At 36.5% G+C, this 120,023-nt stretch overlaps 2 protein-coding genes and 1 long non-coding RNA gene across 15 annotated transcripts; 1 reads left to right on the top strand and 2 right to left on the bottom strand.

Moving 5' to 3' along the window:
- Positions 1-1,716: 1,716 nt before the first annotated feature.
- Positions 1,717-6,044, top strand: LOC132126529 (uncharacterized). Of its 2 annotated transcripts, none has more exons than XR_009427413.1 (4): positions 1,717-1,940; positions 2,310-2,370; positions 2,953-3,027; positions 3,866-6,044. It is a non-coding gene; the product is annotated as an uncharacterized LOC132126529 (long non-coding RNA). The 2 variants fall into 2 exon arrangements; XR_009427412.1 differs by having other exon boundaries at positions 1,717-1,976.
- A 3,748-nt stretch (positions 6,045-9,792) lies between these two features.
- Positions 9,793-12,525, bottom strand: fezf2 (FEZ family zinc finger 2). Of its 2 annotated transcripts, none has more exons than XM_059537410.1 (5): positions 12,314-12,525; positions 11,223-12,060; positions 10,971-11,105; positions 10,742-10,874; positions 9,793-10,378 (listed from the first exon to the last, which is right to left on the bottom strand). In XM_059537410.1, exons 1-5 carry the CDS (start codon positions 12,316-12,318, stop codon positions 10,122-10,124), a joined length of 1,368 nt encoding a protein of 455 aa, XP_059393393.1. In that variant the 5' UTR covers positions 12,319-12,525; the 3' UTR covers positions 9,793-10,121. The 2 variants fall into 2 exon arrangements, with proteins under 2 accessions (XP_059393393.1, XP_059393394.1); XM_059537411.1 differs by having other exon boundaries at positions 12,340-12,525.
- Positions 12,526-21,387: 8,862 nt separating this feature from the next.
- Positions 21,388-118,215, bottom strand: LOC132126823 (calcium-dependent secretion activator 1). Of its 11 annotated transcripts, XM_059538353.1 has the most exons (32): positions 117,907-118,215; positions 117,407-117,764; positions 103,404-103,517; positions 100,917-101,249; positions 88,508-88,588; positions 88,137-88,370; positions 85,635-85,756; positions 77,149-77,260; positions 76,294-76,430; positions 74,279-74,345; positions 71,027-71,135; positions 69,510-69,722; positions 63,358-63,494; positions 63,054-63,241; positions 59,013-59,114; positions 56,938-57,001; positions 56,374-56,497; positions 54,054-54,122; positions 53,039-53,071; positions 50,545-50,651; positions 50,235-50,264; positions 47,751-47,907; positions 43,959-44,100; positions 43,136-43,288; positions 39,522-39,677; positions 38,162-38,309; positions 37,240-37,314; positions 36,909-36,992; positions 36,675-36,707; positions 34,314-34,421; positions 23,532-23,636; positions 21,388-22,612 (listed from the first exon to the last, which is right to left on the bottom strand). In XM_059538353.1, exons 2-32 carry the CDS (start codon positions 117,740-117,742, stop codon positions 22,445-22,447), a joined length of 4,041 nt encoding a protein of 1,346 aa, XP_059394336.1. In that variant the 5' UTR covers positions 117,743-117,764; positions 117,907-118,215; the 3' UTR covers positions 21,388-22,444. The 11 variants fall into 11 exon arrangements, with proteins under 11 accessions (XP_059394336.1, XP_059394326.1, XP_059394328.1 ...); XM_059538343.1 differs by lacking the exon at positions 53,039-53,071 and having other exon boundaries at positions 117,907-118,214; XM_059538345.1 differs by lacking the exon at positions 54,054-54,122 and having other exon boundaries at positions 117,907-118,214.
- Positions 118,216-120,023: the final 1,808 nt, after the last annotated feature.

Raw genomic sequence — 120,023 nt, 5'->3', positions numbered from 1 at the left:
AACAATGATTTAATTGTCCTGTAGCAGCAGCTATTACATGACCTTTGGCTCCATTTGTAGGCATTTGTAATAACATGTAATGTACATCAATTGTTTATTTTGTACTATTTTAACAGTGTTATTCGATGAAACCATATAATTATGAACTAACTTATCATTATTGCCTCATTGTTTTTATATAATGCATTTTAAGTCATTTTAAAGTCTATTGTTGACTTAGGTCTGTTTTTATAACCACACACACACAAACAAATTTATTATAATAACATCATCCTAATACTTCTTTGTAAATTATTATTTGAAGTTACAAAACCATGGTTAATTTGCAGTTACCATGGCTATAAGAGCAATGATTTTTGGTTTTATTTAGGGAGCGGCAGTAATCAGCAAGAACCGCCCTAACCAGGTAACTGCCATTCTGTTCTTGAGGGAAAATAAGCTCGAAGTTCTTAGGAAATACTTCAGAACTTTCTTGAGAATTGCACTTAGGAAAATTCTGACTCCATGTTAAGTATATTGGGTAGGCTATGTTGTAGGGGTCTGATTAACGAAAATCTTCATAAAAGACATTTCTTTAAAAAAAATCTTCACCTTGATGGAATGGCATTGTGTTTATTCCGTAGTTAAATCTTACGCTACTCTTAAGCATGCTCTTAAACACATTAACTTTCTTTGTGCAGTGAAGTGACTGGGGACTCTAGGATTGAAGCACTACCAGGCACTGCTTAAGTTTTTCCTTCATGAAATTCTTGTGGTCGGACACCTTCAAAGTCTAATACAAAGTGTACTAGATTACTTTATGTTTGCTGTTTTGGAAAAATCAGAGAGATGTTATCTGGCTCGGCTCGGTGTCCATCTTCAGTTCTCTCTTCACAGCAGTTCAGTCAGTGTAGTGTTTGAGTAAATGATTTACTCCGGGATATTGGTTTGCTTGAACTTAGAGGGAGTGTCAGCCACATTAAAAAAGTTAACAACTTAAGTCATTTGTGGATTAATGCTTATTGGAGACACAAACCGTTTCAAACGATTCAGTTTGATTTGGTGAACTGGTTCGAGAAGATCCGGTTACATCAAGTGATTCGTTCGCGAACCGGATATCACTAAACTGCTTTGTTTTGAACTCTCTCACAACAGACACGGAGGAGAAGACAATGCTGAATAAAGTCATAGTTTTTGCTATTTTTGGACCAAAATGTATTTTTGATGCTTTAAAAAAATTCTAACTGACCCTATGATGTCACATGGACTACTTTTCTTACCTTTCTGGACATGGACAGTACACCATTCACACAGTTTCAATGGAGGGACTGAGAGCTCTCGGACTAAATCTAAAATATCTTAAACTGTGTTCTGAAGATGAACGGAGGTCTTACGGATTTGGAACAACATGAGGGTGAGTCATTAATGACATAATTTTCATTTTTCGGTGAACTAAGCCTTTAAGCACTTCAAGCCGAATGAATAGTTTGTCTGGGGCCCCAAGAAGATTCTGTCAGGTGAGGAAATTCAGTCAGTCAAATTCAGGCTTCAGTTTGGAGCTTTGCTTCCGGTTGTTGTAACAGCATGAATGTATAAACTAGCGAGCTTTTGATACATTTTACAGAGTTACAGAGTTTGAATTTCCTTTCAATGTCTTTGAAACTACATTAAATGGCCTCATACACACGAAGAGTTTGAATTCATACCAGAAATATGAAGATATGTGAGTCTTTCAGTTGTACTCATCGGTTAAAAAGCTTCTCTTAGTCCTATTTTAATGATTCATTCCTTGTTATGAATCTAAACGGCTTAATGAATGTAATTTTTCTCATGTAGACTCGGGGAAAGAGCATTACTGCTGCAGCAGATGGAAGCGCATTATGAACAGCAGAAGGCCAAGAAAAAAACAGCAGTGTCTGATGTCTCATGCAGCGAAGGAGAAGAATGCTCAGATACTTGAAGTTTCTCTAATGTGTGCTCTGTGTTGTACATACACTGTGCGTGCTATATTTATATGATACAATTATGTATTCCAAACTAGGTGCTTCACAGACCATTAAAAAGGTTTTTGCTTTATTTATTATAGTCAAATGAACATAGAATATTTTTAATGCATACAGATCAGTCTTTAAGATGTTTTTGTTTTTTATTGTGTGTATTACTTTGACTAATTTCAGTATTCTATCTATCTATCTATCTATCTATCTATCTATCTATCTATCTATCTATCTATCTATCTATCTATCTATCTATCTATCTATCTATCTTTCTAGATATAAAACATTGTATTATAATATAATTGTTTGTATTTATGTGTATTTCTGTTGTAGGATTTACAGAATGCTGAAAAAATCTAGACAGCTGCTTCACCCAGATATTATTAACCTTGAGGTATTAGTTACATCTCATGAAATAAAACTTGCACAGTGTTTCATTTTTGAACACATGCAATAGTAAATGTTGCATTTGAAGTATTTTTTGCATGTGTATATGATGTCAATGGCTTCTTTTCCCAAGAAACTGTGTGCCCACCATGGCCATCATAATAAATTGAAAAGGTACAGTTATAAAGTGAATGAAATGACATGTGTTTTTAAAATACAATAGGACAGCTGCTGTAGTTTAAATGCAGATACCAGCATGAAATGTTTTTCCTGCTTAATATTTAAAGGGTTCATCGGATGCAAAATTCACTTTGTTGTTTGAACATAAATATGTTTTAGAAGTGTGTGTACACATCCACACTATAATGATCAACCCATGATTGTGACAGGGTAAAAAGGGTGGGGTTTTTTTACACTACCATTGAGAAATTTAAAGTATAGACTTTTCATTAAGACACTAAAGAATAATTTCAACTTGTGGAAAATGGGCATCCGATGATCTATTTAAAATATGATACAGAAGTAAATATTTATGAGTTATTTTCTCCTTTAACAAGTTTTTTTAACATCTTTTGTTGCCCTGTCATAGACTCATTATTGGGCTTCAGTTGAACGGAAACTACCAGAATGGGAGCAGTATTTGCTTGGTAAAGGGCAACCGCCGGTGAGTGAGACTGGGAGATTTTTATTTTTATTTTTATTTTTTTACAACAGAGCTTTTTCTTCTGTGTATTGAAAAATAAATGATATATATTTGAAATATATTTGATTATATATGCAAATACAGAATGAATGTGTTCATTCAATATTGCATTAACATTCGCATAGACAAATGCATCCACATGGGGGCAATATTGACTACATTTTCTGTAACTACACAACTGATTATTCTTCTGTGTATCGAAAAATAAATGAATGAATCACTTGTTAAAATCAGCTGTGATTTACAATGAATTAATGAAACTAATTTTTGCAGTTAGATAATCAAATGAAATGGTAATATTGAAGTTACTTTAAAAATTTGTTCAGATTAGTTGTTTTCTTTTACAAGTAAACAAAAAAAAGGATTATCGATTTTCAAGAAAAATGAGTTTGTCATTCTGTTTCCTAACCCACTATTTACCTCCAAATTTACGTAACAGAAGCTGTATCTAAGTTGCATTATGCACTGCTAAGCATTACAAGTATTGTCAAGAACATTTTCTGATGTCCCGCTTAAATCAAAAATCCAGTCTCAAGATGCACAAATGCAAATTTGTGTTGGATAACTAAACCTCATTGCCTCCTACCTGAACCCTCAACAACAATCAGGTCATGACTGCCATCACACAAAGGCTCTCAGAGCACTTGGACTGTCCATGTGATAATTGCTCTTGTGTTGTCTCTGTTGGTCAGCCACTTTGGGAGTGTTGAGAGTTAAGTTGTCTGTAACTCTGAAAATGACGCATTTGATTTGTTCTTTGATTAGGTTTGTTGTTTAACTAGTGTTTTCTCATATTTAGACTGGTGGTTTTGGAATCCAGGCATGAAAGAAGCTCTAAAGTATCTTGTATCTAACTGGGTATATATAACAAACATATAAATACATTTTTTTTTTTTTTTACACTTTTGAGTAAATATACTGTTTAATCCTGATATTTTTTTTTCGTACTCGTTCTCTGTCTTGTCTATCGTCCCTCCATGGACGGAGAGATTGCAGACCGTGACCTAGCCTAATTGGATGATCAAACCAGTTCAGGGTGACACGGAGTGGCGGCTTGACAAACGCGATCATCTGGATGGTCATGGTTGAAGTGGTGGTGGTTGGCAGCTGCCCTTCCTCCTCAGCTGTGACTCCTGCCCCTGAGGTCAGGGCACCAGTCGAGGCTTCCAAATTGGCAGGGGGGTAGGTTGGCTGTGGAGGGGTGGAGAATTCTGGGTGTGGGTGGAGGGCATGACAGCAAATTATCTAAAAGGCTTTTGAAGAGCACGATCTGGAGCCCTTCCAAATGACTAGATCTGCATTATGTATTCTAATAGGGAAAGCCCTGAGGTGGTTTGGCTACGGATACCACTGCCAACTGAGGCTGTCAGAGCACAGGCCAAGGCCAAATGTTGTAGATCAGCTCTGGGCTTCAGACACCTGGCCATCAGCCAGACCTTCAGAACACTATCGTAAGATTATAGAACAAAGTTGTTTGTAACTGAATAACTTGTGTCTGTAAAAATGGCATAGTTGCTGTTACAAGAAAGCCTGATTATGTTGAGGATTATGGCACTTTGATTGATTAATAGTAAAATTACTAAATAAAGATAATGACATTTTTGAGTATTTTCATTAATGTTTGATCATCAGACCTCAGGAACGGTACCAATATAAAAAATTTCCCTTAGTGAAACAAGCTTGTCTTCCATCAGAAACATACCACCCATTGCTCTCAAAGGAGCTTTTCACAACTAAAGATCTTTGTAAATGTAGTGCACTTAAACACAAATAGCTTTTGCTTGGGAGCCTGTTGGGGAATTCTCTCCATTCTTGAAACTATTATTCCAGCAGTAGTGCTGGTCATTAGGGGACTCCTGTTGTGTTTTTGTTCTGGATAACTTATATGTCATTCTGTTTTTTATTGATTTTGGGTTTCAATATTGTTATTTTCCCCATTTATTTAATTGGAACCCATTAATCCAAGTAGTCAAAACATCCACTCCATCCCAACATTTGTGGCAGTAGTTTGAGTGTGCAATACTTGTTTGTGTAAATGTTTGTGTGTAGTCATGTATTTATATGTTTTACACTATTAAAAAAAAGGTTCTAAAGATTTTCTCATCAATGGGGGTTTCTTAGTGTGAAGAACTTTTGGAATCTTTTTCCACTAAAAAGAACAATGCAAAGTTTCCATGGATGTTCAAGCTTCTTGGTGGAACCATAGATTGGACTATATTTTGTTCAGAAACCCACCACAGACTGGGCATAAAATCACAGCCTAAGGGATCACTGAGTGACACATCGCTTTATATCAAATCCCTTGCTTTCAAACTTGGTTTATTGAAGAGAGTACCAGCTTAACAAGCAGGGTTTTTGGTCTGAGTTAATTAAGACCCATCCATTGGGAAACGGAGTGGAGATTGTCCTGAAAGGGCATCCTGGGTCAAAAGATTAGCACCGGACATCCCAGATTTACTGATCCTGACAAACAATGAGACTGATTACAGGTCACTCCTCAATAGAAGCAATACAGCAATTTAAACAGATAACTATTGCAGATCTACTGATATGCCTTAGATTTCATTTAGCAGTTTTCTTTGGCAAATATCCCTTATTTCCCAACACAATGCGTCACTTGCATTCATATTTATATAATGGGGCGCTGAGATTGTTGAATGTGGAACAGATTGTTTTGAGGTCAGACCTTCGTCTCTTTTAAGACATTGTGGGTAAAGAGTTGGACGAGAGGACAGAAGGTCCCCTTCAGCTGCATGGCCTGAAGCCCTCAAGACTGCTTCTGAATGGAGGTCATACCCGAGACTGACATTGATGTAATTCCGGCGAGGCAGAGTCCCTGCACTCCACTACCATGCGGCTGCCTCAACACCTTAGAGCAATAAAGCTCCTTCTCTGAGCGTGCCCTTGACGTGCAGACCGAACGCAGCGAAAGGGGCACCGCTGCCTGCCACTCAAGGCCCAGCATGGGTAATGCCTGATCCCACTCATTTAGGAATGTGAATGTGAATGTGAATTAATGTGTGAATGTGAATGTTTCATTTATCTTTTTGAATGTGAAACGATTTCAAAAATCCACATGTAAACGAGGATGTCTGAAATCATTAAAACGTGTGTATGTATTCCAAGGTCTTTGTTTTTAAGACAAGTGACAAGAATTGAAAAAAAGTTTTTTTTTGTAGGCCTATATATATATATACATATATACATATATATATATATATATATATATACATATATATATATATATATATATATATACATATATATATATATATATATATATATATATATACATATATATATATATATATATATACATATATATATATATATACATATATATATATATATATATATATACATATATATATATATATATATATATATATATATATATATACATTCATTCTAATGGCTTTCTTGTCACCAAAAGAGCTTTCTTCATGTTGGTTACACCATTTTAATTTAGCGGACAAATAATTTTCAAATATTTTAGAAGAAAATGCTGCATACTACTACTTAAAACCTGTTAACTGTCACCCGGCCCCTTGGTGGGCCCCTACATTTACTTCCCTTTATTACAATTAAATCCTAATCTAATCATGACAAACTATATATTGTTGGAAAGGTCTAAGACTCCTAAATAGATCAACCTGTCCTCCAACCAATACGCTCGTATAGGTCGTTTGTCCAAATCCCTTGCGTTTTGATTGGTAATGACGTGATACGTCATTTCATGACGACAGACGCAACGCGATACTAGAGATATTTAGTAAGCGGATACTAGAAGCGCTAGAGGGCGCTTAACTTTAAAACGTAAATATAGGTCGTAATAAGGTGCTTGCACAAACGACCTATATGGTCGTTTTTTGTTGGAGGACAGGCTCAAATAGATATTATACCAATCTTTTTTGTTAAAAAATTATGTAGAAAAAGTAACAGATTAATTTATGGCAAGAGTGCACCTCAAAAACCTACACCATAACAGGAGCTCTGACCTTTGTCAAAAAGTCTTCTTTGTTGCCTTTTTCTCTATCAAGTTTTAGTTTTAGACTTTTTACATTTTTATTTATTATTTTCCCCCTGCCATGAAAGTTAAACCATAAAGTTTGATTTTAAGCCAAATCACATATTCCTTCCCCAGAAACAGACATTTTTCATCACAGTAGATGTGTATTCGTCATTTTTGTATAAATTGTATTTTTTTACGTATTTTTATTTGTGAATGTCTAACTCTTTTTTTTTATTTGTGAATAGCCTCTGCTGTCTCGGTTATTCGTTGAATGAATGTTCACAGCCTGTGAAACTGGATTAAACAACATATTGTCAGGTTGACCTTCTTTATCGTCGTCTTTTTGGAAATAAATACATGTGCAGAACACCATGCGGTCGCTTGGCTGAGTCCATCTTTTCAACGCCGATCTGTAGGAACAGATCCAAAGAGCGCGCGCCTGACGCTCATTAACTTTCCCCTTGGCGCGCTACAATGCTTTTCGCGAGCGCTTTGTGCCAAGAAGCAACGCTTCTCCTAACAAGTACTACAACTAGCCCGCTCTTCTCCAACTGGGGGAGAAATTGCTTTCCAAAAGGATGGAAGGAGGACGGTTTAATTAGAATTTCATTTGGGTTAAACTGAGAGAAACGATGTAGTTAACATTTGGTGGATTTAATTGGGGCCTTTTCTTCCGCGCCCCCTTAAAAATGCTGACGCTACCCCCGTTAATCTTCCATTTACAATCAATTGAGTTGACCAAACAAAAGTCTCGGGCTTTTTTCTTCCTGTCTCAGCCGGGCTTTTGTCGCTTGTAAATGCCTCAATTTCGGCTGATCTCTGTCGTGTTCATGCTCTCCGCTGTTGACAGTTAATTAATGCGCTCTTGTCCCTATAATCCCTCTCGCCGCGTTACATGTGCATGCAGTAATGAGCTCCGTTGTCAATTAACATGTTTCTAGAAGCAAAGCTGGTTGCTCAGATGTTTGAGAGGTAAGTGCAGAAAAAGGCCAACGAGACTGCCTTTAGGTTGTTTTTTCTTCTCTGCAATCTTTTTTAGGCACTATAGGCAAGATAGGCAGCTTTGCACAAAAGGGATTTTTTTATACCCCACACAAACATGTCTTTTAGTGAGATCCGCCCCCACTGGTATTTTCCCAGACCTCTTCATCACCAGGAATTCTCAGATCTTTTAGTTCACCTTTTTAATTTTTTTGCCAATGTTATATTGTTTTTAACCGATCCACATTTATACAAATCTTCAACGCATAAAATTTAAATAAATGAAAAGTTACAAACTGTAGTGATCATCGCACATTTAGACCAGCATGAATGTCAATAATGGTCATTAAAATCGAACTGAAACCGAAAGTTTTAAATGATGCATTTTGATTCAGAACAAAATAGCTCTTATACCTTTTTTTCGAGTGCAAATGCATTATTGGTATATTAAATCATACTTCCAGTTCATAATAGAACACGGTGCAATAAAGTGTCACTGCACAAATAATATGGTTTATCTTTAGTCTTCTAAATTTAATTTTACTAGTTTTATAGTCTTTTTTTTCTATTTGGCTTGCCCAAGAAAAAATACATTATCAGTAAATACGCATTATAAAGTCTGTAGACTATATATAGCCTATGCAATGTAGTTCTCGAGACCCTGAAAATCTTCATGAAATCATGTCTTGATTTATGTTTAATTTTTTTTTTTTTTTTTTTATCACGTCTATATTCCACACGGGACGACATTCGAATGCAGTTGAAAGAAATAAAGACACTTCTGTTCAAACACATTTTAGAACCTCTGCCTCTGAGGAGGTGGGTAGGCCATTCAACTAGTAATATTAGTCTTCTTCGTGGTCCCAAGACGTGGGCATAATTGCTAATTGGGCTGTAATTGGGAGAGCGAGATTTGAGATCACGCGCTTGTCTCTCCTCAGTATTTCTGTTAGCGTGTAAGGATAATATTGTTCCAGGATCCGTGCGCCGAATACATTATTGTTTATTAAAGCTGTGGTGATGAGGAGAAGTGGTATAAGTGCAGTCCATTTCCACCTTCTGATGAACACGACTTGATGCGCTGAAGCTTCCCCCGAGGCTCTTTAGTTGATTAACGTAATAGGCTTTCAAGAGTCTATGTTTTATCTGATAATTTGAGCCATTAAACGGAAGTCAAGAGCACGGTCACAGAGGCAGAATCGTGTATCAAATGTCTGAGTGAAACCACAGGATTGGAACACCACCAGACATGTCATTTTGAGCTTTAAATTTAACTGTGCACTGTATGGCTGCAAGGCAATAGATCGATAGTTATTATATTTGATAGATTAACGAGTCTTGTCTGTCCCCTTTTTTTAAATGTAAAATCTCTAGTTTATGAGGTTTATAATTTACTCGAATGTGGCTAATTATAGGCCTAGTTTATTTATTTACAAAAGTCGTAGTTAACTTCTTTCCAATTGTTTGCAATTAGTCTATATAGATATAGTGCCTTTTTCTGTTTGTTTGTTTATTTTTACAATGGCAAATAATCACGTTTCTAATAATTTACAACTGACCTTAAATTCTGTGCACGGTTCCTAAATCATGCAAATACAAATTAATAAATAATAATAATAATAACAATTACTCATGTGAAACAGACAAACACATTTTAAATAGTGACCTCGGGTATTTTTTTGTACAAATGCAAAATGTATATATAAATAAATCTGACATTATTGTTTTCATGTTTTTTTTTTATTTAAGCATATTCGCTTTACTGTGTCAACAAGTGTCAACAAATTTACAAATTTATCAAACATTTATTTTACACATAAGTTGCATTTATTTATAAAACGCTTTTCCTTCATCTAGCCTACAAATAATTGCTTGGGAGCCCCGTATGGCAGTGGTTTCATTAAATAATATTTTATTCTGTTTTATATACAATCCCTCGATGATGTGATTATTGTCTCCCGTCCCGTCCATCTTCGTTCATGTCGGTGGAAGATGTTAAAGCACCACAAAAAAATCGTGCGGTTCATCAGTTGTCCAAGTTCAGTCAAAATCTAGTCGCGTCTCAGTTTTGGTGTCCTCTGGAAGAATCGTTTCCGCCTTTTAAACAACTGACGTTATCGTGCAGTTTCCGTATGTGCTTTTTCAAGTCAAAGTTCCTACAGAAGCCTTTCCCGCAGGTACCACAGATGAAGGGCTTCTTGTCGTTGTGCGTGTGCATGTGAAACGTGAGGTTATAGATCTGATGGAAGGCTTTGCTACAGATTGAACACTTGTACTGTTTCTCGCCACTGTGGGTCAGTTTGTGATTCTTGTAATTCCCTGGAAAAAAAACGAATTATGTCATTTTTTTCCAGCAGGTCAACAGTTCACAATTAAGTTACATTTAACAGAAGAGTTTCATTTTCAAGCCTTCCCTAATCAGCACTTTGCATGCTGAAGTCAAGAAGTTGTCAAACTTAGTTAATATCACGTCGAGAACTGTCGACGTACAAAGGAATTAAAGGTCTGTGTTTTGACCCATATGAAATGTAAAAATCTTGTAATGGTAAGTTGTTAGCTGAGTCTTGATCTCATTTGAAATTGATAAAGGCCTCATTTCAACAACTTAAAAAAAAAACAATCGAATGAATTATGTCCGGTTTTATTTTATGCGAAAAAAATATTCAAAAGTTAGCTACTTACCTTTTTGATGAAAGCCCTTTCCACAAAATTCGCAGACGAATGGTTTGTAGCCCGCGTGAATTCGGATATGTGTATTTAAAGTCGAGCTTCTGTTGAATGCTTTTCCACACTGGTTACATTTATGAGGTTTCTCCTGTGCATGAATTCACAACATTTGGGTAAGTAAATCTTGAGCGTGCATTTTATTCAAAATATATTCAATTATTACTTATTGTTTTTTTTAACTCACCTGTGTGTGAATAATTTTATGTCTACATAATGTGCTGGCCTGTCGGAAACCTTTCCCGCATACTTTACACACGAACGGCCTCGCGCCTGTGTGCACCGGCATGTGACGAGTCAGGTTATAGTGCGCGTTGAAGACCTATGAGGGAAAAGCGAAAGAGCTTGATAAATCATCAGCAATTTATTATGCGTTAGCATTATTTTACTTTCATACATCTCGTCAAAACAACTTGACAAAATCCGTCATTTAACCTACCTTTCCACAAACTTCACACGTGAAGTTCTTGGGTTTCCCATCAGCGGAGCAGTTATTCGTTTTGCTGTGCGCTTTCACTCCGTTCTTCTCAGCCAGACTGTGGTTCTCCCGCACTATCTGGTCCAGTTGCCCAGGGAGATGCTCTTTATGTGGGTACTGAGGTGTGGGGAATTTATCGGGTGAAACGCACGCAAGTTTGGCGTTCTCCAACAAGAGAAGCTTCTGATGCGCGCTTATGGCTTGTGCTTGAGAGTTCGCGATTGCTGAGGAAAATAAATGTCCGCTCAGCAGCTCGGACTGATGATAAGCCGAGTCCAAGTAATTGAAATAACACAACGATCCGTTAGTGGGCATGGCCAGCGCTTGGTGTATCACCTGCGGCTTGATGACCCTGCTTCCCGGCAACACAGAGTGCTTGACTCCCGCGTCCGCTTTACCGCAGACGCCGCAGTTGGATTGACACATGGCCGCTGAAGTGCATAATGCTCCCCTGAAATTAACTTTCCAAAACTCGGAATAGTTCATTAAAGCCTTGGCATGCAGGTCGTAGCTGAACGGTTGGATGGGGATCATGCAGGGAATTGGGGTACACAAGCCGAGCGTCCTCTTCCCCTCGGATCCCTCAAGTCCTCCGCGGCGCTCCTCCTCCGCGGCGGAGGCTTTCGGTTCCGACGTCTTTGACATGATTCTGTCTATGGAAAAGGCCAGAGACTTGGGTGCCGCCGTGGCCCCGCTCCTGTCGTCTAGTCTCGGGCAGGACATCACTGTTTCCAGAGGGAGAGAGCTCGTCATTTCTAACCAACTTGGTGTGAGCATCGACCAGCCGCCCCGTCCTCTCCTGTTGAATTCCAGAGAAGCCAGGACACGCAACAGTTTAATAAGCACCTTGCTTTTACACTGTCATCCATTTGCATTCAAATGGCCATCCCCAGAACAATAGCGTCCAGGGGTACCCGACTAATGCTCATTAACTAGTACACACAAAATTAACAGGACATAACAGAGCTCGTTAAGCAGAGAATAAGACAAAACCCCTCCCATAGTCGATTCCTATTCAGTAGCTACTTGCGAAAATCTTACTGCAAACTTACGCCATAGAGTCGATGTTGTAGTTTACCTTTTTCCTCCAAAGCGCACAGCAGATGTAGCCTGTTCAACGATAACGGCGTGACTGCACTGTCACATTTTACTCGCAGACGTCCTCATCAGCGCGAGATCACTGTCTGGAGCACTTAGCTGACATCACTTGCTCTTGCTCTTATCATGGTGACAAGGAAACGCCATCACCAGAACTGTCCCCTCTCCTACCGCTCATTTATACACGGCCACGGGGGTGGTATGCATGACAGATACTACAGATTATTATTTAAGTTTTTTGCCTCAAATGGTCTGTCGCGCATCCACGCACAGTTCATATGATCCGCGAGGTGCAGAACAGTTGGCTAATACATAAAAAATAATGTCTGTAAATGACATTATTGTAATGGCTTTTCTTCGACTTCGTTATTATGAAAAATTATGTTTTTAAGCAGAGTATATTTGTATTTAAATAGTTGTTATTCGTGATTTTTTATGATACACTTTTGTACTTCACTATTGGTTTTCGTGTTATTGATTTATTTGGTTTTATTTAATTATTTATTCAAACAAGCGCTCAGTTTCACATGAAATGTGCAACTCAGGTCGGTTTAAAAAGAAGGATTTGGGCACCGTCCGACCAGTTTCAATTTTCATTGCAAGTTGCTAATCCTTGTCGCTGAAAATTGCTTTTCCATGCTGGTTTATACTTACTATTTGTACAATTGATAAGGTCCCATTTCCACCTGTTTAGAGAGCAGATTGCGAGAGCAGAACCTCCCTCGGATCCTATTAAACGTTTTTCCTCCTCCACCTATTCAGAGGAACCAATTTTCCAGCGCGATTCAGAGTTCAGCCTCCAAAGAAGCAGCTCTTTCACTTTTAGCCACTAAAGCACTGCGTGGAACCTGGTTTTGTGTTTTTCTGAAATAAAGGGAAGGATTAAAGCAGGGAAGAAAAGACTTAGCCTGGCCAGAGGTATAGCAAGAAATGGAAAAAAGAGAGACCCTTTTAAAGCTGTATAAAAAGTTTGCTGGAATCCAGAGTTTTGTGTTCTTGCTACAATGACCAGTCGCCCTCTCGTCTTTTTAAGAGGGCCAGCTTGAATTCATTTGTTTGCAGACGATTTCACCTGAGACTCACAACAAATTATTGCAGAAAGGCCGACACGGAGCTTTTCAAGTTCAAACACAGTGATAATCTTTATTGTGAGAAGAATATAGTTGAAGCTGCTCACATAGTGTCGCCTTAAAGATGATGACTTAACATAATGATTGAAGCGTGATTACGCCTTCAAGCACGACTGCATAGGACACTGATTCGTTTGTTAGGTTTTTACCGGAATATCATTTGTTAGTGAATCATTTGAATCTAGTTTATATAGTATCCTACACATTTCTGTAGTTAACTTAATTGCACTTAGGCTATTATTTATACCTTAGTAGCCTACTAGTGCTTTTCAGTTAGGCTATATTTCAACGAAATAAAATAAGCAAAAGAATCCCATTTCCCACACCTGCAGCCGCAATTGAGTGGACTTTAAACAGGTTCCACTAATTCTACTCATATGTAAATGATCGAATTCTAATTTGAGTTTATTCAGGCACAATTAGCGGCTTGTCCACACAATAAACATTGATCCTATTGCTGGAGCTTCACTCTCAGCCCACGGACACGTTGTGAAATGAGCTCAAATTCCCATTCAACGGACGCGCTCCTTTTCAGAAAGCGGGAGGCAAAAGACGAAGCAAGATTCACAAGACAAATTGCTTGTGTATAAAGGCGGCTTTAACTGTCGTAGAAAATACAGAACTTCAAATACTTTTTGAGATTAAATGGCAATACAAACAACTATTAATTCGCAACCTATATTAAGAACTGGGCGTTTTGGCACTGTAGGGAACAAAATAAAATGATGTGTTACTATATTACATATTATATAATTGTTTTGGAAATTAATCGAAATAATTAGCACATTTTTATTAATATTAGTCGAATTACCAATCTTCCAAGATTGAGTTGTGTATTTATTTCGGGAGTTTGCATAATATTTAAATTTGGGTATATGTTGGTATATAATATGGGTATGTGTTATTTATATAATTTTAACCTACATTGCATTACTTGCATTGCGTTACTCTGATTACGTATTACTTTTAATGTAAAAAGACCCAAAACAAAAGTTTTAAACTCGTCCAGCCTCCCAGAGTTTATTTCTTAAAAGTGATCACAGTGAGTTTTGTCCTTGGTTATAGGTCACTGCAGAATGAAAAGTGAAGAAGCTTAAAGGCATCAGTTTTCAAAAGTGGTCAATCAACATATTCATTATATGGACTGTTCATTTTCAGCAGGGCTACTTTTTCTTTGTCCACTGTTTAATTATACCAAGTTTGGTTCTTTAAAAAAATAATTTCTCTTTTCAGCAGCAATGACATCTTGTGAATGGTAACAGGTTACATTAAAAGAAGAAGTGAAAAGCATGTGCCCAACACCAATGAGTGGTACTTACTGATAATGATGACACCTGTAAATTTACCAGCTTTTAATTCCAGGTGCACTAAGGAAAGTGTGTAACAGATTATGGCAGGGATCCCACCCTTAGGTGCATGTAGAGACCAGCACTTCCATTCCATCTGTTCTCAGATCAGTCAAAGTCTTGATAAAAAGTATGGATTTAAATTTAAATCTGATCTGAGATTTGAGGATACAGCTCTAGGAGAAGACCAATGTTGATTAGTTAACTTTTTGTCTATGATTTGTGTGAAGATTTCAATATGTACACAGTCAATGTATACAAGGTAAGATGTTTGTGTGCAAATAAACAATGTGTTTTCTTGAAAAGGATCCTCATATTTAATGTTGGATTACATAATTTATGTTTAATATAAACAGTTCAAATGGCAGGGATTAAACATATCATCATTACCATTCTGAAGGAGATGTTTTGTTAGAGAGGAGGGAGTCTGTGTGTGGATGTGTCTAGATGCCAGAATTGATTAAATATGCCAGGTTTTGGGATGGTACTGCACACACAAAACCTACATATAACCAAACACAGATATAAACTTGAATTATTTACTTTTCTGTACCCAAAAAAAAAAAAAAGTTTACCCAAAAATAAAAATTCTGTCATTATTTACTGAGCCTCAACTTGTTCCAATCCTGCATTTCTTTGTTTTGTTGAGCACAAAACAAGATATTTTGAAGAATGTTGGTAACCTTACAGTTGATGGTAGCCATTAATCCTTTTTCCATACTTTAGAAGTCAATGGCTACTGTCAATTGTTTCATTAATGGTGTATTGTTATTTTTTCCTTGATTTTCATATCCATGTATTCATTTATTAATGGTTATTTATCGATTTATGCATCTTATATAAATCCTCATCATATATTCATATTCAGGTATTTACTCATTAATGTGACTCATTTATATGTCTTTATTTAGTTTTATTTATGTTTATATATGTAATATTTTGTAGTATTCTTCAAAAATATATATGCTATGCACATTTCATATGTTTAAAAGATGGGTTTTGTTAGATATTGGACATCTTTCAACTGCCTGATTAATAATGTTTCTTAGTCATTAACGGATGGTCTTTTTCAAAAACTGTGTTTTGGTAATATGTAAAATATTTGAAAGTATTTCTTCTAAAATTCTGAAAGCCATTATAGCCACACATCTATTTTATTTATTTTTTTTTCTCCACAACATCTGACTGATCACGATGACCTAATCTGAGCTGACCCACAGTCATTATAACAGTATGGATTCATCTATTTGACCTTTCCTTATAGGACATAAACACCAGTTTGGGAGCATGTAAGTAACATATATATTCCTTTTGCCTACTCCGATTACTTACCTAACTCTACTTTTTACTCTTTCTTCTCCTTCTTCATTTGCTTTCCCCTGCTCCTAATATCTTACTTCTTTTGGGTTTTTCTTCTGATATTCACTACTACATCCCTTAGACATAATAATACTCTGCACTTTAGTTATTGAATTAGATAGGTCCTAATTTTGTTTAAACTTGTTTCCATTTATAATTTTCATATTTACTTTATTCTTTCATTGTATTCATAATTTTTATTTAATAGATTTGTTATTCCCTATTCTAAAATGGATCTCTGACATAGTCATTACTAATCTGTCTGGATCTCACTGCATCAGTTACAAACATTCTTCAAAATATCTGAAAGAAACAGTTTGGAACAACTTGAGACTGAGTAGATGATGACAGAATTGTCTTTTTTGATTGAACTTTAAGATTTCTACTAAATCGCTTACCTCTAGCAAACATACAGACTAAACAAAAACAAAAAAACTCATATAGCAACAGTAAGAGAAATACAAAGTAGCTGTCGAAGTTGCAAAGAAAACGGTGACCAAGGAGAAAAGCTGTGTTGTCAGGCAATTGCTGTGGACTGCAAAAAAATGGCTGTTTTAACACAGACTTGAGTGAGTCCTTTTGTCAGCCAGGACATTCCAGCAGCCCAACAGAGATTCTCACTGCCTGTCTGTTCAGCTCTCTTCAGCATCCCAGAATCACTCAGATGTGCACATATGGCAAACATTTGCATGGTCACAGCTTCCAGCAGCTTTTTTTGATTGTGTGGTCTTGCCATAGCCATACGCAGCTCCCTATCCAGTGCATGCTCTCTTAGCCAGCTCTTTTCTGTTTAAAATTGTCTTTCAGTGTACCTTTCTTCTTTATTTTCCTTTTCAAGTCCTAACGTTCTTTCAAGTGCTGAGTGAACCACTTTTGCTCCTGCCTCTATTTTTCTGACCCTTGTCCATGTGCAGTATGTTCTCCATAATGTCAGCTCTGAATGGTGCAGTGGTCTCCAAAACATGGGGGGGGGGGGGGGACTCGACCGCACCTTTGATGCTCCGAGCAAAAGGTTTGAATGCTTTTTCCAGAACAATGGTGTGGAAGCCTGACAAAGCCGTGGGTTCAGGGCAACCTGAGTAACCCTACTTCACCTTCCTATTCACCATTCATGTCCCTCATCTGTCCACCAAATTAAATATGGTCCGCAAAATGGACAAGGGAATGTCCCCTCAGGTGTTATGGGGACGGATGAGACTGCGGGATGCAGACGATGTGTCTTGTCAGTAAGGCCGGGCATTAACATATTCACTTTAGGCTGCAGAACAGATGAATGATGGAAGAATGGGAATGAGAATGAGTGAGGGATGGCATTCGAGCCATTTGATTGGCTGTGGAGGATGTGAGCTCATTGCTCTCATTGATTGCTCTCATGGCCTGATTATCCACTTTAAACTTATTTCAAGCATATTTGTGTTTCTTTGAGGAGATGTCTCAAGTTATCAGACTCTTACATGACATCATCGTTGAGAGGACATGCTGCATAGCACAACACTGTGCACTTGTAATTCTTTAGAAATTATGTTTTATTAGATTTTTTTTTTATGATTACAAGTACTTTATATAATGAATTTACATGTTGCATTTATACTATATTTATACTACATAAAGTAAGTATTCACACATATTTGTGACGCTGTAACACAAAACCAGTCTTAAGTAGCAAGTATATATTTGTAGCAATAGCCAACAATACATTGTATGGGTCAAAATTACAGATTTTTCTTTTATGCGAAAAATCTTTAGGATAGTAAGTAAATGTCATGTTCCATAAAGATATTTTGCAAATGTCCTACCGTAAATAAATCAAAATTATTTTATTTTTTATTTTAAAATATCAAAGCTATATATTCTCGATTAGTAATATGAATTGCTAAGCTAAGAACTTCATTTGGACAACTTTAAAGGCGATTTTCTCAATATTTAGATTTTTTGCACCCTCAGATTCCAGATTTTCAGATAGTTGTATCTCAAACCATACATCAATGGAAAGCTTATTTATAATTCACCCTTGTGAATGGTTTTGTGGTCCAGGGTCACATTTAATTTGCGGCATTAAATAAATGTATTATTTAAAAAAAAGATGTATATTTCAAATAAATACTATTATTTGTTCATTAAAGAATCTTAAAAATGCATCTGACATAGTATTATAAATCAAAATATTAGAACTGTTTCTGAAAGATTTTATTTTTTATAATAAAATCATAATATTTGACTATATGTTTTTGTAATCAAAAAGCCAAAATTGGGCTTAAGATATGTATACATTTTGAATGAAATTCCCGTAATATTTATATTATACTGAATAGATTTTTCTGTAAAGGTTGTGCTATATGTTGAATATTGTCACTTTTCTGTGGGTTATATTAACTTGTCAGCCATGCCTGAGTTAATAATATAGCGCAGCCTCTCCTATAAATGTTTAATTATGACGACTTGAAATACTTATTGAAAAGCACATCTGCATCTTTATTGTAATTGTAAAATTAATCAGCTAATTAGCTGATTGCGACATGTTATAGAGTCTTGGTTTATCGTATAGCTCGCTTGAAGGGCGATCGTGTAGTAGAGAAAGGCACAGTGAGCTCTCAGCATAAGCCCATTCACAGGGCCAGATATGCCACACTTTATCCTCTGAGCCATTTCTGATTAAAGCAAGATGATGATCGTCATCTTCATCTCTCTTTGTCTCTCATTGACTCTCACTCTGACGGCGCTCCCATGAGCTGAACATAATGTGCGATTACTTCAAACATTAAGCTATTCATTTCACGGAAAAGATAAAAAATATATAATAATAATCAGGCCCGTTGTACCCCCGTCCTAATGCGGAGATAAGATGGTTGCAGCTTGGCTTTAAAAAAAATACATAAGAGGCTTTGAATTGTCCTTGTTGAAGGGATCTGACATCTACCTGTTTACTTAGAGGGTTTACTTAGAGACGCAAGCTGGCATCCAATCGCCCCACACGCTCCTGAGAACAGTGTGCTCGTCATCGCACAATGACATCTGCTCGAGCAGGCAGGGTGAAATACGCACGCTGTGGGCCTCGAATCGAAACGTTTAAGTCTAACCAAACGTTGGCACACAAATGTAATCGTGTGCTACTTTGCGTCTGCGGTTTCTGTTTTTCATTTGTTCCGGGGGTCACACGCTGCGCTCGGAGCCGGGCCTCGCCTCGCATCCGCGTCTCAGACACCCTCTCCCGCGCAGATGCGAGTGTGAACCTGGGGCCAGTTCTTGTTGCGCCGGTCAATTGGAGAATGTTTTATTTGGATACACTTATCGTTCCTATTTCCTAACCTGATTGAGGCTTAAAAGCCAAAGCAGCTCAGATCGTGCCAGAATAAATCTCCTTGCCCATTAATCTGTCGCAGGGTCCTCTCCATCTCAAATTTGTTGCATTGCGGCAGGATTTATGAGGAAATTAAATGTATGATATCCGAGCCTCCTTTCACGGCGCTCTGCGCTCGGCGACAGAGCATTTCTGTCCTCCTCTGTTGATTACAGTGAAATCAGCGCGAGAGTGGCGCCTCGGAGGAAGCTACATTCCCACAATTAGGTCACAGCGGCGGGCCACGGGAACATATTCTAGCGCTGGGCCTCTCTCATTTGTCTTTCCCTGCCCTGTGCCCCCGCGCCGAGCAACACACCAAATTGTATCCGTGGGTTCGGATCGGAAAGAGTAAGAAGATGAAAAGGCAATTTCCATCTGCTAGTTAAAGCTCCTCCGTTCCTTTCTCTGGGTCTGAGTGCTGCATTATTTGCCCATATCTGTGCTCCAGGGGGTTAAATGAAACACTTCACCTCAGTTATACATAACAATTATGTGCCAGTGGACACTACCCGGTGTTATTCAACAAGATGACGTGTAAATTCTGAATGATGCATTATAGCTACTGTACGATCATCACTGGACCCTTAGACTATAGATCATAAAGAAGAGCAAAATATAATTTTCCAGCACGCCAAAACACATCTGTTCTTAAATTCAGATCGTTGTACATGCCCGGCTCCAGAATCAAATCACTGAGAGTGCTTCTTAAATTAGTGAGGGTGCTGTAACAGTTGGCTCTAACCTTATAGACGTCTGTTGCTATGGCGCAAAGAGCGCTCATAATCTCTATAAACTGTCACTCATTTATAGTTTGGATAGTTTGCCAAATATTCAATAAAATGCTAGCGAGGGTGCTTTTGATTTCTTTGCCCCCGTAGAACAGGGCCTGGTTGGAAAAATATAAAAGCATTTTCAAACTCATATTTTTTTTTTCCCACAGAAATATTAAGCAATGCAACTGTTTGTAATCTTAAGAAATGTGTTTTGAGCAACAAACCTGTATTAAAATTATTCTGGAATATATTCTGCAGTAATGGCTGCTCTTTCCATCAAAGGAATAAATTACATTTTAAAATATATTATAATAGAAACCAGTTATTTCAATTGTAAGAGAATTTCAAAATATTACTGTATTTAATTGTATCAAATAAATGCAGCCTCTGTGAGCATAAGAGACTTCTTTCAGATCATAATACAATTCAAGTTGTCATCTTCCTTGGGAATCTTAATTTAAACATGAATGTATAGAATGTTAGAATTTGTTAGAGATATTAATGATTTTAGTGATACTAATTTACAGTTTTCACTTTGTGTTGTAATTCTTGTGTGGCATCAAAATGCATTTTTCTCCTAAACAGGGATCATTGTTTTTCATCATCTTTGAGTCTATCTTTTCATCATCTATGTTCTAATTAAGATATCCCATCTTCATTTAATATGCCACGGTAATAATATCTAATCCCTTGAATTTATACTTACTGTCTTGAAGACCAGACTGATTTGTTTTGAAAATCTTACATGAAAAATGTTAATCTGGTTGAGAAGATCTGCCTTGGGACTGGTCTGTGTCATCTTTGGTCAGTCAATCTCCTTCTGTCCTGCAATATACTGTAGACACTGAAGATGAACTATGACTTAATCCCAAAATGATAATCTCAGATTTTATTTTTTTTTGGTGGAAGTGGGTGGGTTTGGGGAGAGGTTAAGTCATGGTTGAAATATTGTGTACTTTACTGCAAGTACCGAATAAAGTCTGTGCTGTATTCAGGTTTTGCTTTTTTAGTGGGTGTAACTTTATTTATAACCAATAAAACATTGTGACCTTTACTGTTACTCATTTAAGAGCAAAAAAGTTTTGAGTTTGAATTGTTTTATTTTCCAGATTAGATTCTTGTATTCCAACTGTGGGTGTACATAAGGCAGACGCAAGATGAATCCACCGGTTACTTTCCACAAATTCAAAAGCTTTCGGATAAGATTTCTAACAATTGGGACATGCAGCTACTGCACAGAGGGGAATATAAAGCACTATATACACAAAACAACAGTGGCAATGATAAAAACCTGCAAGCGTTTAGAGGCTAGCCGAACAGAAGGATCAGAAATGCTTTGTTGCAAAGAAACAAAAAGGATACAAACAATAGTCCTTGTGATCCCACTCCCAAAATACAGAATAAATATATTTTAGAATTTTTTTTTTAATTATGCATGGCTTAAAAACATAAAAAAGTATTGACGTCAGTTCAAGTATATCACAAATAAGCAATGGGATTATATTGCGTCTCTAAAATACAGCTACAAACATATCACCTTAACTAACTCGTTAAAAAAAGGTGTCTCAAAACATTTTGGGTGTAAAACACATTGTGGATTTTTGACATGTTGTTGAAGTCAGCTGAATATATAAACATCTGAACAAGTTAATACAATCATGTCAGTTGGCCTACACTCCAAAAAAAACAAGGTCTATGCACAGTTATGTACCATTAATGTATTTACAATACATTGAAGCAGCGCCATACGGATTTGCATTGAACAGGGACACGACGAGCATTATTCCTTACCATCTCACACAACATCTTTTACAAATGGTACGCCATATTGCTTAGAAACATTTAGAAATGAATTTCAAACATTTCACTTGTCCACCCCACCCAAAAAAAAAAAACATCAAACAGTCAATTAATTTTAAGTTTGAGTAATATATGTTTTTGTTTTTGTCATCTGAATTGAGATTTGTATTTTTTTCATTTAATTTTATTTGAATTTAGTCCCTTATTTGTCATAGAACATGACGTTAACATCCAGACATGTACGAGCGATGGACAGTGGTGTACATGCATCATTTTAGTCCACCATAAACGTGTCTGACCAAATTGTTCACACCTAACTGTCTCCATGCAGCAGGATCTAGTCATTTTCCTCATCACTGTCCTTCATGGATATGCCTTGCATCCCTCCCTCTCTTACAGATGCTGTAGCCTCTTCTAGAATCAACCTGTTTCTCACTGTCTCATACATCTTGCTATTCAGAGTGGAGTCCAACACACCTTGTAGTCGGAAATCACGATACTTTTTCTGCAAAAAAAAAAAAGAAAAAGAGCATTTTAGGAATAGGTATGGGGCATCTAGCATGCGTTTTTAGTTATATAATCACTGAAGAATTTTTTTGTCTCTATTCATAAATCATTCTTATATGCTGATGTGCTGCTCAAAATACATTTTTTTGTTTTAGTTTTTTTATTTTAGTTTTTTTTTCATAAACAAGATGTCTTTACTGTCTTTTGATCAACTGAATACATTCTTGCTAAATAAAAATATTAATTTCTTAAAAAATAAAGAAATTACTGACCCCAAGCTAGTCATATTAAGTGAAAAATAAATCTGCAGCCCTGTAGCCTATAGGTTTTATTTAATCGTATCAATATTTTTTATTTAATTCTTATTCCTAAAAATAAAAAGCATGCACATTCATGTCACTGATTTTGGTAACAGATATTGTACTGTATTTGTGGAAAGTTACATCTTTTGTTGGAAATTGTAGATGAGGAAAACATGACAATGAGGTCTTCTTTATCCAGTACTAAACCTAATCTATGCTGGGGACAATGAAGGAAAAAAAAAATCTGATATAGATCTAAAAAGAAACCAGCATCTGTGAGATATATCCACACAGAGAGAGAGGCACACACACCATATGAGGGCACAGAAATAAATGTGTAATGTCATACTATGAAATCCTGTTGATCTTGCTCTTGTAAAATCAAGCACAAGCGGAGGCTGCAGAGGAAGACCGCATTCACTTGGCTGATCCACCTCTGCAAATCTGAATCTGATTGGATGGCATGTGCATATTTTTATAGCATGTGTTTACAAATACAGTGCTACAATTACTTCCTGTACATACTTGGGAAGTTATGGATCTACAACTGTTCTGCATTTAATTCAGATGCACAACTACCAACACTTTAGTGGTCAATAATGCTGTTGTTTTTACCTTTACAATTCTGATGAGGATTTTCAGCTGATACACATGCAACTGCAGGTCCATACGGTCTGTCAGCCAGGTGCCCAGGAGATTCATTGTGCTGGTGTACCATTGCTGAAACACAAATACATTGTTCTCCAGCAAACACAGACACACATATAAATGCTGCCACACACAAACACATAGGAGAACACATCTACAAAAACACAAGTGTACGCAGTAGATATGTATCAAGAGAGCAGATAATGTGAATGAAAATCCTTTTGGTACAAGATCCAAAAATACTCCCCAATCTGATCTAGCACAACTTTAAATCAGAAATGACAAAGATAGACAACATATAAACTACCAGTCAAAAGTTTGGTATGATTAAGATTTTGGGCTCAAGAAACGCTTTTTACTGTTTATTCTTAAATAAAATCTTAATTATTCACCTTCGACCTGTAGGAGTTTTCTTCTACTAAATTTGGCATCAAGTAAACTAGTTTCACTTGTAGAGGGAAGGAAAATTAATATGGCAGAACAGGCACTGCGAGCAAACTGGTGACATTACAAGGAGTGCTGTTCATAAAATAGGTCCCAACAAGCTCTGCCTTGGAGTAAGTCCTTCTGTCACAGTCATGATCCTCACCCAAAAGCTCCACCCAGGAACTGCTAATTGACAGTTTCAGATCCCATCAGCTGTCTCCTGTGCTGCTTTTGGACACTGATCATGAGAGATGTTGCCCATGTTAAGCCAGCCACAATCCTGCCCTCAGCCTGCATTTCAGACGGTGGCACTTTCTGTCACATTGAGGGAGGAACATCCATAATTCCCAGCAGACATGTTGTCTTTACCGCAGTCACAATGAGCTCACTAATGTACCCGTGGCTCATGGTCTTATTTTTCTTCCCTCTTAGTCTCAGAGTGTTGTTCTCTATTTCTACTCAGTGAAACTCACTGAACTCAAAGTACCTCCTAAATAACCAGTGCACTTGGCTTTTGGGCTACAGATGTTGGACCGTGGGGAAGATCTTGTTTGAAGTCTAATTGATTAGTTATGATCGAGCTGTTCTGATGGTAATCTGAGCTGACTGAGTCTCAACGGTTTAAGAGCTGAGCAAATCGAGCCGGAGACACAGGAGATATGTCTTGGGTAACTGCAGCACATTTGACAGTTTACTTTTTATAGATCTTGCATGCAAAATCCACTTTGCACCCACGTTAAGGCATTACGGTTCTGTTGGTGATGATCTAAAAAAAGAGGAAACTTTCACCTTGTCAAAAGAATTGAGTAGTAAACATAACAAAATTTGCTAAGCCAATTGTTCCAGTGGTTCCACCAGTTTAACACGCAATGAAGGTGTGGTCGAATAATCATATGGGTGTTTTAGGATTTTGTTAAAGTGGCCGAGCTTAGTGGCTTGTCCCTACAGTGAATCAGAACTTGGTGTTGCTCTGTGAGGGCTGGTGCTCTGTGCCTGTGAAAGATTGGGCAGGCGGGCCGCGATGGACCCCCACAGGGAGGCCAGACCTGGAGCAACTGCTCTCTCTCACACTCAGTCTTTCTCTCATGCTCACTCTGTTTCTTCTACATTTGCTCCTATACTAGTGTGACCATCTCTGTCCTATATAATTTAAAAGGAATGACTCACCCACAAATAAAAATACTGTCATCTTTTACTGAAATCATGTAAATCAAAACATGTATGATTGACTTTCTTCTGTGGAGCACAAAAGAAGATGTTTTGAATATTTTGATGAATGTTTTGCAGAATGAAAACTGGTTTTGTCTGTAGTATGAAAATCAACAGAGTCTGAAAACAACACTGGACCCCACTGACTTTCATTGTATAGAGAAGAAAAACATATTTTATGTTCCACAGAATAAAGAATGTTTGGAATGACTTGTAAATGATGACAATGTACACGTAAATGATTATCATTTAAATTTTTGAATGAACAGTTTCTTTAAACTCATTACTAGCAAACCATCAATTCACTTAATGACAAAATCAATATTTAAAGGGGTCATATGATGTGATTTAAATTTTTTCTTTGTCTTTGGAGTGTTACAAGCTCTTGGTGCACAAAGAAAATCTGTAAAGTTGCAAAGACTTAAGTCTCAAATCCAAAGATATATTCTTTATACAAGCTAAGAGTCTACCACGCCCTCCTAAAATGCCTCGTTTAAACATGCTTCCGCATGTCTATGTCATGATGTGGGAATATTTGCATAATGCCACCCAAATGTTCATGCATAGAAAGGAGGTGTACCTTTTATTCTAGCTATTGCCGCCACCGCCATGTTTTGGAGACGTTGTGTGTTTCGTTGTGAAAGTGAAACTTCTTTGCGCAACGCATAAAAAGACAGTATAAGTCATTATAATCAGTAAACATGTCCCCACTGGATGCAACAAATGTCTTTTTTATAATGGGTTTTATTGTTTTTGTCTTGTCATGTCCGGGACACACGACATCACAGTATGGTAGGGGGCGTAACATTTCCATCTCATGCTTGAGGTATTAGGCCAATCACAACGCACTGGATAGCTGGCCAATTAATATGCACATCGCTTTTTAGAACAATGAGCTTTGTAAAAATCGATCTGTTTCAGAAAGACAGGACATAGAGGAGCAATATTAATGTACATTATGTGGAAAATAATTTGTTTTTTTAAACTTAAAACACATAAATACATTTCATTACACCAAATACACAAAATAATGTTCTTTTTTAGCAATGTCATAAGACCCATTTAAAAAAATGTATTGCTACAATAATAATGTCGGAGTTCCACTTTATAGTCCCTGCTCTGGGTGCCAAATCAGATGCCGAATCATAATCAAATGATGCACAAGGCCAAGAAAGACATATATTCATATAGTACGTTCTGCTAAATCAATTTTTTAACTCATGGGAGACTCGTCCAGTAAGACCGCATCCTCTATGGTCTTGGTTGTGAAATGAACAGTGCTGGCAGTGGGACATTGTTCTGCTGTCAGCAGAGAAACAGAAGACTCTACAAGAGCGTATTATGTACTGTGGCACTTTTTGGATATTGAGCAGCGGGAAGCTGGCAATAGTTGCTAGCCAAAACAGGAGTATCATGACTCTGAATGCATAATGAAAGAATCTGTGATCATCTAACGAGTTCCATCTGATATTGGAAAGCATGAGGGCTGCGTGTACACGCGCGTGTGTGTGTTGGACATGTACGTTATGGTTAGCGGTACAACACACATGAACATCTGCAGGTCCCCCACACCTCTAGTGGGGAGCGCTGAAAGGCTGAGCGACCTCCTGCCCCCTGCCACACCACGCACATGCACAAGCCGTGCTCCTAAGCTTGCATTCACACTCTCATCTTTGACAAGTTACAGGAAGCCATAGCGCCTAGCAGGGGGGCAACAAAGAGAATTCAGTGTAAGGTTGCACATCCATCCACCCCCGTCACAGACGCACGCACACACACGCATGCGAGTTTCACAACTCACTTTTATTGAATCCTGAAACACCTGAAGGCTAGCGGCTCCTATGTCCGGAGGACCAGAAGGAAGAAAGAGCTGGTAAGGGCCGAGCTCGGATTAGAAAAAACACACTCTTACAAAAGCAGGAATGCCGAGGAGGGGGCGGAGGCTCGGTGGGGGGTAATGGGGGGATTACAAGCAACCTGTGACTCTGCCTCTTTCTGCCCTTGCTGGTGGTAGTGGCTCTGTAAATGTGTGTGTGCCACTCGGCCTGCTCTCGGAGGCCTAGACTGTTTGAGAAGCGATCCTGCTGGGACCCAGCTGTGTCTGCAATTAGCAGTAGGGATGGAATAATGATGGTTGTTAGCGCTGATGTTAATGCAAAGTGACAGGCCGGTGGAGATGAAAACAGGAAGAGCGGTGCCTCCCCGTGATTCCTGTCCTCTTTGCGATCCTCGCAAATCAAAATCGAGAAAATACCCCAAACAAAAAACACAAAAATCGAAAGTCCAACCTTTCTCCTGGTACTCTTTGCGTCTTTGTCTGCATTAAATAGAGCCATCTCTCTCAGGCCAGCGGGTTGTTGGGCACTTGTCCTTCTTGCTGGTCAGCGAGTGAATCGGGCACCTTGCCGGGCCAGAAAGGGAGGCCCCGGGGGCAGAGGAGTCTTTAAATCTGACTACAAGACATTATGCACTTAGGACAAAAGCTTGGGGTAATCCTACCTGCTTGCTGTTCACGGTCGCCACCGGCCCGTTATTGTACGCCTCATCCCTCCTGAGAGGAGGTCCATTGATGACTGAACTCAATTACCATGGTAACTCACACTGGTGACCCCACACCTCCTGGCGCTCGCTATCTCTCCGCTGCGGGACCCCGCGACCTTGCGGAAAAATAGTTGTGTAGGAAATACACGACCCCAAACGCAGTCCTCCAACACGCTGTTGCATTAATGTGTTCTCTCTTTCTTTCGCGCTCTCTCTCTAGAAATAGTTGCTTCTGAATGGTGGGATTGAAAATAAAATTTCCGACTCAGCAAGCCAAAGGGCTTCAAACTGCTCGCGATTGTGTTGTGGATACAAAGAAAACCCTGCTTAGGATTTACACGCCTCACCGGATCCTTAAGTGGAACAAGCCCTTACTGTTTCTGAGCAAGCTCTGCTACACTTTTAAGTGTCTCTAATGCCGTTTTTTTTGCTCAAATGAAGGAATAACCTACAGAACAGAACGGCGTCTGGAACAATTTCTTGGAACGATCAAGCCGATCAAAAAGTATAATTGCAGGGACTGCATTTCTGCTACTGAAACCAATGTTGTGCGTGACAGTGTCCAAACAGGGCCTTTCTTTAGAAAAGAAGGAGCTGGTAGAAATGAACTAAACGGCTGGAATTACAGCCTGTGATCGTGTCATTGAGTAAACACACAATGAAGAAAAAGGGGTGAAGAATAAAAAAGGAACGGGAGAGAGAGAGAGAGAGAGAGAGAGAGAGAGTTTGGTCCCAGGGCAAAGTGAGCCATTCTGCTCACAAAGGAACGCTTAGGGGAGGATTGAGCCGAGCAGGAATGAGGAGCATAACACTTGTGGGGTTCGGCCTCAATGGGGGGAACGAAATGGAATAAACCAGCGAGCACTTGAGAGCCCTGTGGTGCACCTGAATGGCTAAGGGCTGGGAGGGGGGAGCACAGAAGGTGAATGGGCTGCTTTTTGGGACCAATTTGTTTCTTTTCACCCTTTTCCTCTGCCTCTGTGCTGACAGATGTACAAAGGCGGACCCGCGCTGAGCCTCTCGTATACATGAACCCGCTAGCAGATGTCACTTTTGTCAAACAAGTTAATCAAACAAATGCCACCATACCTCACTTATATGTCATGGGGCGAGCAAGTGATGGAGAGAGAGCCAATAGACAGCTAATAGAGCCAGTTGAGAGCCACGGCGCTCAAATACACTTCTTCTGCTGTGCGTTTACTTTGCTAAAATCTCTAGCTGATAGTGTTGTTGCTGCCAGTTTATTCAGATTAGCCTCGGTTCACATTAAAAGGCCACAAAGAAAGCATTTCAGGCTCTGTAATTATCAGAAACCTGAACCGCTAACATCTGCCCTGCATTCTGAAAGAGCCAAACCCCTTTAACATGTTTTGAACAGTATCTGTGAAAGGACCTGTTGGGTCCCTTTTAGTCTTTTTCCCCCATACTGACCTACTAGTGTTCAGATTATTCATCTAAAGCTCCGTTTTGAATTGTTTTACCTCTAAAATAAATGGATTAACTGGGGAGAAAAAACAATAAGCACACATCCGGCTCCCATATCGCATGATTATCTAAACGTAATCAGAGGCAACACATTTTTAGTTGTTGTTTTTCGGGATATCACAATCAAGAATAAATAAACCATTTTCCTAACAAAATTGTTGTGATGGGGTTAAACTCGATAAAAATGTGCTTTTTCTTTTCCAAAACATGTTTTCTGCATGTTTGTGGATCAAAGTGTTATTTTGTGAAACAACAAAATGCAAAGCAAAAGAAAAAATTCAAAACACAAAACAAAATGAAATTCAATTAAAAATACACAAATGTAATAAAAACTAAATTAGAAATTAATTTTATTATAACAACATTGTTTCATTGATTCAGTTTTTCTTTCTGTTTTCTTGGACAACAGAATGCACAGCATTAAGTTTGTGTGCTAGCTAAAGTTGATTAAACTGTTCACTTTGGTCAGCTTGACCTGCAAAGTGGTTAAGTGTCCCAGACAGTGAAGTGGTATTACAGGTCTGTGAAATGCAACAGAAGCAGAAGCTCATTCTAAACCCGCCTTGTTTTCCAGTATCTCTAACCCTTCATGTCTCCCTTGCAGTATCCAGCAGCAGAATGATTAAACCGTATTAACCGTCACCATAAAGTGCAATCTCGACAATCTGATAACTGCCAAGGTCAACGGGAATACTTCAAATCAATCAATGAGGATAGGCCGCAATCTCTTTCAGAAGCAGATTAAGTGTATAATTGACGTGTGTAATCTGTGAGTCTCTCTGCTGGCACTCATACACGCATGCATACGTACACACATACACACACTGAAGAGCTGGGGGAGGACGGAGGTATCAGTGAAGCACTGGATTTGGAGATGGCTTTTTTTAATCAATGATCTATGCGCTCCGCCCCAATCTGACAGATGAGCCCACACGTTAAGCACAGCTGCCTTAATCCTACTCTCCTCAGCTGTTCTTCCAAGAACTAGCAGGCTGGCGGAGTGAAATAAATTAATCCCCCCCCCCCCTTCCTATCCCTCTCTCTGGTCCTCTTTCCTGAACTTAACAAACTTTATCCATCCACTGGCAAATGATTTGGCTCTTAGGCATCTTGTATCTGGTATCTGGCCTTTTAAAAATCAGCACCTTCTCAGAACTAATGAATATTACAACAGTCATTTGTCACAACAAGCTGCTTGGAAGTAAAATTTACTTTAGAAATATTTTTATGACTTAAATATTTTTGTCAAATTAAGAAATGGTAAGAACTTTGTCTGAATATATTAATTAACGTGAATGTTTTATATATATATATATATATATATATATATATATATATATATATATATATATATATATATATATATATATATATTATATACAGTATATTTATATATTATTTAAATCATAATTTAATTAATTGATCTATTTACTACAAAATTTAAACCTCAGAAATGTCTTATTTCAAATAAAGTAATAAACTCATTGTATTAGCAAAATCATCAATTCAAAATTCCAAATAATTACTAGTATTATTTTACACATCATCCTTTTATGCATATCACTGGACTATAATTTCATCAATTTTTTGTTGTTTTCATTTTCCATCCCATATTCATTCCCAATCCCATATGGTCGCCTTTTTTCTGCATTATGAAACGCTGTTATGAAAGCAGAGCACAGCCATATTTTGAATTAGTCAAACAGCAAGTATAATCTTCTTACTCCAGCCAGTGTGCCATCTCTGTCTGTGAGAAATCAGCATCCTTGACCCCAATTAACCCAAGCTTAGCGTGGGCCACAAAAACTTCAATATGAAAACCAGCCAAGAACAACTAAGCAATTATACTAGACCCACCAAACAGATCATTTCAAAGCGGATTATTTAAAACAATAAAAAAAATGAAAAAGTGTAAAAGGGGAGGAAGCCATCAAGAAAATCCTGACTACTGGAGTCAAAATAACAAGTGAAAGCAACATTTTGGCAGATTCAAAAACAAAAAGGGAAATCACACAATACAACATGAATGACGAAGAAAACAGCCCTTGTAGTGATTGCAACGCCATCCAAAATAAATCATGTGGCTCTTTCATTATTAATCATTAACATATTTGTAAAAGTTGGGAGAAACGATTTTTTTTTTTCAATCTCACTGCCAAGTCTGAATAAACCTGAAAAGATGAACAGACATGTATTAAATTTTATAGTGACCCCTGCAGAATCTATTCCTTCATTTTTTAAATATTTTTTATGTATAAATGTGTTGTAAATTTCCTGGTATCAAATCTATTTTTCCAAATCAGCAAAAATGTATAGAATAAAAAAAACGTACACACATACGTGAAAGGAGGGGAGGGGGGGCTGCTGTTCTTTTAAACCAATTTAATTAGTGCCATCGATACTATAATCTCCTCTATATATCTTTTTTATAACGAACTGAATGTCATTTTTAAATAGGGTAAGTGTAGCAGGTTTGAAACAACAGCATGTGGTGTTATGGCTCATTGTGGAGGATGTTATGACATCTTTAACAAGTGAAATGACAAAGTAACAAGAAAACATTTGAGCAGGTTGCCTGGAGCCCCCGATAAAGAGTGGTGCTATTTCAATGGCTGTTTAGCATAACAGTGAGGACCAGAGTGTGCGTGTTAGCGTGTGTGAGATGGAGTGAGCGTGCATGTGTGTATGCATGCACACATGTTGTCTTTCTCAACGAACTATGGAGGCCCGATCACTTGAGCGGGAGGAGAGTGGAGATGTGTGCCATGCGTGCCCATCTGGGGTTAACGGCGGTGGGGTGGGAGGTGGGGGAGTGTGGGCTGGTTGGCTGGCTGTGTGGATGGATGTGTGTAAGTGCATGTAGGAGCTGAGTCTCTGAGGACATGGGCCATGCTAGTAGATGTACAAAGGAAGATTATTTGACTCTGAATAACGCCACTTGGCATAATGTGACAAAAACAACTTGACAAGAAGGATAAGTTTCATTTTGGTTCAGGGGCAGAGAGAGAGAGAGCAAGAAAAGAGGTGGAAAAACAAGAAAGGAAAATGGAGAAATGGAATGAGAGGGTAGGAAAGACAAGGCAGATGGCATCTTTTCCTTGTTTGCATTCAAGGAAATGAACGCTAATGCACAATGCAGATGGAAAAGAAGCAACACCATATCATTCCAAGCGAATGAATAAAGAAACGAACACAGGATCTTTTCAGACACCCTCCAGGAGGGGAGAAAGAAGTAAAGTAAAACCAGGACAAGCTAGCATACAGCAGCAGATTCACTCGAAAAACCAGAGCTCATATGTTTCAAGCATCTCATAGTAAGACTACTGATCCTGGGTCAGTGAAAGCCAGCGACGAACCATGATCAGGATTCTTACTTGAATTGTTCACATATGATACGAGGAGCCATATTCATAAAGCTTTTCAGAGCAGGAGTGCTGTTTTCAGATCAGTTTGTGGTGAGTTCGCAAGGAGCAACGTCAAGGAAACGGACAGGAAAACTGATCCCAGATTGGCACTCCCGTTCTGGCTTTCTTTCTGAATATAAACACAAGTCTTTAGCCACACAATGAAAACACACCTCTCCAACAACACACACTTAACAAACTGGTCTACAGACAGCACAAAAGGATTATAACCAACATGATGGCCCTGGCCATCTCCTAAGACTTGTTCTCCATTGTGTGCCCTCCCCTTCAGTGTTACTTATTCAACTCCTCTTTCTTTCCTTTTCTTTAAGCCTTTATCACAATAAGCTCAAGGTTTGGAGGGCTTCTCTCTATTTGGATCTCCTTAGTGGGAGATTTACTCCGGAAATAGGGCAGTTGCCTTTGTAAGACCCCCCGCCCCAGCTAAAATGAACAAAACAATATCCATCACACTCTGATGGTTATAGCATGTCCAATTTGTTTGGTTTCCATAGAAGCCCTAAGAGGGCATGCATTAATTTTTCCACACATTTTCATGATCTTGACATAACAAAAGTTGCTTTCTCTGAGATGATGAGAAAAAAGGGACATTGTAGTTGCAATATTTATTTTTAATCTCCAAACAAAGAAGAAAATCTGTAAATAAAATTACTTCAAGATTTTAAGAAAATCTCTCTCACATCATATGTACACTACCATTTTAAAGTTTGGTCTGTAACATTTTTTTCATATTGCTCACCAGGCCTGCATTTGTTACATCAAAATATTGTAAAAAAAAAATATAAATAATAATAATAATAAATAAATAAATAAATAAAAATAAAAGTACATGTTTTCTATTTTAATACATTTTAACATGTAATTTTTTCCTGGGATGCAAAGCTGAATTTAAGTAGCCATAACTCTAATCTTCAGTATCCTTCAGAAATCATTCTAATATGCTGATTTACTGCTCAAGAAACATTTTTCTCATTATTAATGTTGAAAGCAGGTACATTATAAACATTTCTAGACATTACAAATGTCTTTGCTATCTAATTTGATAAATTTATTGCGTTCTTTCTGAATAAAATGTGTTTCTTTTTTGTTTTTTTCTTATCTACCCCAAACTTTTGAACAAAAGTATATGTTGAGATCTTAGAGGGATTTTTTTTTTTGTTATGTCGAGATCTGCTCTACTGTTCTCTTCTTTGAACCGCTATTCTTAACAAGAAGAACCTTTAATCAAAGGTCTGTAATAACTTTCATAACATAGCTACGTCTATGTAGTCATTTGTAGATTCTCAGTTTCTATCTTTGATTGCAGTGTGTTGTAGGTTGCTTGAACTGCTTAAGCTCACATGCATGCCCCTTTGTGTGAGAACACATCTTAAGATAATCCTCCTCCAGAATATTGCACTAGGAATAACAAGCAGAGCAAAGGGAATATTACAGCCAGAACATTCAGGAATGCACACAGCACTGCAAACCAGAAAGACAAGGTTAAGCCAGAGAAAGCAGTGCAAGAGATAAAGTTAGAATCAAAGGGTAAAAAATAGAGAAATTAAGTGAGAAAGAGAGAGAAGCAGATCTCAAAATGTGACTTATCCCTCCTAGCTAGCTGTTATGTCACATTTTGGAGGGCCTACCCCCTTCACAGAGGGAGAAGACTGCCATTACTTACATCAAACAACCTTTCTATATACATCTCCTCATTGACCTTGTCCCGCAAGACATCCTGAGAGTGGCGAACGAAAGTCACATAGCTGTCAGCAACATCCAACCCAGGTTTCTGCAGATGAAAGAAAGAAAGAAAGAAAGAAAGAAAGAAAGAAAGATGTTTTACTGCTTAATGTAATTTAAATATTAGCATACAATTCAGCTCAAACCCGAACATTTTGAGGGGCCTATATATGCAGCATCCAAAACATCATGGAGCCTGATAGGTGACAGATTCAGAACAATCTAGACTCAACTACAACAGCTTTAATTACACCTAATAATTTTCAGTATTGACTGAAATATGTTTTATAATCAACACTCACTGCAATCTTGGATATGTTTTAAATGATGTAGATGCAACCATAATCAAGATGCTTACATTTTGAAAAATATATATATATTTTTTACCCTAAAATGTTCTCCAAGATGTAGATGAGTTTGTTTCTTTATCAGAACAGATTTGGGGAAATTTAGCATTATATCACTTTCTCACCAATGGATCCTCTGCAGTGATTGGGTGCCATCAGAATGAGAGTCACAAATGCTGATGAAAACATCAAAATAATCCACAAGTAATCCACACAACTCCAGTGAATAATGTCTTGTAAAGTGAAAAGCTTCATGTTTGCAATGAACCAATGCATCAAGATGACTGGAGTCATGTGGATTATTGTGATGTTTTAATCAGCTGTTTGGACTCTCATTCTGATGGCACCCATTCACTGCAGAGAATCTATTAACAAACAATTGATGTAATGTTAAATTTTACATATCTGTTCTGTTGAAAAACAGTACAGTACAGTACATCTTGGATGGCCTTGCAAGGGAAGAAAATTATCTAATTCCTTAAAAATTCTATCAGCAGCTCATTAGTTTTTATAATGGAGAATGTTCAGTAAGTAATTTCAACAGGAATTGTTGCGATCTGGAATTTCACATGAAAATGATAGATTTTACATCGGTTAGTCATGCAATTTTGTCACATTGTCCATCAGAAATCTACATGGTTTAAAAATGACTTCTGTGTGAGCTGTGCTTCATACATTGCTACAATACCTCTACACTAATTTCACTTACTGCTCTAAACTGTAATCTGTATTCTTATGCCAATCTAACGCTCATGGTGGTTTTGCTTTTTACAGGAGCAAATCTACTGTCAGATTATATTTCATCTGACAAGCAGACAAAAAACTGTTTTCTTTCTCATTTTCTTAGACAATTAATAGTCATAACCTGAGGTGTGCAAAATGAGATGTCATTGTCAAAGTCTGAACAGACCGGCAGGAGAACAACGTTATTTGATTAATAAGATTCTATTCAACAAAACAGCAAGTGAAAAATCAACCCAGAGTAAATCTTCTGGGGTGTTCTGCCCCCCTGCTCGGCCTCAGAGGAGAATTAAACACTTCCTTTGCCAGCAGGCATATGAAGGTCATCAGAATTGGTAATTGTCAGACGCTGTAAATTAAACTTACTTCACACATCTATGGGTCCTTTCAAAGGGTGCAAATAAGCAAGTTTGTCAGACATAATTTTATTTTGTGTATTAAGCAAACAATTACCATGGAAACATAAGATTTGCTAACCCTCAGATCATCAGCAGAACGATAAAGATAGAGAGAAAGACAGCGAGAAGATGCTTCCGGCATTCATTGACAGGGTTTTAATTTAAAAGGCCTCGCGTCGTGACCAAATGTGTTGGCAGTTGAAGGAAACTCAGTGATGTGATGCTGAATGCAATGAGTTGGACCCAGCGGCATCTTCACAACAGGCTTTTGTTGCACAACACACACATCACACAGTCTGCTGCAGAGGGGAGAGCTTCACAGAGACCACTCTCTCCCACATACATATGAATGGCCATTTGGGGCGAAGAGATGGCCATCTGCACAGCAGGACATTGTAATTATTAGCCGTATCTTAAAGCTGTTACAAATCTTCTGAAAACAAAGTGTAACTTACTATTAATGAATTATCCAAACTAATATGTTTCTACTACTGAGATTTCACCTTATTTTTCCCGTAAGTATTCTTAGCTGTACAAAACAGCATTTTTTTCTGTATGATATTGCAAACTCTTTTTTACCATCTTATTTTAATGTATTATCTTAATTATGTACATACTGGTTTGTAGTGAAAACAGTAGTACTATTACTGCACTTTACTGCTAATTAAGTCTTGCACATTCACATTCATGGTTAATGAAGTCTTACATATTCACACAAAATTGCTTACTTTCACATTTAAAAATAAGGCGGATAAACAATTAACTGTCTGATTGATAAATCAAATGAGCATCAGTAAAAATCCTGTTGTCACTTACAGGTACGTCCACATATTTTGAAGCAGCTTTTACCTACAAATAAAAGGGACATAAAAATTACAATTAAAATAATCCTTTAAATATTAATGTTTTACTTATACAATACTGCAAAGTGAAAGATAGCACATCTTTAGAAGATTACTAATTTTTTATATAACAATAAATGCAAATAATGCATTTTGAGTGAAAACATCTTGAGTTTTGGTAATAAATTAAGCCACTATTTGTTCTTACTGTAAATGACAGGAAGGAGGAAAAAAGTGTGCCTTCATCATAACGTGACAACTTTGCCAGAACACTCTCTAGGATCACAACAAACTGTAAGACAGAAATAAAGAATAAAAAACAGAACACATTGCCTTTTAAAAAAATGCTAAATTATCATAATTGATCATTATTTTAATGCTATGAATTTCAAGAGATTTAATAATGAACAGAAAACAAGAAACAGTATGGTTTACAAAATCAATGTCTGCTTTTACTGTTTCACTTATCCTTTTTAATAAAGCAATTGTATGTAGATATCAAAACATAATTTAGGAATATTATTTTCCTTAAATGCTACCTTTGCCACGACTAAAGTAATCATCTCTTTCACCGTCTCCTCGATGAGATCGTCTATTTGTGAGTGGTACTGTCTCTAGGAAAGAAAGACATAATGAGCAGAAATCGTTGTTTGGTGGTTTTCACCTGGGATAATCTGTGCAAACTCAATCTCTTTGTCTCCATTTACCCCATATTAAATATGTCTGGGTAATTAATTCAGTTCAGATCATTACCTGTCTCAAGATGCTACGGATATGAGATGTCTCACTTCTAGCACATGTATATTCAGAAGCAGCTATCACATATGGTAATATAATCAAAACAATTTAAGTGTCACAGGACTGGGGGAAACTGCGAGGATTGCTAATTATACCTTTGGGACATAAAGGTGAGAATTCAATTGAATTGTTAGCCACACTTACCCATCCTCTAACAAACTTTCACAAGATTGAGAAAAGGGATGAAAAGAAAGATACAGCAGACAAGGTGACAGTGACAATTAGAGAGCAACAGAGAGAAAAAGAAAACGTCTCATTCCAGAACAGAGTCAAATTAAATTAAAATTCAGAAACAATGGAAAATTGCCATGCTGGTGAATCTTTCAGATCTACAAGCAGTAAATGCATATTTGCAATCATAGATAATATGTGTGCATATACATTTTAAAACCCTGTTCAATTCACATATACCTGTTGTATATATTATAGGCTGGTGCATATAATGAATACATGCATTTCAAAACACTACAGAATATTGGATTTTACAATGTAAATTGATAGTCAAGCTAAGATGTATGCTGATCAGCACATTATAAGGGTGCTGTACTAGAAAAATTCTGGCAGAGAAAATGCATGTTTGCAATGATGAGAAAGATAGAGGACATGAGAAGTGTATAAGAATGTAAGTGAGAACAGAAAGATACATTTGTTAGTGTTGTATACCTCTTGGCTGAGCTCCATGGCACACAGTTTGGCCGATTGGGCCTTGGCGTCCACCATGACGTTGAACATGGTGCATATGGACTGGGGGACACGGAAGTCTGTAGTGCGTGGACTCTTCTGCAACTTCACCTCAAAGGCTGCTCTGGTTCTGAAACAACACAAGGGACATCGAATTCTGATCGGTTGCTTTGGTCATTTACAATGGTGTAGGATTGTAAAAAAAAAAAAAAAAAAACAGGAAACAAGACAAAATATATTTTCAGTCTAGAAGTGAACTAATCCTTTAAACTCTCATTAGCAACTGGCATTCTACGTAACATAGTAGATAATTATAGGCAAAATATATATTTGGTTGAACTGTAACTTATGAGATGACTGAGATGCAGCAGCGGATCTGAATAAATACATATATAATAATAAATAAATACATAATAAAACTTCTTTGTGTAGATTGGAAGAGAAAAAGGAGTGGATTATTTTACTTGTTAAACCAAATCGGCTGAATCAGCAAATTACCATGACATTACATACAACAGTTTCTTAAAGTACTTCAAATCACGTCTTTACTCACAGCAAGAATGACAAAGAGTTTATTACAACTTAAGAGTGACTGGAAGAATGCAGCTAAGAAGACATCCTGCTTGACATCCTCAAAACAAGTAAAAGGATTACAAATGTGGGCCTGCATACTGAAAATCAGCCAGCCCTTTTTCTGTTATGCAAATGGAAAGCCAGCAGATTTGACAAAAACGACTCCATTGCTTATATGTGTCACAGTCTTCTGTCTTTCTGTCACTGTCTTCTGTGAGTGTTGTGTTTGTTTGGTGCCATGTGCTTTTGTCCAGTCTCTTTTCTTACCCCGCCTATCATGTTACCTCATCATTGTTTTAGTTGCTACACCTGTGTTTCTCCCTTGCTGCCGGACTCATTTATCTTCACTCTGCACACCTGTCTCTCAATCACACACACAGCTGTTGCTCATTGTCATGGACTATATATTCTCATCTCACACACCACTCTGTCTGGCTGTATTAATTGTTTCTCGTGTCTTGCGGTTGCTTCTTATTCTGATCTTGTCCTGGATATCTGTTCGTTTTTGTCTTGTTTGCTTTTTGTTTAATTTATATTAAAGTAATTTCTTCCCTGCATTTGGACCCAGACCCTGTTCTTTCTTTGCCGGCCCGTGACAAAATGTACTGTTTACTAAAGTGTACTTAAGTGAAATGAGTATGTAATGTGGTGTTAGAATAATTTATATAAATATATATATATATATATATATATATATATATATATATATATATATATATATAGGTAAATGCTGCTTAAAACGGTTTTGGACAATGTTTTCAAATCTCACCTTTTTACACAAGACTCGATCATGTCACTGGACATGAGTTTGAGTCGACTCTCCAAGTGCTTGGCAAACTCTTCTTCTGGCCAGTGCAGGTCTCTGATGAATGTCTGCAGTGCATCCAGCTTCCAAAACAAGTCTTCTGATGTCCCTGATCCATTACTGCCAAAACCAGGACATGAGTCAGAGATATACATTAAGTTATTTTAATCAAAGCTGTCAGAAAGGGAAAGCTCCAAGGTCAGGAAGTAGGAAGGTCAGGGGGGATTCAAGTACACACTCCAGGGTGACACATTCAGTTTAGTTATTTTTATCACTTCCCAATTGCTGCAGAGGTGCTCTGATGGCTTCAGATCAACCTCATTGGCCATTGTTCAATGGAAAAAATAAATAGTTAATCCTTAAACAAAATGATATACCGTCAGGACTCGTTGTTTGAGTACAGGAAAGATAAAACATGCAGAATGATGTCAAATGAGAATTTCAAGACCGGAAGGCTCTATGTGTATGAAGTGACAGGAGAAGCTACAGTCCCAGACTTTCAACTGATCTGACTAAAGGTGTTGATCTGTGTGGATGATGCCAATTTTAAGGCCACATGATCTGAAGTGAATGAAGAATGGATCATAAAAGAAAACAGAGACTGACTCTCACTCCATTTCTTACAGCCTGAGTATGAGTCCTCAAACAGCCAGCAGCCCAAGGCATCTTCAGTGGAAACATATTTTTAGATCAACTAAATCAATGAGAGCTTCACACTGAAGCCAGATTTAGTTAGAAGACTCTGTAGGAGCTTTCACACTTGATTCATTTATACTCAATTCTGCAAAAATGTGTTCTCAGACTCAACAGACACTCACATACAGCAATAGGATATATATTTCTACACATCCTTCTACTTCTGTATGTGAGTGTTTGTTGATAAATAAAAACAAATAAATAAATAAAAAAAGACCTGACCAAAATTCAGTAATTTTATCAATATTTTACTATATATGATTTTTTTAACGATCATGTTGCTATTATATATATAATATTATATTACTATTTACTATTATTACTATTATACTATTATACTATTATACTATTATATATATATATATATATATATATATATATATATATATATATTTATATATACACACAAAGACTCTCAATTAATACGGATTAATAGAAAAAAACGCTATATAGTTTTATTAAATGTTGTACTGAAACTGTTTTGCTGATAATATAATCTGAAATGAAAATTATGAATTAGAAAAATGAGAGTTTCGAACAACACTGTATAACAACATTTTGCAATTCAAATTTTAAATAAACAAACAAACAAAAAAATAAACAAAAGGATACTCTAAGGAGTCATCGTGTGAAAAACACCAGAAATGACTGTTGTGAGAAACAGTGCAGTTTGGGTTTCTCACACAACCAGCCCTTTTAAAGTCTTATATTTGGTTTCTACTGAAAGCAGATGCCTGTTCCTCTGAAGCTTATATATCACTTCAGAGCATTGTCTGTCACACTGTAGATGAGGGAAACAGGACAGGAGGAAAAATGGGATGGAGGATGATCTTCCTCAGTATTCCCATCCTGACACCCTACATATATCCTAAAACAGGCTACAGCTGGAGTGCTACTACTCTAGGAACCATTACCTATTAAACACTGCAAGAGGAAAGAGAAAGGACAACTGTATCCTGCTCTATTCTAATAGAAAAAGGGAAAGGAGGAAGATGTTGGAAAGATACAAGACGTTAAAGCAGCATCTTTTATTCATGCCCAGAAACCAAGAGCATCTAACCCTTTGACTATGTTATTGCAAATAATTTTGCTAAAGGTGAAGTGTGTAATTTCTGTACTACTTGCAGCATCAAACAAAACTGCGATCTTTTTGTTTTAGTGGCTAAAATTAACAACACTGGCTCAGCCAATGGAATGAGTTTGGGACAGGGCTGAACAAAGACGTCTGAAATTGCTTTTATGTTGACATTTATGTGTACACAGAAAACTTTAGAACCATCCATCAAAAATACCTTGGCAATCAAGCAGCAATATTTAGCAGTGTTAAACTTCTTCAGACTTAGGATGAGTCTAACCAACAACAACATTTAACAAACAAATGTTCCCTTCTATTTTTTTGTGATACTGTTTGGTCCCGTTAGTCCAGAAGTATGACACACTTCAGCTTTAATATTTAGCTAGCAAAACATATATATTTTATAGTGTGTTATTTGTATCTTCCAACCCTTCAACATGCACAGGGCTTTTTGGGTTAAAATTGTCTAGGGGTCAGTTTCATAATGTGGCCTTAGCCTGAAACATAACATAACTGAAATTTATAAACACTAATTTCTACAAATTTTTAAATAATTTATGCTTAAGTATGACATGCCAAGACAGATACTAAAAATTTTAGGTGGTGTTAACAAGTTTTGGCAAACTTTGGTGTTTACCCACCATTACACCTTAGAGATGGGATATTTACACCGAGTCTCACTCAGCATGCATAATTATGTGTGTGTGTGCATGCGTAATTCTTTTTCCAACACATGCTGTGCATAAGGCATTTCAACTCTCATCTGGAAAGTGGTAATATGCTAAGGTTTGGAGTATAGGTTTTTAATTATCATGTCTAAATATAAGCTAAATTTCCCTTGGCGCACCTCTGTCAACTCTCTAAATCACAAATTTTCAATTCATAGGCAATGTTGATGTAGAAAATTTCCACACATGTAAAGAAAGTAGCTGATTCTGCATGTACAGTTTTAAGAACTATTTGGAAATTAGATTTTATTTCTACTGTGATGTTATCGTCATGTGAGTCAAGATGAAATGCTTCATTACTACTTTATTCATTTTGTTTTTATGTGCATACTTTAAAATTTGAACCTTGTCAAGCTACAAGCTAACCAAACTTTAATTAAGATGCTCTAAAGTATGCCTTTTTTAAACTGTTTGTTACACAAGCTTTTAAAAAAGAAGCTAACTTCACTGACATAATATTGATTTTAAACCCAAAAGATAAACATAGCAAAAAAGAATCTCCAAATTACCTATCTTCTCCTAAGACTAAAATCAGTTCATTAAAATTGTAAATATATACTGTAACACACTATCGTATCATCCAATAAGAAAATATTTATCATATTTACCTACAAAAAAATTCTGGCCTCTTGCACAGCATCTGTTTATCTAAAGCAGAATGTCAAAGCATCTGTTTATTGCCCTTTATGTGCATTATGAGCATTATGACACATGACAATGATCCTAAACATTGTAAATCAACAACAGATTGTGTTAAGCTGTAAAAGAAAACTATATATTTAATTTAGTTGTGAAATTCTGATTTCAGAAATGCATAGAAATGCTCTGGAACTATTTGGCAAAAAAAAACAAAACAAAAAAACATATATATATATATATATATCAATATATAAAATTTAAAATATTATGATGTTCCATAACATCATTTTGGACATTCTAAATTCCTTAATTGCAAAGACATTCCAAATGAAAACCTACAATTGATCTGGTGTGAATTCGAATTGGATTTCAATATAAAATAAATATGTTCATGCTAAGGCCACGCATGCATGTATTAAATTCCAGAACTCAGTACACACTCAGTATCTGATAAACCTGGTATCCAGTTGGGGGTGGAAAAGCTAGGCATTTGCATTGGAGGCAGATTAACTGACATTGATAGATTTGGTACTTTAGGCATTTGAAGATTCACATTTGGTAGGTTGACACTGGGCAGATTACTTGTTAAACTCCTGTGGAAAAGGAAAAAAACAAAAACAGAAAAAAGAATGCAGTGATGTAGATGCACAGAAAAAAGTGTGGGTGATACTAAAACAGCATTATGTACAGTATGTTTAGAGCACAAGATGAATAATTAATTCAGAGATATGATGGTGTTATAAAGATGAGAAGTGCACATGAGAAGGAGTGAATCACATCATCACTACTTTGGCTATGGGTTTTACGAGAAAACAGACTTTTGTTTCTGCTGAAGTGCAGATTGTTGATTCAATTAGCATTAACATTCTTACAGTCACACACTTTGTCTTCCAGTATGTTGCTTTGTTGAGTGATTCCAGGTTATTCTGGAATAACTGGTATATTTGGGAATCATGTAAGATTGTTTTTCAAGTTCAACAAGCAGGGCTGGTTCGGACTGTAAGAAAATTAGGGCTAGTTAAAAAAGAAAAAAACTTCAATCTTGAAAATAATTACTTTTAAGCTGTTAAAAACAAACGTGCTTACCAGGAACCAGGAAAACAAAAAGACAAAAAACACATTGTGAAACCTTTTGCAGAGTGTTGGCATTAATTTAGATATTTTTGCACACAAGACTGAGGAAGACTTTTTTTTTTTATAACTGTACTGAATTAACATCTTAAATCATAATAAAAGTTTAAGATTAAAAAGTGTTTTGCTTACTTGACGGGTTCCCAAGACTCTCGTTCAAATCCTCTGTGTATGGACTGAGCTATGGAGGACTCCATTAGATCCACATACCTCACCACAAGAGGGGCAAACAGGTCTTGCAGGTGCTTATGAAACTTCCCATTACACAGATTATCTGAAACAGCGAAAATGAAAAGTGGGAAAGAGAGAAAGAACAGAATTAATGATTGCTGACATCTAATAGTACCAGCAGAAAATGTGAGACTAAGCAAATCTGAAAAATTAAGGTGGCAAAACATTTAAGTGTTATTTGCACTTTCAGTAGGATACATGCTGTAAGGCCTGGCAATTTTTGTTAATTTCAGGAGATCAAACTTAATATTTATGAGTGATTTTTGATTTATTTATATTGGTTGCAATTTTCGCAAACCTTCATTAAAATTTGGGACATGCCTAGATGCTCGATTGGATCATAAAAAAAAAAACAGTAGTAGTAAACACAAAAAAGTAAACACAAAAATAAAATTAAATAAAATAACAAAAAAAGTCCCAAGTAGTAAGCGGGAAACTTTCTAATAATAATAATAATAATAATAATAATAAAAAGATTTCTTTGGGATCCAGTGACACTTGGTGGAATTTTTAGTGCATTCTTGGTGCATTTTTTTAGCATGTATTAGAATGTTTAGCATGTAGTAGTCATAGCATCTCTATTTCTCTCACTTCGCTCTCTCACTATCTCTCTTGTTGTACTCAAGGTCGATCATTCGCAGTAGGTGCCATGTTTGTTTGCTTCCCTGATTGCTCTGTTCCAATTAGCCACTTGAGCGGCGGTGGTTGTACACTTGGCTGTGAATGTCCGCGAGCAAGTGGCTGGGGCAGTGGGGTCTCCCAGGCTCCTCTGTTTTAGACCTCATTAGCAGCATGAATAGCTTCTGCTTTAGCGCCTGCCTGGTGTTAAGGCTGTTTCATGCCTAGCTCAATGCTAAAGGCACAGGACGATAGTGACCTTCCATGCTGAATGTCCTGTTCCACAGATGTAGTGCACGCTGTAGGCTGTCAGTCGATGGTGTTTGCTTATGTTTGTGTTTATGTGAGTGTGCTTGTGTGTGAGGAGGCCAGAGGGAGGTGATATGTGTCTCTGTGCTGTAGCAAGGAGTACAACCCGAATTCCGGAAAAGTTGGGACGTTTTTTAAATTTTAATAAAATGAAAACTAAAAGACTTTCAAATCACATGAGACAATATTTTATTCACAATAGAACATAGATAACTTAGCAAATGTTTAAACTGAGAAAGTTTACAATTGTATGCACAAAATGAGCTCATTTCAATTTTGATTTCTGCTACAGGTCTCAAAATAGTTGGGACGGGGCATGTTTACCATGGTGTAGCATCTCCTTTTCTTTTCAAAACAGTTTGAAGACGTCTGGGCATTGAGGCTATGAGTTGCTGGAGTTTTGCTGTTGGAATTTGGTCCCATTCTTGCCTTATATAGATTTCCAGCTGCTGAAGAGTTCGTGGTCGTCTTTGACGTATTTTTTGTTTAATGATGCGCCAAATGTTCTCTATAGGTGAAAGATCTGGACTGCAGGCAGGCCAGGTTAGCACCCGGACTCTTCTACGACGAAGCCATGCTGTTGTTATAGCTGCAGTATGTGGTTTTGCATTGTCCTGCTGAAATAAACAAGGCCTTCCCTGAAATAGACGTTGTTTGGAGGGAAGCATATGTTGCTCTAAAACCTTTTATATACCTTTCAGCATTCACAGAGCCTTCCAAAACATGCAAGCTGTCCATACCGTATGCACTTATGCACCCCCATACCATCAGAGATGCTGGCTTTTGAACTGAACGCTGATAACAAGCTGGAAGGTCTCCCTCCTCTTTAGCCCCGAGGACACGGCGTCCGTGATTTCCAACAAGAATGTCAAATTTGGACTCGTCTGACCATAAAACACTATTCCACTTTGAAATAGTCCATTTTAAATGAGCCTTGGCCCACAGGACACGACGGCGCTTCTGGACCATGTTCACACATGGCTTCCTTTTTGCATGATAGAGCTTTAGTTGGCATCTGCTGATGGCACAGCGGATTGTGTTTACCGACAGTGGTTTCTGAAAGTATTCCTGGGCCCATTTAGTAATGTCATTGACACAATCATGCCGATGAGTGATGCAGTGTCTTCTGAGAGCCCGAAGACCACGGGCATCCAATAAAGGTCTCCGGCCTTGTCCCTTACGCACAGAGATTTCTCCAGTTTCTCTGAATCTTTTGATGATGTAATGCACTGTAGATGATGAGATTTGCAAAGCCTTTGCAATTTGACGTTGAGGAACATTGTTTTTAAAGTTTTCCACAATTTTTTTACGCAGTCTTTCACAGATTGGAGAGCCTCTGCCCATCTTTACTTCTGAGAGACTCTGCTTCTCTAAGACAAAGCTTTTATAGCTAATCATGTTACAGACCTGATATCAATTAACTTAATTAATCACTAGATGTTCTCCCAGCTGAATCTTTTCAAAACTGCTTGCTTTTTTAGCCATTTGTTGCCCCCGTGCCAACTTTTTTGAGACCTGTAGCAGGCGTTAAATTTTAAATGAGCTAATTAAGTGGATAAAAGTGTAAAATTTCTCTGTTTAAACATTTGCTACGTTATCTATGTTCTATTGTGAATAAAATATTGGCTCATGTGATTTGAAATTCCTTTAGTTTTCATTTTATTAAAATTTAAAAAACGTCCCAACTTTTCCGGAATTCGGGTTGTAATATGTGTGTGGGTTTATGGGAAACTAGATGTGCTAGATTGTGTTAACTTTAGACAAAATAACATTAATTTGAAAAGTTTGCATTCGTGTTTTTTTAAGTATCATATTTATTGCATTAGGCTTTTATGGCTCATATATGATATATTGAGAATATGGAACTAACACTCAAAGAAGAAGAAAAAAAAAACTCACAAATATGCAATTTGGAGATGATTTAAGAAATACTTAAATTTACAAATAAAGAAAAATACAAATACAAACAAAAAGCAAGTTAGCAAACAAATAAATACCAAGCATGTGAATGTAAGGGATTTTTATTTTTTTTTATAAAATACAATTTAACTATACTTTATAAAGGAAAAGGCTGTTAAATTATTTTATACACAGTACACACTCTTGCTTTCTCAAGCTCTAGCTCTCCCAGAAGAAAAAGCAATCCAATATCAAGAATAGGTTACCAGACAACAACCTGTCAAGCTGTGCAAAGAATGCCACTAGGATAATTATTCAACTCCAGCCAATGGCAGTGTGGCTTTAGCACCATGGACAGCACCACATTGACTTCAGTTCATTAGGGACGTGATAAGGCCTTGAGCAAACTCTTTACATTCAATGTGTTGGTACGACCCCCTGCAGGGTTCACTATTTGGCCCTTAATGCTTCTATATTGTCTCTTAAAGCTCTGTTTTGTTGCAATTTGTAACCTATTGCAGGCATGCAACATAACAAATATGCAATTATAGACTGTAGATATGACAATTTATTTTTTAATTCATTTCATGTATCCGTTTATGATGACCATTATTATTCTCTCTCTCTCTCTCTCTCTCTCTCTCTCTCTCTCTCTCTCTCTCTCTCTCTCTCTCTCTCTCTCTCTCTCTCTCCCTATCTATATATATTAATTAAAATAAATTCATGAACATTTGAAAAATTGTTTCTAGCAGAATATGAGACACATATGGTGCCATTTTAAATGACCTTGTATTTAAACTACAATATTCATTTAATAAGGCATAAAATATGTGGCCCTGTCCAGAAAAGAGCATTGAAAATACTCACAGTCAATGCGTAGATAGTCATTGAGCAGCTGAAAGAGAGGGAAGCTGTCCCAGCTGTCTGGTGGTTGGACCTCCAGTGCCGCATCCATGTCCACAGCATATAGAGACAGAAAGGTCTCAGCATGTTCAACCATCAGGTCTGACCACCAAGCAAATGCCTGCAGCAAGAGAAAGAGAAACCGAGGCAACACCATAGACAGAAAAAAAGGGGGAAATGAAAGCAAAAATAAAATTAGCCTTGTAAAATAAAGGCATACACTCAAGTTTAGTCCTTTCTCCTATATGTAAGGGCATGACAGTCCACAGATCTATAAAAATTACACTGAAACCATTTAGAAATTTATGCAAGACTTTCCAGTAATATAATTTTTCATCTTTGTGACTGTGGAGTGTCATTAGCTAATCTCATGCATTAAAACTCTCATGCTACTCCCTCTTCTAAAAAGCATAGCTAATGCCTAATTCACATACATTGATTTATATTTAAAGTATATCCTTCATTTACTTTCCATTTTGCAGATGTGAAGTTCATGCATAGGAATTTAAGCCTTTGTAACAAACAAATTCCCAGCATGCAGCAGCAGCATTGATAAGCAGCACAATCTCAGTACTCAGTACATTATTTCTCTATTCAAAACAAAATCATTTTAAATACACTCCTAAACAAAAAAGTTCTTTATAGGTGTTGTTGGTTCCATGAAGCCCTTTAATATCCATGAAACATTTCCACTGCACAAAAGGTTCTTTATAATAAAATAAAAAAAGTTCAGAAAAGTTCTTGCATTTATTGCATTTATGTCTTCTGTATATGAGATTCCTCTGATGCTGATCAAACCGTGCTGCTGTGTGCTACACATCTGGCCTGTTGATATGCATCAAGCATGTTAGACAAATGAAAAGTTGATGTGGATCATGGCTTCCTCTCCTTTAAAAGGGTATGCTGTTGTCACCGACCACTCAAACAAATTTTCATACCAGTATTTTTGAGATCAGTTTGTTTTCACCCAGATAAGTGCATTTGTTACACAGTTTTATATTTGTAGACAGAGCTGGTAAGTGAAGCTAGCAGACCAAATCAAGCTGAAAGACACAAAACAGAGGAGAGTTTGGAGATTATTGGGGTTGTGCAAGGGTGAAAATGAGACCAGTCTCATTTTCATTGAGGTTTTTGGGGGTGTCTGCTTCCACAGGTGAAGCACTGTCCCCTTGTGCTTGTGGAAACAAGCAACTTGCTCAATGCTCCACAGCGACAGCTGACCAGGGGAAGGATGGGGTGTCCAGGCAGAGATGGGGAGGACGAAATTAGGGGGGAAAGGTGGAAATCCCTCCATCCATGGTGCAGGGGCTGCAACATGCACATGGAGGGGGACTCTATGGTCTACATACCTCTTTACCCTGTCCAGCGTTTTCCAGCCAACAAACAAGTCATGAAAAACAGTGAGAGTTACATGAGATTTTCTTCGCTCTGTGTTTTGGTTTGAGTACTTGATTATCACAAATTCTTCAGCATTAAAGGGCTTTAAATTGCAAATGGAAAACAATGCTAAAACAGTTAAGAATGATTGACAGTGATCTTGATCAAAAGGAAGCAAACAAACACAAGAAATAATGTTTAATAATTAAATAATTATTGTGCTCAAGACAGTTTGGTACATTTGTAAAGATTATAGGATTATAAATTATGCAATTGACACTGATGGCGTTATAAATACATTATATATATGTATGTCCATAAATTTACCAGATTTATTCGATTATTTTGTGCATGTGCATGATGCACATTTACATTTGAACATGCAATTTTAGGGGCATGATAAATGACTTTTTTTCATTGTATGGACTACAAACAAACAAACAGACAGACAAAAAAGGTAATAATTCAAAATATCCTATTTGTGTACTTAATGAATTTTGGGTGAACTATTCCTTTAATGGTTTAACAAACCTGGCACTAGAAGTGTAAATGGAATTTACAAAAGAAAACAAAAAAGCAGAGTAACAAGACTTGAAATAAACTGAAATGAAAACGAACAACTAGTAATTTTGTCCATTGACTATAATGCCTTCATACTGGAATGTACCCAGTCAATGTGACAGTAATTTCAGTTCAGTTTATTCTATCTATCTATCTATCTATCTATCTATCTATCTATCTATCTATCTATCTATCTATCTATCTATCTATCTATCTATCTATCTATCTATCTATCTATCTATCTATCTATCTATCTATCTATCTATCTATCTATCTATCTATCTATCTATCTATATAGTTCTGAATGTAACTTTTTAACTAACTTAGAATGAGTTGAACTGAAATTATATAAATCCACCCTGCAGATGCCTGACTCCTGATTTGCTATGCCCATGTAAAGCCTCATCCAGGGCAGGCCAGATCATGAGACATGGCATGCAACAGCAGGGTATGCCACCGATGACAGCAAAAAAAAAAAAAAAAAAATGTAAAAAATAAACAATACTGTACCGCCTGACCTCCCATACTTGGGTGTGTAGCCTGCGGAGCACATAATTTAAAAACACAAAAACACACATATATTTTCCTGTTGTCTGTGAGATGATGACGGCTGCTCTAATAGGGACTGTTACCTAAACAGTGCTAGCAGCCATTGAGGACCCCATTTTTAGTTTATTATTATTACTGAAAACATTTTAAGTTGCTCTGAGGTCTAATTATTGAATCTGCATTGTTTGTTTTCATAATTATGCCCCTGGCATATTTCTTTCCATCCTTGTATATTTAAGCATGTCTACCATGTAATGTCTGGCACACTCACCTCTGCATGATGTTCTTCATTCTGCTGGAGCACTTCTATGACCAGCTCCGCCAGACGGAGCGTGTCCTCAAGCTTTTTGGCAGGTGTGACTAAGCGCCCTACATTTTCTGAGGCACAAAGGTACAACAGTTGATACAGACATACAAATACTCGCACACAGAAAACACTGGACATTCCTCAGCCTGTCTGATGCCTAAAGTAAACTGCATTTCACTTCATGTAATTTTAAACTTAATATGTACTGTCTGCAAACCAAAAAAACATTGTTTTAACAGTGAATTAAATAGTATTTAATTTAAATCATTTTCCGAGGACTCACTTCATAAGCATATCTGCTATGAAGACAAAAAATTAAGAAGACAATTAAAATTAGAGAGTAGATAAAAGATGGGTAAAGAATTATGTCTAAATTTTCATCTGAAGTTGACTTGAACCACAAATTAGCTGCTGCATATATCAACTCTGCTGTCTTAGTTAACGGCTTAGCATAATCTTGACACTCTGTCAACACTCAGCTCTGTAGACACGAACCATAATGAGTCAATAAAGAGCAATGCAAGTATAATGAGTCAAACCAAGGAATTGAGGAAAAAGAATGGATAAAAACCACAACAAATATGTTATAGTCATCATGCATAACGTTCAGCACATGCAGGAATTTATGTCATCTCATTTCCTACCTCTTTCTGTAAATACAAGCTGGCAGCACCTCTCTCTTAAACATGTCATACTTCAATGTACCCTTCATTGTCTATCTCATCTGTCATTATATGACACGGAGAACGACAGGAGTTTGTTTTAAATGTAAGAATATGAGATTAAAGAAATCATATACCAGTTTACAGTGGACTGTTGTGAAAATGGAAATATGTTCAATGGTCTTTAGTATGATGAATACACACAATATAAGGCAAATTGTTTATTGCTGTTGGTTAAGGATGGGATTGCAAAGTAAAGAGACATTTATGAGACCATGGTGTATGGATACATGTTTTATACTGTAGCTCATAATGCTTCAATATTGGCTGAGAGGGTGTTTCTATGTGATGATTTAGACAACCTTACTGATTTTTGTTTGTGTAGCTTCTGTTGGTTTGGAACAAAGATTTGTTTGCATTGTCAGTTTTTGAGATCTTTCAGCATTGTCTTTTTCTGACTGTGGTAAAAGTGGCACTTTGATGGAGGAACACAAAGACAGAGGAACTAGGAAGTGAAGTCATTTGCTGTGTGACAAATTTCAAAACAATTAACATTATTTTGAAGAGTCACCCCCCCCCCCCTCTCAGTCAACAGTGCTTTCATCACTAAACACAAAGCACACACCCCTTAAAAGTGAATTAACCCTCTGACCTTTCCTTTAATTGTATCTCAGTCATCTTCAGCTCCTTCAGTAGGACTGAAGATTTTCACAAAATATAATATTTGTGTCCTTTAAAGGGTTACTGTCCATGCAGGGAGGAAATATCATGTACTTGAGCAAAATCATGTATCTTAATTGTGATGAACAGAATGTGGATTATTTTTTAAAAGCATCCAAAAAGATTTCCCTCATGAACTGAGGGTTTCTAAACCAATCCACAACATACTGTAGTTTGTAGATTAACTACATTTATTTTTCTGATACTTTTGTTAAGGTTTCAGAAACCACGTCACCATATTTACCCTAATGGATAATCAGCAATATGATATGAACTGAAAAAAATAATAAATAAATAAAATAATTAACAGTGCATCAGTATTGCTATTTGAGCCATTAGAGATTTTTCTGTAACATTTACACTGAGGTTCAATTTGTAAGCATTAGTCTTAAGTAATATATAAACAAGCAATGAACTCTTTTACAACATTTATTAATCTTGGTTAATGCTAATTGATAGACACACATTTAACATTTCATGTTTTGAAATAATAATGTTATAAAATAACATTAGTAAATGTTCTGTGGATAATGAACCAACCATGGATAATGAAACGTGTCTTGTGTAGTAGTATATATTTATATACATATATTTTTAATGTATAATAGATGTAATAATCTAACCTAGATTAATAAATGCTGTAATAAAAAAAAGGTATTCATTGCAAGTTAATGTTATCGAATGCATTAAATAATGTTTAAGAATTGAAACTTATAGTAAAGTCTTAGTTTAATTACGCACTTGGTGCAGAGATAGTATTATTATTTATTTATTTAGATTTTTGGAAGTTTAAGCATTAAAGAAATACTCACTCTGCATTTTCCATAGACTGGTATTGCATTTATAAAGCACTTACCAACTCATGGAAAATGCATATACATTAAGATGCAATGTTTAGGAGAGTGCAAAGTGTAAGAGAAATTTTCATAACGTTGTCCCAACATTCCCATGGTACCCTTTACACATCTGCTTAACTTCCCATGTGAATGCTGTGAGCTGGTTATGTTTAGAGCTCAGGGGAGGGTGAGGGGCTGTTTTAAAATGAATTTAACAGTAAGTCAGACAAAAGATGTCACCTGCATCCTTCTGATCCCTCTGAGATTTCTCTACTAAAAAGAAAGAAAGAGAAAAAGAAAGAAAGAGGGAAGGGAGAAAGAAGGGGAAAGAGAACAGAGAGAAGGGATAAGCTTTACATTTTTTTTTTCAGATGTGAGATCTGATTGGGAAGTAGAAAGAGAAGGATAGAAAAAGAAAGAAAGAGTTGTTCAAGGACCGGGCTGTCTAACAGTGAAAGACCCGTGGTCCACTCTATCATTCAATGAGAGACTGTGTGAAAGAAACTCTACCAGAGTGGTTGTTTAAGACTGAAAAACAAACCTTTTTTTTAACAGGGGTGTAAAATACAGTATAAGTACTTTAGTAAAGCAGAGATTCCTGTATAGTAATAAAGTACAATTACTCAAGTACTTTACACCCCTGCTATTAGACCAGAAACATGTCTGAAACCAAGTTTGACCCAAGACAGAAACAATAATCCAGATCACAGACAGAAAAAGAGTGAAGACGTACAGTGATAAGCTGCTGGAGTGAATTACAGACAAAAAAAAAGGATTAGAAGCACAATGTCTCTGAAAACAGCGTTAGAATCCCTGTTTTGTTCCTGGGATGGGAGATAATGTCAATTTTTTTTGCTTACTCTGTACCTGACCAATATTGTGAACCTGGGACACATCAATAAATGGACAAAGGTGGGGAGGGGTGACTTACACAAAAGCAAAGTAAAAATGCATTCAAGTCACAGACAGAAAGAATAAGCAGAAAACAGAAAGAACAGCTGCCACACTGACTCAGCTGGATGGGATGGTCTGATCAAAGCGACAGGAAGACCTGTGGCTGAATCACTCAACCTAAGATGCAAGTGACAAACTCAAAGAAAAAGGCAAGCAGAAATGCAAGCAAGAGAAGAGGATGGTGCCGGTCAGGGCATGAGGGAATAACTGTTTGTGAAAGTGCTCAAGAACGAAAAAACGAGAGAAAAAAAAGAGGGGTGGCGAAAGTGATGGAGTGGCTCCAGATGAGCAGGGTACTCACGAATGGTTAAATCCATCACTTGTGACGCCAAACAGAAGACAGGATGCTCATACATTTCTCTCTTTTTCCCTATAAAAGAGGATTGGGGCATGCAAGAGCAAGGGGTCAGAGGAGAAAGAGAGAGAAAGAAGCACAACGGCTGCATGTGCAATAAGGAGCTTTTGACCAAATTTAGTGGCATGGAAAGTTGCCTGGAAGGGTTCTAATATGATCTGTAGGTCAATATGCATGAAGACATAAAACTCTATAAACTCCCTCAAATCAAGTCTTCAACATATTATTGGGTCCCACTTAATACTAGGTGGCCTTAACAACTATGTACTTACAGTGCATTTAAATTAATAATTTGATACAATGCACTTATTGTGTCCCTAACCTTATCAGTATCCCACCTCAATAGCAGCAAAAGTCATTTGCAAAACAATATGAACACAATAAATACATTGTACTTATTTTCTGGTGTAAGTTTATATTAGTTAAGACCACTTAATATATGTGGGGCTTATTGTTGTAACAATTTGTCACTATTGTTTATTTGGAAGGAAGGTTGTACATTTTTATCTAGATTTAGTTAACCGTCAAAAGTTTGGAATAATTAAAATATTATATGTTTTTGAAAGAAGTTGCTTCTCCTTGCTCCTTAATTATTAATAATGGTTCTAATAATGATCTGCTCAATTATTATTAATGTTTCTTATTGTTTTCAGTTTTGAAAACTTTTTTTTCTCTGCTCAATATTTTTGTGAAAACCATGATATTTGTTTATGATTTTTCATTAAATGTTCAAATGAACAGCATTTACTTGAAATATAAATCTTTTGTAACATTTTAAATGTCTTTACTGTTACTTTTAAACAGGTTTATTCCTTACAAAAGTATTAATTAATTTTTTTTTTTTTTTTTTTTTTTAAAGAGACTTGTTCTTGTTTCAAAAAAATTTATTCCAAACCTTTGATGGATAGTGCATGAACTATTTTGAGATGACAAAATATTGCACTGGACTTCTTTTTTATAATAATACATTTTGCGAATACTTTTGGTTTAGTCAATTCAGACTTGCAGAGTTTAGCTACTCTTTTGATTTCCACCATTAGCCTTGCTTTTGATCCAGCTGAGCGTCTTATTCTCTGGAAAGACTTGTGAGTGTATTGCAAGCTATTGGTTAGTTTGGGTTAGTACAAAAGTTTCACATTCAGTTTAGTGGTCAGCAATCAATAGGGAACAACATCGACATCATTTGGCAAACAGATACTAAGGGCTTCTCCTTCAGTATCTGCAGTGACCAGTCATATTTCTTCATGAACATGGACAGTCATTGAAAATGATTTAGAAAAAAAACAAAAAAAAAACCATCTCAGACAAAGTAAAAAAACTCTTGTCCTGTAAACATGGCTATTATTTGACATCATACACCACCCATGTGTAAGCCACAGTTTAGCCGTCCATGTCTATGAAAGAAACCGTCTCACTTGCAACACACAAATGTGTTGCTTTGAGTGGGCAATCCAGCTTTGCACTGTATATTGGCTTCTCAAACTGGCAAGAGAGGGCTCCAAATAAGAAGAAAAGCCAATAAACAAGAGGAAAGCACAGAGAGGGAGCAGAGAGAGATAAAGAGATAAAGAGAAAGAGAAGGAGAAAGAAAGAGGAAAAAGACACAGAGAAAGCTAGTAAAAAAGGCAGCAATTCTGCAATAAACATATGAAGCAGGGGGGGCTGGAAAGGTGATGAAGAGCTGGAAAGGAAAAGTTTGTTGCTGTACAGTACTCCTAGCCCTAAAAGCTAAACCACAGGAAAGATGCAACCATCTACAGAGGACAGCAAGAAACCACTGAGCAGAACAATATGTCACTGAGGCTAGGGTTTGAGAGGGGGAACTGAATGCATTTTTACTCTTTAATCAGCTAGATAGAGTTCAAACAAACCTGGACCAGCAATATTCAAAAACATTAGTATTATTGTTATTCATATTCATATTCATATTATTATTATTATTATTATAAATAAATCATATACGTATATAAAATTACTATTTGGGTACATACTACAGGACCATTTTCTTGTGTCTTAGAAGACTAGTAGAGATAAGACCACATAAAAAGTCCATTACACACACCAACAGTTAATTATTGCTCCATTGTACGTATTCCTTTTATGAAAAAATAAAATCAACAATGGCATTTCAGCATTGCCTCCATGAAATAGTTGAGCATCACTGTTGTTAAGCACTGTTTCTAAGAGAGGAATATGTCAAGTGCTATATTAGTGATAGAGCAGAGAGGAGAAGAAACTCTGCAAAACTGGTTTATGTGCTTCCTACCTTCCACCTTGGCATATTCTGAGAGACGCTGGTAGTTCACTAAAGCTGCCTGCTCCAGACATTTACGGATCACTGTCTTCACATTGTCTTGAGGTACGGGTGTCACAATGTCCTTCATTAAGACCTGCAAACCCAAATTAGAATTGAGATGCATATTTACTTTAGCTTGTAGGTCTTTTTTTCTTTGTGTCATAGCTTTTTCGATACAGACACACACACACACACACACACACACACACACACACACACGCACACGCACACACACACACACACACACACACACACACACACACACACACACACACACACACACACACACACATTTATATTCATTTATTACATATCTTATGTTACATACCAAGTTATCTGACATTATCAAGATGAATTTGTTGATGTACACAGTTTAAACCTGAGTTCTTTTAATATTTTATTACAATTTTCTAAACTATAGCGAAAAAACTGTGATAATGTGAGAAATGTTGAAGTTGTCTGAATAAATGTAGATTTGACTGTATATCATAAAAAAATAAAAATAAAAAATGGAAGTGTGTGGGAAAATAGTACCCTCTCAAGCAGTGACAGCGTAGCTTTTAAGGCTCCTTCTGGGCGTCCAAATGGAAAGCAATACCTTTAGAGATCAAATTTTTTGTTTTAGAAGAAATATATATATATTTTTTTATTTTAGAAAAAGTGTTTAAAACATTGAGACATTATACATTCCCATTTAAATTTGTTAGATAAAAAAATATCCAGTTCATCACTATATCCAGTCATCACACAATTAGTGTCATGCAACATTTACATATACTTTGCATTTAGCAGTTTCACACTACTTTGAAAATTATATATATATATATATATATATATATATATATATATATATATATATATATATACTGTATCTATCTATCTATCTATCTATCTATATATATATATATATATATATATATATATATATATACAACCCGAATTCCGGAAAAGTTGGGACGTTTTTTAAATTTTAATAAAATGAAAACTAAAAGACTTTCAAATCACATGAGCCAACATTTTATTCACAATAGAACATAGATAACATAGCAAATGTTTAAACTGAGAAAGTTTACAATTTTATGCACAAAATGAGCTCATTTCAATTTTGATTTCTGCTACAGGTCTCAAAATAGTTGGGACGGGGCATGTTTACCATGGTGTAGCATCTCCTTTTCTTTTCAAAACAGTTTGAAGACGTCTGGGCATTGAGGCTATTGAGTTGCTGCAGTTTTGCTGTTGGAATTTGGTCCCATTCTTGCCTTATATAGATTTCCAGCTGCTGAAGAGTTCGTGGTCGTCTTTGACGTATTTTTCGTTTAATGATGCGCCAAATGTTCTCTATAGGTGAAAGATCTGGACTGCAGGCAGGCCAGGTTAGCACCCGGACTCTTCTACGACGAAGCCATGCTGTTGTTATAGCTGCAGTATGTGGTTTTGCATTGTCCTGCTGAAATAAACAAGGCCTTCCCTGAAATAGACGTTGTTTGGAGGGAAGCATATGTTGCTCTAAAACCTTTATATACCTTTCAGCATTCACAGAGCCTTCCAAAACATGCAAGCTGTCCATACCGTATGCACTTATGCACCCCCATACCATCAGAGATGCTGGCTTTTGAACTGAACGCTGATAACATGCTGGAAGGTCTCCCTCCTCTAGCCCGGAGGACACGGCGTCTGTGATTTCCAACAAGAATGTCAAATTTGGACTCGTCTGACCATAAAACACTATTCCACTTTGAAATAGTCCATTTTAAATGAGCCTTGGCCCACAGGACACGACGGCGCTTCTGGACCATGTTCACATGTGGCTTCCTTCTTGCATGATAGAGCTTTAGTTGGCATCTGCTGATGGCACAGCGGATTGTGTTTACCGACAGTGGTTTCTGAAAGTATTTCTTGGCCCATTTATTAATGTCATTGACACAATCATGCCGATGAGTGAGGCAGTGTCGTCTGAGAGCCCGAAGACCACGGGCATCCAATAAAGGTCTCCGGCCTTGTCCCTTACGCACAGAGATTTCTCCAGTTTCTCTGAATCGTTTGATGATGTTATGCACTGTAGATGATGAGATTTGCAAAGCCTTTGCAATTTGACGTTGAGGAACATTGTTTTTAAAGTTTTCCACAATTTTTTTACGCAGTCTTTCACAGATTGGAGAGCCTCTGCCCATCTTTACTTCTGAGAGACTCTGCTTCTCTAAGACAAAGCTTTTATAGCTAATCATGTTACAGACCTGATATCAATTAACTTAATTAATCACTAGATGTTCTCCCAGCTGAATCTTTTCAAAACTGCTTGCTTTTTTAGCCATTTGTTGGCCCCGTGCCAACTTTTTTGAGACCTGTAGCAGGCATTAAATTTTAAATGAGCTAATTAAGTGGATAAAAGTGTAAAATTTCTCAGTTTAAACATTTGCTACGTTATCTATGTTCTATTGTGAATAAAATATTGGCTCATGTGATTTGAAATTCCTTTAGTTTTTTATTTTATTAAAATTTAAAAAACGTCCCAACTTTTCCGGAATTCGGGTTGTATATATATACCACATATTCCATTATTATCCCTAGCTGTTAATAAGGTGGTGTTGTGTAAACTACCAGTGATGTACCTGAAATGTGTGATCTGGTTTTCGAGCAGTACACGCAGTCGCTCTTTGATCTCCTCGAATCTTTCCTTCTCTTCTACTGTGATGGTACCAATTCCATCAGGCCTGAGGCGAAACACACACAAATGAATGCAACTGCTTGTCTCATTAAGGTAAGGTAACAAAGGTCACAGATACAAACACTGGGTCCCAAAACAGGCAAGACACATGAGTATTATACAAGCACTATAAATAATATTCTATCCATCCTCTCTAAGAGGTACGTGTTAATGAGAGATTCAGACAAACTGCTCAACTTTTTAATTAACCACATACATTATTAAAGAGAAAGAGGAAAGAAAGTGAGAATATGACACTACTTTTATTACCTGAAAGAGCACCAGCTCTTTATTTAAGTGTATTTACATATGCATACATCTTCATATATGTAAATGCTCTGTGGTGTATTCACTTTTGCAAGTATTTGTGAGCAAAAACCTCATGTAAATTAAGTCATAGTTCTTGCTCCTTGCCTGGTGCAATTAATGTGACATTTCTGTCAACCACAGAAAAAAAAAGATTTAAAAGAGACATTTGCATAAATGTTCTAGTGATATCTGCATAGACTCTTTCAGCAATTCTGTATGTGCAACTGTGCTGTGCTTTGTGTGTGTGTCATCCTCTCCTCAGGCAAGGCTTTTTGGAAGGACCTAAACCCCTGTCCGTGGTCAAATAAAGAGTCATCCACAATACAAAGACACTACAAATTACCACAGCCCCCTGCTACTAGCACTGAGGAGTTCAACCTCTCACCATTTATACACTCACACGTTTCTTATTGTGACTCTATAACAGAAAGAGGGAGGCTGTGGGAAACAGTTCACCTAATATGTCTAGTGGCACTCCTAAGATTATTAGCCAAATTATCGTGATGCCTGATATAATTTCTTGTTTTGTAAACACACAGATATTTAAAATGCTTATTTTAAAATGCTGATGTCTATGCAGCTGATGCTAAATTGACAAACCTAACTGATTTTACCATCGTACTAGACCTCTATCACTATCTCTCACATCTAGCTGACGTGTACAACAGCAGAAGCTTTTAAGGTATTTTTGTGAACAAGGAGGATTGCTAACCTCCCCCTTAAAACCCCCACAAAGCGATGGACCCCGTCTGGTGTGACAGTCGTGGTGGTCCCCCCCTCGAAATCCCTGCCCCTCCTCCTTTGCTTTTCCCTGCTGTCCTTCAGCATGCACTGGGCTGACAAGGGGAGCGGACTGACGAGGAGCGTGTCATGTCTCCTGCTCCTCAAACCGCTGTCACGACGACCCGCGCCTCCACTGTCACATACACTCTGCTCACAGCCCTCCTTCCGTCTACCATGTCACAAACGATAAGGAGCCTGGCCCTTTAGTCACATTCTGCATAAGAGTGTGTGTGTGTGTGTGTTTGTGTTTTAAACTGTGTGCAGGTGACATACGTCGGCTGTGAGTGTGTTTCAGTTCTAGCAGTGTGTCACAACAAAACTGATGGTTAAAAGACGGACCAGCAGAAAAAATAAATATATATATCTCTGTGTAAAAAGAAAAAACTGAAGAAAAACAAAACATACAACAATTTTTTTTACAAAAACAAAGCAAAACTAAAGAAAAACAAAACACACACACACAAAAAGAAAAACTAAAGAAAAACAAAACGCAACAAGAAATTTCACAAGTAAAAAAAAAACTAAACACAACAAAAAACTAAACAAAAACAAAGAAAAACTAATTAAAAACAAAACTGATAAAGCCAAACAAAAAACACACAAACCCTAAAACAAAACAACACACAAAAATTAAACAAAATTACAAAAACAGATTCCAATGTCCACTTGTTTTTTGGACACTGGACCATGTTAATATTACCAATTTTTTTTTGCAAATGTACCATGCCATTTATGCCAGTTTACCTTTTAATAACATTACACGGCATCATGAATATTTATAATAGTGTGTTATGAGACTAATATGGTTATCCAGATATGTTAATGGCACAATATTATGATGTCAAACAACATTACAGATCCACAGTCACTATCTGTAACACTTGTAGATTATTTGGCTTTAAATATGTATCAGTATACAAGTCCAATGCCAAGAGGTTCAGGTTGAGGGTCATGTCAGTTATAAAGAGCGTGGTTGGCTGGACGTGAGGTTTTGGCACAAGTAGACAGGCTGGAGTGAGGCCTTGGACAGTTTGGAAAGAGAGATGGAGAGACAGAGCGATGACCTGTCATCCTGTCAGCCATGACCTTAAGGCACCATCCATAGTGTCTCTCATCTCTCTCTCTCTCTCTTTACCCTGCATGTTTCTCACTGGTTCGACACATGTCTATCACTTTCTGTTTCCCTGCCTCACCCTCACTTTTCTCTCTCTTCCTCACACAGATACACATTCACACATAAAGTGGTATCCAAATGTCTGAGACCAGACTGAAAATCATAGTTTTCTTAGAAAAAAATTTCTAGGTGGTGATTCAATATTAAAACAATTCTGAAATTAAATAAAATAAATAATAGGCTATATTAAAAAATAAAATAAAATACAATAACAGTACAAATATAAAAAAAGAAAAATATATGCATTTAATTAAAATATAATACAAAAAGGTTAGAACGTGTATAAAATTGCTACTTTGCACATTCATCTATATACGACTAAAATTACACAGAATGCAATGAGTAATCTCACACACAGAAGAAAGATGAAAATTAACTTAATTGCTGTCTTCCCTTACGTACTTCCCCCAGTTTCATAGCTTAAGGGTGGGACGCTAATCTACACCAAAACGAGGGGGTTAACATTCTCACCTTCTGGGGCCTGTGAGCACCTGCGACTTAGACTCCCTTTTTCTCCAGACCTCCATGATTTTGTTTTCTTTTTTAGAGGGGGTCAAGGGCTCAGGAGGGGAAGAAAACAGAGAACTAAGCAGCTCGGTCTCTGACATGGGCCATTTTAGTAGCTCATTCAGTCTTTGGCTTCGTACCCCACACACACATTCACAAAGGTGCACATTCACAAAGGATATCAGAAGATGGTGTGAGGGTAAGTGAGAAATAAAAGAAGAAGAGAAATAATATAAATCATGCAAGTAAAGTAATAAGGAAAAAAACCATGAGAATAAAATGATAGATTCAGACAAAAGTAAGATGAAAAGACTAACATCCAGAAATAAGAAATTTAAATATTACACAAGAATACAATAAACATATAGAGTGAAAAAGAAGTGAATAGTGGTCAGAGTAGTCAAATTTATTTCTGTTTAGAAATTAACCACATAGTAAAGGGATCAGGACTTATCAATTAAAATGTTCAAAATGGTTTGTTAATTCATTCATTCATTTTTAATTAAATCTTTGTCAATTCAATATTAATTCTTATTCTTAATTCATGAATTTTTAAATGGTTTAATAAATATGTAATAATTATGTACATTTAACTGCATATTTTATTTAAAATTTACATACATTATACGTTATATGTTGTATGTATTATAAATAGATAATATGTATATCTCAAATAAATATACTTCTCCAAAATAGAAACTTTTCGAAAGAGTAGTTACAAAGTTTAAGGACTCCTGCAAACCAGTTAATGAGGCGACTTGAGCTTCTTGTAAAAGCAGTTAAACTACTGTTGGATTCTGGGAGAGAAGCATTATTATTTTTTTGACCAACCACAAAGCTTTCAGGAGAAATAATGGGGTTTCTATGAAACACAGGAGAAAAAGTCCTTTGGCAGCCAAAAGAGAGTTTGTGCTCTTACTTTACCTCTGTTTCTGGCCATGTGTGGAAAGTGGATGTATGGAGAGATAAAAAGGCAGGACAGTGAAGAGGGATGGAGTGATTTTAGGATGAGGAGAAAAGACAGAACTTTAGGTGAAAGTAGGATGAATGACAAAGAGAAAACATGAAAGATAAACGATTGGAGAATTAATATGGTGACAAATGAGAATGAAATGAAATGGGTGTTAAAGAGATGGAGTGAGAAAGAGATAAAGAGTGTCAGATCAGTGGTACCTGTTGCCGTGCACGTGGGAGGCACAGAAGGCGTAGCTGTAGTGCAGTAGTGTGGGGTCGATCATGGACCCTTTCTCTGCCCTCTCCAGCAGGTCATTCAGGTAAGACAGGTGCCTGTGACACCCTCGCACTCCGTACCTGGCGCAGTACTCATCTAATACAAACACCTGACCTGGACTGAACCAACCCTGAGGAGCACAATCAGACACAAAAGTGCAGATTCAGTAAATGTGATTATGCATGATAATATAAATAGGACAGCTATGGCCCTAACTGAATAAAACTGAACTGAAAGCTGGGTTACCAAGCAGGAGTATGAATCGTTGAGCCTGTGATCCAGTGTCAACCGTTGAACTATCTCAAACAGCGAAGAGTGGTCAAAATTGCAGGGGTTAGCGGAGATGAACTCGTCCATTCCATGTTTCTGTGCTCGGTCTGCATCTGTGTGTATGCGTGCATGTTAGCGTATGGCGATAGAGACACATAAAAAATACACATCTCAAAATCACAGGACGACATGAGCACACACTCTTCAGAGAAAGGTCTGTAATCTGAGTTAGATGTCAGCCTAAAAAGTGTCACTGTCAACTTGCATTACTGTGTAAATTCAATCCAAGGTGCATTACAAGCAATGCTCAAAGTGCAAAATAAAAACAAAAGCAGATACTCATGTTAATTAAAATATGACCAATATATTTATTTACAGTATATAATAATAATAATAATAACATACTATGCATGTAAATAGTTTTAAACAAAAAAAGATATATTTCGAGGCACATTTCACATTTCAACAAAGAAATGTTTGTATTAATTGTATTTAGTCAAAAGCAACAACAGCAACATACAGTTTTCTCATAACTATACACACGCACTATATATATATATATATATATATATATATATATATATATATATATATATATATATATATATATATATATATATATATATATATACAGCAACAATTATTAAAAAAATTCTGTTGCGTTTTTGTTTTCTTGCTAAGGGAAACAGTGATCTCTTTACAGCTTTTTGATTAAGAGCAAGTACATTTTGTTTATTTAAATTAAATTAATATATACATATATATATATATATATATATATAGAGAGAGAGAGAGAGAGAGAGAGAGAGGCACATTTAACACAAAGAAAAATCTATATAATAATCACAATTATTTCTTATTATTATTTACATTTTTGACAACCCTAATCTGTAAAATAAATGAATAAATATGGACATTTAACACTAAACATTAACCCTAAACCACAATGCAATAAATTCCAAAATTCAAAATACCTATGAAAATTAATGATTGATAAATTGATGCGGAGGAAATTTTCTGACCTACAGTAAACGATAATGATAAAGAGTGATGTTTTTATTACGTCTAAGAGGTTTTTTTCTGCTTAGAATATTTTTTTAAACTTCTAAGAATTTAGTCCCTGCATGTTTGATGAACTTTTAATCTATAATATTATTCCTAAAGATTATGGAAAAAACTATATAACAACCCACATTTTGGGCTTGTGACACTCAAGTATTTGTGCACAGAGCAGAATTGCTGCTTGTTGATTTTAAACGCTAATTTTAAAGCAACAGATCCATATGCATTATTACAATGCATTAAAAGAGAAAGAAATTTGGAGAAAATTTTATGCCAACATTGTTAAATTATTGGATTCATATTATTCACCCCAGTGTTTTGTCTTTTTTGGCCTGGTAATCCTGCAAGACCTGTCTGAGCCAGTGTTCCTGTCTGGTCCTCCTAATCAAACAACAACTCTATGTTCACGCTTTTCCCCTCCTTCCCCATTCATTGCTCTGTCCGCAGGCCTCTGCCCCCCCTCGGGGAAGCCCTAATTAAAGAAACCCAGCGCCTCAAACACAGAGCTGAGAGAGCCGGCCATGGAGCCCCCCTACCCTCACCATCTATTGTCCATTAAAGAGACTAAATAAATTCAACAACACATTTTCCCTTTCCTCTGCAGTCGGTAAGCTTAGGTATTACATCTGGGCCTGCACAAATAAGCAGGGCCATTTCTTAATCCTGCCACTGGTCAAGAACTATTCTTATTCTAATGCCCCATTTCAGCCAGAGGCTTTAGAGCTATACTGTATGATTGAGCCATTCAACAGACACCTCCTCCAGAGCTTCGCCGGTTTGTATGTTAAATCAGGAATAAGACTTGAATTGCTTAGTAATATAATGGAAGGTTAGTTTTTGCTTGCATAATGTAAATTATAATTGTATAATTTTGGCTTTAATTCTTGTCTGTACATTTCTTTATAAGATATCTAAAAAAAATTAGTTAAAGCAAAAATGATCTTCTGAAATCTGCCACAGGTCAAAAAGGTGACATTGTGTCATTCTCCTATGTCTTAATATGAGCTTGTCATGTCTCTTTGACACTAGAATTGAGGGGAAGGTCTCTGGACAGTAACACACAATGACATTAGTCAGCTCTGTCCGAGCGGGGCCGAGGAGAAATGACACTGATTGATGGATTCTTTTCATTTATAGATCCTCTTTCTTGAAGAGTCCGAAGAGCAGAACATTTGGGGCTATTTAGCGCTTGGTTTTCTTTTTTCTTTTTTTTTCTGTGCATGTGTCTGCACAAGCACACACAATGGATGGATCGGGAGTCTGAGATTCTGCCCTGGGCCGACAAGAGCTGAAGGGGCCAACTGACAGGATGGGTGCTCCTCTGTGAGTGAGGGACACAAAGAGGGAGAGAAAGAAAAGGAGGGATGAAGAAAGGGTTGACAGCATAGACATACTTTATTAAGTTGTTTCTAAATCAATCCGTCCGCTCCTGAACTCATTTTCTAACAATATGGCTTCCCTCATCAGGCCTGCAGACAAGTCCATACGTGAGTCTCTCTCAGAGCCTGTTGCTATTTCAGTCCTTATCACACTGGATTAGAAAATCCTAGACCATGGCTGACATCCAACATCAATCATCGCTTTCTTTGTTTCAGAATAATGAAGCAGTAAACGAGTTGAAAAATTAAACAAATTATTATTAACAATACATTTTTTATTATTTTAATTCTATTCAATTATTGAGAAGTGAGGAGGAATGAGATTGCGACATGTTGCAGGTCAGGTTCAAACCTGTTTGCATGAGCATGTGTTGTTGTGTCAACGAAGCTATGTACGTTGGGTGTAAGCCATTGTTAATAATAATAATAATAATTATTATTATTATTATTATTGCTGTTGTTGTTAAATGATATCCCTTGAGGTTGTCTACACTGGGTGTAATCCATGGTAAAAAAAATAAAATAAATTATAAATAAATAAATTATTGGTGGTGGTGGTGTTTTTGTTGTTGTTGCTGCTGCTGTTGTTTTTGAATTATTTCCCTTGGGGTTGCCTACATTGGGTGTAAGCCATGATAAAAAAAAATAATAATAAATGAATAAATAATAATAACAATAAATTGTTGTTGTTAAATTATATTCCTTGAGGTTATCTACACTGGGTTTAAGTCATTGTATATTATTATTGTTATAATTGTTATTATTATTATTATTATTACTACTACTACAACTACAACCACTGTTGTGGTTGTTGTTGTTGTTACATTATATACCTTGAGGCTGTCTTGACTGGGTATAAATAAATAATACATTGTTTAAGTCATGTTATAATAATAATAATAATAATAATAATAATAATAATAATTTATTATTATTATTATTACTTCTACAACTACTACAAAACCCCAGTAATCTTCAGGCTGTGTCTCTGATTTAAGTCTCCCCCTACATACAGTGTACCTTTGCAGGTAGAAACAAACAGCAGACAATAGCAGCTTTAGCATTTTCCCAGAGATGAGGAAAGAAACCGTTAGTCTAAAACTGTTAGTAGTTCTATAGGAAAGCAAAACAGAAACACTACTACAACATGAACAGGGCCACTATTTGTGTAAAGTGTAAGTGTATGGCAAATGGCTCTTTTTTAGACGTTGAAGTTGCATTAGTTTAACTATCGTACAATAGTAAAAATAAAAATACAATATGTATGATATAACCTGCTGAATATTCCAGCTACATATTTGCCAACTCTCTTTTATTTATTTTTTAAAAATAGACTCTTAAAATTCACAGAATGAATATACTGTGTTAAATATTAGTCCACTGCTTCAAGGACAACACAAATCTTCTCAAGGAGAACTGAAAACCAACAGCCAATGTTTCCAATTGCATCCTAATCCCCACATTTAAAACTGCAACCACAACAGTTTAATTTACTGCTGTCGAAAGGTTAAGAGAAAAAAAAATGAAAACACTGATGGCACGACTTTTCAGATGAGAGAAACTGGTGTTAACTAGCAAGTAGTTATTTGGTAACATTCCACTGATAGCTTCCAGAAATAATCAGAGTGAAGATACACTGTTTTATTCATAGCATGTCACTCTTAACATGGTAATTACCAGCTGCTGAGGGGTGCAGAGCACACCAGTGGTTTCACAGAATTCATTTAGCACAATAAATCAACAACTACAATAGCGAGAATCACTATAATTATATAATTTACCAAATTCTCAATTTGGTCAGGAATCTTTATTGTTAAATAAAGGCAACTGCTTTTGATTTCAGCCATCAAGAAACTAGCTTACAAGGAACATATGGATTTATTTTGCACATGCTTTTTAATAAGAAATGCTGCTTTGATTTGAGAAGCCGTTGACCCTATGAAGCCAAGTTGAGAGAAGGCAAATATGCAACTACTAATCAGAGCAAAACATCCAGAAATAAAATTTCACATGCAATCTAGTCTCTAAATAAAAGTGTGTTTTTGTCTTTCAGACCCAAAGGAAACAAAACAGAGGGACATTTGCAGAAGGAGGGGTAATGAGAGTTTTAGAAGAGGAATAGCGAATAGCACATTGCTTGTGTCAGATAATCCGGAACGGTTTATCTGATCTGTGCCTGCTACAGGGAAGCACTTACCCTTCAGTCCAGCTACAAGAGAGCAGGGTAAAAGGGAACAAACCAAAGTGACATATAGACTCACGTGGAGCAGAAGACAGAAGAAAGCAGAGAAAGAAAGAGAAAGGACGAAAGAATATTCCCTTTACACTGTAAGCAAAGAATGAGAGAAGCAGGATCTGATTCACTTATTCATACACACACAAACAATTATCTGTAAATGGGAGAAGAAGAAGAAACATGAGATGGTGCAGAGAGGGTCACAATAATTTAAAATACAAGAAAGAAAGAGGGATATGCAAAAGAAAAGCATAAAATATAAAAGCAAAAATAAACACAGAAAAGAGTGATAAGTAATGAATAAAAGAGAGCAAATATATGGCAAAAAAGTGAAAGAGTGAACAGCAGAAGAATAAAGAAAGAAATACACAAATGATGAATGAAAGTGAAAATAAACAATGAGTGAACAAAAGCAAATATAAACAAAAGCAAACAAGAGCGAAATAAAAACAAGTGAATGAAAGCAAAAGTAAAAGAGCTTATATAAGCAAGCGAAAACTGAAAGAGTTAAAAGCAAATGAAAAAAGTAAATGAAACAAATAGACAGAAGAAAAGTGCAAACAAACAAGTGAACAACAAAGATGCAAGTCAAAAGAAAGAAAGAAAGAAAGAAAGAAAGAAAGAAAGAAAGAAAGAAAGAAAGAAAGAAAATAAACAAGTGGGCAAAATAAGTAATAATAAAAAAAAAAAAATCAAGTAAATAAAGAAATAAAGAAAGAAAGAAAGCAGAAGAATTATAAAATAAATCGGGGACCAAAAGGTATCAAAGCAAAGAATATGCAATGATGAAATGTATGTGGGATGCAAGATGAAAGACTTCTGACAGAATTAAACAGTGCAGATGAAAACAGAGTGAGATTTTTCTCCATTTTTACAACACCAATGCAGTAAGTAGTAATTGTTCTCAGGAGGTGAACACTGTTGAGATTACACTTACAGGACATTAATGAGCAGTAGAGTGAAACAGGGTGTAAAAACATAAGTAGTCCGCTATTTAGAAAGTGAACTTATTTAGCCGATGTTCTAGAAAGTTTCCATGTAAGAATTTGACCACTTTAAAGAGTGTCATTACAAATGCAGCTCTGGCCCTGTGTGTGTGTGTGTGCTCTTGTTTTTGTGACATATCAGGACACAACTCTGTATAATGACATGGGTATGACACAGATATTACAAGGAGAGGGTGACTTATGAGGACATAACCCATGTCCCCCAAAACGCTTATAAATCATACAGAATGAGTTTTTTTGAGAAAGTAAAAATGCACCAATTTTCCTGTGAGGGTTAGGTTTAGGGCTAGGGTTGGTATAGGGTGATAGAATGTATAGTTTCTACAGTATAAAAAACAGTACGCCTATGGGATGTCCCCACTTTTCACAAAAACAAACATATGTGTGTGTGTGTGACTGCAGTCAGTATGTGTGGATCTGTACAGTCTATGTATTCATACTTACAGAACTGAGAGATGGGAGCATCAAGCTGTGGTGCTGTCCCTCTTTTGGCGTTGAGTTTCTGCACCTGGGTCGGGGGGATGGGTTTGTGGGACTGGCCCGTTGCACGATACATCGCTTGAACCCACAGGATTCGATCTTGCTCATCATCGCTGGCGAAGATCACAGTGTCTCCCTCCTTCACAGCATTGAAGAACGTCCGACCACCATCCAGACCTGCATTCAACATATTGTTCATCATTTATACATCACATGAGATTTAAACACTGTGTAAGCAAAAGTGCACTGTGAAAAGTTATTTCTACTTGATCAGACCCTTTCGAGGTATATGGAAGCATTGTTGAACTAACAATACTTTCACAGCACTTTTGAATCTTAGCTGAAGTTTATTTAATCATGTAGAAAGTATTTCAATTATACCAAATATTTTTAATTGACATTAATGTTATTGCATTACAAACTAAGATGATCTGTGAATATTTAGTAATAGTGTATTTATAAACTGATATTTATCAAGATTACATATTTGTTAATGAAGATGATTACATCAAGATTATAGTTTCATATTATATTAATAATTAGTTAACAATAATGTTGCTATTTTATTACTCAAGAATAAATGCTGTAAAATTATTACTATTTTTATTATTATTTGCATGGCAGCGAATGCTTTAATTAATATTGATGTGTAGAATCGTATTTTAAAAACATAGTAATTGCTTTTGTTGGTGTAACCTAAGGTAGTAAGGCAGATTCAACCATGTTAAATAATATTTTTACTTTATTATTCAGTTAATACAGATGTGGCCACCTGAATCACATTTTTTTTGTTATTAAAGTGTAATTAATTTAAATGAACCAACAATGTTCGATATTGACATAATTGTTAAAATTTATTCCATTAATGCCTCAATATTTAGTATGCAGTGATTGATTACGCATAGACTTAAAATGATTCATTAGTCAAATATCAGAGGACATGAAAATAAAACATTCTTCATAAAACATTACTGCACTGTTACACCGATGAATATTAGAGAATTAGATAACACACCTAAAGTGTGCATAATGTTTTATGCAAAGATACAGAAGGTTTCAATGAAAGATAATTGATCTTAACTAGTTAATTACCAGTGTTTGTTTAACTAATAAAATGAGTCACCTATTCTTTTGGAATAAATGTGTATGGAGCCTAGAATCGCATGCCACCTGCTGGTCTAACAGCTACTTCTATCCACCTTATTTTGCAATGCCTTTTGTGAATGCACAAGACTTTTTTGGAAGGGGGGGGGGCAATATGCTATATGTTTATAATTACAACAATAAATAAAAAAAATATGATATCAAATTCCAATTTGCTAAATCAAGCAGCATAATGGATGGTTTTGGTACAAATAAAATAACTGGAAGCAACTGACATCGGAAGCCTCGGCCATTCAAACTACAAATAAAACAGAACAGGTGAAGACTATATTCACTGTGACGTCATTGACTGTAGCAATCCGATTGACTGTAGTGACCTGGCTGAGGGTCGGTGTAATCCACAGTGTATCCGTCCAGTTGGAGAAGTTCAACAGGTTCTGCTTTCTTCTCCCTGTAGCTACACATGGCAAAGGTGTACTGGCTGACCTGGACAGAATATTGGCACATTAAACACACATCGCGAATTACACTATTGAGAACTAGAAACGCAAAAACCTAAACAGAAATATCTACTTCAGGCTAGTGATAGGGTTCAAACGGAGGGTGGCATCTCAGAGGCAGGCTGTCTTGGTCACTGAAGGTGTAGGGTTGGACTTGTAAGGTTTTGTCCTGCCAATCAAACGGGACTGACAGTAGAGTGTGGGATGACACGCTGTCACTCTGGATGCGAGTCGTGCAGTTAGGTGCCAGTCATACACACATTCTACACACACACACAAGACACTCTCTGGCTCCATCCGCAGGATTGCACCAATCCAGTGCCTCCATCACCTCTGCTGAAAGTGGCAGCCCTCTCTCACTCTGTCTCTGAGTGACATTATAAATTCAATGTCATGTGTGTGACGGGCACTTGGGCTGGCTTCGGGGCCCCAATCTGGCTTGGTGGCACCCAGGTGCCTTCGGGACGCCACCAGGGCACGCGCACCCCCCCGCGCTCACACACACATGTATACAAACACAACCTCCCATCAATCCGCTGAAGTCCGGGCCTGTCAGAAGAAGAGCGGTCGCTGGTGGGGCCATTGACCCGCTGTCAAACCGACAGTTAAAGGATTTTAAATGACTTTGCTTTCTGATTACCCCTGCATGCTTTTGCTCTTTTAAATAACCCTGTTATTGTCGATGCTCTGCAAATTGCATTGTGGATGAAGAGAGAGAGAGAGAGTTGGCGCAAATCGATCACTAACGCTGGAAATATAAAGCCGAATGCCAGACACACAACCCGAGCCCCTCCGGGTCACTCGAACACATTACCATATTCAGATGTGTATGGCTGAATGCCTGAGCCAGAGCATCAGAGATGAGATGAAGGGAAAGAGGAAGAGAGCACAGAGCGTCTGCCCGCTGTTTTGTCACATCGCTTACTGACCGTAAAATAATTGGTTGCACTTTATTTTACAGTACGTGTACTAACATGTACTTATAGTGTACTTACAATGTATATATCTAAGAAAGTTCTGGTAATACAAGGTAACTACATGGGGTAGGGTTAGGTTTAGGGGTAGGTTCAGGGTTAGTACCTAGTTATTACATAGTTATTGTAATTACTATAATAAGTACATAGTATGTACATGAGGAACAGGACTGTAAAATAAAGTGCTACCAAATAATTAGACTTCAGTTTGAATCATAATGCTGGTATTATGCTGTCAACTTACTGACAACAAGAGCATTTAGAGGCACGAAGACAGGCGATTCAGCTGCTATAGAATTTATATGACTGCTTATTAGTGCTCTATAAAGGATAGAGATGTTAAAATAGAAATGAAATGGCAGGGTGGAGCCACGGGGAACTCTGTCACCACCTTTTCGTGACACCTTGTTTCAAAGCCAGCCTGTGTCAAACAAGAGCCCTAAATGGTCTACGTGGTGTGGTAATAATCTATGAATAATGCAACAGTGAACTCACACCCACCCTGTAACACAAACCCCACATTAAATGCAGGGGCATTTACATAGAATCATTCAGTGTCAATCAAACTCTGGTCACATAGATAGCACATCCCACAAACTAAATATTTCCTTATATTCAGCAAAGATGCATTAAATTGATTGGAAAGTGACAGTAAGGTCATTTTCAGATTATATATATATAAATATTTTAAAAACTGTTATTTTGAAATTTCCATTCACTGATATACATTAATCAAAAGAAGAAATGTTTTATTGAGCAGCAAATCAGCACATGAGAAAGATTTCTGAATGATTATATGACAGTGAAGACTGGAGTAATAACTGCTGAAAATTTAGCCTTGTGGATGTCAAGTCATAAGGGTAATTTTTTCTAAATTGAGATTTATAAATCATAAAAAAAAATCATTAAATCAAAATTTTGAGAAAATTGCCTTTAAAGCTGTCCAAATGAAGTTCTTAGCAATGCCTATTTCTAATCAAAAAATAAGTTTTAATATATTTATGATAGGACATTTACAAAATATATTCATTTAACATGATCTTTACTTAATATCCTAATGATTTTTGGCATAAAAGAAAAGTATATAAAAAATTATATATATATATATATATATATATATATATATATATATATATATATATATATATATATATTATGATGTTAATAACAGGGTCAGTATGCATCATATACATTTAATTAAGCTAATTTTGGAGCTACTGCTCTATGATCTGACCTTTAAAACCCCGATGATGTAAACTAATGTAATTACATTGATTTATTCAGATTGAATTGTATAGCACAAAACATTTTTTTACAGCATAGATTTTATAATATATGTTTTATATTGGAGGGTTGTTGGTTTATACTAAATATTTCATTATTATTCAGTATTTCAAAAAATATACTGGACTGGGTAGTATAAAACATTAAAGATGCCACAATGTATTCTGGAACATGTTTATGTTAACATTAACATTTACAAGGATTGCACAGATGGATGTGTTGACATTTGTGTGATTACACAGGATTTATTTAACAGAGAAGAAACAACAAAAAGCAGAAAGGAAACAAGCAAACACAAAGTGTGAAACCAACAAAATCAAACAAACAAAAAACAGAAAGCACAGACACAAAAAGCGCATTCTGGCATATTTTCTTACCCACTCTGACATTCGAAAACACAAACGGGGCATCGTGTAATGTTTTTCGCTTGCATGCACACAAGCACACAGACACACATGCATGCAAACACTAAGGTAAATAAATAATGTCAGTGTATTGACTGTTGTTTGTCACTTGCTGTAGCCGTAGCTGCGAGCGACTGGTGGGTGTGTGATGTGGGCTCTTTTAGCTGCGAGTGCTGGTCCTTTACTCTGTCTAGCCGCCTGTCAACTTTTAGCTCTCAGACATGTTACAACCCGCCACAGAGGAGCTGACTGAACAGCAAACAATTGAGACAGGAATAAAAAAGGCTCCATCGAAGTACCTGACACAGTGCTCGATCAGAGAGAGTCGGGAATTTAGTCTACTTCACTGGAGCACTTTGACACTCGATATGTGCACAGCACTTGATAAAAAAAAAAAAAAACCTCTGAATCCAAAGGGGAGAAAAAGGTCTCCATCAGAAGTCACACCAAGGTGAAAAAGCACATACCTGCACCAAGACGAAGAATCTCTTCTTCCATCTTTTCCACAGGTTTTTCCCAATTGCCCAAAGGTATCTGTGAACAGACGCAGAGCAGGTGTTGCATCATAGTGTCAAAATATAGCTTGCTAGATGTTTCTTCTTAATTTGGGTGATAATGGGCCACTGTTGCCTTTCTCTCTGAATGATTTAAAATAAGTAAATTACAACAGATCTCTCTTTCTCTCTCTCTCTCTCTCTCTCTCTCTCTCTCTCTATATATATATATATATATATATATATATATATATATATATATATATACACATATATGTTAAATAAAAAAGAAACAAAAATCAATGCATAATTGAGAAAACATTCATATGCTATAAACAGACAAAATAGCTGGCTATTAGAAAAAAATGCATTTAGAAAAATGCTACAGCTATGACATTTCAGCTATAACAATTAAAATGTGTTCATTAAATCAAGGATAATATACACAGTTTTCTCAAAAATGAAATAACATATTTCCTTAAAATCAAAACAGCTTTATATATATATATATATATATATATATATATATATATATATATATATATATATATATATATATATATATATATATATATATATATATATATATAAACGATAACCTTCTACATAATGCAAATTCATAGAAGATGACATTCTCTCAGTAACTAGAGTAAAGAATAGATATGGATTCTCAGGTGTTGGTTTATTGCCCCCTAATGTCGAAAACATTAAATTGCACTGAAGGTAAAGGCGCATAGCATAGAACGTAATAATTAATATGATTAATTGACCACTGCTGTCAACTAATCAATCAGTCGAACTTTCAGTCAGCCATTATTCCATTCTTCAGTGTCACATGAGCCTTCAGAATTTATTATCATTGTCGAGCTGTGTAATATTTTTTGGAATATGTGTTAATTTATTTAGGATTCTCTGATGAAAATATAAACAATATACTTTTGTAACAATATACACTACCATTAAAATTTTGGGGTCAGAAATGGCTGGAGTAATGGATATTGAAAATTCAGTTTTGCACAACAGGAATAAATTATATTTTAAAGTATATCAAAACAGAAAACCGCTATTCTAAAGAAATAAAGAAAACTATATATTTAATTTAGTTGTGAAATTCTGATTTCAGAAATGCATAGAAATGCTCTGGAACTATTTGGCTCAAAAAACAAACAAATATATATACAATACAATATATATATATATATATATATAAACATTTTTTTTTTTCTTTTCTTTTTTTCTGTATTTTGAACAAATAAAATCAGCCTTGGTGAGCATGAGATACTAGCATTAAAAGTTCCATACTTATGGTTTTCAGTATTCAGTTTTCAGTATTTTGCCTTGTTTTCTAGTAAAAATTAAAAATCTAAATATTCTTAAAACAATGATACAATTGCATAAGACAAAGACAGATGATAATATACTGAATTAAATATTTTTAACCAAATTGGCATATTGTTTGCATTATTTTTTACATTCATGCTTAAATTTTTTTATAAAAAATATGATTAATGTATTTAATATTTAATAATTTAGTAATACGTTTAAATATTTCATCACTTTTATTCATGTCTTATCACCTTTACAAACTATTGTGTTTTAAATATGTTTATATATTTTTCTAATCTTAAAATTATTATATTGTAAAATAAATCCACATATATTGTACAGGAGGATATACGTATACAGATCTCGTCCGTCATATGTTTCTGTTGTTAATAATTTGCTAGTGTATCCACTAGGTGGAGCCAAGAGATCACAAGAGTAGTGAGGCCACATGTTGAATTAACCAGACAGAGTTTATAACGCTTGCCTTTCAGTGTTAGTGAAATAGGCTGTCCTGAGCAGGTGCATATTGATACTGTAAAACAACTTTATTAAGTTTTGGGTCAGTGTAGAACTGACTGTCCATGTCAGCAGATTTCAACTTCAGCAAATCTTAACATTACACAAGTAAAATGAGAAATTACAATTTTGAGGATGTCACATACCCAGAGTGCTTCATGTTCTGTGGTTTGTCCATACGGACAGCCAGTTTGATCTTCAGGTCATCTGGGCAACCTTTGGCAACAGTCATTTTATGAAGCTCACATTGTTTGGGACTATTGGGTGTTGGATGCAATACAACCTGGAATCACATTATGAACATTTTATGAACATTATTTTCCCTTCAGAATATACAAATATAGACCACACTGAAATTCTTTAATAATAAAAATTTTGTCATTAATATTTACGGTTCTGCTAAGCTGTCATTAAAGCAAAAGTGGACATACCAGTTATTACTGATAATAACATTTGAAATCAAATTAGTTTTAAATTAGAGTAATAATAAACAGTGCTCATACTGTATATTGCATAGCTAGCTCAAATATGGCAATGAAAAAGCCGGACAATGCAGCTTTCCGGTAATAGCCATTCCCACCAGTGTTCTGATTCACATTGGATCCCATTATTTTCTCTATCTTTCACTTCACTTTGAAGTCATCTATCATTTGCATAAGAGCCGACATCAGCACCTTATCTTTCTGTTTTATATCAGTGCAGGCTTATTGTTAATAGAGAAAGAGTGATAGAGAGAGAAAAATAGAATGCAATAGAGAGACTATATGCCTCATTGACTCAGCACTGGATCAAATCCATTAGAACAGCTACAGTCACGCAGTGGGGATGCTCATTTTGGAGAGCTAAGTTAAACCATTTTGGTAACAATCACCTCCCCATGGCAGAACTGAGCTCAGATCAGTGCTGACTGCTTAAAGAGCTGTGAGAATATGGTCTAGAATGAGTTGTGATGGTTTCAGTGTGTGTGTGTGTGTGTGTGTGTGTGTGTGTGTGTGTCTGACCCGTCCCAGCTCTTTGTCCTCCAGTGCCAGTACTCCTGTGCTCTCAGTGAAGAGTTTCACCTTTACTGCTGGAAGTGGATGAGTGGTTGTGAAGTCTCCTTGAGTACCCCAACTAAATGAGAGAGAGATTAAATCATTGTTTTTTGTTGTTTTTCAACTAGGGGTGTAAAACTACATAAATATGATAAAGAAAAATGCATGCATATGTTAAAATTAAATCAATCATGCTGATTATAATAATAATAACAACACCATGTTACAGAGACTGTCTCAAATTGCACACTGTTACGCATATTCCACTGCCTACTTAAAGTCATAGCCTTTGACGTCCATAGTATTATTGGCTATTGGCTACTGTCAACAGTTTGGTTACCCAAATTCTTCAAAAATGTGAATAAACTCATACTGTTTGAAAAAAATTGAGGGTGAGTATATAATGACAGAAACATTTTTGGGTGAACTATCCCTTTAACACCCTAAAATTATTTGTTTGTCAGCGTGATGTCATCCTTTATTTTTTATTGGATAATAATATTTTTTTTATAATAAACTGTACATTGTTTTTTTTTTCAATAAAAAATTGAATTTTTAAGACTGTTGTTGAAAAGTTTGATTCATTTATTCAATAATTGATGCATAATATTCAACCATAGTGAAAAATGTTCTCCAATTGTCTTTTAATTTAAATATCAGGACTAATCATTCAGTCATACATTAATTTAAAAAAATATATATATAAATATATATATATATTATATATATATATATATATATATATATATATAAAAAATATATAATATAGCCAAAGGTGGCATTAAAGACATGTATAATTTCAAATAAATGTTGTTCTTTTGAACTTTCTATTTTAAAACTATGAAGCAGTACAACTGCTTTTTCAAAATTGATAACAAGAAATGTTTCTTGAGCACTAAATCAGGGTACACTGTGTGTGTGCATATGTGTGTACATGAAAGTATTTGTGATGCATGTGTGTGTGAATGTTGAATGTGATCCCCTGAGTTGAGGGGGGCAATCATCTGGCCACACTGCACAGGGGGAACAGAGCACAGTAAACGGGTCTCCATGGCAACCCCCTCTGAGCCTGGCTCCCGCTAGAATGCCTGGGGTGAGGCTAAGTGTACACGGATGCTGTGTCTTCATGTATGATTGTGTATGTGTGTTTGCAGTGTCGGTGTATAGAGCCGTTCAGCCTTCCTTCACATCAGTGTCTCAGGGGAGATGTCTGATGCATATTTGGCTCATGGCGTTTGAAAGAAACGATAAGTGCTGTTAGCAAGCAGGCCATCAATACAGGATCATGAAAAGGGGGTTTTACTAGGACTTGCTGTGTATTTGAAGGCTACAGCTTCTGGGCACAGCATGTGAACTGTGAACTGCTGTTTAGTATCAGCAGCCGCCTGTGGCACAGCAGATGTTACATATTCCTTTTCGATTTTTGTTACTGATTTATCTTTTTCAAGACATAAAACTATCTATCTATCTATCTATCTATCTATCTATCTATCTATCTATCTATATATATATATATATATATATATATATATATAAACACACACTGTTAAATAAATAAATAAATAAATAAAACCTTTTTTATTGGGAATGTCCTCAAATGTATCATTATTAATAAATAATTGTTTTCAATATAAGGGTTTGTTATAATTCTAATCATGCAGAATTTTGGGGTTAGGGTTTTGGTTTCAGTTTGTCTTTTATAGCTAGGCAAAGTTGATAAAGCATGAATGTAAATGTCCTCATAACAATCTGGCATCAGATCTTCTGCCTGGAACAGAACAGCTGTCTGATGGCACTGATATGACCACAAGCTGTAAATGTGTGGGTGACAACAAATCTTGTTCTGCCACATACCAAGGAGTGTTCTGGAATGCTATTAAACCTGTTATTAATGTGCATGAGTCTTCTTTTAAGATAGATAGATAAATGAGGCTTCCTCTCATTTGCTTAATGAGTCATCTGAGTGGAAAGTCGTGGCCTTGACTCTTAACCCTAGGATTGTGGGTTCAAATCCCGGGCTGGCAATAACACGACTTAGGTGTCCTTGAGCAAGGCATCGAACCCCCAACTGCTCCCCATGTGCTGCAGCATAAATGGCTGCCCACTGCTCTGGGTGTGTGTTCACAGTGTGTTTGTGTGTGTGTTCACTGCTCTGTGTGTGTGGGTTAACTTTTGATAGGTTAAATGCAGAGCATGAATTCTGAGTATAGGTCACCATACTTGGCTGAATGTCACGTCACTTTCACTTTCATCTTTATGTGACCATTTGCACACAGAAGAATAGCATTACTGCACTCACTTTAAAGACAATCCGACTCTGTGTCTCTATGATTGGCACATATTTTCAACAGTTTACAGTGCTCAAGGCCTGACATTATTATTTGATAATTATAAACTTACTGTTACTGGGACATCATTTCAGTTCTAACAGGTCCCAGAGGAATATAAATAAATCATGATAGAAAGACAGAAAATGGAAATACTGTCCAATTATCTATTATGTTCTGTTCACATTAGCTTTACTGCTTTTATGATTAAAGTTTCTATGCTCTATATCTAGCTGCATTAGTCTCATTTTAAAGTTGTATTATCTCAGATTAGCCATAGCAGATGATAAAACACACCAAGAAAAAATATTTTACAATACTTATTTTTGGAATATAAGTGACGTTCTGAATACTTTCAAAATTTGATGCTCCTTTCTTTTAAATAAGAATAAATAAAAGTTACACTGTTTACAATATGCATTTAGAAATACATTACTCAAATGTGACCCTGGACCACAAAACCAGCCATATGGATACATTTTTTGAAATTGAGATTTATACATAATACAAAAGCCAAACAAATAAGCTTTCCATTAATGTATGTTTGTTAGGATAGGATAATATTTGGCTGAGATACAACTGTTTGAAAATCTGGAATCTGTGGGTGCAAAAAAAATCACCTTTAAAGTTGTCCAAATGAAGTTCTTAGCAATGCAAAGTACTAATCAAAAATTATGTTTTGATATATTTACAGTAGAAAATTTACAAAATATCAAATATACTTAATATCCTAATGGCATAAAAGAAAAATTGATAATTTTGACCCATACAATGCATTATTGGCTATTGCTACAAATATACCCGTGCTACTTATGACTGGTTTTGTGGTCCAGGGTCACAAATGTCAGAAGTTGCCATATCAGTGTTGCCAGAGAGTGAGCCACATATTTGTATTCATTTGCATGTAAATGAAATTCACTGTATCAGTGCACAGTGCTGCTAGTACTAACAGAACCAGAGAGTGGCAGTAGAAGAGCTTACATTTCTACATACACTGCATCAATATTTCATAATGCCTAATGTTGTAAATTACTCTAAACACTACTCTCATTCCAACATTTGAGCTTCAATCAAACTGCACACACCAAAAACTGACCCTGTCTATGTGCCCTGGTCCAGTAATCCTCTCTTGACATGATGACAGAGAATCAATATCAAAGTTGTGAAATGTCTAACTGCTGTACTATAAACAAAACCAAATAAAAGGACGCAGTAAGTAACATCTTTGAGCATCTTTAGATCTAATTTCTGATCTGTATATTGCTAATTGAATATGATTTGAAAATACTGAATACGATATAATTGCCATTTGTATTTAGTGTCAATGTAGCTGTGAGTGAATCATATGTGTGATTGGGAACTACAACCTGAACATAAATATGAAGTAATACCACAAATACAGAGGTTCACTGCATCAAAAGCCCACAACACGTGGTAGAGAAAGCCTGATCTACATTACTGATCTATATAACAACACACTGTAAAAAACATGTAAAGTTTCACTTCACACACAAACACACACATACACACACACACACACACACAAACACACACATACACCCCCCCCCCCCCCCCCCACACACACACAGAGTAAAACACTTCTCAGCAAAGCTCTCTGAGTAATGTAATCCACATCCTAGAGCAACACTCCAGTGACACAACAGAGCAGAAACAGGACCAGTCACAAATAAGACCACTGCCTTCTTTACGAATCACTAAAGGTTTGTGTTCAGTATATCAATGAATATGCACTTAAATGCAAAGTTATTCATAAAGAAATCACATTTGACTCAATATGTCAGACTTAAACTGTGCAAGTTTTTGCTTTAAGGTTTTATTTTTTGTGGCGCCCATTAAAGAAAAAATATTTAGTTTTAAAAGTATATTTAAATACTATAATTTACTGTTTATTTAACATTCAGTTTAATTGAATTCCCTAATTATGAAAGTACGATAGATACATCACAGCCAGTACAAATACAAGTGCCTGGTAATAAATGAACAGCACAAATGTCGAAAGACAGAGTGGCTGAGATACCATTTCTGACCACTTAAACTGATTTGAATTTTGAACAATTTTACAATCAAAACAGCATAAACCATTTTTATTCTCATTGCAAATGAAATCACTTTAATTTAGTCTTGGTCATTTATTTCTTTTATCTTGTACGGTTTATTTTTTTATAGTTTTTATGAAGAAGCCATTGGTAACACAACCTATCCATGTTAGCATATGCATAATCTTGCTGCTAAATGACAGATGAATCTTCAGTGTGAATTTGATTGGATAGATATTCATAGCATTTTTCTTTTTCCTTACGCACAGTTAATTGCACTTTTCTAAACTATGCACAATTATACGGTTATCAGAATGCCACCCATTTTTGGGTTACAACCCACCAGCTAAGAGCATCTAAAGTTAAAAGTTCTGCCTCCCTAGAACAAATGCAGAGTATAATAAATGACCTACTGTCAACAACCCTTCAATTTTCTGAGTTTTTATCCAAGTCTGATTGAACGGGGGTCACGGCAGCATTCAATCACTAAAAACTGCTTACGGAAAAGCAATCTGCACACTCAAATCCAAGAATAGGTCCAATCTGACTCAAATTCACATATGATTTTAAAAATGGCTTTTTTTCATTCATCTTAACCACTCCCCTTTCATGTTTCATAAAACTGCACTTATGAAAGCAAAAGCCACTGCAAGACAAATCTTTGTAGCTTCCTTTAAGCCCCCGAGCAGACCTAGAGGCTTACAACAGCAGCCTTTCTTTTTTTTTTCTCTCACTCAAATCCTCACAAGCACACATATCTGCTTTAATTAAAGAGATGTGTTAGGATCAGTCCCCATAGTTTTAAGGTGTCTGATCAAACAGGTAAAGAACGAATATCTCTCAGCAGTTTCCCATCATTCTTTCGCTTTCCCAGAATCCCTCTCATCTATCCTCACATGGCTCTACCCCTGAGACCCAGCAGGCCTTTAGCATTAAAGCAAGCTCTGGAGAAATGTGCGCCAAATGTGTGTGTGAATGCGAGAGCTTGTTGATCTGAGCAACTGCGTTATCTAGTGGAAAGAGAGTGGATATGAGCATTTTGTTTTGTGTGTGTGTGTGTGTGTGTGTGTGTAAAGTTGTCTGTACACCATGCAGTGTTTTCTGTCTTTTACAATTGTTGCTTGTCAGACTATATGATGTGACCTAAGTGAAATTGTGGGCAAAAGACAAGGCTCATCAAGTGTCTTGTATGTCAGGCTATGTATTGCACATCTTTGCAGACTGTAGTCATGACTGACAGAATTGACTAGGCATTTTACATCATCAGTCTCTCACTGTCACATTCTGACATTCTCATTTACACACAAAATGTAATATGTATGGCACAAATCCAATCAAGCCCCTAAACGCTAATGCTTCGAATGTTTCATCTGAAAAAGAAAAAAAAGAAAAGAAGTTATAAAAATAAGTTTGGGGCTATGGATGTAGGTTTTCTGCCTTAGAGTAAAAAAAATAAATAAATAAAAATAAAACACCAACAGGTAACTGTGAGATGATATGCTGTGAGAAAGTTACAACAATAAGAAACAGTCATAATTTTGAGATGTACTCATTGTTTGATATAAGGTCACACTGTGACAGGAAATTCAAAGTTGCAAGACAAAGTCAAAGTTACAAGATATAAAGTTACTTTGTGAGATAAAAGTCACACTGTGAGATAAAAATATATATTACCACATTTTGAGATATAAAGTCAGTTATGTGAAACAGATGCAATTGTGAGATGTTTGCAATTGAAAACATTGTCACATTGAGATACAATGTAAAGTGAGAAAAAGTTAAAAAAAAGAGTTGTAAAGTCACATTATGAGATATAAAGTTAGCTTTGCAAAAATTGCAACTGCAGGATATAAAGTCAGATATACAGTAGTCCCACTATGAGACATTTAGTCATTTATTTAAAACAACTGTAAACAAATGGAAAATATTTAGAACTGTAACCTAATCCCACATTGTGAAATATAAAGTTTAAAACGCACAGCACAGGTGCACTCAGGGCCTGTCCAAATCCACTTTTGCTATTTTAACGACGGTAAAACGGTTGGCGAGCTCTGGCGCATGGTCTAAACGGGTTGTCCCTATTCTCTTAATGAGTAATGGGTGTTTTTTGGGTGTAACGTGCAATAAACCAATCAGAGTCTCATCTTCCATTCCCTTTAAGAGCCAGTTGCGCTCGTGCCATGACAGATTTGCTATTTACACGGTGGAATTTGGCAAGCGCAAAGACAGAACGCGTCTCCGAGAGGAAACGAAGCTGCTCGTGTGCGAGCAAATAGGTAGCCTAATTCTGATACATGCGATGACTATCCATTATGACATGTAGGCATTTATATATATATATATATATATATATATATATATATATATATATATATATATATATATATTCAGTACAGACCAAAAGTTTGGACACACCTTCTCATTCAAAGAGTTTTCTTTATTTTCATGACTATGTAAATTGTAGATTCACACTGAAGGCATCAAAACTATAAATTAACACATGTGGAATTATATATGGAATTATATACATAACAAAAAAGTGTGAAACAACTGAAAATATGTCATATTCTAGGTTCTTCAAAGTAGCCACCTTTTGCTTTGATTACTGCTTTGCACACTCTTGGCATTCTCTTGATGAGCTTCAAGAGGTAGTCACCTGAAATGGTCTTCCAACAGTCTTGAAGGAGTTCCCCGAGAGATGCTTAGCACTTGTTGGCCCTTTTGCCTTCTGTCTGCGGTCCAGCTCACCCCTAAACCATCTCGATTGGGTTCAGGTCCGGTGACTGTGGAGGCCAGGTCATCTGGCGCAGCACCCCATCACGCTCCTTCTTGGTCAAATAGCCCTTGATGCCTTCAGTGTGACTCTTCAATTTTCATAGTCATGAAAATAAAGAAAACTCTTTGAATGCGAAGGTGTGTCCAAACTTTTGGTCTGTACTGTATATATATATACAGCTCCTTAAAATAGCAATGCGCCAGCAATGCGCCTGAACACACCTCTTTTTTAGACCAGCACACCCATGGGCACACAAATGGGCGCAAATGCATGTGCTAATTAAACGACGTGGTGCTGGACGGGAAAATGCGAACAGCAAACTGTGCCGGACTGAAACTAGCAAACACACTTGCACTGCGCCTTGCGTTGCATAGCATTGGGTGTATTATAGGGCCTATAAATGCAAATTTAGACAATATATAAGCTCAGTTATAAAAAAAAGGTTTGCAATTGCTAGATATAAAGTCATACTGTATACCAAAAAGTTGCACACACTTTGAAATTAGTTTTTCATAGTTGACTGCTCATGTTCCAGAGTGAACTCAAGGTAAATTTGCAGCAATATGATCACTTAAAGGGAACTTTCATTAACAAGAGATGTTGTTCTACTACAAAAAAAAAAATAATTTACAATTACAGAAATGTGACAGAAATCAGTGTGAGTGTAAGCTACCAAATGAGTGGGTGAAGCATGTTCAGTGAAAAGTGTGAAAATTGTGTGCATGGTGTTTCCTCTCTCTCTTACACTCGAATCAGTCTCCTCACACACAAACAAATATGATAAGTCTAGTTGAGTAATGCGATCAACGTACGGTTCTCGTAAGTGTTGATTACATGCCCAGAATTGTTACTTCATCATGAAGCGTTACATCTCACTACAAACAGAATGGGCCTACTCTGTACACAATAATAAGATCAACTGATCATGTAATGAGCTAAATAACACACACACACACACACACACACACACACAGCTTCAGCAAACAGCATTTGATAGGATTTGAGATTAAGTTCCTCCAGCTCTGAACGGTTCAGTAGGAATGTGTCTGTATGCATGAAGACAAGTAATCAAACCTAAACAGGTTTGTGTTGGTTAGTGTACATAGACTGATTTAATTAGTCTGCAAGATAATCATTTATTCCAGACAGCAGCTTTCAAGGCTTGGAGGCTCTAAGAAATAATACTGTTTATAAACTTCCTCAGTGCTAGAACTTCACAATGAAGCTCTTTAATTTAAGGTTGATGCAAAAAAAACATACATAACGTTTTCAAGAAATTTCTTCAAGACCTACGTTGGTTTGGATGCCTCTGCCTGGTCGGTCTGAAGTTTCTGTCCACCTTCCACCTCCATGGTGCAGTAAACAATCCGGTTTGGTGCTAAAGACTTTAGACCCTGTACCTCCATAATCACCACCTGTGGAAAAAATAAGATGAAATCTATAGAGATGACTCAGTTGTGAAAAAAGCTGGCATAACCCCAAAACCAACTTGGTATTTTGTACAATTTCTTCAAAAAAGCAAAGGAGATGATGCATTTTCTACAAATAAAATGACACTACAAAAATAAAACAAAGCATTAATTTAATATCCAATAATGTATGAATCAATATATTTTTTTAATTTAACAGAGATTCTAAATTTCAGTGTTAGTATGAGTAAAAAAAAAAAGAGTGACAATATGATTGGCCCAATTATATAATGCTTGTAAATTGTCTGCAAACCTGCATAAATTAATCAAAATGCTAGAAAGGGACATATTACTGACAAAACTAAGTTTCAGGGTTAAAAAAAAGATATGTATATATTTTGGGTCAAATCTATTTAGTGTATCAGTTCGTCCAAGTTCATCATTATGAATAACTCATGTATGAATCAGACTGCTTTAGTTAACAGTGAAATTTCTGTGTTTAGTATTCCTATTATATTTTATGATGATTTTACATATTTCAAAAGCTTGAAAGCTTCAGTCTACAATCATTGTAATTGCGTAGGGGAAAAACACATTATTCTGTATTCTCAGTTTAGTTTCATTGGTAGATTGAAAGTCGTTCTGGTTTGGAACATCGTCAGGGTGAATAAATGATCACAGAATTTACATTTTTGGGTGAACTAATCCTTTGACATGTGAGATAAGTTAGAAACACTTTTATCCAAACCCACACACAGCTGGCGTGCATGAGGACAGGGGATGTGAGATGTGTCAGATAAAGCCGTCATCCCAAAGGTATCAGTGAAAGGGGAATGAGCTGTTAACACACGACATACATCACATGGTTTTATTTCCCCCTTCTTCAGGGAATATCTCCTCTCAGATAATGTCACTTGATTAAAGCTAGCTTTAAAGCAGGCTGTCAGTGCCACTCAGGATTTTACGTCTGGTTTGTGCTAAGAAAGACTTGTCTACACACAAAGACTTATCTGCTGCTCACAAATTCAGAATTCTCTTGCCCGCTTTTAAAACTGCATAAAAACATAAGGTGAATTTTTCAATGTTCAAAGACCAATATATTGCTTATGCACCTAAATGGCCTGTGATATTTTATGTTGACATCCAACATGTTGTAATAAGATATTCAAAGCAATGGCTGTGCAAATACAATTTTCACCCCATAAAAGGAAGTAAAGGAATCCTATGTCAAGCCAGTGATGAATGCCAAGACCATCACAGATTCAATTATTTCATCAGGACATTGTTTTGTGCTGATGATCAGATCAATTTCTATCAAGACACAAGCTACAAACTAGATGGTGGTGAAAAGGAAGGAGCCGATGTTGTGTTTGCATTTGTTTCACATGTCTCTTTTCTTAAGTGTGGGCAATGGGATGTGGTAATCTTTAAAGCTTAGTGTTATAAAAAAAGATCTGAAGCGAAGCCAAAAATAATAGTTAAGACAAATTTGTGTGAGAATTCAAAAGGCAATGTTTGATGCAATATTTTTCAGAACACTGAAACTGCACATGGTTGAAGCTTCAACGTTTGAGTTATGAGCCAAGATCTTTAACCACTAGGTAAAAAAAATTTGATCACTGATCTTTTACTCTTAAACTCTATTCAGTTGGGCAAATTCTCTGTCTTTCACAGGTCTATGTGAATTTACTCATGTATGAATCAAATGTCTGTGTTTTTCACACACAAACACAAAAAATAAAAAAATAAAAAATAAAGAATAAACAAAATTACTTAATTACCTAAATTAGTTTTCTCAGTGGTTGTTTGAGAAATATCTCAATAGGAATATCTGTATATCTGTAAGTATATTATTTACTATTTCTCTTTATTTTGTCCTTTTTTATTTACCTGAACTATCCACCTTATTTTTCCCGTGAGAGCAGGCACAGCCATTTGTAAATTGAATGTGTCTGGCTTCCAGTGTCATCCACTTCCAGCTATTTTTAGATGTACATAACAGCTTGTTTTGCTGCTTGATATTGCAAACTGGTGTGTCTTACCACATTATTTTAATGCAGTTTCTTAATTATGAACACTGGTTTGTAGTGCAAACAGTTTTACCATTTAGTGCACTTAGCTATTCTTTCTGTTATGTCTCTACAGTGGCTAATGAACTGGAAGTCTCGCACATTCACAGAAAACGGCTAACTTCCATGTTGAAAAATAAGGTGGACATCTATATATAAATTAGGACAAAAAAGTAGTCAGTAAGGAGAGTCTGATCCCAGAAATGGCTCAAAGTGCCCCCCAGAGATGTTCAGAATATGAATCCAATTCAAATGGTGGTTTAAGGTGTCAAGCGGGTTTATAACCCAATGACAAAACACTAAGCAAGAAGAAGTACCTCCAGAGTGAAAGACAAAACTACGTCAGACTTGGAGAGCTGATTCTCATCCTCTTGGCCCATGTCAATAATGGAAGTGTTATGGCCTCTCTTTAGCTTTTGCAGTTTGAACTCTCCTCCTTTAGACACCGGCATACTCTCCAGATTGGCCATCAGCAGGTTCACTGATGACTTCAGCTCCTCGATGTACATGGCCTCCATGTCCCTGGACACAAACTTGGGGAACCTGCCAGCCTATTCAAGGTGTTAATGAAAGAAGATCAATTGTGACCGATAGGGACAAAATTAGACTAGAATAGGCTCCTCTATAGGCCTAAAAAGTACAGTATGCAACAGCTTCTAGTCTAACTGTTTGAGATCTGAACACTTACTTTGGTAAATTGATCAGCCATTTGGAGTCGTCCATCCAGCTCTCTTCTGATCTGGGCAGCCTGCTCATCAGGATTATCCAACTGTAAGATACACAGATTTTAATGCATTTACACCAATATCTTTCAATAACTTTTCCCGCCTGTAACAACCATTACAATAAATAGTGCCAAAATATATCAGTTCAACAGAGAAGGTCATTGTCAATAGTCAAAATCACTATGTAAAGAACTGTTCGTTGAATGTTCATACCATACCAACCATGCCAAATAAACCTCAAGCAAACTGTATTCAATATTTTATGCCTGCATGTGGCTTTCTGCAAGCCTCCATACAATACATACACAGCTCTGTCCATCTGAAAGCCAAGGACTGCTATCAGCCATTTGTCATTATGTCACCTGAGAAGGCAACTTCTGAATCATTTAAAAATTGAAGCATGAATTTCTGATTCTGACACTAATATAAAACAAGATTAGTTATTTGTAATTTGTAAAAAAAAAAAAAAAAAAAAAATGTACTTTTAAATTGCTTCTGGCCAAAATACAAGTACATAATCCTTAATAACGCTCTGTCCAGTGAGAAAAAAGTCCATCGACATATTTGTTTTGAACTGTTGGTGCCTGATCTGTGCATATTTCCCTCCCGATTCAGACAAGACAATTATTATTTTTTTTTTACTGGAGAAAGTAATATTATGGATAGAGAACTTTTAACCGCAAGCAAGGGTTTAAAGTTAAAAATATTGATTATTGTTTTGTTTCAAATACACAGATTTTCGCTTCACAAGATGTTGATGGACTCACAATCTGTTCGGATGAAGAAATAAACCCTTGGGTGGCCATCCAAATTTTCTTTTTTTTTTTTGGATGAACCATTCCTTTTAGCTAACAGTGTACTCTCCAAGCCAGAAAAATCATCCTTGCTAAGAATAGGACAGACCTCAGTATTTCTTTAATTAACTATTTTTGTACTGCCATCATTCAGTGCCCAACCTAATAATTAAAATGGTTAGTTGGCAGCCTGAATGTTTAAATACCTTGTTGCAAAAATCAAACATCAGTTTATGATTTGAGGCCAATAAAAACAACACCAAGGAATGCATCTTTAAATACCCAGAATGTTATATACTAAAGGGTTCGGAACTAATGCAGAGTTCAGAGCCTTGCGAGGGGAGAACTGGCCAGTCAGTGGTATGGTTGGGTGGAGTGGAGGACCATCTGGACAGGCTGTGGCCATGGTGTCCCCGTTCCTGACTCCAAATTCAGTACTCAAATAGCTACAAACACCTACACCCTTCTATGAGGATTCCTACATGCAAATGAACGCACACACACCAATGCACTTGCTACATACACATTGCTCACACAGAACAATGAGTGCATATAACTGTGCAGGCATACACAATTAAAACACATGCCCAAATCACACACATGCATGAATTCATGTACAAGTTCTGTCCCACACATACAGTATATGAACACACACTCACATGCAACATGCCAATGTGTGGGTGTTTTCATAATGAGATGCTTAATGTTACTGCATAATAACAGGATGGGAGTCCAAGACACAGATTAAGCCTAATCCCCATCCAAGATCAAAAATACTTTCCACAGAGAATGCACCTGTGTCCAACAATTTCAGGTTTATTAGATGATGAAGTCATGTTGTTTCAAACCTGATTTTCTATTGTTTCTTAATATAAGAAAATATAAGTCAGTGAGGTCCTAACTGTCATATCTGTAACACTGTATTATCAGGTTCTTTTCTCCAAAAGTTTTGGGAATGTCCAATTTTTGTCAACCTATGGATGTCTTTTCAAAGACAATTCCAACTCCTGTATAAGTTAATTAAAGAAGAGAATGTTGTTTGCTGGTTTTACAGCTGCAAAAAAGACAATAATACAAAACTGGTTTACTCCGAACGTGTGCAAAAACATTTTGGATTCAAGGCTCTTTGGGATAGTGGCCTGTGAATGTACAACAGCACGAATTAACGGAGCTAAACCAGAGACTACTGATGCATGGCATTGTTTTTCTTCTGACATTTTGGAATATGTAAAGAAAGGACCATCATATCATTTTTTTTTTTTAAATGGTAAATTATTGATAATGCGTCTGTTGCTCCCCCTTCTCTGTTTGTTTGTTGGTTTGGATGGGTGTTGTTTTGTTAATATAAAAAATAAAAAGTTGATCACAAAAAAAAAAAAACACTGAGGTCACTGAGGTCCTAATAATGACATTAATAAAATCTGGTGCATTTTATAGTTGATTCTGCAACAAAGCCAGCTTCAACACAGAAATAACAAAAGCAGTATACACTACCATTAAAATTTTGGTGTCGGTAAGAATTTATGTTTTTAAAATACTGTAAGTCTCTTAGTCTCACAAAGGTGGAATTTATTTGCTCAAAAATACAATAAAAACCATAATATTATGAAATGTTCTGTTTTAATAAATTGTAAGTGTAATTTATTCCTGTGAGGGCAAAGCTGAATTTCAGCAGCCATGCAGTCTTCAGTGTCACACCATACTCCAGAAATCATTCTAACATGCTGATTGCTGCTCAAGAAAGTTCTTAATATCAATGCTGAAAGAAGTTGAAAATATATATATGTGTTAATATAGTGCATTTGCTTTTAAGAAAATTGTGAACTTTTAAACAATAGTCTGAGCGCTTACATACAAAACTATTTTATCAAAATACAATGCCACAAAATTCACAAACTTTAGCATATCCAGCAATATTTTCTAAGAAGCCCTTATTTTACAGCCTGATAACTTTTAATTGAACACTAATTTTCATACACAATGTGCATTAGAATATGGAAACCCAAAAGGTCTACAAGGTCTACTTTTTAAAATAAACACACTTCTTCAACACACAACTTTGATCTTTGGCCACATTAGTAGAAATTCTTTAGTGTTAGCTCCAATACTATTTAGAAATTGACTTATGAAAAAACATTCTATTAAATAACATTTTGACGAGTGGGGCGAGGCCGAGAGCCGTGGGAACGGGGCGAGGCCGGTGGAGTGATTGGAAATGAGCGACACCTGCTCGACCCACCGGTCTCGAGTCCCACGGAGGAGATGGAAGGATATAAAACAGGAGCGACGACAGTGAAGGACGAGAGAGGACCAGGCCTGGGATTTAGTTTGTGTTTTGATTTTATTTGTGCGTGGCAGTCGACCGTGAGGGGCTGTCGTGCTGTTTTGTGTTTATTTTGTAATTAAAGTTTCTGTTTGATTGTCCGCCGGTTCCCGCCTCCTTCTTCCCGATAATTATGGAGTTTATATTGTTACAAACATATTATAAGATATATTCCATTACAATATTTAATCAGAAGTGTAGCCTAAGCATTAAACAGAACTGCCTTGACCACCATCCGATGATACTACTTTCCATAAATGGCGTTTTTGAGTGTGGTCACAAACATTCTAACAGTGAAATTAGTTTTTTAAGCTGAGACCAAGCAGCACAGCATGGATCTTCTCCTGCTGCTGGTAGACTGAGCCAGTCAATGCTAAAGATGAATCAGCGTTCAGTCTTTCTCACACATGCCTCACGTCTCAGCTGCCTCTCTCATTGTGTTGACATCGCAAAGACAAACCACCTAACATAAAATAACCTGCCACCACTGTCATCTAACTGCTCTGTGAGGCTTTTGATTAGTTCTTAATTTATTTATCTACTCTGGCTTTGAGCCAGAATGTAAACCAGATGTATGGCATTGTTGTAATCGACCAACCATTCTAAAGTGACACCTTCAATAACCTTGGAACCAGATTTAGTGAGGCTATTATCAAGTCAGTTGAACTTGATAAAATGTAAAAGGTGGGTTTTGCCAAACAAGGCCTTCAGAAGAACAACAATAAACAAATAATCTGGAGTGCCATAATAACACATCCTAACTTTGTTGAGATGTTCATGCACCAGCAAGGGAGCAATCCGTGATGTCATTGCCTGATGATAATCAGATTTGGTGCAAACAAGACATGTGTAATTAAATTAATGTGCCTAATCTAAGCCAGCCAAGGCAGAGAGATTGTCTGGTCAGTGTGTTTGTGTGTGTGTGAGTAGAGGGTGAGTCCAACAGACAGTGTCATGAAGAACAATAGTTTCTCAAACATTAAAATATTAATTTGCCACAAAATTGACATTCTGGCCTTATTTACTCATCCTCGTGTTATTCCAAACTAATAAGATATTTTCCTTGAAGAGAACCATTTTGCAATTCTTGTCATTCAACCATTATTTTTATTTTTTATGGCAACCTATTTCTTTAACATTTAAACTAGGCTAATGTTCAGTTCAATAAAGCATCAGCAAACATTACCAGTAAAATAAATGAAAGAGAAAACAGTCAAACAGTTAATTTATGTCTTTGTCATGAAAGATTCAATCCCCCTCGAGACTTTCATCCCCAGACCACAAGAGAAATCTGTTTGTAAAGCCTGTTCCAAAACAGATCACCTTCATATTTTAAGATAATTAAAACAGTGTTATCTATTTTCACAAAGCAGCAAACCCCATCCCACATCCAAATTCATTGATCAAAAGATCCTTTGCAAAAACCAGCTCTCCTTAGTTACTGTTGCTATGTCCGACAACAATGCCATTCTCATACAACACACCATGTTCCCACACAGTAAAAAAAAAAAAAAAACATTGTGGAGCAAAGAGAAAACTGACTACACGCTGACAGTTAAGACTTTATTTCAAATACCGAAAACTATTTTTGATAGATTTAGTTAACAATAACAACACTGGTTGCCTGTCAAGAAATGTGAAAAATGATGAACAAATCCGATCGTGACAAACAGTAATGCTATCTATAAGGATGCACTACCAAAGCTAAGTTAAGGTTAGAGCTGAGGTTATGGGTTTACATTAGGTTCACTGTATGCAATCAGCACTTTGATTGACATGACCAATGTATATCTTCTAATATCTTCAGAACCGGCTGCAGAGCAGAGTTTGCAATGAATTGGTTTAGGGGGGGGGGGGGGGGGGGTCATGCATATGTAACACGTAAGGCTAGTTGGTTAGCAACAGAATAAATGCTAACAGAATAATCAGCTAGCAGCATGCGGCCTAATGATTAGCTTGTGAGGTAACTAAAAAAACAACAACTGAATGACACATTACTATTTACAGCTTCCACATTGTAGGTTATAATAAGATCAGACATACAATTTTAAAATCGTTGATGATTATTACATAAAAACAAACAAACACCAAGCTATTATTGTCATCAGTGTACCATAGTATTTCGAGAGTATTTTGTAGCATTTGCTTCAATCTAACTGTAGAGCACACTGACAACACAGTCCCTCTCTCCAGGGATAAACCTAAAATGACTTGCTATTCACTCAGAATGTTCAAGAGTGCTTCTTAAACTGTGGTCGTTAAATATTTAGTCTGTTTGGTGAAGTTAGTTCTTTGGGGATGGAGGCAACTCAGTGGAACGCTGATTAGCGTAGGTGTAACGGTGGTTAGCATCCAACAGCACATGATGGAGGCGTACAAAACTAGCAGGGGGTGAGCTTTAATGCTAGACATCTGATTTCATTTTTTTCTGATTTCAAAGCACAATGTTACACCCACAATAGCTCAGTAAAATTAAAGCAAAGTCATATAGTGTTTTATTGTAAACATCTCCGCAACTGCAATCTTTCACAAACTGAAGGAAAAAGTGCACATTCCACCACTAGGCAGTGAAAGTCCAGGTTAGATTTTAGCTTTATCATGTAAAGAAAATGGACAGAACAGCAGTAGGGAAAAAGTCAAATCAATGGAAACTTTTATTGAATCAATATTCATATTTCAGCAAGCTTTTGAGGGCAGGGAGATCGTCTAAAATAGACAGAACACTATCAAGATCTCTAATGGTAGAGCAAATTATTCTAGCTATAGGAAAAAACCATGGTCTGATTGCCCAGGGCTCTGCTCCTGATCAATAGTGAGGAGATGGGTAATAAGAAGTGATCCATGCTGGTACTGAGCACAGGCAGGGAGAAAGTGGATCTTGACTAGCCAAGCTCTACTATGATGAAAGAGGGAAAATGGCTGCCATCCTCATATCAAAAATGCATGTGATGAATCCATGCATGAAGACAAGTACAGAAGCATGGATTAGAGCAAGAGGAAAAAGACTATGGGCAAGAAAGTGCATTATACACACAGGTGCACAGAGTAATACAGCCCTACTGTTACCTTCACATCCATATCTCTGTTTACTTATTAGTTTATGACAATGTTTACTGTGCATTTAGCATACATTATATATAGTGTATATACTATATACTTTTACCAATGTCAGCATGCGAATCCAACAACTATAAGCATTTCTTTAAAATATGGGATAATAATATTTTTTACAGTCTTTGTAATGAAAGGCCACGATTCAGAAGCATTAATATAAAACAAGTGCAGCATCTACCACCAGGGACATACATACAGTACCTTAGCTATATGGTATGAAAATATATTAAATATTTCAACTAAGACGTCTGAAATAACGGCTGAGGATTTACTGTAGAGGGTGAAAGGAGAAATGTTATTTTTTTATCCATTATGCAGTGTTCAGTGTCATGATCCTTCAGAAATTACTCTAATATCCTGATTTGGTGCTTAAGCTGCTTAATAGTTTTTTTTTTTTGTCTTTGTCACTTTTGATCAATTTAATGTATCCTTGTTGAATAAAAGTAATAATTCTTTATTGAACCCAAACTTGTGAACAACAGTGCAATTTATTTTAATTGTTTAATCTTTGTATTATTGGATAACTGGATAATTTATTATAAATGAATGATTTTGTTCTGGCATTAATAGCCAAATCCTTAAAAAAAAAAAAATGTTTGAATTATTCAAAATTGGTTTTATTGTAGTACTTTCTTTTTCATATCGTAATGCAGTTGCTGCGGGGGGTCGGGGGGGGGGGGGGATAATCATCCATTTCAAAAATAAAAACTTTTTCACAATGGTTGAAAGCTTGTCACTGATGGTGAAAAATGCTGATGGAGGCTTTGGCACAACAAACCACACATAATCCCTTTGGGCTACGCAGCTTAGCTGGCACTTTTTAATATTGCAAGTATTTACTGTAGCTCTGTCATGGTGACTAGCCAATTCAATCCCATTATTCTGGACACAGATTTCAGCTGGCGAGTGTGCAGATAACACACTCTGAACGATCTCTCTCTATCTCCTCAGTTAATTACTCTTTACCACTGCAATCAGCACAGGAGTGGCAGCTTGTTAAGATACAGAAAGAGAGACAGCGAGCAGACAGACCCATCTTTATGCAGATGAGCGAGAATGTACAGACATGGCTGGGAGAAACACAGAGAACCTGTCCAGCACAAAATCAAGACAACTAATTTACTAGATCTGTAAATCATTTCTATTTATGAGCTATGGGAGCCACAAGAGTTCTTTGTTCAATTAATAAAACCATTATAGTCTCACATGATGCCATAATCCTGCCTGGAGCAAACATTTATTTGCGGGTCGCAGAATATAGATGTCTGAATGTGTCAGAGTGCAAGAAAGCAAAGGCTGTGCTGCTTTCATGTCAGCTCTATTATATAATTATTGTACATTTCACCTAATAAGCCCTGCTGACCGGTCTTCTTTTAGCTACAGCAAATGACTACCGTGGTCAACAGGGGCCTTTTCCAAAATGTATATCTAACCATTTAATGGTTACTCTCAGCGTCAGTGAAAGTTTCTAAAAGGAAGTTAAGCCTCAGGTGTACAATGAAGTTTCAATAATTCAACAGCCCAGAGTAATACACTGCATTTATGAATTCATGTTTATCAAGAGTGTATCAAGAAAATATCTTGCTGTGAAACAGCATAACCTGCCATTAATGGATTGAAAGGCTCCGTAAAATTTGTAATTTGTGTCAGATATATTGCCAAAAGCACTGGGACACACCCTTCTAACGAACAAATTTGACTACTTTACTAATTTCCATGAGTACAAATCTTAATGTTTAAGCATATAATGCTATTCTAGGGAATTGTGTGCTTCTAATTTTAAAGCAACAGTTTGCTATCATGCTCCAGTTTTACTGTTAACAAAAATTATCGGCAATTGATACAATGCTGAAATAAAATACAAACATTTTGCATGAATACTTAAAAATTAGAAATGTTGTCCTGGCAAATAACTGAAATAAAAAGGTGATTGACACTGAGAAAAATATAAGGTGGGGACAGACAGAGAAAGAAGTAATTATAAGGTTACAGTCTGTAATGTATTCAAAGGGAAGAACAGCGGATGGGTAAGAGCGTGATTAAAACCCCTGCATGTTTACGATCTCCATGACAACTACCTCAGATCAGACAAGGGTGCTGAGGTGATTTCTGTCAAACAACAAGCGGCTTTAAATGCACAGTCCTTCAGCACTGCATAGTCACACTGCGGACATCAAAAACATACATCACAAAGCGCACACACACATCATGGGCGCAAAGGGATTCGGCAAAGCACGACACAAACGCATACATGGTCTTTATTATCAGAGCTTTCAAAGCTCATTGTGTTATCTGCATTTCAGAGAATACAGAGGTTTAATGAGAGTAAATGAGTGGCAACAGCTGTCCTCACTGCACCAGCCTATCAACGTCTGCTTGTTTAAGCGCCACCTAAAGAAAATCCTTTGATAAAGCTTTGTAGCTGTTTAGCCATTTCTGTGTTGACTTTTAGTTATACTGAGAGTTTCTCTATCATGAATGGATTCAAGTAGGGACGCCATTTGTTGAAGTGCATGTGTGCGTGTGTAGAACCGCTGCTGATTTGTCATCAGTTTGTGTTCGCTAACATTAATCAACCAGAGCGCGCACATCCCGGTGAAGTCACCTTGCTGCTCCTCTTGTATTTGCTATTCATGCCAATTACTTCAAATTGGGCTTTCATTATCAAAGCCAGGAAGACAAAATCTCATTCAACAGAATAATGCTTCCAACATCATGACGCCTACACCAAAATACATATCCTGGGCCAATGGCTGAAATCAAATTTGTTACAGCTATAGCCATTGCAGGGTAAAATGCATTTGTAAATCAATATGTCTTACTGAAATGAGAACGAGTGAAGGAAGGAGTGAAGAGGAAAGAGTGAAAGACTAGGCTAGCAGTGGGCTCTATTGATGAGATTCCCAGTGTGGCACTCGGGTCACGACTGACGTGGAGTTGAAAAAGGTTCCTGCTGTGTTCTGTGAGGTGGATGCATCATCCTACGACTGCGCCCTCACCGGGGTCATCATTAATGGATTTGATCCTATGCCATGTGCATATGAGGAGACCATTGTTAAGACATGTGTCTAGTCTAATTTGAATTGAATGTTGTTGGTTGTTGTTTTTTTTTTGTCTGAATTAAAAATTATAAAAGGAATAAAAATTTTGGGTGAACTTGTGCTGAAGAATTTGCTGAAAATATTTACTATCCAGTGAAAAGGTAATCAGGAGAGAAATATCCAATCAAGCAATGTTTCTATGCGAAAACAAATATATCGGTGGATTTTGATGTGAGAGGACAACAGGGGATATATTTCTTCACTGGAGAAAATGTAATTATGGATTATGGACTATTTTGGTCATAAGCATGCAGCTCTTTTTTACATCACAGTCCGTCTTGTGGATTACTGAGATGTTTTTATCAGCTGTTTGGACTCTTATTCTGACGGCACCCATTCACTGCAGTGGATCTCTAAATCTGTTCTGTTTCTCATGGATATCTTATGACATGGGGTCGAATCAATTTTCAGCAAATTTTTTTATTTTTAGGTGAACTATTCCATTAAAATGCACAGCTCGAGCTCATTATTTATAATTAATTATACATTTAGATGAAAAATTAACACCTCTAACAATTATATATAATTAACCTCATAACAGCTGAAAGAGAGTTGACAAAATGACGGTTCCCAAGTAGTGTCCCAAATTTATAGGTTCTTGATTTTACACTGATTGACTGATCTGTTTTCCAGCATTTTCTATCAATTTTAATCGCCTGTCAGTCACTTGCCATCCATAGCCGGTATCTTGAAATGCCCTCGGGAAAGAGTCGATATATTGGATTAAACTCCTACTACCCAGGAGACAGCCAATGCACTGATACTAAATGCTGTTATACACATAGACACACGCACACACAGCTCTTTAACACAGACTTTGCCTATCAACAAGATTTAATTTAAAAAGCAGGAAGGGGCTTGGAAGTCCCGGTGGAAAAACAGAAATAATGACTTGCTGTGAAAAATAAAAGACCTAAGCACCCTGCATAAACTAGCAGTGAGAATGACAAAGAGACGAAGCTGAAGAAAGAGACAAATATGCCAGCATTTGTAACCACAGGACCAGGATGATGCCGAGATTTGAGGTAAGACCCTGTTGGCGTGTCCGCCGTTGCTATGGTTACAGGGATATTACCATTCCTACACAGTAAGTAGGATTCATGAGGCTAATAGAAAGATAATCAAAATGATACACACTCAAATGGGCCCGCTTGGCTCCAGTGTGTACACAGACAGTGGAAAATGATGAATAGCAGACTCCTACACTGACATCTCCTCCAGATTCGGTGATTTTGTTTTCCCACTGGTCACAAATCCCACAATTGCCCAAAATCTGCAGGAGCCTTCAAGAAATTCTGTATGAAGGTGTTTCCCATTCTTATTCCAATTCAAGTACACAAATCCATAAAACACGGAGGGCTAATTATTATTTATTTGTTTATTCTTATTTAATACGATGTCAAATTATGCTTCAGGTCAAGTGTCCTATTGCAGGTTCACATTTCTCCATTTTACGCAATTGCTTACTTATTTATCTATTTATTTATTATGTATTTATTACATATTATTCATTAAGAATTATTTGTAATTTTTTGCAAAACCCTAAGTTTTTATATATTTATAAGTATTTATATATTTTATTTAAGTATAAATCAGATATTTATTCTCATTTTTGTCATTGTGCAATGCAAGATTTGTGAAATTTGGGGCAGCATTTAAACCATAAACTTTCCAGCCCAAAACATGTTTATTTGTGTCTGGTCTGGGTTTAGGTCTGTTTCAAAACCTAGTGAGCCACTCACAATTAATTAAAATGAGAGTTTAGCATTAGCAGATTGCTAATCTTGTCAGGTAAGAGACAAGTTGCTCAGGAGACATTTCTTCATATTATGAACATTTAAAACAGTTGTGCTGCTTAATATTTAAAAAAACATGATACTTTTTTTTTAGGATTCTCTAAAGAATAGAAAGTTTGAAAAAACAGCATTCATTTAAAATAGAAATCTTTTTTTACTCTGCTCAATTAACGTATTATTATTTTTTAAACTTACTGATCCCAAAGTATGTTTATTTTTCTAACCTTTACCACTATTTTGCATTTATTATTTTACTAATTAAGTTGCATATTGTACCATTTGGAACGATCTTAACCACATCAACTCTGGGGACCCACCGGTGAGTCCAATATTGCATATGCCTAATTCTCAAAAAATCAAAATACGGCTGAAGTGGTTAAAATACTGCATGGGTAACTCACTACATTTTGGAGTAGAGCTTATTACTACACTCTACAAATGTAACAGTTGAGCTCTCCTCTGCTTTCCTTTAATTCTTTCTCTTTTTCTGTTTATTCTATTGTTCTGGAACCCACTCATTGTTGTTCTTCCATCTACAGCCTCTATTTTGCTCAACTATTCTCTTCATTCATTCCTTCTACACCATTCCTCGTTGACCGAAGCAGCCAATTATTCACTATCCAGGCTATTATCAGTGTAAATAGCTTTTCAACAAACTTGCACTTTCCTGGATTCCATTCATTTAATTTACCGCAAACAGGAAATGACCACAACCCATAAAGCCTAGGATGACATCACCTCCTGAATTCATATCCTTCTGCAGTGTATTTCTAAAAGATCTACTGTGTGAACAAAGTGTGACTTTTTGAAGGACGTCAAGTCAGTGTGGGCAGCCCTCTGGGTTTTGTTTGACTTGTGTACATTTCTGCAGCTGGTCTAATGAAAGCTCTTCTAACTGAAGCATGATTTGCAGATTCACACCTCCTCAGCAAAGGCACGGTTGCTTTCCCTCAGCCTGCTGCAGGAATCTTGACAGGGGTTTTTCTGGTCCATGCAGATGCTTTCTAGACCGATTTCAAGCAATCTGAAATAACACATAATTATGCTTGCTTTCAAGCCAACTCTCGCAGAGTTCTTTGGGTTTAGTCATCTTCCTCCAAAAAAAGCACGGTAAAAATCTGATTACAGACCCAAAACCAGACTCGGATAATCACATATATCTCTATATTTTCCATGTCATGTAGTAGAAACAAGTGTTCGCTTCCCTGGCAATTAAAAGACTTGCATAAATGTCCCCTCCTTACCTGACAAGCATTATACAGCAGCTGGTGCTCGAACTTCTTAATTCCAAGAATCTGTTGGAACATTTCATACAGCTGGTCTTTGCTGAGAATGAGTTCGGAGGCAGCGTTGGCTGTCATGCGCTGCTGGTGTTTGCGTGGGTCTTCTTCTCCCCTGTAGATGGTGTCAAACTTGGCCATCCACGAGCTGAGTACAGTCTCCTTGCTCAGACCATCGATCTCAGGCAGGCTGCGGACACGCTTCTCGATATGCTTCTTGAAGACCTCACGAGAGTCACTGGCTGAGCAACCGCCGCTTTGGACCATACGAGACACGCGGTCGCTTTTAAGAAACACCTGTGATCAAACAAAAATCTTGTCACAGTAACAAACAAACACTACTGGTTAATCGTTTGGAATAGCCACATGCTGGATGACAACAACATCCAGGCCCTTCCAGAATTCCCAGCTACACTCATGCACATCAAAGTTCACAATAACCAGCTGAAGAGTTCAGCCATGCTGCATGGGGTTGGTAAGAATTTTTTAAGCACTATTTGATGAATAGAAAGTTCTTGAAAGATGTAAAATTATGTGTTTATGTGTAATGCACCCTTGCTAAGTTAATTGTTAAATTATTCGTTTCTTTCACACACACACACACACACACACACACACACACACACACACACACACACACACACACACACATATATATATATATATATATATATATATATAGTATTCAGATTCCCATATGCAACAGCATCAGATCTACAGTGTATGTTAGACATGCTGTACTTTTGAAGCATTTTGTGGTATACACACACACACACACACACACACACACACAGACTAGCTCAACCTATCAATCTTAACAGCCACAGATTCATGTGTGATCTGAATAAAGAGATGAGCTCAGAGAATCACAGGCCAAGGCTGCTTCTATCAATTCCAAGCAAAGCAATTTTTCTGGGTTCAAAAACAGTGGCAACCTTGTTAAAGGGCTATTGAGGCACTTGAGAAACACTTTGTCCTAAATTAGTCAAGATTTTCCCTGTGTCATAAAGTGCACAGTAGAGTCCTGATTCATAACAAGACAAAATTGGTGCGAATCTGGCAGTGCAGAATCTGTCTGACAGTCTGCAGTAGGGGTTGAGGCTATATTTATTTAATAATCTATATTTTCTCTCTTTTTATTTTCTGTATTCTCTCACGCGGTTCACTGCTTATATTTTTATCTAGGCCTACCTCTCTCCAGTGGACACAATTCCCTTAATGTGCCTGGATAAGCAGGGGAGATGAGTTGACAGAGAGGGAACATCCAGCACAAATTCAATAAGAGTATCAGGGTTTAATTGAATTGAAAAAGCTGGCTTTGGCTGTGACTGAATACAAAGGCATTTCACTCATTAGTTTCACCTCATTAGATTACCAGCCCTTACTGAGACCAATCTGCTTTTCACCCAAAACTCTAGCCTGTGTGCCAATGTATTCCAGATTCACCCCTTCTAGGTCATAAAAGATAATACATCACCTAAAATACAATTAAAATATGTATCACTTTGAGACTACATATATATCAGAGAGGAAAGTTTCACAAAATCCTTTGCAAGGACTAAATACCTTCATCATCTTGAGCTGAAGTCATTTCAAACATTTAACTGATTGACTGCAACTATGTATTTATGTATTTAATATATGCACCAACATGGATTACGCTGCTCATCAAATCACCATAAAGCAAACAGCTTAACATTTCTAAAAAATATTTAAACTGCATTATATTAATGGAAAAGACAAAGGATCTGTTCAGATGTCCTCAAAATTTAACCAAAGGTACCTAACTGAGCATTCAAAAGCACTTTTATCTGCACAAAGTATAGCTTAATGATGCACCAAATCATTTCTTCTGCTGTTTGTGTTTTGTTAACCCTCATTTAGCTTCAAACATCCAACACACTGGCCTTGGGCTCTATAATGACACTTACTGGCATGCAACATCACAAAAAAAAGGATTATTAGTTGCAAACGCCATTGCAAAAATACCCTATTTGCAGGCACATTTTTCATCCAGGATTTATTTATTATGCTACCAAAAGATAATAGGGGGTTACCAAGTATCCATGGTATCAACATGGCAGACCACTCCTGCATAGAATAAAATAGATTTTTTCAGGTCGCTGATATGAATTGAATTTTCTCATGTGTGAGAGACTTTCATCAAAGTAATTATATTTCATGAAAGTAATATTCACAAAAGTGTATTTCACAAAATTGCTGTTTCTATTGTAGTTTTGATAAAATAAATGAAGCCTCGGTGAGCATAAAAGACTTTCAAAAATATTAAAACAAAACAAAAAAACTTACCAACCCCAAACTTTTGAGCGGTATTATACAGGGTTTGCATGCACATGATTTGACATTATAAACTAACTGAGAAAACCAATTGAACGATGAGCTAGTTTGTAAGTTCAGACTTGTTGGACTGATGAATAAAATGAGCCTAACCTCGTAGTAACTTTGGACAGCGTTGATGAAGGCTTCATCGGCTACAATCTGAGTCTCTCCATTCAGAAAGGCCTGGAAACGATCTTTAACTGTCTGAAGGTGCTGCTTGCTGATCTGAGAAGAGAAAACATCAGAAATACAGAATTTGAAATATAGTCTTGCATTAATATTCCACGTGACATGAAAGTAAAAAAGCATCCAGATGTTCACAGCATCTGTTCTAGCTTGGAACATCTTCATTCATTGGAGGAAAAAATGGAAATGGCATTGTAGTCATTTGGTGACCAAGGGCTGGATTCACAAAAAAGAAGACATTTTCTTCTTAATAAGAAAATTTGCATAATTTTTCAAAAGTTAAGAAGTTCTTAAACATCTTCTTAAAAACAACCTTTTTCTTACAAAGAAAACTCCTGGCTTTAGTGTTATCTGATTGTATGGCGTTTCTAGCCAAAGACTTGCTGATCAACATCTTGATCATCTTATTAAGTGTTTTAGGAATACAATATATTCTTAACTTTTTTTAAAGTAAGATAATAAGAAGAAAATAGCATTTAAGAAAATATTTTTTCATAAATGCAGCTATAATGACTCAGCAAATGTTCCAATTGACTCATTCAGTAAAAGTTGGAATATATTTTCATTCTGGTTTGACTTAAAATCAGTTTGAATTTCACTTAATGTTATAATTAGCATTTGATGAAGAGGTGTTTGTGGCCCTCGAACCACAGAAAAACAAAAACATAATAGCAACAGACTTTTTCCCACTAAGTATTAGACCTCTTGCCAATTTCACATAGCAAAAACAGATCATATTTCAGCCGAGAGGCCATATAAAACCTCTAGACAACTGAGAATGAGAGACACTGCCCATTTTGAAACACTTCTCATGCATCTGGACAGAGACTCGATTTGGAATAAATGTGAAACAAGCAACTAGATTACAGTGATTGCCCACAGAGTGCTGCAGATGCTAATGAGTTTTGCTCATTATATTGATATGAAATTATGCATTTTATGTTTGGAAGCTTGGCTTTTAACAGTTCAGCTTTGTCTGATTTCCCTAAAGTTTTCAGAGTTCTTTTCATGTTCTGCTTAGCTGGTATTCATGTTCCATTTGTGACACTAAGGTGTTCTCCACTTTGCTCATATTCACAACACACAGATTATTAAGATGGTAAAAGAAGACCAAATCTCTTGTCTCATAACTAAGACAGGAAATTGATCATTATAGAGCTTATTCCACTTTCCACTCCTCCCTTGTGTTTTTTTTTCTCCTGCCATAAGAATTTAAAAGTAAAATAAGCCATTCAATATAAAATGTGGCCTTTACTGAGAGTTACAATTAAATACAGGCAAGGAATGAGATCGATTTGATGTTATTGTGCTATAGGAGGAAGTTCTGGCTTCTTAAATACAACTTGTGGATGAAATAAATATAAATGATTCATAATAGAACAAAAATAACACATTGACAATAGCCACAGGTGACTCATCGCTTAGTCCTTTTCAACAAAGAAGGCTAGTTACACAGTTGGCCATGTTACCTTGATATAAGTGGCACAAAACAAGAAGAAAAGATAGAAATGAGACCACAGTGGTTGTAACATTGAAACATTCAAAGTATTATATAGTATTCTAAAGCATTATGAGTAATTTTATACAACTAATGCTGCTCGAATTCCATTTTACTTCTGAAATGGCATATTTCCAAGTGCACGAGAATGCTGGATGAAGAAAAAAGGAATATTAAATGTACATCAACAAATAGTTTTTTTTCATATTGAAAAGATGCTATGCAATTGTTTGCTTACAGTTTCTTGGTCATTTTCTTGGTTTCTCTTGAAACACGAGCACACTTTGTGAATTGTTAATCAGAAGATCAATCTAAACTTGATTTCCTTTTAATTTAACCATTGATTTAACTCAATGAGATGCTGCATTTAGTTAATTTTCTTTTGTTTGCCACACCTGACCGGTAAACAACAGCAGGCCTTTGATATGTTAGTGTGCCCACCTCCAGGGTCTCAAAACATATGGTCTCAGAATTCAGCATGGAGATCCATGTGTGTGTGTGTGTGTGTGTGTGTGTGTGTTTATGTGAATGTTGCACATCCTTTTCAAAATCCCAGGTGTTCCTTCTCATCAAATATGTTGCCATGGTCACCGAGTACACATAAACACACCCCTTACCCCATTATCCCCTCTCAGGTTATCCAACAGTATGACCTCATGACTATGAGAGGCAGCTGCATTAGCTCCATTACTCCCATGGTAACTGCTGGAGTGATTATAGTGGATAGGTTGATGTAGAGCAATTAAAGTGTATCCTCTAAACACATATCGTAATGTTCTCTCTTCGTCACAATGACAATGTGCGCCAGTAGACCCCTGCATTGCTAACCTCATTACTGATAGCATGCTAACATATCACCCATGCTATTTGTGTAACATAGGGCATAAACCAATTCAGATGAAAGTACAGAATACTACAGTATATATACTAGCTGAGTGCAAATATATTAGCATACTACTGCTATTAGCGCCATGTATGACAGAAACAAGAAATAAAGGTTCTAATTCTGCTAAAATATACAATGTTAATGTTAGTTTTATTTGTGCTATATATACTAGAAATAACATGAGAAAATGCTAGCATGTTATTACACATTCAGCCAACATTCACTAGTATGCTAATACTACGCCAGCTTTGTCAACCATATATGGCAGAAATAAGATAAAACACTAGTGTGCCATTCCGAATTTACTATTTATGCAAGCAGCTCGCTAATATACAAGCATATATTCACTATATACTGTTGTTTCTGCCATTTACAACAGAAATAATAAGGGCAGTATGCTATTTTGACATTTCCAAATCAGCCGAAGTTAAGCATGTTAATAAAGATTTCATTTTTAAAATGTAAAATTCTGTCTTTAATTACTCACCCTTACCCTCAGTCCCCACTCTGCTGTTCCTAAAATATACAGTACATAATAGACAGCCTAAACTCTGTTGATCTAACGTAATTTGTTTTCAACACCACAGCTGGCATACAGTAGCTAAGTTTTGAAAATCATATCAGTGTTGAATATCAAATGTGTGCAGTGTAATAAATAAACAGCCTGTCACCAGAGACTCTCATCACTGCACTGTTTGTAACATCACTTCACTTCACTTCATTATGAATGGTCTTGGAATTAATGGTTGAGCAGAATTTAATTGGAAGCCTTTAATGCATTAACCTCTTCTGCTCCTCCATAACTCTTTCATTCCTGCCAGTCCTTTCCGCTTCTTTATTTCTTTGATAATGACTAATTTCCTCCCTGTAAAAATTAAACTATCATGTTGTTAAACTTCAGGTTATGGCTATTTTACTGCGGTTGGCACACGCTGATACAGCTGGAGCGCCCAGGCTGCAATAAATTCATTTAATGACTCTCACGCTGTCCGTTCCGACAACAGTTCGTAAACTGTTATGTTCCAACAAAGAAGCCAAATAAAGTACAGTAGTCCAGTTTTGTTATACAGTCTCTTTATGTGCTTACAGTAAAACTGCTACGGGCTACACACATACAATCTCAGATCCAGCTCACCTGCCTGTTGCTGGTTACTATAGCAACTGACAATACGCAGGCCCTTGTCATTGAATCTATGGGTAGTAATTTACTAACACAGACACACACAGGCTAACTACAATGCATGATAATGATGGTAAATCCTGGGTTGCATCAATCTGTTAAAACCTTACGTGCATCCACAGTGTTTTCCTCCACTGGGGGTGGGGACATATGGGGGGAAGGGAAGCTTATATGATTGAACAGATGACTAGAAAAAGTCCATGTCGTGGGGATGTAATAAAAAAGCCCACTAAGCTAAAGCTAAGCTTACAATTGACTCCTGGTGACTTCATTAGAGTTGACCTAAGCCCTGTGCTCAAATCATCTGTTTAGGAGAGTTTTTCAACGTGGTTGATCTTTATGGTGCATGCTCCCACTAAAGTGCCAGTACTCGATGTGACCTTCCTAGTATGGATGCTAGAAGCGTTTCAATTTACGCTCAGCGGAGCATTGCATTTGGTTTTGTTCGACAGGAGAGTCAACATCACATGTCCAATCCTTTTTTTTTTTTTTGCTCTGTTTACCAGAGAGAGACAAAGACAATAATGAGCTGGAGAGAGAGAGAGCTTGTGGGACAGAAGAAAGACTTTCCAAATGTCACTTAGTCAGAATGCAAGAATGTGTCATAAGATTTACTGTACAATAAGGAACTTCAAAATAATGCAATTTCAAGCATGTATAGTTTCTAAGTATATACTGTATGATCTAAATGCAAAAAATATGACCTATACTGCATAAAGATCGAGAAGCAAATGTAAAGCAGCTACTTCAAATGGTTTAGTACTGTTAAGAGCAAATCACTTACTGGTTTAAATATTGCAATTATCTTTTTAAGTGCATTCATAATTGTTAACAAATCTTTTATTTCAAATGCTGTCTGTCATTGTTTAAAGTCAACATGAAGGGGCTCTTGCAACCCATTTTTCTTCCCTAATCTTACATGATAACAGAATGTTGAACGTTGAATGTTGAAAAAAACATTAAAAAATCAGTTGAAACAGTTGAAGAGAAGGTACTGAAAAATAAGAGGACTTGATGATGCTTACACAAAATTAAAAGTTGTTTCAAAGAGTTATTACCTTTTGGACGGTTACAAAGACTTCACATAAAAAAAAAAAAATAATGACACTAATTTACTACAATATATTTCCTATTATATTTCCAAAATATTTCTATTTTTGAAGCTTCATTGTTTGTAGAGAGAAACGCACAGAAGCACATAATTCACATGTAAATTTCAACCCTGTTTTTCTCAATAATTCAAATAAATGCTATAATTTATTAAATCAAATGTGATCTTATAGCATTATCTCATCTTTATGTCTGATCTGAAGCGGGAAGAATGCTAGCTCTAACAAACTGTAACAATATTTATTCACATATGCAATATTTATACGCAGTAATGGCTGCTGAAAATTCAGCTTAGTCATGATAAGAATAAATTGCAGTTATTATATTATTAAAATATTAAACAGTTAGTTTCAATTATAATAATGACACAATATTATGGATTTTAAGTTTGTTTTGATTAAATAAATGCAGCTTTGGTGAGTTCAAAACTTCTTTTTTTTTTTTTCTTCCCAAAACTTTAAATGCTTTTTTTTTGCTACCTTTCAGTTGTTTATACTCAGAGGCAGCAGTGGGGGCTTCCATACATTTCAGCTCTCAGGTACAGTACGTCAACTCTAGTAAACAGTAAATCTTAATATATGCAGCTCATAATAATACTAATAGAATTTTCTAGTCTGAATGTACTGCAACATTTGTGCATTATTTATTTACGCTCTGCGCCCTTATAAGACTGCCTGCTGTCATTGTTAGCACATCCTTTAGACTTTATAATGGAATGTTCCTTTGAGTGTGTGTGTGTGTGTGTGTGTGTGTGTGTGTGTGTGTGTGTGTGTGTGTGTGTGTGTGTGTGTTATGTTATGTTCCCCAGGTGCCCACTGGGCTCATGTTGATTGTGTGTGAATGGCAGGCTGAGGTTTCTCTCTGAGAACAGATTCCCATTAGTGATCAGTGAGCCCGGGGTAGAGAGACACTGCTTTCATGTCCCTCGAGTCTCCGCCTGTCTGTCTTTCTCTCTCTGTGTCTTTCTTTTCATGTCTTCTGGATGTTATGTTCAGTTTATGAGCAATGCTGCTTGCATTCCTGTATTGATGGTTGACAGGAAAGCAAGCGCTCCAGACTTCAAACTTTGACTGAGTATAATATTGTATGGTCATTAATACACTGCATTCCCTTTGTGTAAAGCAGACACTGAACTACTATCTGTCATTTTATTTCTTTGCTTATATGGAATTGCGTTTATGCTTTGAGTAAAAAATAAGGTAATTCATATTTCACTTTTTCATCTTTATTTCTCATAATTGCTACTTTTTGTCACATTAGTATCTCGTAACTGCGACTTTATATTTCACAGTTGTCACTTAATATTTTACAATTGGAACTTAATATTCTACATTTGCATCTTTATTTCTTGTAGTTGCAACTTTCTTACAACTGTGATTAAATGTCTTACTATTGCAACTTCATGTTTCACATTTGCATCTTTATTTCTTGTAACCACTACTTTATTTCTATCAATTATGACTTAATATCTTACAATTGCGTCTATTTTTCACAACTGTCACTATATGTCTCGCAATACTTATTTTAAACTACATCACAATTAACACAAATGCATTTTTATGCTGAGGCAAAAACTGGATTTCACAATGTTACAATCAGTATTGTCCTAAATATAGAAACTACTTTCAAACACCCTTAATCTGTAAAAGAAGTAGTTCTTAATCCAGTAGTACAATCACAGAAACATTCATTCACATCTTTGAATGAACACATGCTGCTGTCCACCACATACAGTATACTGTATGTGTAAATGTATCTTCAAACCTTCTTAATTCCCACAGAAACTCTTGTGCATAGTTATGTAACAGATCACAGAAGGCAAATGGATGTGTAATCCCAGATTACAAACAACCAACAAAGAGCACATGAAAGGGTCATCCTCCCACTGCCTTTACACTGCTTTATTCAAGCACATACTCACAAACACCCGTTGATACAAATAAACACAGTCACCATGGATACATGTACATTTGTGTGTTGTTTGCTCATTAGTACTACTGTAAGATGTTTGCTAAATCCACACAGGGAAGTGTGCATGAATGTTTCTGTTTCCACTCAGTACAGTTTGTTTCAAAACCTTAATAATTTTTTTTTTTTACATAAAAGGCAAATGCAAATGCAAAAAAAATAGAATAATAATAATAATAATGAAAGCTGTGATCTAGTGGTTAATGCATGTATGTGTTCGATGGATAAAATAAAAAAAGAGAAGAAAAGAAATTAAAATGCAATAAAATGAAAACTAAACAAAACTAACCTGCACATTAAAAAAACATAATAATAATACAGTAACTATAAAATAACAATAAAAGCAAATGCATTAAAAAGGAAACCATTTTCAAATGTAAAAGAAAAAAAATACTATGTTATGTTTGCTCTTAACTAAACTAAAATAACTAAAGTATGAATGGCATTTTCCTTATACACCAACAACCACATACTTAAAAACATCTATTCATATCTAAAGAGTTTCAAATATACCCTTTCAATATGAGCTAGTTTCAGAATACTTCTGCATGGATTTTCAATAACAACCTAGTTAATTTGCCTCTCCTCACAGCTGACCCAAGATCAGTCAGCGCTTGATTGTGAATCCATCACGGCTATCACAATATCAATCCTCCCCCCTGCCTGCATGTCAAGATCTTCAGCCCACAATGAAAGCCTGCTGACCTCAGATCAGGCCTATTCAGCTAGTAGGGCTCTTAAGGCCATTTTGGTGCATTCGTCTACACTACACATTAACTGTGAGAGGAACCCAAGCAGACCATTAACAGACAGAGAGCTCTTATCTGGGTTATGGTTTGTCTCTAACACAATGGCCTTTCAGATTCTTGCCCTCCCAAGCACAAGATGGGATCTGAACATCACTTCTTTGCGCAGCGAAGGATTAGAAAAGGAAAAGATTTGTGGAGAAATATATCAGTACACTGACTTGAATAATCTTTTCTCTCTGCTTCAAAAAACATAGAAATAACTAAATCCTGCAAAATAGCTTTTTGTTGTAACAATTCGAGACTTAAAAAGTGGAAACAATACTGTCATTTTTTTTTAAAGCAAAGGCTGTAATTAACTCCACATCTACTGCATTTTAAGAATAGGCCCTGTAATTTAGATTGAGCAAATAATTGTAACTGAACATCTTGACGAGACAGGCAAAACAGATTAGAGGAGTTTCAACTTATCACCTCTAAAATGCTGCTGTGTGGTATCATAGTGCTATTATTCTCTCTGTAAAATAGATTGTGGTAAATGACGTCATACAATAACTCAATCAACACTCTTGTAAGGGCATCAAATTACACAGCTAGCAGCATATGTCTTGAAGGATCGTCTGAGGACACCTTGCACTCCATGCTTACCCAGTCCTGTCAACACTGCACTGGCTCCCTATCAAACATCGTATAGATTTTAAAATATTGCTTATTACTTATAAGCCCTGAATGGTTTAGCACCTCAGTATTTGAATGAGCTCCTTTTACATTATAATACTCTACGTCCGCTCTCAAAAACTCAAAACTCAGGCAATTTGATAATACCTAGAATATCAAAATCAACTGCGGGCGGCAGATCCTTTTCCTATTTGGCGCCTAAACTCTGGAATAACCTACCTAACATTGTTCGGGAGGCAGACACACTCTTGCAGTTTAAATCTAGATTAAAGACCCATCTCTTTAACCTGGCTTGCACATAACATACTAATATGCTTTTATTATCCAAATCCGTTAAAGGATTTTTAGGCTGCATTAATTAGGTAAACCGGAACCAGGAACACTTCCCATAACACACGATGTACTTGCTACATCATTAGAAGAATGGCATCTACGCTAATATTAGTCTGTTTCTCTCTTATTCCGAAGTCACCGTAGTCACCAGATCCAGTCTGTATCCAGATCAGAGGGTCACTGCAGTCACCCGGATCCAGTACGTATCCAGACCAGATGGTGGATCAGCACTTAGAAAGGACCTCTACATCCCTGAAAGACAGCGGAGACCAGGACAACTAGAGCCCCAGATACAGATCCCCTGTAAAGACCTTGTCTCAGAGGACCACCAGGACAAGACCACAGGAAACAGATGATTCCTCTGCACAATCTGACTTTGCTGCAGCCTGGAATTGAACTACTGGTTTCGTCTGGTCAGAGGAGAACTGGCCCCCCAACTGAGCCTGGTTTCTCCCAATGTTTTTTTCTCCATTCTGTCACTGATGGAGTTTCGGTTCCTTGCCACTGTCGCCTCTGGCTTGCTTAGTTGGGGTCACTTCATCTACAGCGATATCGTTGACTTGATTGCAAATAAATGCACAGACACTATTTAACTGAACAGAGATGACATCACTGAATTCAATGATGAACTGCCTTTAACTATCATTTTGCATTATTGACACATTGTTTTCCTAATGAATGTTGTTCAGTTGCTTTGACGCAATGTATTTTGTTTAAAGCGCTATATAAATAAAGGTGACTTGACTTGACTTGACAATTCAGATTATTCTCATTTCTTGTCCAACAATATGCTTCTATGAAGAATGATCGGATCATGCTACATAATACTAAAATCTGTTTAGGCAATTCATTTGACTCGGCCGCCATCTTGCTAACTTTTCAGTCACTCATATATATCTGCTATGTACCTAAATGGGGAAAGGCTGAAAACTTAAGTCAGGAATAAAATGTGACAACAATAACAGTTTTTAATTTTGCTTTTGAAGCTCAAATTTTACTCCCTAAAAAAAAACAAAAAAACATGCTGGTCATTTAAATGTAATGCAGGACTTCCAGTCCCATAGTTGTCATATAAAGTGCAACAATCAGGTTCCAGAACTAAAAATCCATTCATTTTCTTCGAACTGATAAACCTGATAAACCTTTAAAGACAGACCAGCTGTGAGCTACAAGGTTGTTAATCGATGGTATATGCTTTTGTTCAAGTCAACATATCATGTTATTTAAACCTATTTTTATCTTTATTTATCTATCTATCTATCTATCTATCTATCCATCCATCTTTTAATCTGTAGTTCTATATTCCTCCATCAATTTTAATTCAATTGTCATTCACAATGCCTTATGAGACTGTAGTTCTTTCTCCCACTAAAACCATTAAGCAAACAGTCTTGTATCTTTAAGTCTTTTTTTTCTAATACTTTTTTGCTTCAAATCTAAGTTTGTAATAGTGTGATTTACCTTGAATATGCTGGTTTGCTTCATAACTCTTTTACAAATACTTTTTTTTAACTCCTGAGGAGTGAATGTGGAAATTGCTTATAAACCAAGGCAGCTGAAAAAGTAAGGTAGGACTGTTTCACTCTGTTAAGCATTGTGATCCCACCATCAGATTGATTGGTCTTTAAAAAATACCAAGGTAATCTACTACATCTAAACACAGATACCACCATATTGTTGTTGGACATCATATCTAGTACTGAGGTTAATGGAGTTCAAACCCTCTCCATATAACGCCAGCTCTTGTAGTTGCACTCTGCCCTAATTAAAGTCTCTATTTGTGACTTTTTTGTTGTTTTATTTTATGCAAAAGTCATTAGCGGCATAATTGACTTTAGATGTGACTTGATTTTAGATGTGCATGCATGCTCAGTGTAACCTTGCCTGAACAGTCTTTCTGTTGTGCCTGCTTATTTGTCTCTAAATGTGTGCTGGTCTGTCTGTTAGTGTGTGAGAGAGTGAGAATGAGAAAGAATGGAAGTGAGAGAAGACATTGTAGGAAATATTGTTAATAGCTTTCTTAATTAGGCTCTCCATTCGGTGTGTGGGTGGGTGCATGCCGGAGACAGCGAGCGGCAGCAGCATAAGACATCTGACATGGTCCTACTGATCATTAAGTATGTGACAGCATGCACCTTGTCATCATGACTAATAAACTGTCTAAACTACTATTTCTGAAGCAGACAGCAACAAGCACCATGAAGAGTTTCCATATTTAGTTGGCAGCATGAACAGTACCTGCGTTAATAAAAACAGCAGAGCTGCTTATAATTTTAAGACGGGTGAATTAGCATGTCACTGCATGGTAATTAGAGCAAAGATGGGGGAGGGAGGTAAACAAACACTAATGCTAATTTGATATTTCCACAGAAATTAATAACAGCAACAAAAACTACACACAGTGTTATACAGCAAAGCTAGCAAAAATGAGTGGCTTATGAAAATTTAAGGATGTTAACCTCTAGTGAAAACCAAGCAGCTTTCTTCTGTTCAGTGTGGCAAATTTGCGAAACATGCTAAAGCATGAATTGCTATTGGAAAGACTATGCTATTGGTATGACCATGAATATCACTTGAAGAGATATAATGAGTTTCTCAGTGTGGCCATTGCAGATATATAGTTGAAGATGTCTGACTAATGACTACTGTAGACTATTATCTCTGTGCTATCTATTCTAAAAAGAAAACCATCACAATATGTATGGTATGACTGACCAGTGCATCTTTGCCAAATTTGCCCATTGGTCTCTGACAGTCATGGTCTCTTAATCATCCTAATATACTGATTGGCTTCATCACTCTGTTTCCTCTCCACCAATAAGCTGGTGTGTGGTGGGCGTTCTGGTGCAATATGGCTGCCGTCGCATCATCCAGGTGGATTTTGCACAATGGTGGTGGTTTATTATTTATTATTATCTTTTATTGACAAAACCAAATCTGAGATGATTAATGGGGACATCAGAGGCCAATTCTTCACAAGGTCTACACAAAATGTCTGCAACATACTTTGGTTTAAAATTCAAAAACAGCTCTGTTCTAAGTGATCCGCTTCGGTGCATGTCCCTTTAAATTATAATGAACTACTGCTCACCCCACCCCTCTCTTCCATTTTTTTGTGTATTCAGTGGCACGTTACCATTAAAAACCAAACTCTCTGAAATGCAGCATGAACAGCGTCCGTGATAATGATAAATAAAAATAAAGCGATATATCTGTCATACAGTGTTTCCATGCCTGTGGTGTGTCACGTGATAAGCATGACGCGTCGCCATGGAAACAATAAAGGGAAACGTTAAAAAAAAAAACTAAATCTGGGGGGACAGCTAGAATATTTTAAAATGACCAGTGAAAGGGTTAATTCTGACAATCAGATTATTCTTGGCTATGAATGGTTCTCTAGAACTATAATGACAAAGAATATACAGTGTAACAAAACACAATTGTATATCTAAGGAAAACCTGCTCGTTCCTGATGTTTTGTCTCACTTGAGTCTTATCTGTGAGGACACAATAACCACTGGAGAATAACTTCCCACAGAGACTCTTTTTATTGTCCCAAGGCACTGGCACCAAAGACAATAGCAGCAAGCAAACAAGCCCCTGGGGACACAACCAAATGAGACAGACAGACTTGTTTTTGACCTTAGATTGTATGAAATGAAACTCACAGTGAGTGAGCGGAGCTGAAATTCAAACACTACGTAATTAATGTACTGGCACTTAGATATCTACTTCACAATGATAAACTCTCCAAGCTGAAGCTACTATATACGATAAACATTTTTGAACAAGGCACTTATGGATATGTTGAAAACTCATAAATTATTCAAGATCCTGACATAAAAGACAACTTCATTCTGTTAGAGCTCTGCCTTTGAATCTAAGCCAGAAGAAAATGTCTCAAACACCAAGCTTCGATCTATCAAACATTGTGCTAATGCGGCACGGCTGCCTCTTTGTTCGTTTTCGGGATTAAAAAGCTTAGGAGCTTTCAGAAACTTGGATTTGATAAGCAAAACATCTTAAATCAATTTATATTAGACAGAAACATGTTTTGCATGCAACTCCACACTGCAATGGAGAGATAATGTCAACTAGTATAAAAAAATTTCATCATTCCTGAATAACAGTCAAGCTTTTTTCCTCATAGGATCTGGGGGAATGCCTAGTGGTATTGCTATTTTTTACAAGGGATACATACACCCTTGTTAATAGAAAGCTCTGGATAAACTGTGTTTTATACCATCTTAAGTGCTTTGATTAGAGTTTTAAGGTTTGTAAATTGATCTGTGACATTCATTATGTTTACAAAGTCAACTTGTCTGCACCATTGCCCTGAACTCCCAAAAACCATCTGGATCTATGCATCTTTATGATATCCATCAACAGCAAACAGACAAAACAAGCATTCAAAGTAATATTAAGGATTTATCTTGCATGTTGGACTGTTTTTCTAAAGCACACTAGAAAAAAAAATCTGCAGAATTGTGAGACTCTCACAGTAAAAGATCATATGGCTGATAATCTATTTTGTCCATACTAACACGTCACTTTAATCGTTGACTAAAGTGCTAACAATAGATGCCCTGCTACAATGTAATCTAAACCAGCTCAAATACAAAAGTCTTTTTAAACATAAAATAATCTGTATTTTAAGCCTCCACATTTCTCTTCAACGTGCTCCAAACTCAGTCAAAAGAAGAACAGGATATTGATTGGAAAACGTTTGACAATATACAGAATTGGAAAAGATTTCAACAGTGAAAATATGGCACTGCACTGGATCTTTGCTCATGTGGGACAATTTCAGAGCATTTTGTAAATATTTCGTTTTGAGTTCCACATACAATCATTATTATTTTGATAGCCTGGTGAAGGAATTTGAGATGCTGGAGGACGGAGGTGAATGGTCTCAATTTATGAGTAAAAATATTGAAAACGACATCTCTGCAAGTGCTCAGGTCAGTGCACTCTGTAAACAAAACTGTATGTTATATAACACTTTACCACTGAGGTACTCCACCTTAAGGCAACTTTCTACTGTCTTTGCACTGTTACCGTCATTTACATTAAGATTTGATTTTCTGATATTTTTGGTAAAGTAAAGGATGTGAGAAGGTTTACCAAGAGAAACCATTTATATCTTTACATGATATTTTAAGAGAAATAACTCTGAAATTAGACATTAAAGCATACTGTCGAGTTTTAATGCACTGGTACAGGTGTTGTGCCCAATTTTGACCCCCGGCAAAATTATTACCCCCCTCGTTCAAATCGCTACCTGATTGCCTAATCCTAACCCCACTCCAAATCCTAACCCCTCCCCCAAACCTACTCCTAAACTCCTAAACCTACCAATACTGGGCACCTGAATCAATTAATTTGATGCATTTCATGTTGATTCATTTTAGCGCTGAATCGGTCAGCATCTACTATATGCTACAATTCTGTTTTGCACAGTCAGAAGAGTGGTGCTCAACAATGCTTCATTTCAACAGCGATCTGTTGCGTGTGACTTTGCCCTCTTACCTTTTGCTGTCGTCTCGCCATGTCGGTCGGCTGCTTCGCATTAAACGGATAGGCAATACAGCGCATCACAAAGACGTAAAGCTGAAGCCTCTTCTTTCTCTCTTCTTCCTCCCTTTGCATCTTTTCCAACTCGTCCTTTTCCTTCTCGATCGCCACTGAGGGGCTCGGGCTCGTTGGTCGGGCATTGGTGCTTCGGTTTGGCTGCAACCCACCAGAGCCTTCGCTGGACCTGCTTGGAGACACCCGAGGACCACCAGCCTTGGGCGCCGCCACCACTTTGCACTCTTCTTCCACAACCTCATCCGCCTCCTCCTCGCTGGATGATGGGTCCAACATTTTAATGTAAGTTCTTGCTTCTCTGAAATCAAAATTGAGAAAACAAGTATCGTCTTTTTTAGTAACAAAACATCCGCAACTCGCTCCAGAGGACGAAAAAGTACGGAAGACGCTTATTTTTCCACAGCCTACAATCCAAACGCTGCATCAAAAGTGTCACTTACCCTCAGCACGAGTGAAAAAGCTGCCCCAACAGCCAGTAGTCTTCCACCGAATTAAATTGTTGCTGCTTACGTGTTTTCTTCGTTTAACTCTGCGTTTACCATAACGGATTTAATGGAAGATAACACGGGGAGGGTTGTAAAAACAATTCGTGGCTGCTGTTTTTCTGGTTTCCTCCGGTGGCCTTTCAATTGAGTACCGAACTGTACTGACAATATACTGACAATGAGAGCCGCAAGCGCGGAGAGCTGACCGTGGTTCTGAACTGAAGCTGGAGGGGGAGGGGGTCATTGACGTGGTTTCCGCGACAGCACCTTCGCTGTTTCTCTTCGCGCACGATATTCACCACGTTTAATCGACCGTTAACAACTACAGCAGTTCCTGAAACATTAGACAATCAATTTCGTCTTTTTTATAGTATAAAACTTAAGAACTTTATCTATGACTTCCTTTTTATTTGTTTTTTTGATTTAGGTTAATCCAGCTGCTCTGTTGTGTGTTGTTGTGTTTTTTTTTTTTTTTATACTGGTTTCCAAACCATTTGTTAAATTATTCCATATTTGGCATCAGTAATAATGAAAACATCTCACACTAAAACTGGTTTGTCACACACGGGCCAGATCTGTCACATAAAGCCATGTCTCACGCTAAAACTGATGTGTGTGGGCCAAATCTGGCCAGAACTGAGCTCTATGTGCCATATTTGGCCCAGACGAGGCCCGGAAATGTATGTTATCTGGGTAAGCTGTACAGTACAGTGTATAAAAATAAAAAAATAAAAAGTCATATAGTATCATAGTATCATATAGTATAGTATATAGTATCATCTTTGTTTGCATCAATTTTCTTTTTTTTTTATATTTTATATTTTTGCTTTTATTGTGATATACCACTATGTGATACGTGTTGTAGGAAATATATGTAAAGTTTCTACAGTGCTTTATTTATACATTTAGAACATCAGCTCTTTAAAATAAACGGTCTGATCACTAGTTTGTAGCACACACTGATTAAGTGAATCAATACATTGAATCAATACATTGAGCAGTACTTTATATTCTTCCAAATTCTATGTAAAATCTAACTGGAAAGTTTTCCTCAACATCACGTAATGCATGTGAGTTTCTTAACGTGATGAATGATGGCATACACTTATCCTCCAATGCTGCTGTAAATTGGTATTAGATATAGTGTATTAGAGTTAGCATGGATTTAGTGGGCATAAAAGGCACTGGCATTTATCATAGGCCAGTCATTTTAACTTACTTCCTGCTGCTTCCACACACTCTCAAGTAGTCAAGACCGCAAGTTTTGACACTGGATAGATAGGCTTTTAAATTTTTTTTTTTTTTCAATGAATAAGACTAAAATGTCCATTTTCTAGGGGGTTTTAGAACAAAGGTTTTAAATTTAAGACTAAATTCAAGTCAGTGGTCACTTCAACCATCTATTGTAAAGCTGCTGTGTAGCTAATAGGATCCTAAACAAAGACTAGGATTATGACAATGATGTGTATTAGCTTACATAATTATGCAATTGTAGTCCTTTAAAAAACAGCTTCAAATGCATGTTGGAGGTATGACTGCATGTTGTTTCAAGAAATGTTAACTACACACTTTATTTCACTCACAAATAAAATGTCATAAGAACATTTCTGAGGCTTCTTGTTTGGCCTGAAAAATGGGCATCATTCCTGAACATTGGATGATTAAAATACTAGAATTTTTACAATATTTCATTTGATGTAGGCTTCTGAGTGCACGGAATGTCTACAAATTATCTGAGTGACTGTTTAATTGCATCTTTTTGAATGTTATACTGTTCCCTATCATGGCAGGGTTGGTTTGAAAGCTTTTGTGACATGAAAAGAGATTAGATATGTTATTGTACAGATAGCCTGAGGCAGTTTTTGCCATGTAAATTATATATCATGTAAAGCTGCTGGATCAGTACTCACTTACAAAGGTTATTTGTTGGTGTCAAAAGATGCAGCCTATGTTTCCCTGGTTGAGAAAAAGCCTAAAAGTTTTACTGGTCTAAGATGGTCTCCTAAGCTAATTGTCAAAAACTTAGCAAATCTGCCAAGATGAAACCATTATATTCATTTAAGGTTTTTTTT

This window comes from Carassius carassius, chromosome 44, assembly GCF_963082965.1.
Source record: "Carassius carassius chromosome 44, fCarCar2.1, whole genome shotgun sequence".
In the NCBI taxonomy this organism is placed as follows: domain Eukaryota; kingdom Metazoa; phylum Chordata; class Actinopteri; order Cypriniformes; family Cyprinidae; genus Carassius; species Carassius carassius.
Note: the sequence above shows the minus strand (reverse complement) of the source record. Positions and strands in the feature narration are given on the sequence as shown.

Coding starts and splice junctions, on each gene's coding strand:
- fezf2 (XM_059537410.1), bottom strand. Junction 11,106..11,222: donor CGTGTGAAGTTTGTGGAAAG/GTAGGTTAAATG, acceptor TTTCCCTCATAG/GTCTTCAACGCGCACTATAA. Junction 10,379..10,741: donor AAAGGGCTTTCATCAAAAAG/GTAAGTAGCTAA, acceptor TTTTTTTTCCAG/GGAATTACAAGAATCACAAA.
- LOC132126823 (XM_059538353.1), bottom strand. CDS start 117,742: ATGTTGGACCCATCATCCAGCGAGGAGGAGGCGGATGAGGTTGTGGAA. Junction 101,250..103,403: donor CTGTCCAAAGTTACTACGAG/GTTAGGCTCATT, acceptor GTTTGATCACAG/GTGTTTCTTAAAAGCGACCG. Junction 43,289..43,958: donor GAGTCTTGGGAACCCGTCAA/GTAAGCAAAACA, acceptor CCTTTTCCACAG/GAGTTTAACAAGTAATCTGC.